Raw genomic sequence first — 127490 nt, 5'->3', positions numbered from 1 at the left:
TAAGGGGAAAGTTTATAGCTGTGAATGCTCATGTCAAAAATCTAAAACCTCAAAAAAAAAAAAAAAACCTTAAGGTATACCTCAAGAAAAACTAGAATATTCAAAATGAGAAGCAGTAGGTAGTGAGAAATAAGGAAGAACAGGGTGGACTTTTATGAATGGATACCAAAAGAACATTACAAAGAATCGACCAAGCAATGAATAGGTTCTTTGAAAGAAATAAACAGAAAACCTAAAGACCTCAACCCTACATAAAGGACTATAGGCAACTATTGAATTTGGAGTAGGAGAAAGAGTGTTTTCCAGGGACAAACACATCCATTAGTTACCTAATACAAAATGGTCAGCCCTGAAAACACACATACAAGTAACATTATACAGATTGAACAGAGATATTTAGGAATATGTATGTATGTACACATATGCATGTAACAACAATTAATGAAGAAAGAGGCCATGAATTTGAAAGAGAGTGAGGAGGAGTATGTGGGAGGGTTTGGAGGGAGGAAAGGGAAGGGAAAATGATGTAAGTATAATCTAAAATGTATAATAAAAATAAAAAACAGAATTGATCAATAACTATCCAATCTAGCTGAAACACTCAGAGAAGAAACAAAAATTTAAAAAATAAGAGGTTAAAAGGGAGGTAAAAGTCAGGCATAGTGATGGAGGCCAGCACTCAGGAGGCAAAAACAGGTAGATCTCAGTGAGTTCAAGGCATGCCTGCTCTATATAGTGAGTTCCAGGACAACCAGAGCTACATAGTGAGACCCTGTCTAAAGAACAACAACAAAAACAAAAACAAAACAAAACAAAGAAACAAAGAAACAAACAAAAAAACAAAGAAAAAGGGTGACCACAGAGTCCAGTGAAAGGTCCAGTAATGCAGAGTCACTGAAAACTTCTATTTTGTAAACTGGGAAATCTAGAAGCAGGTAAATTCCTCGACACATGAGACCTGCCAAAATTAAACCAAGAGGATGCAAACATCTTAAATAGACCCACCACAAGCAATAAGTTTCAAGTAATAAATAAGAGTATAAAAGTTGAAAAATAACCCAACAGAGAAAAGCCCAGGACTAGATAGAGTCATTTTCAAATTCTACCAAACATTTAAAAAGAGCCAAAACTGTAGCATGAATCTTAATAGTTCTTATTAATAAAATCAAACCTGAGGCCAGTTATTGGAGTGAACACTGGAAGATCAGAGAGACAGAACAAGCCACAGCTAACCTCACCTGGCCAACTTCTCAGCTGATCTTGTTTCTGCAGACTGGAAGCCTCTGTGTCCTCATATCAGAATAGCTCTCAGCTGAACTGTGCTGCTCAAAACCTAAAATCTTAACCAGCCAAGTCCTTCTAGTTTCTGGTTCTCACGCCTTATATTCCTTTCTGCTTTCTACCATCACTCCCTAGGATTAAAGGCTTGCTTTCTGGGATTAAAGGTGAGAGTCACCAAGCTTGTCTGTGTCCTCGAACAGATGGATTTATGCCTCTGGAATGCTAGAATTAAAGGCTTGTGCTACCACTGCCTATCCTAAGTATCTAGTGGCTTTTCTGTTCTCTGACCCCAGATAAGTTTATTAGGGTACACAATATTTTGGGTAACACAATACCACCACATAACACTGATGCTCATCAAATGGCATCATGAAATAGAAGGAAATTAGAAATTTACTCTATGAAGTCAGCATTATCCTGATACGGAAACAGGATAAGGACACATTGAAGAAGGGTAACTAAAGACCAGTTTCTCCATTGAAGACAGGTTAGTAGTCTAGTAAAATTCTTAGAAATCAAATTCAGTAACACACTAAGATCATACGCCACGACCAAATGGTTTCTGTCCAGGGATTTGAGCTTGTTCCAACAAGCTCTATTCACAATAGCCACAATATTCACAAGAGCTAGGAAATGAAACCAGCCTGAAGTCGGTCATAAATAAGCAGATAACAAAAATGTACACATAACAAGTATAATTTTATGCCATTGTAAAGAAGAATGAAATAATGACATTCATAGGAAACGGATAGAATTGTAATTTACTATGTCAGGGAAAACAAGCCAAACTCACAGAAATACAAGTTTTCTATTATATGTAGAAATTAGACATAAAAAACCATATATTTGTATGTGTGTGTATGTATATATGTTTGTCTCTCTCTTTCTGTCTCTCTCTCTGTCTATCTGAGTAGGACATAGAACTGAATAAAAGACTGTGAGAGGAGAGGAAGAGAGCCTAGAGGAGGGAGGAAATGGAGCTGCAGTGTTGTGCCTGGAATAAGAAAGCAGAGGGTGACAAAAGAGAAGGAGCTGTGGTGGTGTGGGTGGCACCCATGGGAACAGTGGGGGAAGGGAACAAATGAGGACACACTGACATGTACATGAAGACCCATGAGGAAATCCACTGTTCTGCATGCTAACAAGACATTGCATTTGACAAGAGGTACAATGGCTCAGCACTTGTCACACAAAGCTGATGACCTGAGCTGGGTCACCAAACCTACAAAAACCTGGCTGTAGTGCTTTGCATCTGCAGTCAAAGCCTCCTCCTGTGAGGTGCCAGAGAGAGGGAGAAACAGGAGCCCTGCCTGGAAGTTCAGGAGTCAGCTGGCCCTGAGTAATTAACACAGCTAGAAACAAACCAAACCAAACCAAACCCAAAAGACCATGGGGAGGTGGAACTGCTTTAATCCTGTCCCATCACTGTGGAGGCAGAGGCAGGCAAATCACAGTGAGTTTGAGGCCAGCCTGATCTACATGAGTTCCAGGCCAGCAGGGCTCAACACAGAGAGATCTTGTCTCAAAACAAGCAAATAAAAATCAAGAAAGAACCTGCCCAAAATAAGGTGGATGGCGAATAAAACTCTTGAAAGTTGTCTTCTGACATCTACATATGTGCTTGTCACATGCATGCCCCCATACAATAATAATAATAAAAAAGTAAATACAACATTAAATAATAAAAAATAAAAAGTAAGGTGAAAAACTAAAACCACTGAAATCTAAAAGACAATTCATAGCCCTTTGAAGGATTTCAGGAATCTGTCAAATCTGCATTTATATACCATTAAATAAATAACATAAGAATAAAGAAATAGACCTAGCAAAAACATTTACAAAATCTACAGTATTTCTATATGGAACTTTCTAAGACAGTAGAAAATGTTAATGTTCACTAGAGGAACTCATAAAGATATCAGTTTACTTTGGTAAATCTACCTAAGTTTGCAACAAAATTAGATAAACACCAATAAATAATTGGCTACCCAGGAGAAGTAAACTAAACCTTAAATGTCCTTAAAAACTTAAAACGCTGAAAATGTGTAGTGTTGGAAAGTCAAACCAGCAGGTGCACTTGTGGACCTGTGGACCAGTCACCAGTTTGGGTTTGTTAGATCAAGCAAGGTACCCTTTCCTACTGAGTACTGAGCAACTCAGGAACATAACATTGATGGAAAATACTAGAAGACAACAGGATGCAAGCGCCATTCCTTCAGTGAGTCCAGGAGTGTGGAAAATAAGTCAGAACCCCAAAGGTCTGTGATATAAAATGACTATTTGTCTGAAGTTGATGGTGGACAGACATCTACATCCGGGTCCCTCCCTTTCCAGCCTCTGCTCTCCAATTGCTCTTTCAGGCTCTTCTCAGCACTCTCCTGGACCTCTACTGTAGCTTCAGTCTCTGCTCTGCTCTGCCCTGCCCCCTCACCTCTTAGACACTGGTTCAAGGTCCCCAGGTGCAGGCAGGGAGTGGGAGGGAGGACAAGGGAGAATGGGAGGAGAGAAGAGGAAGGGAGGAGGTTTCTTCTGTGCACAGATTCCTTGTCACAAAGCAGCCTCTATATTATCCACGTCTGTGCTTTTGCCTTGGAGACAGCAATCTGCTTTTTTTTTTTTATTACCTTATTGACAAAAATTTTTTTTCACACAATATATTTGGATGTTTTCCCCTCCCCCATTTCAGGCAAGATCCTTTCAATCTCCCTATGCACCCAACTTTGTTTTTTCTCTCTTTCTCTGTAAAACAAAATAAGCACACACAGAGAATTAACTTCTTCATGTTTAATGTTTAAAATGAACTCTGACAGGACAAATGAATAATGAAATTTGGTCCATATAAATAATGGAATTTTTTCAGCCACACGAAAAAGGAAATTATAAAAACTTCAGGAAATTGGTGAGACATAGAAAATACTATGTGCGGTAACCCAGGCTCAGAAAGACAACAGAAGGGAGAAGCTATAGTTCTATGTGTATCAAAGGAGTTTGGCACCGGATGATTTGAGGGGACACAATAAAGACATTTCCTAAATGACCTCCCTATAGTATGGTTAAAGTTTTATTGAGAGAGAGAAAACAGCCAGAGGCTTCTGGGGGTGTCCAGAGCAACGAAAAAAAGAAGTCAACTGAATATGGCCACCAGTCTGGTCATGCCCAAGACTTTCTGCAAGAGAGGAGAAAATAGCAAGGTATAGACCACAGTGAAAATAGCAGGGGATAGACCACTGTGAGAACATTGGGAAAATAGCAGGGGATAGAACACAGTGAGAGCATTGGGGAAATAGCAGGGGACAGAACACTGTGAGAGCATTGGGGAAATAGCAGGGGATAGACCACTGTGAGAGCATTGGGGAAATAGCAGGGGATAGACCACTGTGAGAGCATTAGAAAAATAGTAGGGAATAGATCACAGTGAGAGCATTGGGAAAATAGCAGGGGATAGACCACAGTGAGAACTTAGAAGAGCAAGAGCCAACCTAGAACAGTGAGAATATCTAGATTACAAGAAGAGTGAGTAGCTGGGGAGAGGGAAGGGCCAGGAAACTGGTGTGGAGTCTTTGAAATGTTTAATGAGTACTTGTGGGTAGGGACTGAGGGAGCCTGGAGACTGGCATGGGCCTTGATGCTGAAAGGTGCCACTCATACGTGTTAATTGGAGAGCCATATGATTTTGCCAGAAGTAAGGAAATGAATCCTTTGATTCACAGAAACTGGCTTCAAAAATTCCCCAGGAATGCTGGCTTTTATCTAATTGCGGTAAATCCTCCTATAGTCATACATTAAAGCAGAAATCTTGGATATCCTTCCAGTGATGAGTGGAGGCAGAAAACGTACCTCATAGAAGTGGGGAAGAGAATTGAGTCTTAATGTCAGTTAACCATAAAAGCACGCAGAGAGCTGTGGCCCTGAATCCAAGCACAGAAGCAGAGTAAGACAGAACTCTGAGTTCAGGCCAGCTTGATCCACATTGAGAGATCCAAAACAGTCAGGACTACATAGGGAGACTCTGCCTCGAAGAACTAAAAAAAAATTATGAATAAACAGAATTAAAGCACACAACTTACATCTCAGAAGTTTAGAGACAGAGGCAAATGGATCTATCAGAGTCCAGGAACACCTGGGCAAAAACGACTACGTAAAAGACCTTGAAACAAAAATAAATTTTTAAATTTGGAAGACCTGAAAGATTTCCTAGGAAATATGATTAGATTGATAGAAAATTTGAGGCTAAGCATTAAGAGTATTAAAAATTTAGCTAAGAAAAAAGAGGAGGACAAATGTTTAAACCCAGATGATATCCTATAACCTCAAATATTGATGCTTCTTTTTTAATTTGTTTTTTTTTAATAGAGTCTCATGTTGCCTGGTCTCTAACTCCTATGTAGCTGAAAGTGACTGTGGTGATATTTTGTTTGTGCCTCAAACAAAAAACAATGACTGAAGTTCAGAGGGCTGATCCAGTCACAAGTTCAGCATTGAGGCCAAGGAATTTTGGCATATAACTCTAATCCAAGACTGTAAAAGATCAGGGTGGGGTTGGACCACAACCTTAATCCCAGCACCAGGGAGGTGGAGACAGGTATATAAGGCAGATGGAGACCGGATCTCAGCTCATTCAGTCTGAGGATTCCTAGCGACAGGATCTCACCCTTTCAGCTGAGGACTAGAAAAGATAGGTGAGAGTTGGCTGTGGGTTGCCCCTTGGACTCTCTGAACCTTTGGCATTTGGCGTCTGTGGTATCTGGCTCAGGGGGGTTTTACTGTTCAAACCATTTAGAACTGGTGCTACAGCTGGTGCCCAGTGTGGGGCAAGAAGCCAGGACCCCGACATAAGAGTCTCACGCTCTACCCCAAGAGCTAGCTCTATTCTGAGGCAGCATCTTTGAAGACGAGTTCAATCAAGGTCCCGGGGTCTACTTGAGACCCAGCTGCAAACATCAGGGCTCTGAGCGGGGCCTAGCCCACAGAATCCTCTGCCAGCATGCCCTGTGTGCACTATAAATTTTCCTCTAAACTCAACTACGACATGATCATCTTTGATGGGCTCCAAATCTCCCTCTGCGACTTAAAGAAGCAGATTATGGGCAGAGAAAAGCTGAAAGCTGCCAATAGCGACCTGCGGATCTTCGACGCAGAGACACAAGAAGAATATACAGATGACGATGCGCCAATTCCTAAGAACTCATCTGTGATTGTCAGAAGAATTCCTAGTGGAGGCGTTAAGTCGGCAAGGAAGACACACGCTCTAAGTGGAACTGGACCAGTGATGGGAACCACACAGGCAACCGATGACTCTTGTGCATCCATTTCTCTGGCCCAGCTTACAGAGACTGCCAATCTGGCTGAAGCCAATGCTTCGGAGGAAGATAAAATCAAAGCGATGATGTGGCAATGTGGCCGAGAATACGACCCAGTCAGTTCCGTGAAGAAACCTCTGGGTCCACCACCTCCATCTTATACCTGTTTTCGTTGTGGTGTCCCTGGTCATCATATTAAGAGTTGCCCAACAAACGGGGATAAGAACCTCGAATCTGGCCGGAGAATCAGAAGAAGCACTGGAATTCCCACCAGTTTTCTGACTGAGGTGAAAGATCCTAACACGAAGGGTGCGATGCTCACCAACTCTGGAAAATACGCAATACCGACCCTAGATGCAGAGGCCTATGCGATCGGGAAGAACGAGAAGCCACCTTTCTTCCCAGAGAAACCGTCCTTGTCGTCTTCGTCGTTGTCATCTTCAGAAGAAGAAGAAAAAAAACACCTATCCCGGAGGAGCTCCTGTGCCTCATGTGCAAGGACATCATGGTGGATGCTGTTATCATTCCCTGCTGTGGAAACAGTTACTGTGATGAATGCATTAGGACAGCACTCCTGGAATCAGATGAACATACATGTCCAACATGTCATCAGAACCATGTTTCTCCGGATGCTTTAACTGCCAACAAGTGTTTACGACAGGCTGTTAGTAACTTCGAAAATGGAACTGGCTGTACCAAAGGACCTCGGCAACAGTTCCCTCCACCCCCACCCCCAATACCACCACCAAGACCGCTCCTTCAGAGGAGCCCCCAGCCTCTGGCGCGAACTCTGGAACGGAGACAGCTGGATCCTCTGAGGATCCCAGTGACGTCTTCCTCAGCTCTCCCAGCTCCCTCTGTATCTTCGTTAACTTCAAGTCCGGCTCCCTTGGCACCCTCTGTGCCTGGAAGTCCATCTTCTGCCCCAGCTCCGGTACCGGTACCGGATTTGACTGCGACAGTGTCTATCCCAGTCCATTCGGAAAAGTCAGACGGCCCTTTCCGGGATTCGGGTGATAAAGTATTACCAGCCGCAGCGCTGGAACCAGAGCATTCTAAGGGAGCCTCCTCAGTTGCCACTGGGGCTCTTACTCAGGAAAAGGGTCACGAGGTGCCTGTCCTTGGAACTGCGTCTCGGTTGGCACAGTCCTCATTGCAGGGACAGTGGGTCCCCACAACTGGTCCGGCAAGAAAAAGTGCCGCTCTTCCAGGTGGTGGACCACCACCAGGCTGGGGACATTTCAACCAGCTTGGCCACCTGGTTTCTCCACCGCAGCAAGTCAGAAGAGGGGAAGGAAGTCGTCACAGGAGCACAGAGCGTGGGCCACAGCACAGCCAAAGATCCCAGAGGCCTCAAGGCCCATCCCTCCCAGGAACTCCAGTCTCTGTGCCTGTTCCTCCAGGTGTACCTCCCCCACACTTCTCTCCTGGCTTCCCTCCTGACCAGCCCCAGCCTTCAGGAGACAGTGTCCCCCCTGCAGGGTTTCCACCAGCTCCTGCCACTGTATGGAAACCTTGGGTGTGGTCGTCAGGAGTGCAGACTGCTCACCCAAACACCATGCCTACAACACCAACCCGGCTTTTGTCCAGGGAAGAATTCTATAGAGAGCAACGACGACTGAGGGAAGAGGAGAAGAAAAAGTCCAGGCTAGACGAGTTTACCAATGGTTTTCTTAAGGCGTTGACGGGGCATGAAAAGATTCAGAGGAAGCCAGGGCACTCCTTTTCCAGGTCTAAATCTCCCTGTACTGGTTCATCAGATTCAAGAAGTTCATACGCTTCTTCCTCAAAGTCAAGATCTGGCTCCACGAGGTCAAGCTCTTCCTCTGGATCCTCCAGCCGCCCACACTCTGGCTTCTATTCGCCATCACCTCGATACCCCAGGAGAGGCAGAGGCGAGAGCCGTCATCACGGTTCAGGGGCCAGTTCTCGAGGATATCATGGATCTAGGTCAAGGTCCCCTCCATATAGAGGTTCTCGTTCACGGTCAAGATCTCCTCAGAGAAGGTCCACTCGCCATGACATCAAAACCTAGTAAGGGCAGAGGGTCCACTTTAGAGACCTCTTTGAGAAAGAACACCCCAGGGAAATGGGAGGGGAAACGCCTACCGATAATGGTACAACAAGTGCTACCGTGGGTATGCTGTGGGGGCACAGGCCAGACCCTCAGCTACCAGAGAAGACTTCTCTCCATAGAGACTTTCACCTCTTAATATCAGAAATTCACCCTTCACAAGAGGGCCCAGAGAAGACTATGCTCCTGGACAACGTCATAGACACAGAAATCGAGGCGGCAACTATCCAGGAAAGCCTTCCACGGAGGAGAGATAGTCACAATCCGAAAGGTAACACAAAATCCAGAGTGGAAGAGAGTGGGGACGTCCCAGGAGTCCATAAAGACACGAGCATAAGAGAAAAACGGAAACCGGGGAAAGCATGAGGAGAGTGAGAGCTTCCTGAGTTCTGAGCTGTTAGAGACTTCCAGCCAATCCAGGGAGTTGTTGGGTGTGGATGACACTAAGGCAGATACGCCGTTTGTCCTCCCAAGGAGAGACGATGCTACACGCCTGTTGGGGATGAACTGACGGAGGCAGAATCCATCACTTTCAAAGCAGTGTCTGAGAAGGACAAGAGAGAAAAAGATAAACCAAAAGGACAGGGTGACAAGACCAAAGGGGAAAGGGACATGCCTGCTACAGCCAAGAAGGAAAATGTTTTCAAACCTTCTAAAGGACCCCAAGAGTAGGTGGATGGGGACCGTGAAAACTCTCCTAGGTCTGACCCTCCACTTGAAAAAGCCAAAGAGCGGGCTGCAAAGACTGACTCTCTAAAACTCCGACCTTGTAGCTATATTGGGAGTGATGGCAGGATATGTCCTGGATACCATTTTCTCAGTCTGTGTCTCTTGAAGGCAAGACTTAGACTAGCATCTGAATGTGTCTTTGGGGTCAAGCTTTTCAGGTTCAAATTTGATTTCCTTTTTCCACAATGTCTAGATTGGTCTCATGGGGTTGACATTTTGCTAAGCAATGACACAGAAGGCAAACACATGAGTTAAAATGTCACTTTGTTAGTTTTGAGTGTGAACTGTATTAACCAGTGGGCTAGGTGTGTTTTTATAATTATTGTACTAATTATGAACAAAAAATAAAATAAAAAGCTCCTTAACATCTCATGACACCAGTGTTTTGTTTGTTTGTTTTCTTTTCATTTTTACTTATTTCCACTCCTTTTTGATATTTTACACATATGGCAGGGTCTGCAGTCAACTTTATATCCCAGGCTGCTGCTTCTTCCATTTAACATTTTGCAAAGCATTGCCACAGTGGTATTGTGCCTAATTCGTCACATCTGCCTTTAGTTCTTCCCTTTGCTTATCCTAGCAGTAGAGTTAGATATCAAAAATTCTGTTTTAAAAAAGAGTCTCTTATAGCCTGGTGTCTAACTCCTTTGTAGCTGAAGTTGAGTGTGTGATCACCAACTTAAAAAATTATAGCCTAAGCTCCCACAATTGACTCTGTAAATCCTCTGAAGAATGACAACATCACTGGAAATCCCAAAAAACCCACTCTAATTCTGGGAAGGACTTCAGGAGTCAAAGCCAGTCAAGGACAAGAAGGTGAAAAAGGACTGTTCCAAAGACATGAAGTTAGGAAAGCCAGCCAGTAAGGATGAATAGGTCAAGAAGCCCGAGACACATCATCTTCGTGGTAGCATGAAAAAGCAAAGAAAAAAAAAACTGAAGAAAAGAATGTAGATAAAAATTTTGAGTCATCATCTATGAAAATTTCTGAAGTAGAAGGAGCTGAAATAGTGAAACTGTCACCAAAGTGGAAAATGGAAGGTGATGTTGAAAAACTAGAAAGGACCCCAGAAAAGGACATGATTGTATCATCAACTGCCCCAGCCAAAAAGATCAAACTCAACAGAGAAACTGGGAAAAAAATTGGAAGTGCAGAAAATAATCTACTTCAAATGAACCCTCCGAAGAAGTACAGTCAAAGTTTAGCAAAATTAAAGAGGAAAAAGTGAAGGGAAAGCCAAGGGGAAAGTAGCTGTGACTGAAGGCTCCAGCTCTACGTTTTTGGATTACAACAGTACAAGCAAGCTCAACTGGAGGCAGTCCTGTGTGAAACTCCGAAGTAATACAGATACAAAGAGGCTAGCCGTTAAAACTATGGAGGAGGATAAGATAAGAATCCATCATTCAAGATGGCGGAGACAAGCAGACGCAGGTAGGCCTGTGGTGGCGGCCCGTGGGGGTGGACAGGCCCAGGGGCAGCTGGCAGAGACATTCAGGCCCAGCGGCGGCCCACAGAGGTAGACAGGCCCTGCGGCAGAAATAAGCAGACGGAGGTGGACAGGCCCTGCGGTGGCGGCCGACAGAGACATTCAGGCCCGGCGGCAGCCCACAGAGGTGGACGGGCCACGCGGCAGAGACAGGAGGACGCAGGTCGGCGACCTGCGGAGGTGGACGGGCCCAGTGGCAGCAGCCAACAGGGACATACAGGCCCAGCGCCAACCGGCAGAGACATACAGGCCCGGTGGCGGCCTGCAGAGGTGGATGGGCCCCCGGCAGCAGTGACAAGCAGAGGTAGGTAGGCTCGCGGTGGCAGCCGGCAGGGACATACAGGCCCGGCGGTTGAGACAAGTGGACACAGGTGGGCCTGTGGCAGCTTGGAGCGGGGACGCCCCTGGCCCCAACACCTGGGGAAGAGGCTATCTCCGTGGGTCGGAACCAGGGCGAGTCTGGGCACTCTGTCTGGGGACAACCCAGGGCCCAACTGCTGATCCTGTGAAACCCAACAACTTGGAGGTGAGACAACCCTGCTCAGCTGAAACCCATCTGGGAGAGGATTCAGATGCCTACAGTTGGAAGTCTGAAGAAACAAGATCAGCTGAGGAGTTGACAAATGAACAAAACGTGACCTGGGAACACAGAAGAAGACGCTACCCAGCCACTAAACCAGATCACCAGAATCATAAGTATATAATTCACCGACTGAAATCAGCTGTCCCTGAAGAAACAGCCCAATAGCACCAATTTAACCAAGAACCCCTACTAAACCAAGACTAAAAATTAGAACAAGAGAGGCACTCTCAGACACAGACACCACCTGCACCTCACAGAGGAAAAGATGAGTAGACGCCAGCGCAAAAATACAGGCAATAACATAAAGACCTATATGGCAACATCAGAACCTAGTGATTCTACACCTGCAAGACCTAAACATACCATGACAGAAGAAACAGAAGAAATCAACCCCAAAAATGACTTTAAGAAGATGATAGAGGCCCTTAAAGAAGAAATAAAACATTCCCTCAACGAGGAAATAAAAACTTTCCTTAAAGAGGAAATGAAAAACTACCTTAAAGAGGAAATAAAAACTTTCCTTAAAGAGGAAATGAAAAACTCTCTTAAAGAGGAAATAAAAACTTCCCTTAAAGAGGAAATGAAAAACTCCATTAAAGAGGAAATAAAAAACTCCCTTAAAGAAATGGAAGAAAAAACGAACAAAAAATGGGAAGAAATCAAATCAAGCCAAGAAAAAGCAATTAAACAGATGAAAGAAACATTCCAAGATCTGAAAAATGAATTTGAGACAATAAAGAAAACACATGCTGAGGGAATGCTGGAAATAGAAATTCTGACAAAACGAACAGGAACTGCAGAAACAAGCATAACCAACCGATTGCAAGAGATGGAACAGAGAATCGCTGATACTGAAGACACGATAGAGAAAATAGATTTGTCAGTCAAAGAAAACACTAAAGACAAAAAAGTCCTAACACAAAACGTCCAGGAAATTTGGGACACCATGAAAAGACCAAACCTAAGAATAATAGGGATAGAAGAAGGAGAAGAATACCAACTCAAAGGCACAGAAAATATATTCAACAAAATCATAGAAGAAAACTTTCCTAACCTAAAGAAAGAAATACCTATGAAGATACAAGAAGCTTACAGAACACCGAATAGGCTGGATCCAAAAAAAAAGTCCCCTCGCCACATAATAATTAAAACACTAAACACACAGAACAAAGAAAAAATATTAAGAGCCGCAAAGGAAAAAGACCAAGTAACATATAAAGGTAAACCCATCAGAATAACACCAGACTACTCAATAGAGACTATGAAAGCTAGAAGATCATGGACAAATCTCATGCAGACTCTAAGAGACCACGGATGCCAACCCAGACTATTATACCCAGCAAAACTCTTAATCACCATAGGCGGAGTAAACAAAATATTCCAGGATAAAACCAGATTTAATCAATACCTGTCTACAAATCCAGCCCTACAGAAAGCACTAGAAGGGAAAATTCAACCCAAAGAAGCTAAACACATCCATGAAAAATCAAGCAATAGATAATCCCACACCAACATACACCACAGAAGGACAACACAACACAACCACAAAAAATAACAGGAATTAACAATCACTGGTCATTAATATCCATCAATATCAATAGTCTCAACTCATCTATAAAAAGACATAGGCTAACAGAATGGATAAGAAAACAGAACCCATCCATCTGCTGCATACAAGAAACACACCTTAACTTCAAAGATAGACACTACCTCCGAGTAAAGGGCTGGGAAAAGGCTTTCCAAGCAAATGGACCTAAGAAACAAGCTGGTGAAGCTATCCTAATATCTAGAGAAAAAGGATGTTTCAAAAGAGAAGAAGTCTTGTGGCAATGCCTCAGTGGTCCAGGTAACTACCAGAACTCAGAAATCTGCGACGGAGACTAAGGCAGCAGAGATCTAGAGTGGAGTGCTGAGTTCTGGCAAACAGCTGAATCTTTCTTCCAGTAAGTACCTGAACAGGGCTGATGTGAGTTATGTAAAGTCCAGATTTTAAGAATCATACTCTCTCAGGGATCTCCACAAACTAGTGGGTGTTCTCCCTCACTGCCCCTGTGAGACAGTCTCTGTACGGGAGAGGCCTCACGTGACTTTGTCTCTGGTGTTCCTCTGGGGACATCTGTGTGAGAAACTGTATGCTCCAGAACCAGCTCTCGTGCCCTTTGGCCAATGCCGGAGCGTGAAATAGTCCAACGTGGGAAACAAAAGATGATCCCAATCGGGAATCGTGACATTTTTTTTTTTTTGGATGATGGTTATGTTCTGTTTTGAAATAACCTCTGTGTATTTCATTTATTTTCTTTTACCTGGCGATCTCTGAGCAGGCTTCAGATTTTGACAGTTGATGAAAGATACGACAAGCATTAATGTGTGGGTGAAAAGCTTGGTGAAATTCTGAGTGAAGTTTTAGTTAAAGTTGGTTGAACTTGGGATTGACTGGGAGGCCAAAGATTTAAAAAGCAGAAGATTCTCTCAAGACACAAGTTGTGTGATAATAGTGTGTTTTGTGTGTGTGAATGAGAATTTGTAAATGTTGAATTCTAGGCTTCAACAATCATTGTCAGTGCAGATCAAGCTGCAAGTATTTTTCAAATATCTTAAGTTATATTTTCTTTTTCAGAGCTGCTTCTTATTTGGGGCTACCTTTTTTTTTTTTTAATTGAGGCGTAATTCATAAAAGGGTATATTGTTTTGATGAGACTTTTTACAACTGTGGCTGGATGTCTTTCTTTAGTCTTCCAAGAAGGGCCATTTTACTTTTTTAGAGTTACTTTTTAAAGTCATGAGGTCAACAACTTGGACTACTATGCATGTAAGTGCTAATGCAAATTAAAACCCAAGTTGACCTCCAGCAGCAGTTCATTCTATGTTGACAGTGAGAGAACACTTTGCCTGTTAGGATGCTGTTACTCGTGGACTGAAATGCTGAAGAAACCCCTCCCCCTATTTTGTTTTTTGCAAAAATCAAGGTATATTCTAGGGTTTCCTGGTTGACCTCAACAGATAAACTGAGATGATAGTCTTAGTTCAGAAATGATCTGAATGTAGATTTACAGTCTACGTGTACAGCTGGCTAAGTGAGATCGCTTTCACAGTTCTGCATGTATCCCATCGGCTCCCCATTAGTCACTGAACTCTTAAAACTGGTATTGTAACATTATCACAATGTTTTGCGCCAATTTTATAAACTTTACAGTGCAATATGTGTTCCTTTTCTGAGGCAAACCAAAGGTATATTTCTCAAGGTTCTGCTGCTAACAGCAGCGTTGATAGAGGATTTTTTATACATTTGTAATAGATAGAAATAAACCAGAAAGAAAGAAGAAAAAAAAAGTGGTGGAGGAAAAGGTGAATACTGCAAGAATACTCAAAAGGGCTGAGAGTTGCAAATGCCAAGAATGGCTTTGCATAGTAAATGGAATAGAACAGCTCTGAACTATAGCTTACTTTTCCTGGTTTGGTCTGACAGAATGATTGAATGCTTTTGAACAAAAATCAGAGCCTTAAAAACAAGGATTTGGTGAGATTGTAAAATGGTGTGCCACTTTGGCAAAACAGTTTGGTGGTTGGTCAAAATGCAAAACACTGTTACTCTGTTACTCAACAATTCTACCCTTAGGAATAAATCCTCAAACTACTGAAAATGTGCACCTATGAAACATGTACATGAAAGTTTACAGCAGTGTGTTGCTAATAGTAAAAAAGTTAAAACAACTCAAATAGCTATCAAATACTGGAGAGAAATAAAATGTGGCTTATTCATACAATAGAATATTATTAAGACAAAAAATGAATGAGAAACTGACAGATTAAATGACTTTGGTGAACCTTCATAATTTCATTTGTAGATCTTTCCATTTCTAATTTATAAATATATTTGGGGTTATAAATTATAAATGTACTGCCTCCTGTCAACATTGTATACTTCTATTTGATGATTTCTGTGTCAAACATTCTATGGAAATGTTTCCAAGTATTTTCTGTATTAACTGTGAATGAATAGAACAAAATAAATTGCCTGTGATGAAAAAAAAAATAACTATGGAGGAGGAGTATAACGATGATAATACAGCTCCTGCTGAAGATGTTATGCTGTGGATATCACTCTATATAAATAAAACACTGATGGCCAGTGACCAGGCAGGAAGTATAGGCGGGACAAAGAGAAAGGAGAATTGGGGAAACAGGAAGAAGGAGGAGAGACACTGCAGCCCCCGCCAGCACAAGCAGCATATAAAGACGCCGGTAAGCCACCAGCCACGTGGCAAGGTATAGATTTATAAAAATGGGTTAATTTAAGATAAAAGTACAGTTAGCAAGAAGCCTGCCACGGCCATACAGTTTATAAGTATTATAAGCGTCTGAGTGATTATTTTATATGTGGATTGTGGGACTGTGGGGCTTGGTGGAAGCTGGAGAGAAGCCCTCCAGCAACAATGTTATAATTATCCAGGTTCCTCAGTTCGAATGGGATTAAAATGACTTCAGTTCTGAAGAACAAGATGTGAAATCCACACAACCTATACACAGTTTATATATTATAAAATAGATTACTACTAGGCCATCATGTATAGTCAAGTACACTGAGAAAAAAAGAGCAGACAGAAAAGATTCAGAAGCTCAACAAAAAAGGTGAGCCATGAGGTTAGAAGCTCAAAAATCTCTGTGTCCAGTGAGAAGGAGAGAACCAAAGACAGTGGTAGAAATGGAAATCTCTGACAAGAGGAAGAGCAGCACCTTGCCAGAGAAGGAGAGCACCGAGGACTGTCTAAGTGAACCGGGATATTCTAAGAATCTGTCTCAGACTTCCAAAGAGCCTAGGACCTCAGCTAAGCATGATCCCTTCATGATTCTTCCAATGAAGTCTTCACTCCCAGTAGAGAGAAGAAAATGGACTGTGACAGCAGAGAGTATTTCTGTTCAGAGCAGAGAGATGGGAGAAATGAGTTAGCAAGAAGGAAGGGCTCTCACTCTTGGAGCAAACATTCCACATTTGGACAGAAATGTGAGCCAAAGAAAGAAAGAGATTTGCCTAACGAAGGGTCAGAGTCCACAAAAAGTAATTCTAGTTCCCCCAGAGACAAAAAGCCTCAGGATCATAAAGCCCCCTATGATACCAAATGGTTACGTGAAGAAGCAAAGTCTGTATATATTCTTATATTAGTTCTAAATAAATTATTTTTGTATTAGACAAAAAAAGCAAAAATGTGACATTTTATTTGTACTCTAAGAAATAAAGCTTGCCTGAGTTTTGAGGCACCCTGGGCTATATGAGAATAAACCAGTCTAAAAGAGAAATAGAGCTAGGCAGTGTTGGTGGCTCATACCATTAACCCCAGCTCTAGAGAGCTGGAGAAAAAAAATATAAGGTGGGTGGAGACAGCATCTCAGTCCAGTGAGTCTGAGTATTCATAGAAATAGGATCTCCCCCTTTCAGCTGAGGAATTGGCAAGGTGAGAGGTGGCTGTGACTTGCTCCTTTGTCTCTCTGACCTTTCAGCATTTACTCTGATCTAGCTCTGGGTTTTTAATATTAAAAGCAACTAGAATTCGAGTTACAGTTGACCTTGAACTTGTACTCCAGAAGTGGAGGCAGGAGGATGAGGACTTCTAGCCCATCCTTGGCTATAGTTATTTGGAGGCTGGCACGGGCTAAATGAGACCTTGTCTCACACACACAAACAAAAGAAGTGAAGTGCCCATCAGACAGTGACCAGGAGCTAGAGGGTGGTGAGCAGTGCTTGCTGCTTTCACAGAGGACCTGGGTTCGGTTCCAGCACCCACTGGATGTCTCACAACCATCTCTAAGTCCAGTTCCAGGGAATCTGATGCACTCTTCTGGCCCCCAGGGGTTTCTGCATAAAATGGTACACACAAACCCATGCAGGCAAACACATACATACACAAATTAAAAATTCAACCTTTTAAAAATTATATTTAAAATTTTTATTTTGTGTAGGGTTAGGCATCATGACATGTGCTGTAGAGTTCAGAGGACAACTTGTAACAGAAGTTATATGTTTCTACCATGTAAGTCCCAAAGAAGGATGGAACTCACGTCTTAGGCTTGGTGGCAGGCACCTTTAAACCCAGAGCTATCTTACAGGGAAAGTAATAAACTAATACATCTTTAAAAATAAAGAAGGAGAACCAGTACTTTACAATACCTGTCCAGGCAAGCCTTGGAGAGAAACTGGCTTTGTGGAATCAATATATAGCCACTGTGAATGCTTGAAAAGATGTACTATACTAAAAACACCATTGTAACACTTCCTGAAGTAAGGGGAAGTATCCAAAACAGCACTACTGTATAACACTTCCTGAAGTGAAGGGAAGTATCCAAACCAGCACTACTGTATAACACTTCCTGAAATAAGGTGAACTATACTAAAAACCTCTACTATAACACTTTCTGAAATAAGGTAAACTATACTAAAATCCTCTACTGGAACACTTCCTGACTTAAGGTGAACTATACTAAAAACCTCTACTGTAACACTTTTTGAAGTACACTGAAACTTTTCTGTGAAACTCGGACTTCAGGTTAGTCATAAACCCCAGCCAAATACCTGTTTTTACTCAGGGATTCTTTTCTAAGTGGGGGCAGGAAAGTAAACTTAAAGTGGTTGTTTTCTGACTCAGGCAGAAACGTGCAGCAAATCACCTTGCAGGAGTCATTTTTTTTTTGTTTTGTTTTTGTTTTTGTTTTTTTTTTTAGGTTTTTTTTGAGAGTTTCTCCCTGCAGTTTTAGTGCCTGTCCTGGATCTCCCTCGGTAGACCAGGCTGCCCCTCGAACTCACAGAGATCTGCCTAGCTCTTCCTCCTGAGTGCTGAGATTAAAGGCTTGCAACCTCACCCCCCAGAATTTATGGGCAACTTTTAGGAGGAGGAAAAGGGAGATTTAGATGTAGATTTAGATTTAATTTTAGATTTAGATTTAGATCTGTATTAGAATGGGCTAGGATGCACTGGTGAAGGAGATAGGGGAGAAGGGAGAATAAAGGAAGGAGAAAAGGAAAAGGGGACAGGGGTATTTGTCCAGGAGGAACAAGGGACATCCTCTGGATAGAGGGTAGACACACATGGCACATAGGCAAAAGGTTTATAGAGGTGATGGGGGAAAACCCCGTGTTAGGGTGAGGTGTTTAATTTTATTTCTTCTTTTTTATTAAAAAATATTTTTATTCATTTAACATACCAACCATGGATTCTCCCTCTCAACCCTCCTCCTGTTCCCTCCCAGCCTTCCCCTCCTTGACCCTTCCCCCATGCTGAACTCCAACAAATGAAGGCCTCCCATGGCGGGGCAGAAAAGCCTGCTATACACAGTTGAGCCAGGACTAAGTCTCTTCCTCCTGCATCAAGGTTAAGCAAGGCCTCTGGCCATAGGTAATGGGCTCCAGAAAGCCCACTCATGCACCAGGGATAGATCCTAATCCCACTGCCAAGGGCCCCTCAAACAGACCAAACTATACAACTGTCTTCCTATTTTCAGAGGGCCTAGTCTGATCCCATGTAGGTTCCAGAGCTGTTGGTCTAAAGTTGGTGAGTTCCTATGAGCTAGGTTCAGTTGTCTCTGTAGATGTCCTAATCATGATCATGATGCCCCCCCCACCCTTTTGGCTAAAATAATCCCCCTCTCCTCTCTTCACCTGGACACCCAGAGCTCGGCCTGGTGGTTGGCTGTGAATCTCTGCATCTGCTTCCTCCAGTTATTGGATGAAGGCTCTATGATGACAGTTAGGGTATTCACCAACCTGTTTACCAGTGTAGTCCAGCTCAGGCACCCTCTTTATTTCTAGTAGTCTATCGGTGGTCGTCCTTGTGGATTCCTGGGAATTTCCCTAGCACCAGGTTTCTCCCTTACCCCATAATGTCTCCATCAAGATATTTCTTTCCTTGCTCTTCCATTCCTACTCTGCCCCAGACCAACCATGGTGTTCCCTCATGTTCTCATCCTCCATCACCTCTTCTCTTCCCCCACTGCATCCTCAGTTTATTCATGGAGATCTCTTCTGTTTCCCCTTCCCAAATCGATCCCTGCATCCCTCTTAGGGTGTTCCTTGTTTCCTAACTCTTCTGGAGTTTTACAGGTGGGTAATACTTCATTGAGTATATGTACGAAATTTTCTTGATTCATTCTTTGGTTGTGGGGCATCTAGGCTGTTTCCAGCTTCTGGCTATTAGGAATAATGCTGCTATGAACATAGTTGAATAAGTGTCCTTGTGGTATCATTGAGCATCACTTGGGTATATGCCCAAGAGTGGTATCATTGGCTCTTGAGGTAGATTGATTCCCAATTTTCTAAGGAGTCGTCATACTGATTTCCAATGTGGCTCTACCAGTTTGTACTCCCACCTGCAGAGCAGGAGTGTTCCCCTTGCTCCACACCCTGTCCAACATAAGCTGTCATCAGTGTTTTTGATTTTAGTCTTTGGTTCACAGAAACTGACTTCACCAATTTGCCGGGAATGCTGGCTTTCATCTAATTACCAGAAATCTTCCTATAGTCTAATTTGAGCTCATTTCTCACTACTTGGATTGGCTTTTGGAGTGTGGGGAACTGGAGTTTCCTTTGAACCTAACACTGTACAGAAATACACAGGGGCCTAACACCCTCTAGTTCCCAACAGAGCATGGACCAGAATGTTATGTCACTGTTGGTCCCTCAAGAGCCAAGTGATGTATATTCTGTCCAGTCCTCTCAAAGGAAGCAAAGTGTAAAAGGGAATTTGTAATAGACAAGTGTGGAGGTACTGTCTGTAGCATGAAACTTAACATGTCTTATTAACAAAAACAAACCTGGAGCCAGGTATTGACTTAAAGCTGGAAGATCAGAGAAGCAGAACAAGCCACAGCCACCACACCTTGCCAGTTCCTCAGCTGATCCTGTTGCCTCAGACTGGATGCCTCTCAGCTGAACTGTGCTGCTCAAAAGCCTAAAAGCATTTAAATACCACCCCTTAAATATGTTTCTGCTTTCTGCTATCACTTCCTGGGATTAAAGTCTCTTGTTACCCTGCCTGGCTGTTTCCAGTGTATCATTGAACTCACAGAGATCCAGGTGCATCTCTCCTTCTGGAATGTTATAATTAAAGGCATGTGTGCCACCATATTCTGGCCTCTATATCTAGTGGCTGTTCTGTTCTCTGACCCCAGATAAGTTTATTAGGGTACACAATATTTTGGGGAGCACAATATCACGACAACTGTCGACACTGACTGTATTCTGCTCAAAGTATTCCTCTACAAAGTAAGTGGATAAACCTTGAAAAGAGAAGAAAGATCTAAAGACAGGTTCAGTGAATGAAAAAAAGAACTTAAAAGAGGACATGACTGCTCCTAGGTATGGTGGAAGAGAAGATTTACAGTAGATGGGAGGGAGAAAAAAAGCCAGAAGCTTCTGGAAGGGTCCAGAGAGAACATGACTGGCACACTGAGCTAGGAGAGTCAGGAGGCAAGAGGCCAGGAGGTCAGGAGACCAAGAGGCTAAAAGGGCAAAAGGGCTGAACTAGTCAACATGGCTGGGTTACACAGGAATCAGGGAAGCTGGAGGAAAGGAAGCCCAGCCAGTTCTTTTTTCTGACTTTTTTCCAGTTCTTTTTTCTGACTTTGTGACTGACTTGGACTCTGAGGATTGATTGAGAAGAAGCTAGGAGGACAGAGGAGAGAGAAGAGGGGAAGGGAAAGAGAGAAGGAGAAGGTTAACTGGAGAGACTTGAGACACACACACCACAAGCACTGGCACCTCTTTTTGCAGATGCTTCCTCTAGAGGCTGCTCCTCCCTGGTTCTGCCAGTGTCTCCACCCTCTTCCCCTTCCTCCCTGACAACCCCAAAGCCCAGATCATTGGCTTGCCCTGGCCCTAGTGCTAGCCCTAGGACCTTCCATTCCTAGGAAGAGGGAGGGTGCATTGGTGCTCACAAGGCTCTTGACTTGGAGTGGAGGAGGCTCACTGTCTGGGTTCACTGCCTCACTCTCCTAAGATTCCTCCTCCCCACCTCCAGACATGCTGAGTACAGAGGGGGATTTCTGTCTTTGCTCACTCTCTGGGCATAGATCAGAATATCCTCCCTCATGCTCTGCATATGGTTTCTTCTTAGTTGCTTCCTGCCTCCCTGGGAAAGCCCCACCTTCCTGTTCTTTCTTAAATTAGAGATGAAAGGAAAGACTCTTAAGGCCTGTGAAGCAATGTCCTCAGATCTGGCCTGGTGGTGACAGGAGATGAAGCTCAGCACATGTGGATGAGCCCTGGTTCTGGAGGACTAGGCTGGAGGGACAGTGGGATTCTGGGCTGCACTTCTAGCAAGCAGCAGAGTCAGGAGTGGGGTTTGGGGGGGGGGGCTCCCAGACAAAGCGATTCACAGCAGAGATGCCTCAGTAAGCTGAACATTTCTGGGGCCCTTGCCTTTCCAAGGCTGTTGTTTCTTAGGAAGAATAGCATAGGAGAGGCTGCCGGTGGGCGGAGTATGAGCATAGCACATTAGGAAAATGTCAAGAAATCTGAATATTTTGCCCAGTTCATATGTGCTCAAAACCACAATCAGTTTCTTAAGGCTGGTTTTCAACATAACAAATTTGGGAAGTATTACTATAACAAAATGGCAGGAGGGGTGATCACTTTAGATAGCCCTGGGAATCCCTTAGAAACTTGTCTCCCAAGATGGGCTTTAAGATCCTGGGAGCACCCAGAGGGCATCTCACCTATTTGCATTTCCAGTGGAGCAGTACTGAATGTCTTAAGCCCTGGGCTGAAGTGATTCCAGGGGCATTAACAGGGCCACCTGCTCTTTTGAGTAAAGGGACAGCCCTGCTGCTCTGGAAATGCCAGTTGCAGTGGCTATGAAAAGGTCTGGTTACTCAGCTATGAGCCTGTGTTTCATTCTGACCAATAGAAAACGCCTTGGGCGCCTTCTGGCTTCCTCTATGCAATTTCACTTCCTGGACTGAGGGTGGGGTAGAGAGAGACAAGCAGTTCTCAAGTTTGCAGTAAGACACCAGAGCTGAGGCAGAAGCAGTCTGCTCAACAGGGGGCTGACTGGGAGCAGGCATGAGGCCTGCACTTCAAACAAAGCAGCTAGGCAACCTCAGTGCTCCTGGGTAAGTGACCACTTCATTCCAGCCTCCTCAAGCTCCAACCCCTCCTGCCTTTTCTGCCCTTCACTTCCATCCCAGGGTACAGTCTAGAGTCTCTGGGATCATATGGGGACATCAGTACAAACATTGTCTCTCAGGGGAACTTGGTAAGTTTATGTTTCTATTAGGACTCTTGGCTCCTTGGAGTCTTCCTAGGCCCGTTTTGACAAAGTCCAGGCTGTGGAGGACTAGGGCACCTGGTGAGCTGAGGGTGCCAGCAAATGCCTTTGTTTGCTTGGGGAGGAGGGAGGAGGGCTTAAGAGTCCAGGAAGAGAGCTCAGGTTCTGCTTGGTCTGAGCCTGTACTAGTGAGGCAGACAGCAGAGGGTGTGAGTGGATCAGACTCCTGCTGCTTGCTCTTCAGAGCCCCTTGAGGCTTCCCCATTCACATGGAGACCTGATCCTGTGGGAAGTTGGGTAAACATGTCCACCAGGCAGGCAGGAACAGCATTCTAGATGAGAAAGGAAGTAAGTGCACTGGAGCCCAGAAAGCTTACAATGCTCTCCAGACCAAATGCAAAGCACCTCAGAGGAGCACAGAGTGCTGCATGTCTCTTTCTTCTCCAAGAGGCAGCTCCTGCTCCTGTCCCAGTGTGTTTTCCTGCCAGTCTGAGCCCTGGCATCTGAATGCCATGGTCTTCCCTTCTGAGGACAGCTAACAAGACACCTTAAATGCCAAGTCCAAGTCTCAGGGAATTTTTTCCAGTCAACACTGCAATTTGGGAGTGGGGGCAGGGAATCTGTTTTGTAAACCAGACCTAAAGTTGCAAAGAGGTTAATGAATTTACATGCCTGGGTTTGTGGCTTACTTGTCCTGTTTGTTTTTGAAGGATTGTGTCCGAGACACATGCTTAAAAAAGGTGAATTATGAACCATTGAAAATTTTTTGTTTTAATTTTATTTTATAATTTAATTTAATTTTACATATCAGCCACGGATTCTTTTGTCCTCCCCCCTCCGGCCCTCCAACTTCCTCCCAGCCCACCCCGGATAGCCATCTCCTCCAGGGTAAAGACTCCCCTGGGGATTGAGTTCAACCTGGTAGATTCAGTCCAGGCAGGTCCAGTCCCCTCCTTCCAGGCTGAGCCAAGTGTCCCTGCATAAGCCCCAGGTTCCAAACAGCCAGCCCATGCACTGAGGACAGGTCTTGGTCCCACTGCCTGGATGCCTCCCAAAGAGTGTAAATCCACTTTCCCATGGTGGGCAGCATAATTCAGGCTATACAGCTAGGCCCCCACTTTCCCTCTCATCCCTTCAGCCCTTGGTCCCGGGAAAGGAGGCTGAGTTGCCTCTTTAGTTCTTCAATTTCCTTCTCTTGCTCTATTATCTTCATCTGCAATGTGAGATTAACATTTCCAGTTGTCTGGAAAAGTTCACTCTGCAGCAGCTGAAGAGCAGACGGTCTCTGTGATGCATTCCTCCCAGTTAGGAGCTGGATATACTTGGCTTGTACCGGACACCTCTTACTAAGGGATTCGGGTATCCGACCAGTCCTTATGCCTGTTAAGACTGTTGCTCGCTCCATGTCTGTCCCGAATGGCTGAAAGAGCTCGAGCAGGATCACACCCAGGCTATACATATCTGACTTGGCATCATACTCGGATCCTTCCAACAGTTCGGGTGACGCATACAGACAGGTCCCCACTCTGGACGTATGTGTCGGCATTCCCTTTCCATTTCTGCTGGTCCAGCCTGAGCTCTTCTGTATGATGTCTGCACAGGCCAGACCAAAGTCTCCTATTTTTACTTGATGATCAGGGCCATGAAGAAAAATATTTCTAGGCTTCAGATCTCTGTGGACAATGCCCATGTTATGCATGTAAAAGACACCTTCCACCAATTCTCGAAATATTTTTGTTGCAACACTGGCCATGACGGAGGGACAGGCAGCTTCATCCACATACTCCCGGCTCCGCTTGTTCCTCTCGGCTATCCAGTCCCTCAGGGACAGCTCACACAGCTGCAACTGGATGTGCAGCATCAGGTGGTACCGAACCTCTGTCTGCTCCAGCAGGTTCAAATTGCCTTCAGAGGACTCATCCGTGGATGTAGAATTCCCTTCCAAGTCTGAGTTATGCCCCAGTGGCAGCTGATGCTTGACAACTGGTCTGATAGACAAATCGGTCGAGTCATTTTCTTGGAGCTCAGTGGACCATTCAAATTCACTGCTGTTCCTGATCACTAAATCAGCAGTGCGGCTCACCAAGTTGTTATTCTCGTTTTTAATGTCAGATTCACCAAAAGGTTTCTCTTTTTCTGAGGTGTGTTCAGCAAAGATAATGGATGAGCTGCTTTCATTGTCTTTAATATCACCTTGATCTCTGTCCCCTTCATGCTCCGACAGTACTTCAAGAGAGGGCAGTTGAATGGGAACTCTGTCTTGTGGCCGAACCACACGAACAAGTTCTAGCCATGAAGCGTGATAGCCAACAATGTTGGGGTGTCGGAGACCTGCCAGAACCTTTGCTTCTCGTAGCTCCTTCATACAGTCTGTTTTAGTTGCACTCTTAATCAGGATTTTCTTAATTGCATAATGCTGACGGTCTATTTTGTTCTGGACCTTGTATACTCTTCCATATCCTCCCTTTCCTAAGATGGCAAGCTCTTCAAATTCATTTAAGTAGCGTGAGGTTTGTGCATAGTCCATCTCCTGATCAACAACAATGGTCATTTTCCAAGCACTCGTTTCGTGTTCCAAGTTAATTCTTTCCTTTAGAACAAACAGAGCCAATACAGTAGGACCTACCCAGTGAGAACCAGCACTTCACAGTACCTCTCCAGGCAAGCCTTTGAGAGAAATTGGCTTTGTGGAATCAATATATAGCCACTGTGAGTCCTTGAAAAGAAGTACTATACTAAAAACGCCACTGTAACACTTCCTGAAGTAAGGGGAAGTATCCAAAACAGCACTACTGTTTAACACTTCCTGAAGTAAGGGAAAGTATCCAAAACAGCACTACTGTTTAACACTTCCTGAAGTGAAGGGAAGTATCCAAAACAGTACTACTGTATAGCACTTCCGGAAGTGAGGTGAACTATACTAAAAACCTCTACTGTAACACTTTTTGAAGTACACTGAATATTTTCTGTGAAACTCGGACTCCAGGTTAGTTATAAACCCCAGCCAAATACCTGTTTTTACTCAGGGATTCTTTTCTAAGTGGGGCCAGGAATGTTAACTTCAAGTGGCTGTTTTCTGACTCAGGCAGAAACGTGCAGCAAATCACCTTGCAGGAGTCATTTTTTTTTTTTTAGGTTTTTAGGTTTTTAGGTTTTTTTCCAGAGTTTCTACCTGCAGTTTTAGTGCCTGTCCTGGATCTCCCTCTGTAGGTCAGGCTGCCCCTCGAACTCATAGAGATCCACCTAGCTCTTCCTCCCAAGTGCTGGGATTAAAGGCTTGCAACCTCACCCCCCAGAATTTATGGGCAACTTTTAGGAGGAAGAAAGGGAGATTTAGATGTAGATTTAGATTTAATTTTAGATTTAGATTTAGATCTGCATTAGAATGGGCTAGGATGCACTGGTGAAGGAGATAGGGGAGAAGGGAGAATTAAGGAAGGAGAAAAGGAAAAGGGGACAGGGGTATTTGTCCAGGAGGAACAAGGGACATCCTCTGGATAGAGGGTAGACACACATAGCACATAGGCAAAAGGTTTATAGAGGTGATGGGGGAAAACCCCGTGTTAGGGTGAGGTGTTTAATTTTATTTCTTCTTTTTTATTAAAAAATATTTTTATTCATTTAACATACAAACCATGGATTCTCCCTCTCATCCCTCCTCCTGTTCCCTCCCAGCCTTCCCCTCCTTGACCCTTCCCCCATGCTGAACTCCAACAAATGAAGGCCTCCCCTCCCATGGCGGGGCAGAAAAGCCTGCTATACACAGTTGAGCCAGGACTAAGTCTCTTCCTCCTGCATCAAGGTTAAGCAAGGCCTCTGGCCATAGGTAATGGGCTCCAGAAAGCCCACTCATGCACCACGGATAGATCCTAATCCCACTGCCAAGGGCCCCTCAAACAGACCAAACTATACAACTGTCTTCCTATTTTCAGAGGGCCTAGTCTGATCCCATGTAGGTTCCAGAGCTGTTGGTCTCAAGTTGGTGAGTTCCTATGAGCTAGGTTCAGTTGTCTCTGTAGATGTCCTAATCATGATCTTGATGACCCCCACCCCTTTTTGCTAAAATAATCCCTCTTCCCTCTCTTCACCTGGGCACCCAGAGCTCGGCCTGGTGGTTGGCTGTGAATCTCTGCATGTGCTTCCTCCAGTTATTGGATGAAGGCTCTATGATGACAGTTAGGGTATTCACCAACCTGTTTACCAGTGTAGTCCAGCTCAGGCACCCTCTTTATTTCTAGTAGTCTATCGGTGGTCGTCCTTGTGGATTCCTGGGAATTTCCCTAGCACCAGGTTTCTCCCTTACCCCATAATGTCTCCCTCTATCAAGATATTTCTTTCCTTGCTCTTCCATTCCTACTCTGTCCCAGACCAACCATGGTGTTCCCTCATGTTCTCATCCTCCATCACCTCTTCTCTTCCCCCACCGCATCCTCAGTTTATTCATGGAGATCTCTTCTGTTTCCCCTTCCCAAATCGATCCCTGCATCCCTCTTAGGGTGTTCCTTGTTTCCTAGCTCTTCTGGAGTTTTACAGGTGGGTAATACTTCACTGAGTATATGTACGAAATTTTCTTGATTCATTCTTTGGTTGTGGGGCATCTAGGCTGTTTCCAGCTTCTGGCTATTGCGAATAATGCTGCTATGAACATAGTTGAATAAGTTTCCTTGTGGTATCATTGAGCATCACTTGGGTATATGCCCAAGAATGGTATCATTGGCTCTTGAGGTAGATTGATTCCCAATTTTCTAAGGAGTCATCATACTGATTTCCAATGTGGCTCTACAAGTTTGTACTCCCACCTGCAGAGCAGGAGTGTTCCCCTTGCTCCACACCCTGTCCAACAATAGCTGTCATCAGTGTTTTTGATTTTAGTCTTTGGTTCACAGAAACTGACTTCACCAATTTGCCGGGAATGCTGGCTTTCATCTAATTACCAGAAATCCTCCTATAGTCTAATTTGAGCTCATTTCTCACTACTTGGATTGGCTTTTGGAGTGTGGGGAACTGGAGTTTCCTTTGAACCTAACACTGTACATAAATACACAGGGGCCTAACACCCTCCAGTTCCCAACAGAGCATGGACCAGAATGTTATGTCACTGTTGGTCCCTCAAGAGCCAAGTGATGTATATTCTGTCCAGTCCTCTGCCAAAGGAAGCAAAGTGTAAAAAGGAATTTGTAATAGACAAGTGTGGAGGTACTGTCTGTAGCATGAAACTTAACATGTCTTATTAACAAAAACAAACCTGGAGCCAGGTATTGACTTAAAGCTGGAAGATCAGAGAAGCAGAACAAGCCACAACCACCACACCTTGCCAGTTCCTCAGCTGATCCTGTTGCCTCAGAATGGATGCCTCTCAGCTGAACTGTGCTGCTCAAAAGCCTAAAAGCATTTAAATACCACCCCTTAAATATGTTTCTGCTTTCTGCTATCACTTCCTGGGATTAAAGTCTCTTGTTACCCTGCCTGGCTGTTTCCAGTGTATCATTGAACTCACAGAGATCCAGGTGCATCTCTCCCTCTGGAAGGTTATAATTAAAGGCATGTGTGCCACCATTTTCTGGCCTCTATATCTAGTGGCTGTTCTGTTCTCTGGCCCCAGATAAGTTTATTAGGGTACACAATATTTTGGGGAGCACAATATCACGACAACTGTCGACACTGACTGTATTCTGCTCAAAGTATTCCTCTACAAAGTAAGTGGATAAACCTTGAAAAGAGAAGAAAGATCTAAAGACAGGTTCAGTGAATGAAAAAAAGAACTTAAAAGAGGACATGACTGCTCCTAGGTATGGTGGAAGAGAAGATTTACAGTAGATGGGAGGGAGAAAAAAAGCCAGAAGCTTCTGGAAGGGTCCAGAGAGAACATGACTGGCACACTGAGCTAGGAGAGTCAGGAGGCAAGAGGCCAGGAGGTCAGGAGACCAAGAGGCTAAAAGGGCAAAAGGGCTGAACTAGTCAACATGGCTGGGTTACACAGGAATCAGGGAAGCTGGAGGAAAGGAAGCCCAGCCAGTTCTTTTTTCTGACTTTTTTCCAGTTCTTTTTTCTGACTTTGTGACTGACTTGGACTCTGAGGATTGATTGAGAAGAAGCTAGGAGGACAGAGGAGAGAGAAGAGGGGAAGGGAAAGAGAGAAGGAGAAGGTTAACTGGAGAGACTTGAGACACACACACCACAAGCACTGGCACCTCTTTTTGCAGATGCTTCCTCTAGAGGCTGCTCCTCCCTGGTTCTGCCAGTGTCTCCACCCTCTTCCCCTTCCTCCCTGACAACCCCAAAGCCCAGATCATTGGCTTGCCCTGGCCCTAGTGCTAGCCCTAGGACCTTCCATTCCTAGGAAGAGGGAGGGTGCATTGGTGCTCACAAGGCTCTTGACTTGGAGTGGAGGAGGCTCACTGTCTGGGTTCACTGCCTCACTCTCCTAAGATTCCTCCTCCCCACCTCCAGACATGCTGAGTACAGAGGGGGATTTCTGTCTTTGCTCACTCTCTGGGCATAGATCAGAATATCCTCCCTCATGCTCTGCATATGGTTTCTTCTTAGTTGCTTCCTGCCTCCCTGGGAAAGCCCCACCTTCCTGTTCTTTCTTAAATTAGAGATGAAAGGAAAGACTCTTAAGGCCTGTGAAGCAATGTCCTCAGATCTGGCCTGGTGGTGACAGGAGATGAAGCTCAGCACATGTGGATGAGCCCTGGTTCTGGAGGACTAGGCTGGAGGGACAGTGGGATTCTGGGCTGCACTTCTAGCAAGCAGCAGAGTCAGGAGTGGGGTTTGGGGGGGGGGCGCTCCCAGACAAAGCGATTCACAGCAGAGATGCCTCAGTAAGCTGAACATTTCTGGGGCCCTTGCCTTTCCAAGGCTGTTGTTTCTTAGGAAGAATAGCATAGGAGAGGCTGCCGGTGGGCGGAGCATGAGCATAGGACATTAGGAAAATGTCAAGAAATCTGAATATTTTGCCCAGTTCATATGTGCTCAAAACCACAATCAGTTTCTTAAGGCCGGTTTTCAACATAACAAATTTGGGAAGTATTACTATAACAAAATGGCAGGAGGGGTGATCACTTTAGATAGCCCTGGGAATCCCTTAGAAACTTGTCTCCCAAGATGGGCTTTAAGATCCTGGGAGCACCCAGAGGGCATCTCACCTATTTGCATTTCCAGTGGAGCAGTACTGAATGTCTTAAGCCCTGGGCTGAAGTGACTCCAGGGGCATTAACAGGGCCACCTGCTCTTTTGAGTAAAGGGACAGCCCTGCTGCTCTTGAAATGCCAGTTGCAGTGGCTATGAAAAGGTCTGGTTACTCAGCTATGAGCCTGTGTTTCATTCTGACCAATAGCAAACGCCTTGGGAGCCTTCTGGCTTCCTCTATGCAATTTCACTTCCTGGACTGAGGGTGGGGTAGAGAGAGACAAGCAGTTCTCAAGTTTGCAGTAAGATACCAGAGCTGAGGCAGAAGCAGTCTGCTCAACAGGGGGCTGACTGGGAGCAGGCATGAGCCCTGCACTTCAAACAAAGCAGCTAGGCAACCTCAGTGCTCATGGGTAAGTGACCACTTCATTCCAGCCTCCTCAAGCTCCAACCCCTCCTGCCCTTTCTGCCCTTCACTTCCATCCCAGGGTACAGTCTAGAGTCTCTGGGATCATATGGGGACATCAGTACAAACATTGTCTCTCAGGGGAACTTGGAAAGTTTATGTTTCTATTAGGACTCTTGGCTCCTTGGAGACTTCTTAGGCCTGTTTTGACAAAGTCCAGGCTGTGGAGGACTAGGGCACCTGGTGAGCTGAGGGTGCCAGCAAATGCCTTTGTTTGCTTGGGGAGGAGGGAGGAGGGCTTAAGAGTCCAGGAAGAGAGCTCAGGTTCTGCTTGGTCTGAGCCTGTACTAGTGAGGCAGAGAGCAGAGGGTGTGAGTGGATCAGGCTCCTGCTGCTTGCTCTCCAGAGCCCCTTGAGGCTTCCCCATTCACATGGAGACCTGATCCTGTGGGAAGTTGGGTAAACATGTCCACCAGGCAGGCAGGAACAGCATTGTAGTTGAGAAAGGAAGGAAGTGCACTGGAGCCCAGAAAGCTTACAATGCTCTCCAGACCAAATGCAAAGCACCTCAGAGGAGCACAGAGTGCTTGCTGCATGTCTCTTTCTTCTCCAAGAGGCAGCTCCTGCTCCTGTCCCAGTGTGTTTTCCTGCCAGTCTGAGCCCTGTCATCTGAATGCCATGGTCTTCCCTTCTGAGGACAGCTAACAAGACACCTTAAATGCCAAGTCCAAGTCTCAGGGAATTTTTTCCAGTCAACACTGCAATTTGGGAGTGGGGGGCAGGGAATCTGTTTTGTAAACCAGACCTAAAGTTGCAAAGAGTTTAATGAATTTACATGCCTGGGTTTGTGGCTTACTTGTCCTGTTTGTTTTTGAAGGATTGTGTCCGAGACACATGCTTAAAAAAGGTGAATTATGAACCATTGAAAATTTTTTGTTTTAATTTTATTTTATAATTTAATTTAATTTTACATATCAGCCACGGATTCTTTTGTCCTCCCCCCTCTGGCCCTCCAACTTCCTCCCAGCCCACCCAGGATACCCATCTCCTCCAGGGTAAAGACTCCCCTGGGGATTGAGTTCAACCTGGTAGATTCAGTCCAGGCAGGTCCAGTCCCCTCCTTCCAGGCTGAGCCAAGTGTCCCTGCATAAGCCCCAGGTTCCAAACAGCCAGCCCATGCACTGAGGACAGGTCTTGGTCCCACTGCCTGGATGCCTCCCAAAGAGTGTAAGTCCACTTTCCCATGGTGGGCAGCATAATTCAGGCTATACAGCTAGGCCCCCACTTTCCCTCTCATCCCTTCAGCCCTTGGTCCTGAGAAAGGAGGCTGAGTTGCCTCTTTAGTTCTTCAATTTCCTTCTCTTGCTCTATTATCTTCATCTGCAATGTGAGATTAACATTTCCAGTTGTCTGGAAAAGTTCACTCTGCAGCAGCTGAAGAGCAGACGGTCTCTGTGATGCATTCCTCCCAGTTAGGAGCTGGATATACTTGGCTTGTACCGGACACCTCTTACTAAGGGATTCGGGTATCCGACCAGTCCTTATGCCTGTTAAGACTGTTGCTCGCTCCATGTCTGTCCCGAATGGCTGAAAGAGCTCGAGCAGGATCACACCCAGGCTATACATATCTGACTTGGCATCATACTCGGATCCTTCCAACTGTTCGGGTGACGCATACAGACAGGTCCCCACTCTGGACGTATGTGTCGGCATTCCCTTTCCATTTCTGCTGGTCCAGCCTGAGCTCTTCTGTATGATGTCTGCACAGGCCAGACCAAAGTCTCCTATTTTTACTTGATGATCAGGGCCATGAAGAAAAATATTTCTAGGCTTCAGATCTCTGTGGACAATGCCCATGTTATGCATGTAAAAGACACCTTCCACCAATTCTTGAAATATTTTTGTTGCAACACTGGCCATGACGGAGGGACAGGCAGCTTCATCCACATACTCCAGGCTCCGCTTGTTCCTCTCGGCTATCCAGTCCCTCAGGGACAGCTCACACAGCTGCAACTGGATGTGCAGCATCAGGTGGTACCGAACCTCTGTCTGCTCCAGCAGGTTCAAATTGCCTTCAGAGGACTCATCCGTGGATGTAGAATTCCCTTCCAAGTCTGAGTTATGCCCCAGTGGCAGCTGATGCTTGACAACTGGTCTGATAGACAAATCGGTCGAGTCATTTTCTTGGAGCTCAATGGACGATTCAAATTCATTGCTGTTCCTGATCACTAAATCAGCAGTGCGGCTCACCAAGTTGTTATTCTCGTTTTTAATGTCAGATTCACCAAAAGGTTTCTCTTTTTCTGAGGTGTGTTCAGCAAAGATAATGGATGAGCTGCTTTCATTGTCTTTAATATCACCTTGATCTCTGTCCCCTTCATGCTCCGACAGTACTTCAAGAGAGGGCAGTTGAATGGGAACTCTGTCTTGTGGCCGAACCACACGAACAAGTTCTAGCCATGAAGCGTGATAGCCAACAATGTTGGGGTGTCGGAGACCTGCCAGAACCTTTGCTTCTCGTAGCTCCTTCATACAGTCTGTTTTAGTTGCACTCTTAATCAGGATTTTCTTAATTGCATAATGCTGACGGTCTATTTTGTTCTGGACCTTGTATACTCTTCCATATCCTCCCTTTCCTAAGATGGCAAGCTCTTCAAATTCATTTAAGTAGCGTGAGGTTTGTGCATAGTCCATCTCCTGATCAACAACAATGGTCATTTTCCAAGCACTCGTTTCGTGTTCCAAGTTAATTCTTTCCTTTAGAACAAACAGAGCCAATACAGTAGGACCTACCCAGTGAGAACCAGCACTTCACAGTACCTCTCCAGGCAAGCCTTTGAGAGAAATTGGCTTTGTGGAATCAATATATAGCCACTGTGAGTCCTTGAAAAGAAGTACTATACTAAAAACGCCACTGTAACACTTCCTGAAGTAAGGGGAAGTATCCAAAACAGCACTACTGTTTAACACTTCCTGAAGTAAGGGAAAGTATCCAAAACAGCACTACTGTTTAACACTTCCTGAAGTGAAGGGAAGTATCCAAAACAGTACTACTGTATAGCACTTCCTAAAGTGAGGTGAACTATACTAAAAACCTCTACTGTAACACTTTTTGAAGTACACTGAATATTTTCTGTGAAACTCGGACTCCAGGTTAGTTATAAACCCCAGCCAAATACCTGTTTTTACTCAGGGATTCTTTTCTAAGTGGGGCCAGGAATGTTAACTTCAAGTGGCTGTTTTCTGACTCAAGCAGAAACATGCAGCAAATCACCTTGCAGGAGTCATTTTTTTTTTTTTTTTTAGGTTTTTAGGTTTTTAGGTTTTTTCCAGAGTTTGTCCCTGCAGTTTTAGTGCCTGTCCTGGATCTCCCTCTGTAGGCCAGGCTGCCCCTCGAACTCACAGAGATCCACCTAGCTCTTCCTCCCAAGTGCTGGGATTAAAGGCTTGCAACCTCACCCCCCAGAATTTATGGGCAACTTTTAGGAGGAGGAAAAGGGAGATTTAGATGTAGATTTAGATTTAATTTTAGATTTAGATTTAGATCTGTATTAGAATGGGCTAGGATGCACTGGTGAAGGAGATAGGGGAGAAGGGAGAATAAAGGAAGGAGAAAAGGAAAAGGGGACAGGGGTATTTGTCCAGGAGGAACAAGGGACATCCTCTGGATAGAGGGTAGACACACATGGCACATAGGCAAAAGGTTTATAGAGGTGATGGGGGAAAACCCCGTGTTAGGGTGAGGTGTTTAATTTTATTTCTTCTTTTTTATTAAAAAATATTTTTATTCATTTAACATACAAACCATGGATTCTCCCTCTCATCCCTCCTCCTGTTCCCTCCCAGCCTTCCCCTCCTTGACCCTTCCCCCATGCTGAACTCCAACAAATGAAGGCCTCCCCTCCCATGGCGGGGCAGAAAAGCCTGCTATACACAGTTGAGCCAGGACTAAGTCTCTTCCTCCTGCATCAAGGTTAAGCAAGGCCTCTGGCCATAGGTAATGGGCTCCAGAAAGCCCACTCATGCACCAGGGATAGATCCTAATCCCACTGCCAAGGGCCCCTCAAACAGACCAAACTCTACAACTGTCTTCCTATTTTCAGAGGGCCTAGTCTGATCCCATGTAGGTTCCAGAGCTGTTGGTCTCAAGTTGGTGAGTTCCTATGAGCTAGGTTCAATTGTCTCTGTAGATGTCCTAATCATGATCTTGATGACCCCCACCCCTTTTTGCTAAAATAATCCCTCTTCCCTCTCTTCACCTGGGCACCCAGAGCTCGGCCTGGGGGTTGGCTGTGAATCTCTGCATCTGCTTCCTCCAGTTATTGGATGAAGGCTCTATGATGACAGTTAGGGTATTCACCAACCTGTTTACCAGTGTAGTCCAGCTCAGGCACCCTCTTTATTTCTAGTAGTCTATCGGTGGTCGTCCTTGTGGATTCCTGGGAATTTCCCTAGCACCAGGTTTCTCCCTTACCCCATAATGTCTCCCTCTATCAAGATATTTCTTTCCTTGCTCTTCCATTCCTACTCTGCCCCAGACCAACCATGGCGTTCCCTCATGTTCTCATCCTCCATCACCTCTTCTCTTCCCCCACTGCATCCTCAGTTTATTCATGGAGATCTCTTCTGTTTCCCCTTCCCAAATCGATCCCTGCATCCCTCTTAGGGTGTTCCTTGTTTCCTAGCTCTTCTGGAGTTTTACAGGTGGGTAATACTTCACTGAGTATATGTACGAAATTTTCTTGATTCATTCTTTGGTTGTGGGGCATCTAGGCTGTTTCCAGCTTCTGGCTATTAGGAATAATGCTGCTATGAACATAGTTGAATAAGTGTCCTTGTGGTATCATTGAGCATCACTTGGGTATATGCCCAAGAATGGTATCATTGGCTCTTGAGGTAGATTGATTCCCAATTTTCTAAGGAGTCATCATACTGATTTCCAATGTGGCTCTACAAGTTTGTACTCCCACCTGCAGAGCAGGAGTGTTCCCCTTGCTCCACACCCTGTCCAACAATAGCTGTCATCAGTGTTTTTGATTTTAGTCTTTGGTTCACAGAAACTGACTTCACCAATTTGCCGGGAATGCTGGCTTTCATCTAATTACCAGAAATCTTCCTATAGTCTAATTTGAGCTCATTTCTCACTACTTGGATTGGCTTTTGGAGTGTGGGGAACTGGAGTTTCCTTTGAACCTAACACTGTACAGAAATACACAGGGGCCTAACACCCTCCAGTTCCCAACAGAGCATGGACCAGAATGTTATGTCACTGTTGGTCCCTCAAGAGCCAAGTGATGTATATTCTGTCCAGTCCTCTGCCAAAGGAAGCAAAGTGTAAAAGGGAATTTGTAATAGACAAGTGTGGAGGTACTGTCTGTAGCATGAAACTTAACATGTCTTATTAACAAAAACAAACCTGGAGCCAGGTATTGACTTAAAGCTGGAAGATCAGAGAAGCAGAACAAGCCACAGCCACCACACCTTGCCAGTTCCTCAGCTGATCCTGTTGCCTCAGACTGGATGCCTCTCTGCTGAACTGTGCTGCTCAAAAGCCTAAAAGCATTTAAATACCACCCCTTAAATATGTTTCTGCTTTCTGCTATCACTTCCTGGGATTAAAGTCTCTTGTTACCCTGCCTGGCTGTTTCCAGTGTATCATTGAACTCACAGAGATCCAGGTGCATCTCTCCCTCTGGAATGTTATAATTAAAGGCATGTGTGCCACCATTTTCTGGCCTCTATATCTAGTGGCTGTTCTGTTCTCTGACCCCAGATAAGTTTATTAGGGTACACAATATTTTGGGGAGCACAATATCACGACAGCTGTCAACACTGTATTCTACTCAAAGTATTCCTCTACAAAGTAAGTGGATAAACCTTGAAAAGAGAAGAAAGATCTAAAGACAGGTTCAGTGAATGAAAAAAAGAACTTAAAAGAGGACATGACTGCTCCTAGGTATGGTGGAAGAGAAGATTTACAGTAGATGGGAGGGAGAAAAAAAGCCAGAAGCTTCTGGAAGGGTCCAGAGAGAACATGACTGGCACACTGAGCTAGGAGAGTCAGGAGGCAAGAGGCCAGGAGGTCAGGAGACCAAGAGGCTAAAAGGGCAAAAGGGCTGAACTAGTCCACATGGCTGGGTTACACAGGAATCAGGGAAGCTGGAGGAAAGGAAGCCCAGCCAGTTCTTTTTTCTGACTTTTTTCCAGTTCTTTTTTCTGACTTTGTGACTGACTTGGACTCTGAGGATTGATTGAGAAGAAGCTAGGAGGACAGAGGAGAGAGAAGAGGGGAAGGGAAAGAGAGAAGGAGAAGGTTAACTGGAGAGACTTGAGACACACACACCACAAGCACTGGCACCTCTTTTTGCAGATGCTTCCTCTAGAGGCTGCTCCTCCCTGGTTCTGCCAGTGTCTCCACCCTCTTCCCCTTCCTCCCTGACAACCCCAAAGCCCAGATCATTGGCTTGCCCTGGCCCTAGTGCTAGCCCTAGGACCTTCCATTCCTAGGAAGAGGGAGGGTGCATTGGTGCTCACAAGGCTCTTGACTTGGAGTGGAGGAGGCTCACTGTCTGGGTTCACTGCCTCACTCTCCTAAGATTCCTCCTCCCCACCTCCAGACATGCTGAGTACAGAGGGGGATTTCTGTCTTTGCTCACTCTCTGGGCATAGATCAGAATATCCTCCCTCATGCTCTGCATATGGTTTCTTCTTAGTTGCTTCCTGCCTCCCTGGGAAAGCCCCACCTTCCTGTTCTTTCTTAAATTAGAGATGAAAGGAAAGACTCTTAAGGCCTGTGAAGCAATGTCCTCAGATCTGGCCTGGTGGTGACAGGAGATGAAGCTCAGCACATGTGGATGAGCCCTGGTTCTGGAGGACTAGGCTGGAGGGACAGTGGGATTCTGGGCTGCACTTCTAGCAAGCAGCAGAGTCAGGAGTGGGGTTTGGGGGGGGGGCTCCCAGACAAAGCGATTCACAGCAGAGATGCCTCAGTAAGCTGAACATTTCTGGGGCCCTTGCCTTTCCAAGGCTGTTGTTTCTTAGGAAGAATAGCATAGGAGAGGCTGCCGGTGGGCGGAGCATGAGCATAGCACATTAGGAAAATGTCAAGAAATCTGAATATTTTGCCCAGTTCATATGTGCTCAAAACCACAATCAGTTTCTTAAGGCCGGTTTTCAACATAACAAATTTGGGAAGTATTACTATAACAAAATGGCAGGAGGGGTGATCACTTTAGATAGCCCTGGGAATCCCTTAGAAACTTGTCTCCCAAGATGGGCTTTAAGATCCTGGGAGCACCCAGAGGGCATCTCACCTATTTGCATTTCCAGTGGAGCAGTACTGAATGTCTTAAGCCCTGGGCTGAAGTGACTCCAGGGGCATTAACAGGGCCACCTGCTCTTTTGAGTAAAGGGACAGCCCTGCTGCTCTTGAAATGCCAGTTGCAGTGGCTATGAAAAGGTCTGGTTACTCAGCTATGAGCCTGTGTTTCATTCTGACCAATAGCAAACGCCTTGGGAGCCTTCTGGCTTCCTCTATGCAATTTCACTTCCTGGACTGAGGGTGGGGTAGAGAGAGACAAGCAGTTCTCAAGTTTGCAGTAAGATACCAGAGCTGAGGCAGAAGCAGTCTGCTCAACAGGGGGCTGACTGGGAGCAGGCATGAGCCCTGCACTTCAAACAAAGCAGCTAGGCAACCTCAGTGCTCATGGGTAAGTGACCACTTCATTCCAGCCTCCTCAAGCTCCAACCCCTCCTGCCCTTTCTGCCCTTCACTTCCATCCCAGGGTACAGTCTAGAGTCTCTGGGATCATATGGGGACATCAGTACAAACATTGTCTCTCAGGGGAACTTGGAAAGTTTATGTTTCTATTAGGACTCTTGGCTCCTTGGAGACTTCTTAGGCCTGTTTTGACAAAGTCCAGGCTGTGGAGGACTAGGGCACCTGGTGAGCTGAGGGTGCCAGCAAATGCCTTTGTTTGCTTGGGGAGGAGGGAGGAGGGCTTAAGAGTCCAGGAAGAGAGCTCAGGTTCTGCTTGGTCTGAGCCTGTACTAGTGAGGCAGAGAGCAGAGGGTGTGAGTGGATCAGGCTCCTGCTGCTTGCTCTCCAGAGCCCCTTGAGGCTTCCCCATTCACATGGAGACCTGATCCTGTGGGAAGTTGGGTAAACATGTCCACCAGGCAGGCAGGAACAGCATTCTAGATGAGAAAGGAAGTAAGTGCACTGGAGCCCAGAAAGCTTACAATGCTCTCCAGACCAAATGCAAAGCACCTCAGAGGAGCACAGAGTGCTTGCTGCATGTCTCTTTCTTCTCCAAGAGGCAGCTCCTGCTCCTGTCCCAGTGTGTTTTCCTGCCAGTCTGAGCCCTGGCATCTGAATGCCATGGTCTTCCCTTCTGAGGACAGCTAACAAGACACCTTAAATGCCAAGTCCAAGTCTCAGGGAATTTTTTCCAGTCAACACTGCAATTTGGGAGTGGGGGGCAGGGAATCTGTTTTGTAAACCAGACCTAAAGTTGCAAAGAGGTTAATGAATTTACATGCCTGGGTTTGTGGCTTACTTGTCCTGTTTGTTTTTGAAGGATTGTGCCCGAGACACATGCTTAAAAAAGGTGAATTATGAACCATTGAAAATTTTTTGTTTTAATTTTATTTTATAATTTAATTTAATTTTACATATCAGCCACGGATTCTTTTGTCCTCCCCCCTCCGGCCCTCCAACTTCCTCCCAGCCCACCCCGGATACCCATCTCCTCCAGGGTAAAGACTCCTCCCCTGGGGATTGAGTTCAACCTGGTAGATTCAGTCCAGGCAGGTCCAGTCCCCTCCTTCCAGGCTGAGCCAAGTGTCCCTGCATAAAAGCCCCAGGTTCCAAACAGCCAGCCCATGCACTGAGGACAGGTCTTGGTCCCACTGCCTGGATGCCTCCCAAACAGATCAAGCTAATCAACTGTCTCACTTATCCAGAGGGGAACCATTGAAAATTTGACATAGTCACAGGTTTTGCAGTGAGAAGGCCAGTGTCCAGAACTAGCCCACAACTCCATTAACTAGGACTGTATTGCATCCCCTTTGAGTTCCACATTTCCTGGGGACATGAGTATTGTCCTTTGGCACTTTGGTGTGAGATGTGACTTCTGTCCTATTTTCATGTGGAGAGTGACCCAGGGGTGTGCTTAGCACAGGTCCTGATAAGGAGGATGATGGAGAGGAGGGGCTGGGAGACCATGAGGACCTGAGACTGCTCAGCAGGGCATGGAACAGGGCGGGTCTGCAGCTTCTAACTGGGCAGAACTGAAACTGCTCCCTTCTGGCAGTACAGGCTGCTTTAGTTCCAGTTTACTTCGGTTGTGGTTTTGTTTTAGTATATTAGGGGGGAGTAGTGCAGACAGGGTCTTTGTGTTTTCCCCAGGCTGGCCTCTAACTCACTGTATGTGTTCTGCATGCCTCAAGCTCACAATGCCCACATCAGCCTCCCATGGCCAACATCATGCTAGACTCCTTGCAGCCTTTTGGTTGGAGATGATGATCTCTGGCAGGGTATTAAGGAAAATGGGCTCACATCTGGATGGCACAACCATCTCAGTCCCCTCTTTTCTGCAATTTCTTATCAACCTGCAATTGTGGCAGAGTGAGAATGTCATCCTCTTTCCTGTCAAACATAACTGACTAGACACCCTGAATCCCCAGTTTCCTTCTGAAGGAATTCCCCCCAGAGTCAATGCTATAATTTGAGAAGAAAGAACTACCTGGTTAATTAGACTCAGGGACCCCAATCTTTGATACCAATATTGGGGTGTTAGGCACATGCAGTCATTCTCAGCTGTTGCTGGAGAGCTTCTCTCCAGGTTCCACCAAGCCCCGAAGTCCCACAATCCACGTATAAAATAATCACTTAGACACTTATATTACTTATAAACTGTATGGCCATGGCAGGCTTCTTGCTAACTGTTATTATATCTTAAATTAACCCATTTCTATAAATCTATACCTTGCCACATGGCTGGTGGCTTACCGGCGTCTTTACATGCTGGCGGTGGCTGCAGTGTCTCTCCCCCTTCTTCCTGTCTCCCCATTTCTCCTCTCTCCTTGTCCTTCCTATACTTCCTGTCTGGTCACTGGCCATCAGTGTTTTATTTATATAGAGTGGTATCCACAGCAGGAGTCCTTTTTAGGTGGGTGCTGGGAATCCAACTCAGGTCCTCATGCTGTACAACAAACACTTTCCCTACATGTCGGTCTGACCTACAGGTAGGGTGGACCAGGCCGGCCGGTCTCTCCTGGGGCTGAGAGGGATGATGAATGTCGAGCGGCCCCCCTCCTGTCCAGCAGAGAGAAACACACTGGGCCTGGAGACTTGTTGAAGTAGGAACTGGCTTTATTGCATCAGGAGTGAACTTTTATATAGGTTTTGGTGTGATGGGGGGATGGGGTGAAGATAGCTGGCCAATGAGATGATGCCATCTCAGCAGTTACTAGGCAGAGGCTGATTCAAGGTCAGGTAGTGCTGAGTCACTGGTATGCAGAAGTCATGTCCCAGGAGAGGTGGTCACACTCGAGCTAGGCTTAGGAAGTTACACTGGGCCCCACGCCAGGGCCTTGTGGGGCCCTACACCTACAGAGCCACTTCCCCAGCCACAGAGGCCTGAAGGCTGACCTCATGCTGAGACTGAGGCTGAGGGCATGCCCAGCTAATTAGTAAAGGCAGGCATTGAGGTGCCCTGGAAAGATTAGCAGAGCTAGTGACTTTCTTAACTAGCCAGTTTTAATCTATCCCACAAAGCTTATGAACAATAGGAAATCAAGGCCTATGCAAAACCAGGAAGCAAATAAGCAGGATCTCCTTCAGAGAAAGTAAGACTGTAGACAGTAGACAAAGTTGTTCAGACACTTGAGGTGATGTCCACTTGCAGAGAATGAGATTTGACCTTTTCCTACACCATATAACACAAGCTGAATACAAAATTAATTAAACATAGAAATGTAAGAACAGAAAAAAAATGTAAGAAACAGAAAAACTACTAGGAAAAGACACAGAAGAAAAGTTACATGACCAAGTTTTGGCAAAGGTCATTTGGATGTTGCCTTGATTGGCTCTACTGTCAACTGAGCCCAACCTAGAATTATCTGGGAAGAGTACATCAGTTGTGGGATTGCCTATAATCGATTGGTCTGTGTGTGAGATTGTCTTGATTGTTAATTGATGTAGGAGGGTCCAGAACCCTTTGGGCAGCTCCAGTCCAAGGCAGGGAAAACTGAACAGCAGAAGAAAGCTAGCCAGCCAGCAACATCCTTCATGGTTTCTGGGACATTTCTTTGCCTGAGGAATGAGTTCTTTGGTCAAAGGTAGTGTTGTGTAGAATAGTAAGTAGGCCTGCCTTCCACTTCCTGCTTTGACATTCCTCAGTGGTGGATGGTGAGCTGGAATTAAACCTGTTCCAACCTGAAGTTGCTTTTGGTCGGGATATTTGTCACAGCAACAGAGAAAAAACGTGTCCTGATGTTTCCTAAAGCACAAGAAAAAAAAATCAAAGTAGACCTGTGATTCCATCAAACTAGATTGTTCTTGCACAGCAATGAAAAAACACTGACAATCTACAGAGGGAGAAGAGATTTGTAATGCACAGTCTGATAAAGGGTTAATATCCAAGAAGATAATGCACTCAGTCAAAGGTAAACAAATAGCCTAATTATAAAATAGACAGAATGGATACTAACCATAAATAATTTGAAAGCTGAGCTAGAAGATGGCTCAGTGATTAGGAGCACTGACTGCTCTTCTAGAACACAAGATTTCAATACCCAGCACCCACATGGCACTTACAAACACCTGTAACTCCCATTCCAAGGATCCGATGCCCTCTTCTAGCCTCTGGGGCTACTATATGCATATGGTCCATAAGACAGACATGCAGGTAAAACATCAGTAGACCTAAAATAAATAAATCTAAAAGAATTGCATAACTAAAGCCTATATTTCATAAAAGATAAAAGTCACACAGATTCCACTGGGGTTTATTTAGAGGAGGCTGAATACTATATCAAGGACTGGAAAAGATGTAAGTGAAGATTAAAATGGGATTGAAAATTCAAAGGGCTTAACTACACTTGTAACATCACATCTGAAAAACCTGTAGGCTTATAAGTTCAGCTAATGAGTGCAAAGTCTCTGAAAAAAACTGTTTCTCCACCTGCATGGTGACCGGTCCTGTGGAACAGATGTAGCCAAAGATTGTGCTGTTGGCTCCACAGTACAGATTTGCTCTCTCCTGGTTAGGTCTCATTCTAAAGGCTCTGTCTGTTTTACAGGAAAGAAATTCAGCTTGAAATTGCAAAGGCTGCTGGAGGAATGGCCGTCACTGTTGATCTGGAAACAGACTGTGCTCAACTGGTTCTAGATGTTGGAGCACTCACACTCGGGGAGAAGAATAGAAAGAAAATGAAGAGCTGTCACCTCAGAAAACGGGAGAATGAAAACATCTCTCAAGCTGTGTGTGCTCTCCTGAACTCTGGAGGTGGGGTGATCAAGGTTCAAATTGAAAATGAAGATTATAACCTCACCAGGGATGGACTGGGACTGGATTTGGAAGCCTCTCTTTGTCAATGTCTGCCATTTGTTAATTGGCACCTAGACGTCACGGAGGATGGAGGCTACGTTTATATCTTTGTAAAATCGTGGAGCCTGGACGTCTTTGGGCTCCCGATTGGCACCCTGAGAACCAATTTGTACACCAGAAGCATGTCATCCTCGGTTGAAGTGAATGCTGCTGCTGCTCTCGAGTTCCTCCAAGACCTGAAAGAAACTGGAGGGCGATCCTGTGTGGGACCAGAGCTGCCTGCACACAGAGTCTGCCCTGAAGTAGAAGAAGAGAGTCACGTGGAGGACCTGGCTGCTGCAGTTTTTAACAAGACACAATTTCAGCACCAGGAAGACTTCCCCTTCTCCAGATCCTCCTTTGTTGAAGTTACATTGCTTTCCGGGAAAGAGCTGCAGAAGCACATTAAGGAGCTCATCCCTCGACATGTTTCTGCATTTGCCAACACTGACGGGGGATATTTGTTCATTGGTTTGGATGGAAACGAACAGCAAATCATTGGTTTTGAAGCAGAGAGGAGCGATCTTGAACATCTAGAGAGTGAAATAGACAAATGCATCCAACAGCTGCCTGTCACTCACTTCTGTGAGGAGCAGGAGAAGATAAAGTACACATGCAAATTCATCCCAGTCCACAGACCTGGAGCTGTGTGTTCCTATGTCTGTGCACTCAGAGTGGAGAGATTCTGCTGTGCTGTGTTCTCTGCAGAGCCCGATTCCTGGCACGTGGAAGACAGCTGTGTGAAGAGGTTTACCACAGAGGAATGGGTCAAGAGCATGATGGATGGCCAACCAGGCACTGGCACTGTTGGTGAATGAGTTCACACATGGCCCACTGACTGGTCATGTATTAGCTGATGCCCTCAAGGAACACCTGGAGCCTTCAACAATGCCATCCTTCTGGCCTGTCACAGCTGAAGCATTTCATGGCCACAAGTGGGTCAAGCCTGCCTGTCCCTGAAGCTGTCTAACTGTTGAGGATTCCTCAGTAGAGGTCTGCTGTCAACGAACCATTCCTTGCTGTGGACTTCAGTTGAGAAAAGAAAAGGCCTTCATAGTTCAGGCTTTAGCCAAGTCTGCAGGACACTTTCTTTCTTTCTTTCTTTCTTCCTTCCTTCCTTCCTTCCTTCCTTCCTTCCTTCCTTCCTTCCTTCCTTCCTTCCTTCCTTCCTTCCTTCCTTCCTTTCTTTTCTTCTTCTTCTTCTTCTTCTTCTTCTTCTTCTTCTTCTTCTTCTTCTTCTTCTTCTTCTTCTTCTTCTTCTTCTTCTTCTTCTTTTCTTGTTTAACTTTTTATTGGTTCTTTGGAAATTACACCCCAATTCACATCATCTTTCTATCTCTCCCTAACTGCTCACTGCCTTTGCAACCTTCTTTGCAAAAGAAAACAACAACAATAACAACAAATAAATAAATAAATAAACAAACCCCAAAAATCTAAATAAAAATTAAAAAATAAATCTTGCCATGGGAGCTGTGGTGTGTCACACAGTATAATCTTTTGCTCAGACGTCTTTACTTACAAATGGTTGTTGCAGTGAGTTATTGGTCGGGTTCGAGGGTTCTGGCTTCTACTACACTGTCAATACTGGATCCTCCTCTGCACCCCTTTCAGACATCCTCTTTATTGTAGTCCTGTGTCATGGACGTCCTGCAACTATGCTTCTAAAGATCAGCCCCTCACATATGTCAGCAGTTCATGGATGGATTAGATACTGGGGTGAGCCTACTCTAAACCCTGGACCTGGGACTGGGTGGTAGCTGAGATGGTCAGCCCACCCACTCTCCTGCACCTGTGTACCAGGGCCAGCTCTCCAGCACTGCCCTTGAGAGCTATAGGGCCAGCTCACCTGAGTGCCACAGCTGACAAGGGGTGCAGCCACCTTTCAGGCTCTGCTGCCCAGGACATTTTCTAAACCAGTGATTGATATGGGAGAGCCCAGCATCTGCATCAGCTCCTGCATCCTGGTTCCTGCACTGTTTGAGTTTTTTTCCAGGCTTCCTTCAATGCTGACCACACTGTGGAAATGTAAGCCAAATAAACCCTTTTCTTCAGAACTTGCTTTTTGGTCATGGTGTGTCAATGCAGCAATAGAAACTCCAACTAAGACACCTGCTTAGCATAAGGCTGTGAGTAAATTCTTACTGCAGCTCACTGGCTGTGCTCTCAGTGGTGGGGTCGGAGGGTGGTATCGTGGGGTGTGTGAGGCCATGGGTGTCGGGGAGTGGGACAGACTGACAGGAACAGGTGTTTTGTTTGTTTGTTTGTTTGTTGAGACAGGGTTTCTCTGTGTAGGTCTGTCCTGGAACTCACTGTGTAGACCAAGCTGGCGTCAAACTCAGAGATGTGCCTGCCTCTGCCATCTGAGTTCAGGGATTAAAAGTGTGTGCCACCACCATTGGCCTAAGGAAGGCATATTTTATCCCTATTGTATCTGTGGGTTTCCTTAGTGAGAACCATATGTGCTCAAATCCCAGGATTACTCAGAACAGGTGAAGCAACCTTAAATGTAAAATCAGACATAGAAACAAAAATCAAAGCCAACTATGGTACTTCCAGTTACATAGAGAACAAAAATGTGCCCTCTGGTGTGATAATGGCATGACTATATTGGGTTCACTCATTCTCCAATTGGATTTAAGGTCATATCACCTGACCCCAACCCCGCACCTCCCTGGGAGGGAGCTTCTGTCTGATACTGAAAGCCAAGGCAAAGGCCATGGTTGCAGAAGTGCCAGGGCCAATGGTGGGAAGCACCTATTACAGTTTTGAAACGCAGATGTGATTTGCCAACCAAACTGCCATCTAAATATGTGTCTTTATGGATTACCATTCCTGTCAGTCTCATAAAGACATTTTCTTCCCTTACAACGGTTGTGCATACTGCAAAGATTCACAACTGCTTCAAGTCCTGAGTATAAGTGACTATTGTTATGGCACAGTGGCCCAATGCTCAGGTAAATCCTGAAGAAAACCAGCAGGCCTCAGTATCAATCTGTTCCAAGGCTTTGGGATCACATCACAAAAGAGGTGGAAAAAACAAAAATTATTGTCTTCAAAGTTTGTTTTTTGAATGACTCAGACTAAGCCTTAATATAGTAAATGAAATGAAAAAACAATTTTGTTTTGTTTTGTTTTTGAAGGAGTCAGGCTTGTGTAGTCCAGGCTTGTCTTGAAGTCAGTAGGCCACAGAGGATGAGAAGGAACTCATGATCCTTTTGCCTCAACTTGCCAAGTGTCGAGATTACAGTTGTGTGCCAATAGGCTTAGCTTGTGATAATAAAATCTAATTCTCATTTTCCAAAGAATGAAATTATAGGTCAATCATAAAATTGCTATCTCAGGCTTTCATAGAGAGCAAAATTCGACATAACAGTGTACACAAGCCCCGACGGCAACATATATGGGAAGGGGAGTCTTTAAATTCAATGAATTTAGTGGGGTAGAGAGATTGGTCAGTGGTTAAGAACACTTACTGCTCTGATAGAAAACCCAGGTTCATTTCTCAGACTCACATGGTGCTTTAAAACTATATGCTATTTCAGTTACATGAGATATAATGCCCTCTTCTGACCTCTGCAGGAACCACACACACAAGTGGCACACAAACATGCATGCAAGGAAAACACTCATACACATGAAATGAAACAGATGAATCTAACTGTTTTTAAATCAATTTCAGCAGGGTTTGATGACACATGCCTATAGCCCTAGGAGGAAATGTGATAGAATTAAGAGCTTGATAAGAGGCTATATAAGGTGGCCTAGTCAGGCTAAGCTACATCCAAAGTCTTGTGTTAAACAAGTAAACAAAATATAAAAGTGTTTGCTGAGGGTGTAACTTAGATGACCTGGGTTCAACCCCTATGAATCACTCCAACCCCCCAAAGCCAATCAATGTCTATCCCATGTTTACAGCTGAGTTGTATTTGTTGCCCTCTAACATACAGTATTGTTTACATTTCTGGTTGCTATAACAACACCCTCAGGGCAGAGTCCATCATGGCAGGGATGGAGTTGTGGGCAGAGGACGTCTAGTTATGAAAGATGGCGTGGGAGGTGACAGGTCCGACTATGTGCAAATTAAGGAAGCTGACAGCAGTGAATGGTAGTTTTCTGGTACCCTTCCCCTGTTTATTCATCCCAGAACACCAGATCATGGGGTAAAGACCCCATATCAGGGTGGGTCTTCCCTCATAGCTAAATTTGTAGAAACTTTCTCACTGACCAGAACAGAGATGTGTTTCCTAGAAACTTCTAAGCATAATCATCATCTTATTAGTTTCAGTAAGTTATTCTTAAATTGTTAATTTCCCTCCTTCTGTTATAGTCTCGTGGGTCAGTGTTATAAACCCAGGATGGCATCTTCACCCACCACCTTTGTATGTTGAAGGCCTAATATGGAAATGGGGCCATTAAGGGGGTGAGCAAGGGTTAACAAAGTCCTAAGGGTGAAACATCACAGTACTAGTGTCCTTATGAGGTGACATGCCAGACTGCCTGTTTCCTCTGTCCTTATGAGCACATGGCCATGGCAGAACACAAAGAAAGGCAGCTGAGTAGAGAGGCCCCTGAATGAACTCTGCTCTGCTTCAATCTTGGTCTAGGACTCCCTAACCACAGGAACTTTAAGCCACTCAGTCTGTGGTATGTCCCTACTGCAACACAAGAACACTAGGGATACAGCACTATGGTTATTCTTCTACCTAAACACACTGACTGACTTTGCTATGTCAATCTAGGCTCAAGATGTAGCTTAGTGGCAAAAAGCAATTAGCATGTGCTAGCCCCAAGGATGTTAGCCTCTAGAACTAAGAAACCAGAAACTCTTAAGATTGTTCAAATTAAATGTATTTATTTGTGTGTGAGAGAATGTGTATGTGTGTGTGTGGTGTATGGCTCGCCTTCAAACCACAGTCTAGCATTCCCTTCAGTGTGTTGCAGATTGTTGGTTTGTGTTGGGATCTATTTAAGATTTCCACACCAAGGAAAATCATGTCACATAAAAACTATCTGAAATTTTTGTGAAAAATTTTTCTAGATTAAAAAACCACTGCCTCCATTGCATAATTACATTTCTCTTTACATCTGACTGACATTCCCTATTGTATATATGAGTATACATATATTACAGACATATGATATATATAACAATAAATATTTAGCAACATGTGAGATGCAAATGAAATTTCATTGACTCAGGAAAATGAGAAATTGTGAAAATGTCAAGTGTTGGAAAGCCTGTCCATCAGGTGCACATGGGCACCTGGACACAACTTTGTGTTCATAGATCAAGCCTCGGTTCAAGGTCTTGGGCACCATTTCTTCTGAGGATCCAGCAGCTCAGGAGCACACCAGTGATGAAAAGGCCAGAAGACCACAGAATGCATGCAGCATTGTTGCAGTAACTACAGGGATGTAAGAAATGATCCAAAGGCGGCTGCAGGAAGTTAACATTTATTCTACTTACAGGGGTTGAGGTGTGGGGAGGGGCACGGGACAGAATGCAGATGCAGAAGCCTTGTTTCTTCTGATCCATCAGCTCTCAACTGGGATGTCTTGAGCAAGTGTGCTCGAGTCACCCACTCTTTTACCTGCCTGAGCTTGATGGTGGAGAGGCACCACATCTGGGGATTCTGAGGACCCTCTCTCCAGCCCCCTGGCCTTCCCCCTCCTCTCACCTTAGCCTCTTCCTCCCTTCTCACACTGTTTTCTTACATCTCATTGCTCCTCTCAACTCTACAGCCTCACCTTCCTCTTCACACCTGGTTTGTGGATCTCAAATGTTGTGAGTCAGAGAAACTTGTATGACCATAATTAACATAAGAGAGGGCACAAAGAAAAAGAGGTAGATAAGTCTTGTTTGCCTAGGGTAGCCCTTGGAGCCTCCCACAGAAACCCATCTTCCCAAAGAGCTAGGAGATGCAGCTTGCACCCTATTAGCCAGCTTCTTCCTCTGCCTCCCCTGGCTCAGCTCTCCATCTCCATTTGCCTTTCCTGCAAGACTGTGGCAGGTGTTCTTGATGTCCTAGTGTCTCCTGCTCTGTCTGAGGGTAGAGACAGTAGCTTTACCCTTTGGACTTGGGTGAAGTTGTGAAGGCTGAGTTACCAAGTCAAGGAGCCCAGTTCTTCAATTCTGACAGGTCAAATGACAGTCACAGAAAGGGATCAAAGAGCTTACAGAGAGTTACCAAACTTCCTGGATTGACACTGACCAATCAAACACGGCTTCTCCAAAACTGAAACCAGTACTGAGAGTGGAGGAATCGGTCCACACCACAAAGGAAATTTAGAGCGACCACAGCACTCTAGCTTCGCATTCTCCAACCCAGTTGCTGAAGAAATCTGGTGACAGCCACCAAGTCTCTGCTGTGGGAGTCTGTCCCAGGCTTGACGTTTCCTGTTAGGTCAGCAGGAGTCCACAGCACAGCCAAGTCACTGTAGACTTCAAGGAGCTGAGTGAGCTTTGTAGGAGCATCTTTTAGGTAAGTGAGCCACACTCCATGGCAGCCCCCTCCATCTCAACATCTTTAGTCCTTGTTTCCCATGCCCAACCAGAATTCACTCTGCTGGCTCTGGGATGAGGTGGGGGACTTCCAGTGCACCCCAGAGCCATAGAGAAGATCCTTGTAGCTTTGTCTCCTTTCTGGGAACTTTGGTTCCTTGGCTCCTTCACAGCCTCCTTCACAGCTGCTGAGGGCTTGCAAGCTTTGGGAGCATGGGATGAGAGCAAAATCCTTGGTCTGCTTCGTTTGGGGTACTTACGGATCCCTGATAGAGGGAGCCTAGGTTCTGAGAGGGTCCAGTAGGGTCCAGTGAAGCAAGGGGAAGAGTTGATGCACAGGCCAGGCTTCTACAGGTCTCTAAGCCCCTCTGAGGGTGCTCCATCTTCTTGGGCCTAACTTTGTGGGTAGTTAGGGGAAATTTGCCATCCCAGCACTAAAAAGATCTAAGGCCATGAGAGTCCTGGAGGGTTTTTCTCTAGAATGAGAGCCTTGCCTTCCCAAGTGAGAGGCAAAGTGTCACCCCAGCAGGAAATGCTCCAGGATGACTTGTTTCCCAAGAGGCAGCTCCTTCCTCTCCTGTGCCCTCCGTTCTGTGCCTTCCTGCCAACCTGCACTGCTTGGGGAACTAGGGACATCTGTCTGAATGCCACCCATTTCCTGCTAAAGATGACAACAGTCAAGGCTCTGAGTTCAGCTCTGAGAGAATTTTCTCCAGTGAACACTCTAATGAATTTTAAAGGAAACAACTAGTGTTTAAATCAGACTCAAGGCTTGTGGGAGATTAGTGAGTTTCATTTAGGGACCAGAATTGGTGGGCTCCAGATTCCAGCTTAGTAGTTAAGGACTGTTTTCCAGATAGATACCCCAGGGAGAGATTTTAAATCATTGAAATGTATTATAGCCACAGGTGTTGAAATGAGATAGGCCAGGTCCCAGGCTAGCTCACAGACTCTCTATAAGATGATTCCACTACAATTCCCTTGAGTCCCAAATGTGACATGGACAGGAGCATCTTCCTTTAGCACTTTGTGGTGAGATGTGGTTCCTCTTCCCTAACCATATTGGGGGTGAACCAGGTGTTCTGGGTTAGGACAGGATCTGAATGAGGGGATGCTGAATGGGAGGGGTTAGGAGGAAATGAGGAACAGATATTTCTCAGCAATGCACATAACAGGGTGAGGCTGCATCTTCTAACTGAGCAGAAATGAAACTGTTTTTCCCGTGGCTTAGTAGACTTTCAGTTTTGTTTTTGTTTGGTGTCTGTATCGCCTTCCTTCCTATCCCCCCACCCCAGTGCCTACCCTGCAAACAGACAGAATCTTTCTAAAATATAGCCCAAGCTGTCTTCAAACTCAGCTTTGCAAGCTGAGATGACAGGCATGTACCATTCCAGCAGATCTTTATAGACGACGGAACCATATTATGTATAGGACTAGGGACTCCATGAGGGAACGCTGGGGCTTAGTGAAAATCGATGTGATTAGCATCCCCAAGCCTCAGTCACACTGAGCCATAGTACTAGTATAGTTACAGTAACAGGGGACTCTTTAACACGTTAATGCCACATATAGGATAATGCAGCCCGTTCAAGTCTTTTTTTTTTTAACAGTTAATGATAATGATACAAAACTGCTTGTGAATAATATGTGATCCCATGGAAAAGCAAGAATCTAAATTTTCTCCTTCAATTTCTGGTAGGATGCGAAACCATGATGAGTTCATGTCCATAAAATGTTGAATCCATTTAATATTTGACTTTCTGTATAGGTTGAGGTTTAACCCAGGGCACAGTACAAATCAGGCAAATGTCCTTTCACTGAGGTCCCCACACCCCAGGCCCTCACTCATCCTCTGGAATTATTTTTTGATACTGTTACACTCTACACAATTATCCACCCATAATCATAGATGGAAGAACCTCAAACCTCATAGATGCAAATTTTAAAACAAGTACCCATAAATTAACTTGAGTGCTACAGTAACAGAGTAATAGGACATTACTCTGACCACAGTTATTTAGGAGACTGAAGCAGGAGGATTGCTTAGGAGTTAGAGCCCACACTAGGCTGGAAGAAAGGAGAGTACTCCTGCGTTCTCTTTCTCCCACAGAAACATTAAAAAAACAGAACTCCACTGAACTAAAAGCCAGAAGTTGATGGTAACCACATGTATGCCCAATCAAGAAAAAGCCATATTCAAAACTGGGAGATCTCAGGCTAGAAAGATGGCTTGGTGGTTAAGAGCATTGGCTGCTCTTGCAGAGGACCAGAGATCTGTTCCCAGTACCCACCTGCAGGCTAACATCCAGTCCCAGAGGGTCTGATGCTGTCTTCCAGCCTCTGTGAACACCACATGCAAAGTAACAGAGAGGCAGGTCGCCAAAACACCCATATGCATAAAATAAAAATAAATAAGGTCTTAAGCCAACAGCAACAACAAAAACTAGTTGACAAATGCCAAATCATTTTAGGCCTCATTCTGCAGGAAAATTGATCCTGATGGGTCTTCAAAGGAAAACACCAGTGGGTGAGATGCACAGAGACTGAGGCTGGCCACCTTATGTTGTTCAGCCTGATGTAACAAAGTGACACAAGCTTGGTGGGTTATGAATAATAGACCTTATTTTCTTGCAGTGTAGAGGGCAGATGTGCAAAATGAAGATGCCATCATGCTCAGGATCTAGTGACAATCGTCTTTTCTTTGAAGATTGCCAGTGTCTCACTGTGACATGATGTGGTCTAGGGTGAGCTTAGCTGTCTGGAGCACCTTTTATCAGAACGCTGGGTCCATTTAGATGACTCTACCTTCATGACCTACTAACCTCCCAGAGGCCTCATTACCATAGGAGTGAGGAATTACCACATGACTTTTGAAAGAAAAGAAGCATTGGAGCATAGTAATTCTGTTGTAACCATAAAAACCCCACCTCACTGGAAATATGTGGGTGTCTAATAGGAAGAGAGGACCACAACTCAGTCCATGCTCTTTAAAATCAACGGCCAAAGTTTACAAATCAAATTTACTCCCAAAAAGAAGGAAGATAATTCACCTGCTCTATTATTCTATGTGCCTAGATACCTAGGTGCAATTTTGCTAAGAGACTCTCCATGGAAGCAGATAACTGATGAACTAACATCAGAAATTACTTTAAAAAAAAGCATAAGTGGTTTTGTAACAAAAATTTGCTTGATAAAAATCCCCAAAAACATAGGTAAATTGACCTTGCAGTTTATTGAAAGAAAAGGCACAGAATTCAAGTTACACCATATTGAATATTAGGAAGGAAATAAATCACTGAGGTAAAAAATAAAGAAGGATCATTGTTGATGTAACCATCTTGTTAAATAAAAACACAGAGCCAATGCAGAGATGAAAGCCCAAGAGGTCAGAGCAATAGCTAAGAGCTAAGAAGCTTACCCTCCACTGCCGCTGCTTTCCCATCAGCAAGTGTGCTACTTCCTGTGTATCTGTCTTTATATAGACTTTCTGTTCTGCCTTCTCATTGGTTGTAAACCCAACCACATGACCTCCTTGTCACTGACCGTCTATACAGACCTCCAGATCTTCTATGGTTGGTATTGAGATTAAAGACCTGTTTCTCCATGCTGGTGGTATCCTTGAACACACAGAGATCTACCTGTCATGTGATCAGGACTAAAGGCATGTGCTACCACTGCCAGACTTCTACCATGGCTTGCTCTTAGCTCTGACGCCCAGGCAACTTTATTTATTAACATACGAATAAAAGCACATTTCAGTACAAATAAAATATCACCATATTTCCCCTTTTCTATTTTACTAAACAGAAAAAAGGAAAAATTTACAATATAAGAAAAACTATATACAAAAGTACAATAACTATATACCATATATGCAAACAATAAACACCTAAACAATGTCTAGTCCATTTGTATTTGACAAATTCAGAGAAAATAATTCCATTATCTATCCTATTTTGGTAAGTCCAAAATGTACCTGATTCATTTTCTATCCTAACTAATCCTCAACTATAACTAACTAATCTTAAGATCATAATGAAGTATCACAAAATACCTGAGAATTCACTACTGATATATTTTATCATGGCATAAATATCTATCCCCAATTAACCATTTCCCCCACCTGCTTAATAACCAGTCCCATGGAACACATCCAGGGGACAATTTTGCTGTTTGCTCCTCAGTTTGGAATTTGCTCTATCCCCTTCCACCTTACTCTAATCTATGTCTGTCTTACAGGAAAGAAAGTCAGCTTGCAAAGGAAGGGCTGCTGAAAAAAATGAACATCACTGTTGATCCAGAAAGTACCTCTGCTAAACTGGTTCTAAATGTAGGAGAAGTCACTCTTGGGAAAGAAAGTAGGAAGAAAATGGAGAATAGGCATAGGATGCAACAGAATACAAACATTTTAAGGGCTGTGTGTGCTCTGCTGAATTCTAGAGGGGGCAAGGTCAAGGCTCATATTGAAAATGAAGGCTATGACATCGACCTACATGGAATAGGAGAAGATTTGGTTACTTCTTTTATGACTATTCTGCCAGTTGTTCAGAACTGCCTAGAATTCAAGCAGGAAGGATGCTCTCTTATCATCCATGTGGAATCAAGGAGTCTCATTATCTCTGATTTACACCCTATCACCATTGCCACTTATTTGTACATGAGAAAGGGGGCCTCCTGTGTTAAAATGAACTTGCGTACTGCTCTGCAATTCTTCAAAGACATAGACAACCCTAGAGTAAGATCTCCAATAAACCCAAGGTTGCTGGATGAAAGGCCTGGTGAGAACATGCAAGAAGAACTCCATGTGCAAGAGCAGGCTGCTGCTTTTTTTGACCAGACAGAACTCACAACAATGACAGAATTCTCCTTTAGTGAATCCAAAAACGTTGAATATAAATCATTTGAATCAAATAAGTTGGTACAATGAGTTAAAGAGGTTCTCCCTCTAACTGTTTCTGCATTTGCCAACACTGATGGAGGATATTTGTTCATTGGTTTGGATGAAAAAACAAAGCAAATTACTGGTTTTAAAGCAGATGAGAACAAACTTAGGGAGCTAAAGTGTGAAATAGAAAGGTGCATCCAACAGCTTCCTGTCACTCACTTCTGTGAGGAGAAGCAGGAGATAAAGTACACATGCAAATTTATCCCAGTCAGCAAATCAGAAGATGAGTGTTCCTATGTCTGTGCACTGAGAGTGGAGAGATTCTGCTGTTCTGTGTTCGCTGCAGAGCCCAATTCCTGGCATGTTGAAGACAGCTGTGTGAAGAGGTTTACCACAGAGGAATGGGTCAAGGTCCTGATGGAAAGCATGCCAGGAACAGGAAGGGAAATTAGCAATTAGAATACATTTGGATAGGGAAGTTGGAAGAGTTTCTCTTTGGGATTTGTGCTGTGGATATTGCTCTATATAAATAAAACACTGATGGCCAGTGACCAGGCAGGAAGTAGGCTGCCAGGCAGGAAGTAGGTGGGACAAGGAGAGAAGAGAATTCTGGGAAGCGGAAGGCTGAGGGAGAGACACTGCAGCCACCGCCAGGAGAAGCAGCATGTAAAGATGCTGGTAAGCCACCAGCCACATGGCAAGGTATAGATTTATAAAAATGGGTTGATTTAAGATAAAAGAACAGTTAGCAAGAAGCCTGCCACGGCCATACAGTTTATAAGTGATATAAGTGTCTGTGATCATTTTATAAGTGGATTGTGGGACTGTGGGGCTTGGGGAACCTGGAGTGAATCCCTCCAGCAACAGATTTGGGGCAAGTTCCTCAGTCCTGACTTTACTCAGTGATCCACAATGGAGCCCTGGTGTCTCAACTGCTTCTGCCATCCACCTGGGGCAGATATTCCTTTCAAATGGTGATTCCTTCAACTACCTCTGTTTGTGCAGAGAAAACTCCAACATCTCCAGCTTGAGCTTCGCTTCAGGCTGTAGGCATTTCTTTCAGCAACCCTTCCCTCAGTTGTTCACTGTTTCACTCTTCACCTCTTTCCACTGACTTTCTCTCCCTAAACCTTCTTTATGGTGGTATTTTATTTGTACTGAAATGTGATTTTCTTTGTATGTTAATAAATAAAGTTGCCCTGGTGTCAGAGCTATTAGAGCCATAGCAAGAGCATGGTGGTGGTGGTGGTGGTGGTGGCGGTGGCGGCGGCGGCGGTTGCTGCTGCTGTGCCACACGCCTTTAATCCCAACACTTGGTAGAAGAGCTAGGTAGATCTCTGTGTGTTCAGGAATACAGCCAGCATTGGAGACATAAACCTTTAAGACCTGGAGGGAGGTACTTACAGGCAGTCATGTGTTTGGGTTTACAACCAATGAGAAGGCTGAACAGAAAGACTATTTAAAGACAGACATAGGAAATAGCTCTCTCTTTCGGGGAAGCTAGGAGCACTGCAGGAGGTAAGATTTTAGCTCTGAGCTCTGACCTCTAAGCTTTCTCTTTTCCATTGGGTCTGTGTTTCTTATTTTAATAAGATGGTTGGTTACATCTACATCTGGCACCCAATGCAATGAGAATCCATTAAAAACCTCTTGGGGCCGGCTCCCTAGCCCGAGCAACCGGCTCTCTAGCCCCGGCCCAGGTCTTCTTGGCCTCAGGCCGGACTAACCATGAGCTGCTTGCTTAAAGCCAGTGCTACAAACAACTCAGGCCTGCCCTGCCGAACAGGGCCCCTGCCTGCAAAGCCAACAAACGTGGTGGGAGCTTAAGGAAGCCAGAGCCCAGGCTTGACTCGGCTCAAGAGGGAACACGTGGCTGGATTTAAGCTTTAGCCAGCTACACTTTACTCTCTCTCTCTCTCTCTCTCTCTCTCTCTCTCTCTCTCTCTCTCTCTCTCGATTCACAACTAGGATACTAGGTGGCTATTTTGAAATTTCCTTGGATTTCTACTGTTCTACGCAAATTTGGTAAGTCACAACATATTAGATATTTTAAAGGAACTATTTAAAAGAGAAATATTTTCCACATTTAAAAAAAAATGGGTTTTGGCCGGGCGGTGGTGGCGCACGCCATTAATCCCAGCACTCGGGAGGCAGAGCCAGGCGGATCTCTGTGAGTTCGAGGCCAGCCTGGGCTACCAAGTGAGTTCCAGGAAAGGCTCAAAGCTACACAAGAGAAACCCTGTCTTGGAAAAAAAAATGGGTTTTATGTGTACATTGGAAGAATGGGTTTTGTTTGAAATTTTAGGCAGTCTAACAATGGAACAACTATATGAGAAGATTAGTATTATTGGAATTATGCAGTTTATCACTATGCTTATCCTCATTTTACAATTTAAAAAGATAGTCAATTTAAGTGCCAGGATGACAGCTTTAGAAAAACTTGTTAAGCCTGTAAAAATTCAGACAGAAGAAATTAACAGTGAAGTTGTTTCAAGTTTGGATCATAAGGTTGCAGAAAGAAAGCCTGTTTTCACACAGTCACCCTTAATTTATCCTGTAACCGTACAGCTGTTGCCTGATCAAATGACTACACAAAATATTTGGGCTCCAATTGAAATGTTGGATTTAAAAAGGTTTAAGGAGGCAATAGTATCTTATGGCATGCATTCCCCATATATAAAGCAAATGTTAAACTCTTGGTCAACATATCATAGGATTGTACCACAGGACTGGCAGGAGCTGGCACAAGCTGTTCTTGAACCCAGCCAGAGGCTGCAATTTTTAACTTGGTTTATGGATGAAGCTAAAAACATAGAAAAACAATGGAGGGATAAAGGAATACAAGTTTGCCAGGATCAGCTTACTGGAGAAGGCCAATATGCTTCAGTACAAACACAATGTTTATATGATGTCCAAACCCTAATTTTATGTCGAACGGCAGCCTTGAATGCATGGCACAGAGTTGAGAAACCAGGAAAAAAACCTGAGTCATTTACAAAGGTTATGCAAGGCCCAAAAGAATCTTTCACAGATTTTTTACAAAGACTGGCTTCAGCAGTAAGAGAATGGTCTCGGATTCAGAAGCTAGTAAGATTAATAATTAAATCTTTGGCCTTTGAGAATGCAAATGCAGCATGCAAAAGAATAATCAGGCCATTAAAGGCAAGATCTGCACCTTTGGAAGATTGGATTAGAGACACAATTAATGTTGAGGCTCATGAGCATGATGATATGTGGGTAGGATAAGCAATTTCAAAAGGTTTGAGGAGTGTTAGATGTTTTGGATGTGGAAAGCAAGGACATTTAAAAAGGGACTGTAAACAGGTCATTCCTAGAAACAATGTTTCTTCAAGGAACAATGGCAACAGAATGCCCCTTCCTTTTGGAGTATGCAGAAGGTGTGGTAAGGTTAAACACTGGACCAATGACTGTAGATCAACAAAGGACAGACAGGGTAATCCTTTGCCTCAGTTTTCGGGAAACTCCTGGAGGGGCCTCATGCAGGCCCCCATAGCAAATCCAGTTCAAACCTTTCCTGCAGCCTTAGAGGAAACCCCTGCTCAGAGCGATTAAATAACCAAATGCCTATTGGAATAAATCATGCTGGTCAGGATGATGAAACAGAGAGAATAGAAAATTCAGGAGAAAACATAAAGAAAATTTTTTGGCAAACTTCTATTAATGAACAAAGACCAAAATTAACAATAAAAATAAATGGTGTTTTGTTGTCTGGTCCGGTAGACACAGGCGTGAACGTTACCATAATTGCACCAAAATTTTGGCATCCAACTCGGCCCCTTCAGGAAATAAACGTTCAACTAGGAATTAAGACATTGGGACATTATCTCAGGTGAAACAGAATGCAAGATGGCTGGAATGTATAGGTCCAGAAGGACAGAGAGGAAAATTAAAACCATATGGATTACCCTGTCTGTCCTTTGTTGATCTACAGCTCCAGGGTCCAAAGCCAAGACTGCCTGACTCTAAAGTCCGTGTCAGCCTGTGTATTTCTCTGCCTCCCTGGACGGCACAATAAGTGACATACAGCTCCATGTTGACAGTAATTGTAGGATTCTGTCAGAGTTCAGCTCCAGCCTGCCAAAGAGTTCTTGAGTGGAAGAGAGAGAAATGAGGAAATGATAGATAGAAAGCAAGACACGATAAGAAAGACAAAGAAACAGGATAGCTTCGGGAGGGCCCTGGGTCAATACCCTGTTGCCCAGTGCTTTAGTCAAAAGAACATTTTATAATATTTCAAGGGGAGAGGCAAAAGCCCTCCCTCTTCAAAATCAAAACATACCGTACAGACAAGTGTAGCAAACACCCAAAAGCAATCTCTTACTATAACTATTTACACTTTTGGCTGACAAAACATAGGGTATATTAACACAAGTTAACATTTTTCCACTCAAGGTACAAAGAATATTTATTTAAGAAAATTGAACATTTATTTAAAAAATTAAAGAGATTGAGGAATATTAACTCCCTTTTTTTATAATTTTTTAAGCTGCATCTTGAGCTTGGGTAGAAAAAAACTAATTTCTCTATTTCTAAACAAAACAGTTCTTGAGTAATCACAGTTAATAAAGTGCATATGCATACACAAAACAGTTTATAAGCCACTCAGCTAATAATGTACATAGGTGAAATCAAAAGTGTCCCACTGCAACTGAACCACTCCTGTCGACCCCATTTCTTAAGTCTGAAAATTTCAAAAAGTCAGCTGTTACCACTCTTAATGTTCCATTGAATGCTCAAAATCAGGACCTGGCTCATCAGCTGCCTTGAAGTCTTTGTATAACTGTCCCACTCATAATGCAAATCATTCCCATGCACCAAGAGCATTGTTTTCTTTTCAGTTTTGGGTTTACCCATGTTTAGTAAGGAATCTGAGGCAAAGGGTAGGGTTTGCCCACTGTACCCACGTGGGTCTCAGCTGTCCATTTCGCTCCCACCACAGCTGCTCAGCTCCAAGGAGGAGGAGGAGGAAGTGGCAATGTGTGGTCCGAGAGTCTCAGCATGGTCCGCTCAGGCCCTGGGGGACTCAGTGCTGGTCCGTCTTTGCCTCCTGTCATCATCTGTCTGCCCAGGACCCCTGTGTCCTGAGGTCCTGAGGGCTCTCTCATGCCTTGCACTGCATGGCTCAAGTTGCTGCTCCCCTGACCCCCCCAACCCCATGCTCTCCCGGGCATCCTTCAATTGACTCTGGCTGCCAGGGACTCTGGCTCCAGGTGACAGACCTGCTCTGGTTGCTGGGGTCCAAAGTCTCTGCTGCATTCTCCAAGGCACTGCCACTGTCTGCCTTTTGCATCTCTGCTCTGCCTGTTAAGGTTGAGCACAGCCTCAAGCCATGGCAGTCCAGCTCTTACAAGCATTCTGATTGCTTTCTCCTCACTACAGCACCTCACAGCAGAAAACATGCAGAATCTCACTGCTTGTGCTGGCTCTCGTCATCTGCCACCTGCACCTCCAGGATACACCATGAGTATCAGCTGCCAATGTCTGGCTTGGTACAACCACTGCTCTTGCTGCTGCTACTTTGGTGGCTGCTGCTTGCAGTGGGGGCTTCTAAAGCAGCTGCTTGTTCTTGGACTTCTAAACCCCCAGTGGCTGCTCAGTCCTGGACACTGCTCTCTGCATCCCAGGTTGGGCACTCGGGAATGTCTACTCTAAGTTAAACCTTCACCATGTCCCTATACCTAAAGCCTGTATTTCTCAACCTTCACCAACACTTTTTTTTTTTTTACAACTTTAAACCTAACTTGGTATATAAACTGTGAGAGTGAGAAAGAGAGAAACAGAGACAGAGAGAGATACTTGCTTCAGCCTAACTTAAACTACTCTGGTTTATATTTACAATTTCATTCCTAAAAAATAGAATATCACTGCCTCAACTTAATTAATTCTGAGTATGCCCAGTTAACTCTCCGTTTTCCTTCTCTTTATCCTCCTTACCTAAGTTCCAGGTTCAGGTGCCATATGGGGGAGTCTTCTGGAGTCCAGCCCCAACCTGCTCACACCTTTGAAGGGTTCTTAGGTGGGGGGGAGAGGAATGAGGAAATGATAGATAGAAAGAGACAATAAGAAAGACAGAGACACAGGATAGCTTTGGAAGGGCCCTGTGTCAAGACCCCAAAAGGGCTTTTTATAATGTGCCAAGGGGAGAGGGAAAAGACCACCCCCTTGCAAGATCAAAACACATCATACATCCAAGTGTAGATCCTTCCAAACACCTGATAAACATGCCCCTGGCAAAATCATCTCATTATGCAGCCCTGCTGTGTAAACAAGCTCAGATTCTCTGACCCTGAGTAAGCTTTCACTAGAGAACCTCTAGGAGCTCCCACATAATTGCCTGATTTATGTTGAGAAGGAATATACTTATAGTATGTTATATCAACCAAATTGATTCCTCATAGATACTAAAACCTTTTCTCTAAAACCTACTGTTTAATCAAGTGACTTACCCAGCAGAGATTCAAGAAATGCATTATCTACACTAAGAAATTCTAAAACACAATTGTCATCAAAAAGGTTGTAGGAACTCACTACAGGAAGATTAAAAAATAGAGAACCATAAAGGGAAACCATTCTTGTTCTACCAAGCTCCAGCAAGACAATCCACAGTTGTTTTATTTGTCTCCATATCCAGATGCACTTTGGCCAAGTTATAATCGTAGGCACATTCCACCTGCTGCCCACTTGGATGATGTTCCACAGCCCTTTCCCACTCTGCAGTCTCCCACATGGCAGACAAAGCATCTCCCAGGTCACAGCCTAGGCACAGCAGGTCCTTGCTGCCTTTGAGCAAGGAGGGCCTGGCAATGCTGGTTTCTTGCAGCCTGAACTCAGTCAGACCTGTGGGAAAGGAAGAGTGTGGTGGGTTAGCACTTCATTTCATGAAGATCCTAAAACCCAGGGCAAGGGAGGGCTTCAACATTCCAGGGGACTAGACCACAGAGCAACACAAGAGAGAAGCATTCATCTCCCCTCATTTCCCTCACAGGTCACTTTGAGAAGATGGCATGGATGATAATTGTGTCTTTCATGGAGAGTGGCAGTTGCCAGGTACAGAATCCAGGAGGTCTGTAAGCAGATCCCTGGTTGACCAAAGGTTACATGACAGTGGTAGCCTATGCCACCCCAACACATGCTGTTTTATTTGATTCCAGGCATCTGAAAAAATCTGGAGATTCGAGAGAGACAATCTATTTCTTTCTTCTCCTGGAAACAGGAGAAGAAAACCCCCATGTGCAAGGTGTCCTCCTTGTAGCAAAGAAACATGCTTCTGCAGGGATCTCAGGGAGAGCATTCTGCAGAAACAGGCTTTCTTATTTATATTCCCTCTCTTGCTTGTTTCTCTCTTTGCCCCTTCCTTCATGTTCTCCTTTCCCACATCCTTTTTTTCTCCTTCTCTTATTCTCTCTCCCTCCTTTTCCTTTGGTCCTGTTCTTCCTTCCAAATAAATCTGTATTCTTCATGAGAGAAAATCATCCATTTTTCTCATTCCAGGACTATCTTATTTCAATCAACACAATGATCTCAAGTTACAGCACCTCTCATGGGAAAGACAGCATCATTTCATTTTCTCTGTGGTTAAGTAAACCCTCATTGTGAACGTATGTTAAAGTTTCTTTATCTCTTCCTCTGTTGATGGGCAACGGTCCTATTTCCACATCTGGTCTATTGTGAACAATTCTCCAGGTGACATGGATGTGCCGGTATCCCTGTCATCTGTTGGATTCCTTCAGGCTTTGACACAGGAATAGTGCAGATGCATCCTGTGGTAGGTTTTTTGTTTTTCCAGTAATCACCACACAGTTTTTTTTCCATGAGTACACTCATTTGCAAATTAGTAAAATTTTATTATCCTTTAGGGAATGGACCAAGGCAAGTAGATGGAGAGAGGGGAAGATTTCTCTTGTTATTATTCTAGTACTTTCAAAAATAATTTTTATCTTTCTTGACAATTTCATACATATGAACAATGTATCTTGATCATATCAAATTCCAAATTCCCCTGAAATGTACCCTTCCCAACTTCATGACATGTCTTTAAAACATAATCCACTGAGACCAATAAGTGCTGCCTCCTTAAGCATGGGCAAGCTACCAGAAGCCACATTTCTGAACAAAAATGGTTACCTTGTGCTGGATAGTTTTGTGTAGATGAATTTCCAAACGGTCTTATTAAATAAAAAACAAGGAGGCAGAAATTGGGATGGATTCTGAAAGATCAGAGAAGCAGAAAAAGGCACAGTAACCTCACCTTGCCAACTTCTCAGTCGATCCTGTTTCCTCAGACTGAAGCCTCGGAGTCCTCATCCGAATGGATCACAGCTGAAATGTTGTTAAAAGCCTAGAAGCTTAAAAGCCTAAAAAACCTCTAGCTCCTGGTCCTCATACCTTATATACTTTTCTGCTTCCTGCCATCAGTTCCCCGGATTAAAGGTGTATGTCATCATGCCTGGCTGTTTCCAGTGTGGCCTTGAACTCACAGAGATTCTGATGGTACTCTGCCTCCCAAGTGATAGGATTAAAGGTGTGTGTGCCACCATTTTCTGATATCTATGGATATCTAATCACTGTTCTGTTTTCTGACCCCAGAAATGTTTATTAGGTTGCACAATATATATACATAACATCACTACATTTCCCTTTTTTTGTCTAGAATAATAAAAGAAGCTCATAACTAATATAAGAAAAAGTATATCCAATAAGCATATACACTATACCATCAAGAATTACATTAACAATGTCTAGTTCATTAACATTTGACAGATTCAGACAAAAAACTCCATTATATATATTAACAATGGCCAGTCCAGTAATATTTACTGATTTAAACAAAAAATTCATTATTTACCCTATTTTGGTGAGTCGAAAATTTGTATATAATATACAAAAATCCAATCCAATGTAAAATATTTAAAACAAGTTGTTCCTTTTTAAAGTAGATTCAATAATCTACCTTTTTTATCATATCATATCCATATTCTCTCTTTTTTTCTTTTCAGAGTACATTGAATAATCTACCTTTTATCATTTTTATATGTTCCCTGTTTTCTTTTTAGAGTAGATTCAATAATCTACCCATTTATTCTATTACTTCTATATCTCTTTTTAAGAGTAGGTTCAATAATCTACCACTTATCTATATCCTGTTTTTTCTTTTCCTTTTTTTTGAACAAGTACCCTGAATCTAATATCCTTTGTTTAGCTAACCAAGACTGTTAGGCATTGTCATGGTTCACAGCAGAATTTGTGTGTTGTGCGTGTCTACTCTGTGGTTTGGAGCAACCACAGTCTGATAAATGTCTGCCTCTTGGAAGCACGAACGTTCTTCCCTAGAAGAGAATATCTTCACAGCAACTTCTTTTCCCTACCACTTGCCTCACCAAACTTCTCCAAACTAACCTTTGACAATCCTTTCTTGTAACACGATGGTCCTGGCAATTGCTCTCTGAACAAGCAGCGGTAAACACGTAGTCCCCAGTAGCAGCATCACCACAGCCACCAACACAGTGAGAAACAGCAGGCACCTTGGAGCAGCAGCTGCCACCTCCATGGTCCCGCTGCTACCATTTATGGCCTGGCCCAGCCCCAGCTTGCAGCATCTCCTCAGCAAGCCCCTCAGGCTTGCCTTGAACTCAGGATCCTCCTGCCTCTGTCTCTTTCAGCAAATCCTACTGGTGTGTGCCACCACAACTGGCCATGTGCAGGTTGGGCCTTACCTGGGAACTGAAAGGCCACAGGCAAGCAGCTTTTTTGTGAATTTGTGCCACAACGTTGGGTGCCAGATGTAGACAAATTTATAAATGGTCTTATTAAATAAAAAAAAGGAGGCAGAAATTGGGATGGATTCTGAAAGATCAGAAAAGCAGAACAAGCCACAGCTAACCTTACCTTGCCAACTTCTCAGTCATCCTGTTTCCTCAAACTGGAAGCCTCTGAGTCCTCATCCAAATGGATCTCAGCTGAAATGCTGCTAAAAGCCTAAAAGCTTAAAAGACCTAAAACGCTTCTAGTTTCTGGTCCTCATACCTTATATACTTTTCTGCTTTCTGCCATCACTTCCTGGAATTAAAGGTATGTGTTACCATACCTGGTTGTTTCCAGGGTAGCCTTGAACCCAGGAGATATGGATCTCTGCCTCCCAAGTGATAGGATTAAAGGTGTGTGTACCACCATTTTTCTGGCCTCTATGGCTATCTAGTGGCTGTTCTGTCCTCTGACCCCAGATAAGTTTATTAGGGTACATAATATATTAGGGGATACAATATCACCACAGTTTCATGTCAATCTGACACCAGCTAGTCATCTGAGAAAGGGGAACCTCAATTAGAAAATATCTCCATAAGATCAGGCTATAAGTTATCATATAGCACATATTCTTAAATCATGATTGATGAGGGAAGGCCAGCCCATTGTGAGTGGGACTATCCCTGGGCTGGTGGTCGTAGGTTCTATAAGAAAGCAGCCTGAGCAAGCCATGGGGAACAAGCCAGTAAGCACCACTCCTTGATGACCACATCAGCTCCTGCCTCTAGGTTCCTGCCCTGTTTGAGTTCCTGTCCAATATTCCTTCAATTATGGATTACAATGTACAAGTGTAAGTCAAATGATCCCGTTCCTCCCTAATTTGCTTTGGTCATGGTGTTTCAACACAACAATAGTAACCCTAATGAAGACAACACCTCTCCAGAGGCCATCAGTTGCCAATAGCTTCTCTAAGATGGAGCCTCATGACTCCCTTCCCAACCACACTGGAGTATTGAATGGCCTGATCTTGAGCAAGTCTTGGGCAGATGCTCACAGCTGCTGTGAATTCATGAGTACAGCAACCCTGTAATGTCCAGAAATGGCATTTCACAGAGCTGGGAGGGGAGATTTTAAAATGTTTTTAGACAATGACTCACTATGTAGGTCAGGCTAACCTTAAACTCATGATGTACCCAGAATGGCCTTCAATGTGTAACAATCACCTTACCCTAGCCTCCCCGACTGCTGAGACTGAAGGAGAGAGCCAACACACCAGGATGGGTGGGGGTTAACCCTATATGTCCAATAATTCTGAGTTGTTCAAGAAGTGTTTTTCAGTATGGAAATAGGAAAGGTAAAGGAAAGAAAGCAAAGCTAAGAAGAGGGGACAAAACTGCTGGAGCCACCCAGAGAATCAGTCAGTCCATCTCCTCGACCGTCTACTTAAGCTTTCTAGTAGCCTCATGATCCTGAGAGCGGCAGCTGGAGCCCAGCTGAAGTTCCCTCTGGACCTCCAGTTACCCGTGTCGCTCTTAATGCTGTGGCGTCACTGTGAGTCTCTGCCACTGGTCACAGTGACCTGCTGCTCCCCCCACAGACACACTGCTCTCCATTCTCTTATGCCTTTTGTTTTCCATCTTTAGAGATGGAGAGAAGTACTCCAGAACAGATTAACAATCTATTTGTAACGCAGGACAAATGTGTGGCGTATCATGGGAGCTGGGTCAGAGCTGCCAAGAAGCAGGTTGGTTCCCAGCCTCAGCTACCTGTCAGAATCTTCTGGCTGCTTTGTAAAAGAGCAGTTCCCAGGCTTCTCCCCTGACACACATGACTCCTACTGTCAGAGGCTGCAGCAAGATCATCCAACTGTCCCATAGACATCACATGTGTGCAGAGCACTGAACAGAGAGCTTTTGCTACTCACTTCCAGTTGTCGTCACGAGGCTGAAGGAAATTCAGGCACTGAACCTACTCATGGAAGAGGTGTTCACTTTCTTTATGAATATTTTCTCTTTCAATCTTCCTCCCCACTGGTGACACTAAGGCCTTCCTTTAGAGTTTGTAAATAGTCCCTCCAGTGGCTTGGGGTGTGGCTCAGTAGAATGATTTCTGAACATATGTGAGGACTTAGGGTTCTTTCTGACCCCCAGTGCTCCTCAAATCTTTCTACTTTAAAAGCCCGATTCTTCACAGATAAATTTGTTTTAATTGTATCTCAAAACCATTTTTTTGTACAGATTAAGAAAGAACAACAAAAAACCCACCAAACAACAAAACTAGTTCTTTTTTTAAAATAAAAATTCCAATGATTTATTTAGTTTTATTTTATATTTATTGGTGTTTTGGCTGCATGAATTTCTGTGTGAGGGTGTCAGTAAGTTTTATTATGGATTAAAAATGATCTCTTTGCCTCTTGCCATTAATCCTAGCATTTGGCAGGGAGGCAGATCTCTTTGAGTTTGAGGCCAGGTTGATCTATGTGATGAATTCTAGGACAGTCAGGGCTGTACAGAAAAACCCTTCCTTAAAAAAGAAAGAGAGAAAAAAAAAACAAATAAATAAGGGAAGAAAGAAACACACACACAAAAAAAAACAATAAAACTAGGTTTTTTAAAATAAAATTTCAATATTTACTTAGTTTTCTTTCATGTGCACTGGTGTTTTGTCTGCTTATACGTCTGTGTGAGGGTGTCAGGTCACCTGGAACTGGAGTTACAGACAGAAGTGAGTTGCCATGTGGGTGCTAGGAATTGAACCCAGGCACTCTGGAAGAGGACACAGCCCTCCTCTCGGCTGAGCCATCTCTCCAACCCACAAAACCAGCTCTTAATGCTTAACCAGATGTGAGAAGCACCCAGAGAATGGACAAGCTGAGGACCATGCAGCCCTGACAAGATTCAGGAAGTTCTCTTCCAGAATTAGTGAATGAAAGCTGAGGCTGTGCACTGTATGCTGGCTCATGCTTGAATCCCAGCACTCTAAAACATGAGGCAGGAGAATTGCTGTGAACTTGAGTTTTTTAAACAGAGGCATGAAGGGGAAACAGAGACACACTGAGACTAAAGATGATTGTTACCAGTTATCAGCATAATGTGTATAAAGACATAATCTTCTAATGCAGTGGTTTTCAACCTTTCTAACCCTGTGAAACTTTAATACAGTTCCTCATGTTGTAGTGACTCCATCCATAAAATGATATTTATTGCTATAAGTGCAGTTTTGCTACTGCTATGAATTATAATGTAAATATCTGTGTTTTCATATGGTCTTAGGCAACTCCTTTGAAAGGGTCCTCTGAAGCCCCAAAGGGGTCCTGAACCATAGCTTGAGAACCACTGTTCTAAGGGAATGTGAAATCTCTCCAAGAGTTGCAGACTCACTGGCTTGTGGTACCTGGGGGAAGAAAGCATGAGCACTAGAGATTAACACACATATATCTAGATAATGAAAGTGATGGTGACAAAGCCCATATGGATTGGGATGGCTGTGGTGATATATTGTGTACCCTAATAAAATTTGCCTGAAGATCAGAGAACAGAATAAACCACTAGGTTAAACATAGAGGCTGGGCTATGGTGTGGTGGCGCATGCCTTTAATCCTAGCACTTGTGAGGCAGAGATCAGTCTGGATCTCTGTGAGTTCAAAGCCACCATGGATTACATGAGATTGATTCAGTCTAGGAGAGAAACAGAGACAGGCTGTGGTGACATACACCTTTAATCCCAGGTTTTTATTATAAGAACTAAAGAAACTTGAGCAACAGATGGCTCCTGAAGACACATTCTCTAGACCTGGCATTGAGACTAGGAGAGAACTGCTTGTCACTATGTCTTGAAGCCATTTGGCCACTCCACAAGTCAGCACTTTGTGGTGCTATTTTATTTGTACTCTAACAAATAGAGCTTTCCTGAAACTCAGAAGGAGGAGCTAGCCACTAGTTAACCAGAGAGGCCTGGAGGTCTGTACAGAGAGACAGGAAGTGATAGAGCTGGACGGAAAGAGGAAGTTATAAGGCAGGGTGGAGCAAGAAGCTCACTCTCTTTCGGCGGAGGATTTCGTGACGGTAAGAACTAGTGGCTTGTTCTTTGCCTCTCTGATCTTTCACTTTTTACACTAATGTGTGGCTCTGGGTTTTTTTTTTTTTTTATTAGTAAGACCTTTTAGAATTCATGTTACAGCACTTTCTCTCACTGGTCACTGGATATCAGAGAGAATGTTCTCAGTGGTTACAAATCTAAGCTCTGCTGATCTAGAACAAGATGAAAGATGAGTAATTTCCCCCACTGTGACATTACAAAAGGGTCAAGAAGAAAACAGAGACTGATCCAGGGGAGGCTGTGGTTCACACCTACAACCAAATTCATGAAAGTCACAGGAAAGAACCAGATCTCTCAGTCTGTGTCAGTCTCTCTCTCTCTCTCTCTCTCTCTCTCTCTCTCTCTCTCTCTCTCTCTCTCTCTGTGTGTTTTGAAATGTCACTAAATTTTATATGTACTAGGTAAGTCTTCTACCTCTGATCTCCATCCTTACCCTGAGCAGAATGTTTTTGATATATTCTTAGCAGAGTCCATTGAAAAATGAGGAAGTTAAGATTTGGGGAAATGAAATAATTAAAAAGTAGCAAATCAAGACTGACATGTGTAGACATTAAATTTAACTGTGTGTGGAAGCAAAGTAAAAATTACTTGAAAGATGGAGCTATAAATTACAGTGGTAGAATTTGTGCTTAACATGAAATGTACAAACACACAGAGAGACTCAGATCACACAAAACACACACACACACACACACACACACTCATATACATGAGGAATGGGGAAGACGGGTGTGAGGAATACAGAAGGGGAAAAGGAACTCACAGATTTCTCATGTATGAAATGTAGATTGGCATGTAGGATGTGAGGGAAGAAGGATGTTAATTAGGAGACTAGTCGGGGAGGGCACAGACATAAGGGAGGGTAATGGGGCAAGGTACAAAGTTATACATGTGTGAAAACAGCAGAAGTATCCCTTTATTGTGAACATTAACTAACTACAAAGCAACAATGATTTAAAAAAACCTGAAATAAAACCAGCCAGACCTAGAGGCACACGCACAGGCTTATGATCCCAACACTTGGTGGGGTTGGGTGACAGAAGGATCAGCAGTCCCATGTCTTTGCTGGTAACACAGCCAGTCCAAGGACAGCCAGGCCTGAATGAGACCCTGTCTCACCACAAAAGAAACAGATGAATGCAGTCTAGTGTTCATCCAAATGTTTTCCCAAGTTGCTCTGGAAGAGATTTAGTGGTTCTTCTGCATTATCTCACAGAGACAGAATAGAGCTGTGTCCTTCTCAAGCCTTAGACTTGTATCACCCAGTGTCCAACTCTTGAATAAATCAGGGCTTCTAGAACCTTCTCCTCTTTCAATATCCAAACACTGTGGATTTTTTTTTATAATTCCCTGGGCAAGTTGGTTGCTCAAATACTCTTTGAGATGGGAAACAGATTCATAGATAATTACAAATAATTCAGCAAGCAAGGAGTTGTTATGTTGTGTGGTATTTGATTACACTGTGTAAAAATGTATCACTGTGATTGGTTTAATAAAATGCTAGTAATAAAAGGCTAATAGTTAGGCAGGAAGTATAGGTAGGAATTCCAGACAGAAAGAGCTCTGGGAAGAAGAAAGAGGGAGTCACCTTCCTGAAACAGAGGAAGCAGGACATGCAGGATGAGATGAAAAGCCCCAAGCCATGTGGCAGCACATGAATGAATAGAAATGGGTTAGTATAAGTTATAAGAGCTAATTAGAAACAAGCCTAAGCTAAGGTCAAGCTTTCATTATTAATAAGAAGTCTAAGAAGAAGAAGAAGAGGAAGAAGAAGAAAGAGAAGAAGAAGAAGAAGAAGAAGAAGAAGAAGAAGAAGAAGAAGAAGAAGAAGAGGAAGAAGAAGAAGAAGAAGAAAGAAGAAGAAGAAGAAGAAGAAGAAGAAGAAGAAGAAGAAGAAGAAGAAGAAGAAGAAGAAGAAGAAGAAGAAGAAGAAGAAGTCGTCTCCAGGTCATTATTTGAGAGCTGGCTGTTGGGACAGAGAAAGACTTGCTATATTGATGAATGTTTGCAATTCTACCATAGCAATGACTTGGAGCACACTCCTTCATTTTCTTACACCGGCAGCCCCCAAACTGTACCTGTAATGAGAGTCTAGGCTGCACTTCCACCAGCAGGGAGTTGAGCCAAGAGTGGGGCTTGGGTGGAGCTCCTCAAACTAAACAATGCACCCCACAAAGTGCTCAGTAAGATCAGCAGTTAGGTCTCTGTGCATTCAATTCTGAGGTCTCTGTGGGCCCTGGAAGTGAGAGTGTTTGAAGAGGATGAGTATGACCAAACATGCCATTTGAATTTAGGAAAATGTCACAAGAAAACACAATGTTTGTAAAATATGTATGAACTAAATCATGTCCCACCATAAAAAAACAAAACAAAACAAAACAAAACAAAAAACAACTGAACTAAAAATAAAGAAATAAAAAACCTTGTGGTTTTCTGATGTTGCAGATAGAGGCAAAGAACTAGAAAAACATGCATTGATGCATTTAGTATAAAAAGGGGCACAAAGAAAAAATGTTAGGAGGCTTAAAACTCCTTAGTGTGTGCCCCACCCCCAGGACCCAGAGAAAGTGAGCCAGGTCTATTTCAGCATACTGGACCCCATTGTCTGTCTCTTTCTGTCCCCACCTAATGTCAGGTCCTCTCTACTTACTGACCCTGGGTGTGTGTGTGTGGGGGGGGGGTGTGCCAGCACAACCATCCTTCTCAGGTAAAGCCAGCCTGCTTTCCTTGTAGGAATCTTGGCTCCTTGGAATCTTCAGAGCCTCTTCTATCAAAGCACAGGCTGCTGAGAACTTGGGAGTCACTGAAGCTGTGGTAAGAGCAAATACCTTCCTCTCTTTGAGATGGAGGGGGTACTTAAAGTTGCTGGGAGGGAGTTCTTTATGCTTGGTCTGTGACTGGCTAGTGAGGCAGGAAGAGAGAGGTCATGGAAGGGTATGTACTGCAAGCTTGTGTGAATCTCCAGAGTCCCTTGAGGGTTCTGTATCCTCTTAGAACAATGACCATGTTGTCTGGTAAGAAAACCTGGCTCCTGAAAGGGGAGGAACTGCATACTCTAGAGCCAGACAATAAGTCATCCCCTAGGGAAGGTTGTAATTTAGAAGATGACAACTTTGCTTTCCCATGAGAAATGCAAATTTCCAACCCAGGAGAGAAAGAGTGGTCTAGGCTTGGGTTGTTTTCTTTTGTTCCACAGAAAATGTTGTACCTGTGCCCCCAAAACCACTAGAGACCACCAAGGACCTGGTTTCTGATGCAAACACAGAAGGGTCTTTATATTGTTGGGTTTGTACTTGGTCCACTGCCTGACAGATGAAGGGAAATGCAGTGGCCCCAGGCTCAGGGGTTAGAGGGTTTTTAATGGAAGAAACTACAAGCCAGGAATTACATGCCTTGGCAGTCTCTGGGATTGGGTAGAAGAGAATGGGGCAAGGTGATTTTTCAAAACTATTGGTCTAGACTTTCAGCACTAAACCACATTTGAAACTATTGGGCTAGACTTTTGGCAGGGAACCACACCTACTGACAGGATTATCTGAATATCTTCAAGGGCTATAAACCTCCAACAGGATGTCTGCAGGAGTATCTGGATCTTATTAAGATTTTTTACTGCCCTGTTTCTTAATTTGCTGCTTCTAGGTTATCTTTTTCAGTTGTCATGGCACATTCCTGTGGTTCTTCCTGCAACTAAGTAGAAGCCCTGGTCACCAGGTGATCTAAGATGGTGACCCTTCCCTAAGACAGAGTATGTAAAGTCAAGTCTAAACCTTTATATTGCCTTCATTTCCCTTTTTCACAAGTTTCAATACAGGACTCAACCATGAGTCCTACCTGTCCAGAGGTTCAAGGGTATTGGGACCTAAGAACCATCAGCTAACAGATTTTTGTAGGGTAGCATCATCACTATCTATTGTGATTCTTAAGGCCCTGTAGTTCTAATCTTTGAGTACAACCAGATGGTGAACTTATATAATACCTCTTTGGATCTGCACAGAGAAGTTCAAATGTCTTATCTTATTGCAGAACCATTTCAGTTAATAAATTCATCTGTTGACAACTCTAAATGTGTTTTCCTGGTATGTCAATGAGTTTTATAGTTGACTATCTTGCCCCTATGCCAGGGAGTTTCCTTTTGACCCAGCATTTCAGCCTTATTCTGGACAGGGAACATGGAATAATGTAATCTCTCCTGGGACTCCTTTGAGCTGGCACTGGGGCATTGTTGTCAGGGCCCCCCAAAAGGTTCAAAGGCTGGTCATAGGCTGGACAATGGGGCATTTGTCAGCAGCATGTGGCCATCTGACCCAGCTGTAGAGACAGGGAACAATCACATTGGTTGGATTTAGCAAATCCAGAACTCATAATCATCTGGAGCAATGTGGTCAGCAACTGAAGCATGGAGGTGTCTGCCAGCCAAGTGGAAACCTGTTGAGACAAATTTAAACTAGGAACAGAAGTTAAAATTTATGAACTTATTTGGAACCCTTAGGCCCATATTCTTAGTAACTGGTTAGAGCAGGAGTCCCAAGACTAGGAGAAAGAAAAAAATACAATCCTTAGGAATGGATAAGTGGGGTAAATTTAAGCTGTACTTATCTGGAGTCCTTCCAACCCCTGTGAAGTGGATCCAGGACTTATGACTCTTTTAATTCTCTGAGGCCTAGGCTGTTTTATAAAATGATATACAAGTTTTAGATACCTTAGTATTACCAAGCTGTATCAAAATCCACATCATAGACAAAGCAGGTGATGGGCATCTATAAAACAGCAGAAGTGGACGCCTACATTTGAGTCCTAGCAAGAACTACAGAATGGGTTAAAAATATGTGCATTTTCCTTCTATCCAGAGAGCCAGGTATAAATTGAACAGAGATTTTTTTTTGGCTGAATGAGAAGCACTTTTAAGTTTATATTTAGATGACAACCAAAATCCATCTAAAATGTTGAGCTTGTGACTGAACAGTAAGTAGTCATTGTTCTACCAGCTTATCAGAACTCTATTAAATGTTAAGCTCTGAAATGTTACATCATTGAAGGGGAGAGCAATTTGAAACATTTCTCATAATGTAAATCATTTATTTATCTCTTTACAACTTGCATTTATATCTTAAATCATTTTCTGAGATCCTCAAAGCTTATAAGCTTTTATATCCTCAGATCTTTATATATCTTAAGACATTTTCTTAAAAATGAGCTAAAAAGCTGGCTATAGTTTTGTAGAAGGATCTGGTTGTCTGATGCTGCCAAGCTGACAAATTTATAGCTAGCCTAGCTGTCAGTACTCAGAGATCTAAGAAGGATAAATTATATCTGAGTGCAGACCAAGCAGCTTCTGATTCTATAAATGAAAGGTACCAGTCCATATCCAGGTCTCCATAGCATCGCAGGCACAAGTATTAGAACAGCATCAATCTTCTTTGGCCATCAGGCCCATAAGGCAGATTTTTTTTAATGTAGAAGAGGCACCCAGGGAAAACTGATCTTACTTTATGCAGGAAAAGGTACAATCAATTTCCAGTATTCTGCTGCATGTCCACAGTCTGGGCCAGATCCTAGTGGCAGGCATTGCATTGGGGCACCTTACCCTGTTGTCAGCATTGCCACAATCCAGGTGGAGAGGTTGTGGTACCCCATTCGTAATCTTCTTTGGAGACCTTGGGTCACTGCTAGGATCTGGAAGTCTGTCTGATATAATAAGCTTTTAAATCAACCTTTTAAATGCCATATTCTTCAGATCTTTGAAGTATGAGGGCTGTCCAAATATGTATGAATAGACAAACTTTGTTTCTAGTTACTTGTTTTAAGCTCAATCCTGAAAACATATGCAAAGGACTGAGTAAAGCTTTTCCCTGTAATTAATTACATCAGTACTTAGCATGACTACAATTAAAAAAACTTGATCATTTATAAGATGACTGACTATTTACTTATGTTCTCCAACAGTCTACAATAAGTAGCCTTACAAATAATGAGTTTAAATTAAAGCTCTTCTAGTATCATATATGGGTTCAGTAAAGAAACCAAAACAAAATATCAATATAAAACATTTATATGACTCAGTTTATCCAAAAAGCTTAAGCTTAACAAATTTAGCAAAGACAAGGAGGCTAGGCATACATTCTTAAGCCTGAATAGACCTTGAGTAAGGACAAGCATTCTCCAAGTCACTGGTTCTTAACTTTCTTAATGCTATTTCATAACTGCAGTTTTGCCATTGTTGAATCTCATTATAAACATCTGACATACAGGTGGTACTAGGCTACCTCTGTAAAAAGGTTTTTCAACCCCCAAAGGGTTGAGACTCATGGAGTCAGAGGCTTCTCCAAGGCCTTTGCCTAGATCATTGTCTTGTTATATCACAAGAAAAGAATATCCCAGCTTCTGGTGACTATCACCTGGGTGACACTTAGATTACAAAGTTTAGCTGCCAAAGCAAGGTGCATTCTTGTGTATAAATGCATTGGGGTGAAGCTTTAATATTTATCAAATACCTTATTTATTAAACACATGTCGCCATCTATTTAAATTCTCTAGAAGCTTGCTGTTGAACATTTGGCAAAGACATAAGTACTTAGGTGTAAATCTCTAAGTTTGCTTTTTGTTAATCTGAATAGATCTTTGTAACTTTAGTAAAAGATGGCTGCCAGCCACATGGTTGCCTACATCATGATGAGGTCACCAGCCCAAATTTAGGAAAACCACGTGGTTGCTGTTTAAAACACGTTTTTGTAAACAATAGTTTCTTACACACATATGCACGGTTGGATCCAAGTTACATATACATACGTACATTTAAAGCTAGCTTACATTCACACACATCGTTAAATCCAAGTCACATACATGTCCATATATACATATATATATACATATATATCCATTTGTTAATCATAAACAGTTTACAGAATCATCAGCTAATTTTGAAATTAAAACCAACCATAATTAACATTTAAATTCAGTATTTGTAGGTATAAGAAACCACAACAGAGCCAGGCGGTGGTGGTGCATGCCTTTAATCCCAGTACTCGGGAGGCAGAGCCAGGAGGATCTCTGTGAGTTCGAGGCCAGCCTGGTCTACAAAGCCAGTTCCAGGAAAGACCCAAAGCTACACAAGAGAAACCCTGTATCGAAAAACAACAAAAACCAAAAAAACAAAACAAAACAAAACAAAAAAACCAAAAAAATGTTAAAAAGAAACCACAACAAACATAGTTCATATCCCCTCTGATCTTCTACAATCTTCCATAAAAGAAACCACAACATAGTTCACATCACATCCCCCCTGACCTTCTACAACCTTCCATGTACCCTCAGTCTGTGCCTTTGACTCCTCAGACATTTACTTCAGACAAATTTTTCTCTTCCTTTTTCAAACACAAAAACTCTTACCAAAATCTTTATTGTGATTTCCCTCAGTAGTCTAGAATATATTGTAAAGCTACAATATTTTAAACAAGAGTGGAAATAAATGCATATACCATAGCAAGAATAACTCTAAATTTGCATCAACTCTGTACTGGCATGCAGAATCTACTGGATCTGAACGATCAAGGCAGCCCTGGCTACAGCATTATAACATAGCTACCATAGCTTAGCAACCAAAGCAGTGACATTCCATAATGCCCTTGGTGCCAAACCTCAGACAGATTTCGTGGCAGCCCCAGGGAAGGCCTTGGGAGCCCCATCCATCAGCATGGGAGAGGAAGGGGACAGCACAAAGCATGGGGACAGAGGATGGTTGTTAACCCCAGATTCTCAAGTGCATGAGAACGGCAGCCGGGGAGGGACTCTGTGCCCTCCCCGTGCCACTCCAGAGCTGTGACCTCATTGGGGCAGTTCTCTATCAGCTCCAAGTCCCACAGCATGTCTGGGTCAAGTGCTCCCAGCTACTCCAGGCCCCTAGTGCTCCATACTGCTCCCCCTCAAAGGAGGGGGCCATGGCTGCCACGCCCACCTGACTGGCCACACCACAGCTGTGTGCTCCCCTGCTTGCTGCTGCCTGTGCTCCTGGTCAGCGAGCACGAAAGCAAAGGAAGAGTATCTTAGTCTGCTCCAGTTCAACCAAAAGGGCCCGCTCTGTCCCTTCTCTTGGTGATCCAGCCCCAAAGGCTGTCCACAGGGTCACAAATCACACACAAGTGCAGGCATAAACCATGCATACTGTGGCCACACTTCTCACACATTCACACATTCATATAGGACATTCCTACGGAAAGGCAAACAAATTTCCCAAGGAAACAGTGTTAGTTGACCACAAATAGATGAAGGGGTCTCCACCCCCAATACAGATCTGAGGCCCCCTGTTCTCAACCAAACAGTGTGTGTGTGTGGGGGGGGAGTGGTTATTCTTATTCTCTATGTTTGCCATATCACTCTCCTACTTAACTATTGGCCATTCAGCTTTTTATTAGATCAATCAGGTGTATTAGGCAGGCAAAGAGAAACAGCAACACACCTTTATAATTAAACATATACAGAATAAACAAATGTAACACAGCTTTACTCAGTTAAAGTAATATTCCACATCATAGATACATATAACACATCTTTGCCTAGTCAAACTAATATTCCACAACAAAATGTGCATGCAGGAGTAGCACCCTTGAGTTTTAATAATCCCAAGGGCATTTTCCTTTTGCACTTTGGTGTGAGATGTGACTTCTGTCCCCTTTCCTTGTGGAGAGTGAACCAGGGGTGCTGGCTTAGGTCAGGGCCTAAGGAGGGGCTAGACAGGAAGTCCTGGGAACGAATGAGGACCTGAGACTGTGCATAGAAGAGGGTGGGGCCGCAGCTTCTGACTGGGCAGAAAGGAAACCGCTCCCTTCTGGGCAGCACCTCCTTGTATAAGGACTCACACATTCAGGTACACCCTCCTGTTTTCATCTGTATTGGATTCCTAGAGACAAACTGGTTTCTGTAAGATTTTTCTTCAGGATTCTATTTTTCCCTTCTGTAACTTAATTAGATTTTGCTTATCTTCTCATGATTCCCACCTTCCATTCTAATAGATCTTTATACGCCTGAACTACGTCTATGTGTGGAATTGAGGGAATTTATGAGAGAACCTATGTGCGTAATAAAAATCAGTAGTTGTCACCAGAAGTGGAGGCACATGTCCTTATGGCCAACAGTTGGAATGCACAGGCAGGTGGATGTCTGTGAGTTCCAGGCCAGTCTGCTCAACATAGTGGGTTCCAGGCCACACAAAGCTACATAGCAAGACCCTGTCTCAAAAAGCATAAAGAAAAGTAATAAAAGTAAAGTATAAATAATCTGTAGATGTGATTAGTATTCTCAAGCCTCAGTCAGAATGATGTCTGACCCTCATGTATGTTACCCTAACCATTCAGAAGCCATTGTTCACCTCAGCTGTCCTGATATTACTAAGAACTGGTACATTAATATGAATATGAAATTAAGTAGCAGTTCACAGGAACTGGGGATGGTGAAGATGTTTAGAGCACTTGTTGCTCTTGCATAGGACCTAGGTTTAGTTCTCAGCATGGAGGCTCAGCAACATTCCTAACTACAGTTCCAGGGGATCCCTCCTCAGAACTTTGTGGGCACCAGACCGATGTGTGGTACATTTACGTACATGAGGCAAAACACTCATTTACAAAGGTGCAATTTTTCAGGGTTTTTACAAAAGCTGGTAATCATTATTTTCCAAACTATTTGTAAATGATATGGGATGGCAATATCAAATAAGATACTGAAATTTCTACTTCAATTTCTGCCAGATGGCAGACCATGATGAACTCTGCCATGGTGGAACTAAAGCTCATCATGTCAGTGAAATGGTCATTCCTTTAGTTGTAATTTAATGTGTGTGCTGCACAGCAGTTTTATGAAGAACAGTTGACATGTCAGGGCAGAGCTTTGTCAGTGAGATGTGGCCCAGCGCTTCCCACTCATTTCGTGACTCTGTTGTAAACTGACACCAACATCAACAATGATGCTCTGAAGAACATCATTGATTCAGAACCTTAGCTCAAATGTTAGCAGATTGAATTCTGACCATAAATGACAACAGAGAGATGGGTGTGTCCATAATCATGGGTGTTTGGGTGGCTGAGGTGGGAAGAAAGCTGGAGGCCAGAACTCAGCCCTGGAAAGAGAGAGAAAAGAAAAACAAAAGCACTTTATCTCTTCCATAAAAAGAAAGAAAGAAATGAACAAAAACAAAACAACAACACAACAGGCCCCTCACACACAACCATAACTCAAAGAGGTTAAATATTCCTCCAGGAAACGACACATTCAGTGCTGAAGGAACTCTCATCCTTGCAACGTTCCTGCTCTGGAAGAGGCTGTACAACCTGAGGTTCACTCTCTTGGGCACAAGGGACTGCAAGAAGCTCACATTCCAGGACAAGGGAGTGTGAGCCAGGTTGGTACCAGCATCCTGCAGACCCATTTTCTTTCTCTTCTGTACCTACCCCAACAGCAGGTTCTGTCTGCCCCAACAGCAGGTCCTATTTAATGCTCTGGGATGAATCAGAGTTAATGGTTCAACCCACCCTCTCAGGTAAACCTGGATAGTTTCTGGCCCTCCTAGTATCTTTGGCTCCTTGGCATCTCCACAGCCTCTTCTCCCAAAGTATAGGCTGCTGAGGAACTAGATGCTGCAGGAGTCTGGTGAGAGCAAATGCTTTCCTCTGTTTGGAGGATTTGGAGAGGTTAGGAATGCTGACTTATGCTTCGTCAATAACAAAGTTCCTCAGACCTGGGATTAGCCCTTAGGGCCACAAAGATGAAGTTTGATCTTGATAGCTCCGTGAACCGTCAAATTATGATCGGTCTAAGTCTGGCTGGTGAGGCAGGGGAAGAGGGGTTTGTGTAGATCTCCGGAGCCCTTAGAGTATCTCACACCTTCTTAGAGACCTGACCCTAAAACCTGAAACTGACAAATGATCTCTACACAGAGAAGAATGAAATTTGTTCTCATACTGAAGATACAACCCAACTAAAAATGGACTAGAGATAAATTTCAGATTCCACAGTTGGAGTGCTGAAAGAGCAGAAGCCCCAGAAGCCCTGATCACTCTTGTCACAATGACTGGTTCATTTATTCTTTTTATTTTTTTATTAATGTGGATGTTTTCCTTGAATATATATAGTGAAATGTTCACAGAGCCCTCTGGTCAACTCAAGTGTCCAAGGAACATTCTCCGGAGTAGACTGCATGCTAAGCCAGGATGTTTGAAAGACTCATATATGGGAATTAATTGCTGTGTCCTAGTGGGAAGAAACTAGGAAGCAGCCCAGAAGGAAAGTCAGGAGCACAGAGGGTCCTGGGATGGGAACAGAGCAACTCCTGAACAATGGCACAAACAAGACTTCACACGATTAGAAAATAATGTCCCGAGAAAATGAGAAGAGAAAATCAAGACACTAGAACATAAAAGTCACACCAGGAGGGAGATTTAGAGTGGGGGACACCTATATTACAGGAGAAAGGGGCTGTGCTGTGCCTCCTGGAGAATGCACCCCAACCACTGTAGGGAATGGATATCATGGGATATGTTCACACTCAGTGAGTCAAGCCAGTCCCAAAAAGACAAATCTCAGACATTTCCTCTCAGTTGTGGTTCCAAAAGTGTATAGATTATACATCCATAAAACCACATGTGTGTATAAGATGAACTTGGAGGTGAAATTGTATAAGGGGACACAGTAGACAGCTGAGATGGGGACATCAAAGAAAGGTCAGTCAGGAGAACATATTCAGTGGAGTATTCTCTTATGTTAAATGTCCTTGTGTAGGTGCCGGAGAGTTGGCTCAGTGCCTACAAGCACTTGTTTCTCTTGAAGAGGACATGGATCTGATTCCCAGAACTCATAGAGGGTTCACAACCATTAATAAATCCAGTCTCAGGGATCCCACACCCTTCTCCGACTTCTATGAGCACCAGGCACACCGATGGTGCATATGCATCCATGCAGGCAAGACACTCATACACACAATGTAATAAAATAAATAAGATGGCAGACCTTTAAAGTTCCATTAATAAACAGGGCTGTGGGTGAAGAATAGGCCCAATGAAATTTCCTTCTCTCTCTCTTTCTGTCCCTTTCTTTCTTTTATTTGTTTGTTTTTTCATTATAGGGTATCTCTGTGTAACATCCCTGGATGTCCTGGAACTCACTTTGTAGACCAGGCTGGTTTCAAACTCACAGTGATCCACCTGCCTATGCCTTCCAAATTCTGAGATTAAAGCCATGCAGCACCATTGCCCAGCATAATGAAGTTTCTTAATTGCAGACAATTAGAAAAAAATTATATGAAGTCATCATAACGAAATTGACAAGTTCACAAGTTATTGTGTTCTGTTCAAAATGGGTCCAAAAATAACTAACAAACCATCACATCTGACCTTTACACTTTCATGCAGAGAAGCTCAGATGATTGTGCTGTGTGTCTTGTAAAGCAGAGCTGGTTCTCACTGGTTAGGTCCTACTGTAATGGCTCTGTCTGTTTTACAGGAAAGAATATCATCTGGGACACGGAGTGATTGGAAAATGAGCATCAGCGTAGATCAAGAAATGGACTATGCAGAAGTGGTTCTATCTGTAGGAGAAATCACACTTGGAGAGAAGAATAGGAAGTTAATGAAAGATGCTCAACCAAGAAGAAGAGAAGCCCAAAATATGTCACAGGCTGTGTGTACTCTGCTGAATGCTGGAGGGGGTGTAGTCAAGGCTCACCTTAAGAATTCCAATTACAGCTTGACCAGAGATGGAATAGGGCTGGATTTGGAAAATTCTTTTGGTGATATTCTTGCATTTCCTCATAAATACCTACACTACATGCAGAAGAAAGACGACTTTAATTTTTGTGAAACCATGGGACGGGGATATCTTTGGTCATTGTGTCCTCACCTTGAAAACTAATTTTTATGTGAGAAGCTTTTCATTCTCAGTTGAACTGAAAATGCCTGATACAGTGCAGTTCCTCAAAATCATAAAGAATCCTGAACTGAAATCATGTTTAAGACAAAGCTTGCCTGGGAAATTGGACTCTGATGAAATTCTTGCCACATTTTTTAACAAGGAAGAGTTGACTTACAAGGAGACATTCTGTTTCACTAAATCCAAACTTGCTGAAGTTAAAATGTCCCCTAAAGATAAGATTATAGAGATTCTTCCTAAAACTGTGTCTGCATTTGCAAACACTGACGGGGGATATTTGTACATTGGCTTAGATGGGGACAACCAGCAAATCACTGGTTTTGAAGCAGAGAGCAGTGATCTTGATCATCTAAAGAGCGAAATAGAGAAGTGCATCCAACAGCTGCCTGTCACTCACTTCTGTGAGGAGTAGGAGAAGATAAAGTACACATGCAAATTCATCCCAGTCCACAGACCTGGAGCTGTGTGTTCCTATGTCTGTGCACTGAGAGTGGAGAGATTCTGCTGTGCTGTGTTCGCTGCAGAGCCTGATTCCTGGCACGTGGAAGACAGCTGTGTGAAGAGGTTTACCACAGAGGAATGGGTCAAGCTCCAGATGGACACCCCACCAGGTTGAGGAAGGGGGATTAACAATCATTTTACATTTGGCTCAGGGTGTTGGAATGTTTTCTGGGATTTGGGCAACATCAAAACTCCTCATGTTTCTAGAGCTATTTTACTGATCTCTGCTAGATACAATCCAGAGTTCAAATCTTTCTGTTTTTTTCTTCTATCCACTTAGCAGATTCTCTATGGAAAGTATGTTAGCTGTTTCCATTGACACTATGAGCTATTTCCTTCTCAATGACCAAGTGTAATACAGCCTGCTTCTCCAGTGGCCAGCACTGAAGTAGAAAGAGGAAGGGGCCAGGCCTCATTATTCCCTTCAAGGGTCTTCCCACCTCCCACAGGAGGTTAAGATGGGACCCTTGCCTAGTTGCAGGCAATGGGCAAAATGCAGCCCAACTTTTTGCAAGGAACAGTGGAAGTGGTCCCCAGCCCTAGCCTCACTGGCATGCCCATGTCCATCAGAGAGCAGATCGGCAGATCCTTTCATGGACACTGTCCTATCTGCATTCTGAACTTCTGTGCATCCACCCAGAGTTGCCTATCCTCTTTCCAGACTATGTCTAGCTTGCTTGTCCAAAGCTCTCCTACTGCAAAGGCTTCTGTAGCCCATCCCAGGTACCCACAGCACTGATCTCATTTCTCATGGTCAAATTTCTCTGTCAACAATCTTCCATACAGTGACAAATACATTAGAAAATGAAGCTAGGAAAACAGAACATTCCTTTCTTGGGGCATTTTAATGGGCTAGCCCACCATGTATTGTCTCCATTGCTTTGGAGCCTGTGGTAACCTGTGTTCATTTCAGAAACTCCACCGTCTGATCAGCTCCTTTGTCCTTCTTTACCTCTCTATTCCAATTCCCCATTCTTAATTAAAACCTCCTGCCTCCTCTCACATTCATATACAAAATAGAACCCTAAATTTTTCTCAGAGAGAAAAATGCTGGCATTTTATCTCCTTTAGAATAGGAACACCTCAGTTGAAATGAGCATCAGAAACTTATACAGTCCAAAAATGTGATCTTCCACATCTCTTTACAAACTCACTTTTTTTTTTTAACCAACCTTCATTCCTTCTGGATTTAACTGCTTTTAAAAGCAAACAAATCTGCAGATATTTCTCAGGTGATGGACGCTTGCCTAGCATCCAAGAAGCTCTGGCTTCAATTGCCTCTCTTTTGTAAAATCATAAAACTGGGCATGGTGGTGCACTTGTGGCCCAAGGTCCACATAGTGGGTATGTGAAGAGCATGGTCTATGTGAAACCCTGTCTCAATTTTAAAAAGCACAAAGTTAAACAGACTATTTAGTTATTAGTACATTCAATTACTATTAGTGCAGTTTTTGCTGTTAGGTTTTCTGTAAGTGCCGTGTAGAGCAATTCAGTACCATCAAAGCTTAATTTGGAAATTGTATTGGACCTCAAAATCTAACCTGAATATCTAACCCCATTTTCTCTTAGGAAAACACAGTTCAACTGAGACTTTTATTACACATTGCACCAGTTCGTGAACAGTATGGCCTGGGCAAAATTTAAAGTTACTATTTCTCTTCTCAGGTTTTTCCAGGCGTAAAGATAAATGGACCCTTCAGACAAGCATCCCACCCCTCTGTCCCTGGAGCTGGTGTGCTGATGACATTCCAGGGATTCAGCAACAGAGTGATCACCTCTCAGGTAATTTCACTCTGGCTCCCTGTGTTGGTTGTTATGACTATGTTCAAGCCTCCTTGCTTGAACAGGGCTCAGTGTTGAAATCTATCTCCATGGTTCCTGCACTGGGATTGATGCTCGTTTACAGGTCCCTAAATTAACTTTGTCTCAAACAGAAGCCAGCCCACACCATTATTCCAGCACATGCCTGTGCATAACAGCGAGATAGCACCAGTTTACATATAACATTCTGACACAGGAGGACAGACAAAACGGACTTTCTCTCCAATGCTAACCTTCCAAATAGAAGGCGACAGTGTCCCTTCAAATTCCTGTACTGGATACAAGATTTTCAAGAACCATGGGTTTACACTCTGGCTGTAATTGCCAGTCTATGCTTACCAGGGAAGCCTGGCCTGCCTTGTGGTCTCCTCTGAGGCATCCTCTCCCCATCCCTGGAGCTCCAGGAATGTGCTCTGCTCCCTCCTTTGCTCTGTGGAGCCTTCCTTTTTCTCCATGCTTTCCCCAGTCTCATCACCTCTTTGGTGTTTCCCGATGTCTGACTTTTCCCGTCTTCAACATTAGGTCTGTCCCTTGCTCTCCTGACTCTTCTCATTCATGGACTTGCCCACAGCAAGCTTCTGATCCACCATGTTATGGAAAAGGCAGGGGTGTGTGTGTGTAGCCCCTTCCAAGGCAGAGCCTGAATTTCTCAGTCTCCCTTGCACCTGCCGCCCTCCAGTTCTTGGATTATTGTTTGGTATCTGTGTGTTCACCTTCTGGGTTGTGAGGCAGTATGGGACTTACTAGCTGCTTGGTGATGGCTCACAAAGTACATTTCTGGCATTTTCCTTTTTAATTTGTATATTTCTTTATTTTTCTAGTGGTGTCTAGAAAAGTGACATGCTCTCCAGAAGCCCTCTTCATGGAATTCTTCTCAGAACATGAAAGATATGAGGAGTTACTTCATACAGAGGTGGGCTCACTTCGTCAAGGAACACTGGTCGTCTCTAAGAGCTGGGCTTTGGGTATTGACTTGCCAGAGAAGCAAGAAGTCATCTTGGATGTGCTTCATATTTCTCAGGACAGTCTCCTGACCCTGCACAGCTTTATCCGGGGAGATGAGGAGTTGGAAGGCGACAGCACTGTTCTGACAGATCTAGGTGCTAAGTTAAAGAACTATTGTAAACAAACTGCGCTAACTTTAAAGCAGATGCTGGTAAATCTTGGTGGTTACACCGGGAACATAGGTTTTGCGATAAAGATAACATACTTGGGTCATAGGGCAGTGTCTCTATATGATTCTAGTTCGATAATAAGTTACCCCAGAAACTATTATTTGACAACCATGACAGCAAGGGACCTAGTGAAGGCTCTTGCTCAAGGCTTAGGGGCAGCGTACCAAGGTAAAACTGTACTGATCAGTTTACCACTGAAATTTTAAATACGTGAAATCAGATACTTTACTTTTCAAGGAATGTCCTAAATCATGTTTGAGACTGCTTGACATGAAAAATGGACTATGATACAATGATATTTCTCGTTACGTAGCGGATAATGTTCTATGATTCTATAAAAATGTGGAAAATGCTTCTTAGAAAAACTTCACAAGGTAGTGAACAAATTCTAGGAAAGGGATTGGCCACTAGAGAAGGCAACAGTAAAACGCGCTTTAAAAATGTGTCCCTGAGCCGGGGATGTGGGCCATGCCTTTAATTCCAGCACTTGGAGAAAAGCTGGTCATCTTACATACCAGGGCTCTGAAGAGAGGCCATGCCTCAAAATAAATAAATAAGTAAATAACGAAAGGATAAAAACGTGTCCAATCTGGGTAGTCATCCTTCTTGCCAAGGAAATGCATGATGCCTTTAATCATGGAAGACACTCTTCCTAGAGATGTTAGTGAAGAAAATGATGAAGAAGGCAGTATAAGGCAACATTTTGTCATAGTGTTGCTGCTCAGGTATGTGTTATTGCTGTTAAATCTGTGATTTTTATGTGCCAACCCCAGGAATGACTTTCCACATGTCCAAATCACAAAGGCAAGGCTCATATTATGGGCAAAATAAATGGAGACTGCTTACAGCAGCATATATTAAATACGGCAAGTTTCCAAAAAGGTCAAAGACACATAGAACAGGAATAAAATTGTTCATTCTGTCTTAAACAAAAACAATGTTTCTGTTGATTAAAGACTTTAGAATCTCAACAGGTGTCAGGAATTAGATCATAAAAGTACTCTCTACGGAGCTAAAGCATGTGCCCTAGTTTCTATTTGTAACATTGTTCCTTTTTGAAATCTTGTTCACATGGTTTTACGCGGTGGATATTGTTCTTTTATGGTTCGATGTGTGTATGTTTTATATTTGAATTGTAGTATTGTTTGTGCTTTAGATTAATACCTGTAAAAGTATTTACAGCATTGAGTTTATACTCATGTATTACGCAATAATTTGAAATGGTGATGTTTCCTTCATAAAGGAAGTGATGTTCTCCTTGTACATCTTCCTTTGTGAAGGATAAAGTTTCTCAACATTTGGATCCTAGAGGTGATTAGATATGTAGTGGTAACCTGTTGTAACTTTTGATGAAGCTCATCAAAAGACGGGACGGTTGACCATCGCGAGAATTCCTACATCACGGGCTTTCGGCTGAGGGCCTCATAGATGCCAGTCATCCTAAGCCATGTTTTCTGTTTCATCTGTTTCTTAATCAATACAATTTTTTGTTCAAATTTACTTCATTTGTCATCTATTTTTTTCTTAGATCTTCATTTTTCTGGCAAGGAAGCCAGACGGGTGTGATCACTCAAGTTTAAACTGAAAGCTTAATCATGGTGTTAATGTGATGTAACTCTGCAGAAAACATCCAGGAAGGTGTGTGTTCCCACCTTGATGACCATTCTGCTTCATGGGAGGGGAATTCGTGTTGAGTTACTGCCAATTTCTACACAGGAGGGCTGCTCCAGATATGAGCCCACTTTCCCTAAAGCCCTGCCAGAGATCTTCATCTCCACCCAAAAGGCTGCAAGGAACCTATTATGGTGTTGGCCTTTGGAGCCTGATGTGGTGTGGCCATTGTGAGCTTGAGGCATGCAGAACATACTCAGTGAACTGCAGGCCAGCCTGGGGTACACATCAAGACCCTGTCTGCCTCACCCTGACTCTAAAATACTAAAGCAAAACCACAACCAAAGTTATCTGGAGCTAAAGCATCCAGAAGGGAGCAGTTTCCTTTCTGCCCAGTTAGAAGCTGCAGCCCTGCCCTGTTCTATGCACTGCTGAGCAGTCTCAGGTCCTCATTCTCTCCCAGTAACTCCTGTCCAGGACCCTCCTTATCAGACCCTGTTCTAAACCAGCACCCCTGAGTCATTCTCCACATGGAAAGAAGACAGAAGTCACATCTCAAACCAAAGTACAAAAGTTAAATATCACCGGGACTATTAAAACTCAAGTGTACTATTCGCAGACACATTTTGCTGTGGAATATTCTTAACTAGGTAAAGATATTACCTAGAATATTCTTTAACTAGGTAAAGATGTGTTATATGTGTTTATGCTGCAGAATATTATATTAACTGTGTAAGGTGTATTACATCTATTTCTGCTGCCTTAGTTCATGTTGTAAAGATGTGTTACATTTGTTTATGCTGCATCTGTTTAATTATGTAAATATGTGTTGCTGTTATACCTTGCCTGCCTGAGGCACATGATTGCTCTAATAAAAAGCTGAATGGCCAATAGCTGGGCAGGAGAGTGACAGGCAGAGCTGGCAGGCAGAGAGAATAAGTAGGAGGAGGAATCTAGGCATGAGAGTGAAGAAGAAAAAGGAGAGAAGGAAGGAGAAAGAGGGACACACCTGGGTCCAGAAGCCAGGCAGCTGCCAGTCAGCTACACAGGAGAAGCATTGAAAGTAAGGTGTACACAGAGGGAAAGAAAGGTAAAGCCCTGAGGCAAACGTAGATGAAGAGAAACTGGTTTACGTATAAGAGCTAGTGGGACACGCATAAGCTAAGGCCAAGCATTCATAACTAGTAATTCTCTGTGTCTTGATGTGGGAGCCGGTGGGGGGTCCAAAACAAAAAACCTGCAGAAACATTTGGATGATCTAAGGACTAGTCTGGGACATGGACCATTCAGTTCAAGATCTCAGCTATGAAAACTGTCTATAGTTCATACCCACTACCTTCAGGCACACAGCCCTGACACAGTCCTTAAAAAATCAGGCAGACACCTGAGCTCACCAAATTCCAAGACTGAAGAAAGCTCACTAAAGTTTTGGAGCCTTGGTTCCAATTCACCAGCTAGTTCGTGCTTCTCAAATTGTTTCACTGACTTGGGGGAAATTCTGTAACAAAGGAACTGGGGCATCAGGGTGTCTAGTCAGCTATTTTTGGTGGGAGAGAATATGACATTCAAATGTCCTTAGTTTGTCACAATTGCAGGTTGGAGAGAAAGCACAGAAGGAGGGGACAGGAGAGGAAGGACCTGCTTTCTGTGGAACAAAAGCAAAGCAACTCAAGCCTAGACCACTGCTTCTCTCCTGGGTTGGAAATTGGCATCTCTCATGGGAAAGCAAAGTTCTCATCTTCTAAATTACAAACTTCTCTAGAGGCTGACTTCTTTCTGGCTCTAGAGTACTGTTCCTCCCATTCCAGGAGCCATGTTTTCTTACCAGGCAACACGGTCAGGTCTCCAAGAGGATAGGGAACCCTCAAGAGACTCTGCAGATTCCCACAAGCCTGCCACACATAGCCCTCCATGACCTCCCTCTTGCTGCCTCACTAGCCAGTCACAGAGCAAGCATAATGGGCTCTCCCCCAGCAACTTTAAGCCCTCCCTCCATCTCAGAGAGGAAGGCATTTGCTCTGACCACAGATCCAGTGAGTCCCAAGTCCTCAGCAGCCTGTGCTTTGATAGAAGAAGCTCTGAAGATGCCAAGGAGCCAAGATTAGCTTTACTTGAGAGGGATGGTTTGTGCTGGCAACTCCTCCACCGCACATCCTCCCAGTATCAGGAAGTAGACAGGCCCTGGCATTAGGTGGGGACACAAAGAGACAGACAATGGGGTCGAGGATGCTGCAGTGGACCTGCTTCACTTACTCTGTGTCCTGGAAGCTGAGTTCCCTGAAGCTCAGAGCACTGGCAGGCTTTCTGTTGTTTCCCTTGTCCAGAGAGTCAGGAAGTGTGAACTGTGCTGGGCACACACCTGTCCAGGCAAGCCTTGGAGAGAAACTGGCTTTGAGGAATCAATATATAGCCAGTGTGAATGCTTGAAAGATGTACTATACTAAAAACCTCTACTGTTACACTTTCTGAAGAAAGGTGAACTATACTAAAAACCTCTACTGTAACACTTTTTGAAATAGACTGAATCTTCACTCTGAATCTAGGACTCCAGATTAAACATAAAGCACAGCCAAACACCCTGTTTTCTCTCAGAGATCCTTTTTTAAGTGGGGGTGGGAAAGTTAAGTTAAAGTGACTGTTTTCTGACTCAGGCAGAAAAGTGCAGCAAATCACCTTGCAGGAGGTTTTTTGTTTTCCTTTTTGAGACAGAGTTTCTCCTTGCAGTTTTAGTGCCTGTCCTGGATCTCCCTCTGTAGACCAGGCTGGTCTCAAACTCACACAGATCCCACGTAGCTCTGCCTCCCGAGTGCTGGGATTAAAGGCATGTGCCACCACTGCCCAGCATTCATGGGTAACTTTTAGGAGGAGAAAAAGGGAGATTTATATTGAGATCTGTATTAGAATGGGCCAGGATGCACTGGTGAAGGAGATAGGGGACAATGGAGAATAAAGGAAGGAGAAAAGGAAAAAGTGGAGGGGTATTTGTCCAGGAGGAACAATGGACATCCTCTGGATAGAGGGCAGATACACATGGCATATAGGCAAATGGTTTATAAAGGTGAAGGGGGGAACCCCGGGTTAGGAGGAGGTGTTTAATTTTATGTCTTCTTCTTCTTTTATTAAAAGTATTTTTATTCATTTAACATACAAACCATGGATTCTCCCTCTTATCCCTCCTCCTGTTCCCTCCCAGCCTTCCCCTCCTTGACTCTTCCCCCACGCTGAACTCCAAAAATTTAAGGCCTCCCATGGCGGGGCAGAAAAGCTAGGTATATTCTGTTGAGGCAGGACCAAGTCTCTTCCTCCTGCATCAAGGTTAAGCAAGGCCTCTGATCATAGGTAATGGGCTCCAGAAAGTCAATTCATGCACCAGGGATAGAATCTGTTCCCACTGCCAGGGGCCCCACAAACAGACAAAACTATACAACTGTCTCCTATATTCAGAGGGCCTAGACTGATCCCATGTAGGTTCCAGAGCTGTTGGTCTAAAGTTGGTGAGTTCCTATGAGTTGGTTCAGTTGTCTCTGTAGATGTCCTAATCACGATCTTGACACCCCCCGCCCCCCAGTTTTGCTCAAATAATCCCTCTTCCCTCTCTTCGCCTGGACACTCAGAGCTCGATCTGGTGCTTGGCTGTGGATCTCTGTGTCTGTTTCCATCAGTTACTGGATGAAGGCTCTATGATAACAGTTAGGGTATTCACCAACCTGATTACCAGTGTAGGCCAGCTCAGGTACCCTCTTCATTGTTTCTAGTAGTCTATATGTGGTCATCCTTGTGGATTCCTGGGAATTTCCCTAGCACCAGTTTTCTCCCTTACCCCATAATAACTCCCTCTATCAAGATATCTCTTTTCTTGCTCTTCCATTCTGACCCTCCCCAGATCAACCATGATGTTCCCTCATGTTCTCATCTCCTATTCCCTTTCCTCTTCCCCCACCCCAGTTAGGCTCAGAGAAATGGCAAGCCTGTAGCACAAATCTTTAGAAGACCTCACCAATTCCTCAGCTGATCCTGTTTCCTCAAAATGGAAGCCTCTGTACCTTATCCAGAACGAATCTCAGAAAACTGGAAGCCTCTGAATCCTTATCGAGAATGCATCCCAGCTGAACTGCTGCTAACAACCTGAAAGCTTAATCAGGCCTCTAGTTCCTGGTCCTCACACCTTATATACCTTTCTGCTTCCTGCCATCACTTCCTGGGATTAAAGGCATGTGTCACCATGCCTGGCTGTTTCCAGTGTGGATTTGAACTCACAGAGATCTGGATGGATCTCTGCCTCCAGAATGCTAGGATTAAATGTATGAGTGCCACCATTTTCTGGCCTCTATGTCTATCTAGCGGCTGTTTTGTTCTCTGGCCCCAGATAAGGTTTTTAAGGTGCACAATATATTGGGGAACACACTATCACCACAAAAGCCTTCCTCTGGTTCAAGTACCAGTGTTTACAAATGATTGCCCAGTGTGTGCAACAAGTAGAAACCACAGCTTCACCCTCCTGGATCACTGCAGCCTGGGTCTGCTCCCCTCCAGAGCCCTCCTACTGAGACGAGCTAAACCTGCCTCCTTGTTCAGTTGTAGACCATGAACCCAACTCTTTATTTGACTGTATATATTGAACCCGCCTCCTTCATTTGGTGTATAAAATAAATCAGCAGAGGTTCTGGGCAGCAGTTGCTGCTCTCCATCAGAGTGAGCAGAGCCCAGCTGATCCCAGTCTTTCTGTACAAGTGTCTGTGTGTCTGTCCTTTTTTCCTTTCCAATGTCTCTTTGCAGCTGTTGTTCCTTTCTCATTGGCATTAAGAAAATTCAAAGTTAATAGAGCATTATGCAGTCTATTTCTGGGGATTTTTGTTACCCCTTTCTGTTTATTTAGCATATCCTTTAGAGTTCTGTTTTATCTTTTTTTTTGGTTTTTCGAGACAGGGTTTCTCTGTGTAGCTTTGTGCCTTTCCTGGATCTTCCTCTGTAGACCAGGCTCCCTCACCATCTCAGCCTGTTCCCTTCCTCTCTCATCTCTTCAGATATGCCTGTCTACAGGACCTGAATTATTCTCTCTCTCTCTTTCCCATAAGGCACCATACTGTACCTCTGCTTACTCTAATAGTGACCTTTTGGCTGGTGTTGCAAGGTACTGGATGGGCCCGTGTTTTCTCTTCAGAACCTGGGGTGTTTTAGTCTTTATCTTTATACTTGTAAATACATTTAATTTTCATAAATGTATTTATCAATTTAAAGTGGAAGTCTGTTTTAGAAATCAGATATTACTTACTATATTATATTGTTTTTACCTGTAGTTTTAATCCTTGTGGTCTTATACCCAGTGAAGGGTTCACAACATGCCCACACGCCCACATGGTTGGGCATGTTTGCATATGCCCGGTGGACACTTCCGCCTAGCCAGTTCCAAGTCAAGATAGCCATTTCTGGGACAAGGCGTCTCACGTGACCAGGATCCGTGACATTTCATGGCCACGTAAGCACGCAACGTGGCCATGTGATCTACGCACATGCATGGAGTAGTGACGTGACCTGGGCATGTCCAGCCTTTAAAAAACAAGTGCCATGTTCCTGGTTCCTTCTTCTCCACGCACGTGTCTCTCCCACAGGCCTGTACACTCTCTGTCCCTTTATCTTAAAGAAAACTCTTATTAGTGGATTCTGTCATGTTTTGTGACATTTCCTTGCAGAGTAAGAACACAACTTGGCCAAATAACTAACACCCAGAGTCCCCCAAAGACCATCAAGAGACCAAATCCAATGCAAAAGCAAAGAGTGTTTTTATTGTTGCAAGTTAACTCAGGCCTCTTCATCTGTCTTATGGAGCAGCAGAGCAGGAGAGACCCTGAGTAACAGTGGGGCAGGGTTTTTATAGGGGTCTACACACTACATAGGAACAGACTCAGGATTGATGCACCTCCCATCCAGAGGTGCTGTCCTTGGTTAGCTTGCAGCTGCAGCAAAACTATTACCTCTTTCAGTGGAAGCTGTGGTTTCTACATTTCTTCTTTATCATGAACCTGCTAGTTATAACTTTTAATTGATTTCTTCTACCATATGGGAATATCCGGTGGGGTTTTTCTGTTACTAAAACTAGGGCCAAGGTTGGGGGCTCAAAGGCACATCCTGCTGGGAAAGGGGCCTACATCCTATTGGGTCTTTTCCCCAGCCTGTCATGGCTGCAGAATGGCCAAGGCAGGGGTTGGGACAAGGGTGTGTGTTCCTCAGTGGTTTCAACATTTTCAGAGCATGTGTCATGTGCACATTGTTTTGCTGTTCTTTTCTTCAACTTAGTTTTCAGCCTGAGATGCACAGCAACTTTCAGTGTCCACTGGTAATCTTTTTGTCAGCATTTTCTGAAACTGCAGGACAGAATTTTGTCCTATCTTTATCTTTCTTCTTGTACTGAAGGGCCTAGATGAGGTTTTGTTTTCCTATCGCCAGTGAATGAAGCTAGGCCTCAAGCATCCTATTCAAGGGACTAAGCCTCATCCACAGGGGGAGAATGATTAGGAAAGCTCAGAATATACAGATGTTTCTTTGCTCTGGAAGCCAAGCAGAGCAATAGGTTGTGGGAAATGTCTGTCTCAACTGAATGGGGATTAATACCAAACACAATGGTTCTTTCTAGGCCTGAGAATCGACGGATGCTGTCAAACATGTCATCATCCATCTGAGACACTCTCTTCTTCCTCATTTCTCTCAGGAACTCACCTTTAAGTATATTCTTTTGCTCCTCTGTGCTGAAAAGCACAGCGATATCTTGGGGAGAATAGCCATTCTTCAGTAAAACATTGCATTTATCTGCTACATAGATCACCATGTCTTTCCAGCTCAATTCTTTGTTCTTGCAGGTGCCTAGTACACCTTGAGCACAGGTAAATACTTGGGGCATCTCCAGGGATGTGGGAGGGATATTGGGTGGAGGGTTATCTCTGATTTTCTGTAACTCACCATATAAGAACTGAGCTATTTGGTCTGCATTGCGTACCACTTTTGTGAGCTTTTCCCTTGGATACTGGCATGAAAAATCTGGCAGGCCACTCTGTTGCATGTGGCTGGTCTGAAAATAGTCCAGGAAGATCCAGAGAATTCTGGTAGAATTTTTCTCTCTCTGAGTGATGGATCTTGCCTTATTATACCAGTCCCCATTTTCAGTGCGGAAATTCTGAGCTTCATCAACAATGATGTGTTGGATCCTGTCTGTCTCAAATTTATTTTTCATGAAAGTTTTCCGGGTCACTGCCTGGCAAATATTTTTTCCCCTGTAACAGTGAAAAGGACATTAGTTGTTTCTCTAACTGCATCACATACCCAGCAACACACCACTGCTGTCACAGGTCATTGTACTAATTCCCAAGAATCAGGGTAACTTAAGAGAAAAATTCAAACCCAGATTGATAACACACAGACATAAGATCCAAACACTTACCCGATAAAGTCCCTCAAACGCTGATTTTCACAGATGTAGAGAATTCTATCTGTTTTACAGTGGAATGTGTTTCTGATCTTTTCCATGATCTTCATGGCCATGATTGTCTTCCCCGACCCCGGCAAGCCATGTACAAACAGTTCCTTGGTTTTGTAGAGATTTTTTGAGAATATCTCATACTGTTGGGCTGTGAGAAGATTCAAAATTTCACAGCCAACCTGGTCACTCAAGAAAGATCTGAAGTTGAGCAAGACAATCACAAGGGCCTGCAGCAAGGCTTCCATTTCCTGGGTGTTGGCAAGCTTATAGGAGCATGGGTAATTTATAGGAGAGGCTGACCACTCACTGGTCTCTACATTGCTCTTGGAACTCAGACAGAGAACCTTGGTCATGACACACACCCGCCCAGTGTAGCCACCAGTGTTCACTAGCTTCTGCTTGAGAGTAAAGGCAGTGTGGGTACAGTAGTCCTTTCCCCACTCATCCTGCTCCTCAAGAATGGTGTAGAGGGTGGGGGAGCTATTCTCTGCAATCAGCAGAGCATCACAGATGACTCCCTGCTTCTCTTCCAGGTTCAGGTCCACAGCCCAGCTTTTAGAGACAATCAGCAAACCACAGGAGACAGAACGCATTTCCTGGCTCATTAAGTTCTTCAATCTCTCATGCTCTGAGCACAGCTCCATCCAGAGGGATTCAGGAGTATATGTCAAACGTTTTGGTAACACTGGACATGGAAAGAATAGACAAAATTTCAAATAAGTCTTTGGATTGCTTTGTACAATTCACATATTATGTCTAAAATGGAGAATTAAGTAGATGGCCAACACAAAAGAAACTCAATGGTGTTTTTGGAGGTTTTTTTTTTTTTTTTTTACTCACATGCTTTGTGTGGGTCTATTTCTTACCTTACAGGTCTTTTGCTTATTTACTATGGTTTACAATTTTGTGTTCTTATGATGTGTGTGTGTGTGTGTGTGTGTGTGTGTGTGTGTGTGTGTGTGTGCGTGCGCACGCGCGCGCACACACTCTGTATGTATGTGTTTCCTGTTCTTTTTCTTTATTTTTTTTTCTGTTTGTTTTGTCCTATTCTGGTTTGTTTTAGTTGTCCATTTGTTTTGTAATGAGAGACAAAGTGGGGAAAAGGGTGTGGATTTGAGTGGGTGGGTAGGTGTCAAGGATCTGGGAGGAGCTAGGTGATTAGAATATATTATATGAAAAAACTCTGTTTTTAATAAAAATTAAAATTATAATACATTTTAAAAATAAAAAAGGAACTAATCTCCTCTGTGTAGTACAACTTAAGAGAAATTCCATCTGTATACATCCCCTTCTACTCATATCCCACCAAGCTGTTGGAATGATGTGACTCTCCCATAATCTTACAGAAAAGTCTGTGCCAAGCCAAATGGAATTTATTGAGCCTAAAAATATGCAAACAAAATCTGTGGAGTTATTCTTATATCAGATTCCTTTGTGGAAAGTTCAAAAATATTTCTGATAAGTTAAAAAGTAAAAAAGAGTTCAAGTAAATTAATTTTGAAAATGGACCTAAGGCTATCCTAATACATTAATTACCGGGGCCTTCATACATGTTTATTTATACCCAGGATGTCTCTGTATTGTATTTGAGTAACAGATCTCACAAATAATCAGAGTGTGAAGGTGAAGAGGCCAGTTCCATCCTTCAGAAAACCTGATCTTTCCTAAGTAGGAATTCCTAGACAAAATATACCTAAAAGCTGACATAATCTATCATCTTGAATTATTATTTTCAACCAAGCCCAGAAACTAGTGATTTATTCTCACCACCTTCTTTGAAGCCAAATTACTCACGGTTCTTGTGTGCCCTCCTATTCTGCCATGTGAAGGCTTGTGTTCTTTCCTCTGTCCCTAAAAGCTGACTAAAATGGTCAACTGTATCATTGTGCTTCCAGTGTAAGGCTTTTGCTGTGGCTGTACTGGTTCAGAGAGTTCCGAACCCAGTGTCTGAACCCTTGAGAAGCTGACTCAAATGCACGTGCTCAAGCCCTGGGAATGCTATGTTTTAAATTCCTGGGGGGGGGGGCTTTACTGCTGCACATTTATCAGATTTTGCTGTTACCCTGGTAGATGACTTCAAGGGTACCCACATCTCATTCCCAAGGGGTTTGTAGCACTGTTACATCATAAACTTGGTGTTGCAGAAGGCAATCTCACTGATTTCTTTTTTAGCAAATGTATTAAATGGTCTCTTTCTCCTAATGGAAAAACTAGCTGTTCATACCTGGAAACAAATGCTTTTGGAGATGGACTTTATCCTCCAGTCCTTTTATAGAATACACTGGTCTGCAGAGTGGAGGGCTGTTGGAAAGACTCAGCTGAGACTCAAAGTCTTCACACAGGTTACGGAGGGAAGATGACTGATTGGCAGCTGCCTCTGTGTGACACAGTGAATGAAAACAGTCAGAATAACAAAGCATAGGCTCTATTCCAAAGGGGAAAAATGGGAAGAACACCAGAAATCATACAGGAGGGAAGTTGAAGAGCTTGATCTAGAAGTTAATATAAGGAGCCCTGGTGAAGAGACTGGAAGTCCCATCCACATGACAAAATCAGAATCCTCAAAAGCTTCAAATCCAATAGAAGGTTCTGGAGAAGCAGTGACTCCTTTGACATCACAAGTAATCAGTAGAGAGGAGGTCCCCTGTGTCACTTCACTGGGTGCCAACTGGATAGTGGATCCATTGGTTAGTACTGCGCTACCTTGGGGGTCCTGATAGCAAGTAACAATCTCAAATCAGGGATCCTGGTTTCAGCCTGCCACTGTTCATGGGCAGGAGACAGCTGTGAAAGGTAAGCATGGGGCAAGGAAGGACTGGGCACTGACATGCCAAGGAAGGAGGAGGCTGGACTCAGAAAGAGAAGCTTGGGGCTGGAGAGTTGGCTCACAGGTCAAGAGCACTAGCTGGGAGGCAGAGGCAGGCAGATCTCTGTGAGTTCAAGGCCATCCTGTATATAGAGCAGGTTCTAGGATAGCCAGAGCTATGCAGAGAAATCTTGTCTTGAAAAACCAAAACAGACAAAAAGAGAAGAAATAGTAATCTCTTATTTCTCATTAGACCAAAATTAAATAAAACTATAAAGCAATAACAAGAGAAAGTACAGAACTTTACAAACACATGGAGATTAAACAATGAATGATCAGCATGTCATTAATGGAATCAGGAAAGTAAAACATTCACATAACCAAATGAAAATGGAAGCAGCAGTCATAGGAACCTTTGGAATGTATCAAAGGCACATTCAATAGTGGAGTTTATAGCTGTGAGTGATTACATGGAAAAAACAGAGCCATCTCAAGTAAGTAACATCATGGAATTTCAACTCAGAGAAACAATTCACCAAACAAGAAGAACCCAAGCCAAAAATTAGTAGATAGAAAAAAAATAATCATCAGGGTAGAAATTAAAGAAGTAGAAATGAAAAAAATAATCAAAAGAATGAGTAAAACATACCTTTTAAAAAATAGATAAGATTGATAAACCCTTAGCTAAACCAACTAGAGAAAGAGAAGACATAACATTACAACAGGTATCAGTAAAATCCAGAGGATCATTAGGGAACACTTTGAAAACCTGTATTCTAAAGAGGTGAAAAATCTAGGGTTTTGGATCAAAGGAGAAATCCATTGACCTGTATCACCTACCCAAACTAAATCAAGATTGCTTAAGTGGCAGCTGCCAAATGCAGCTAAATCCCTTCCAATTCAATGAACCTTCTCACATTTCCAAGAAGATTGTGTTGTCTCTTTGCAAAGACCTGAGACAGAAGTACAGCCTCCCATCTGTGCATACCCAACAGGAAGATGAAGAGAATCCTAGCAAAGAAAACCCCAGAACTGGGTGGATTCATGTTGACTTCTAATAGACTGTCACTGAAGAATTAACAGCAATGTTCCTCAAACTATTCTGTGAAATAGAAGGGAAGAAACACTATTAATTCACCCCATAAAGCTGTATTGTCTTGGTAGCACAACCATAAAAAGACAAAACAAAAATTTAGCTTCTCCATTTCCATGATAAACTCCTAAGAACCTGCAAACCAAACTTAATCCAACACTAAAAAGATCACCTCCCATGATCAAGTAGGCTGCATTCCAGTGAAGCAAGAGTGGCTTAACATAGGCAAATTAATAAATGCAATGTGTCACATAAGTAGAATCTGGGACAAAAATCACAGATCATCTCACTAGATGCAGAAAATGAGTGTGTTGGAATTTTACATCTTTCCACAATAAAATCCCTTAAGAAACCAGGTAAAGAACAGACGTCAACATGATAAAAGCTGCATATGACAAATGTAAGCCTAGCATTACACTAGGTGAGAAAAAACTAAAAGAACTGTCTCTAACATCAAGGTTCACTCTTATTCAAGTGTACAAATAGAAAAGAAGTCAATTGTCCCACTTGCAGATGCTGTGACCCTAAACTTAAAGACCTTAAAGACTCTACCAGTAAGCTTTTATACTTGATAACTTCCACAGAGTAGCAGGATATAAAAACCAATAGATAAATCCTGCTGCTCTTCTATATACCAATAACAAACTTGCTGAGAAACAGATCTGGAAAATCTCCTTAATGACTGCTTTAAAAAAATCCCTGATAACATACCTAACAAAGGAGGCAAGAGGCCTCTACGATGAAAACTTTCAACCCTGAGGCAGACACCAGAAGAACAAATTCTCCTGTGAAAATGGCTGTCACTAAACTCAGTCCAATGAGTCCATACAAACCCTATCAAATTCCAATGATGTTTTTCACAGAACTAAGAAAAACATCCTGAAATTCATATAGAAGAACAAGAGACTGATTAGCCAATGAAGATTTAGCAAAAAGAGCAATTAGGTCCAACCAAAATACATTACATCTGTTGTGGGTTCCTGACTCCCAGAATTGGTAACATACTTAACTTTGGCACCAGGTGATCATTATTATGAGGTTCCAGCATCTTATAGTGCTGGATTTTAAATAATAAGTGTATAAATAAGAAATCCATTTTTATGGTACTGGTGAGATGGCTCAGTGGGTAAAGGTGTTGTGGTGGTTTGAAAGAAAATGGTCCCCAAAGGGAGTGGCACTATTGAGAAGTGTGTCCTTGTTGGAGGAAGTATGCCAGTGTGAAGGTGTGGAAGCCCATTTTCATGTTTCTTAGTGGCTTTAGCCAGCAGGTCTGCATAGAGAGGGTGATTGGACCACACGCCTGTGTGCAGGTGCCTGCGATCATCTGCACCTGTAGTACTCTCATCTACTCCTCCAGCAACCATCTGTCTGCACGCTGCCATGTTCCACCATGACAATAATGGCCTGAACCTCTGAAACTGTAAGCAAGCCACCCCAGTTAAGTATTTTCCTTTATAAGAGGTGCCGTGGTCATAGTGTCTCTTCACAGCAGTAGAAACCATGACTAAGACAGGTGCCTGCCTCCATGCCTGATGACCTGAGTTCAAACTCTGGCACCCACTTGGTGGAAGGAGAAGTGACCCATGTTGGTATCTGACCTCCATGTGTGAACTGTGGCATATGCACACATGTGCCACAAAAGAAAGCTATTTCCAACTTTTAAAAAAGATTTATTTATTTATTATATACAGTGTTCTGCCTGCATGTATGCCTGCAAGACAGAAGAGGAAATCAGATCTCATTACAAATAGTTGTGAGCCACCATGTGGTTGCTGGGAATTGAACTCAGGACCCCTGGAAGAGCAGCCAGTGCTCTCAACCGCTGAGACATCTCTCCAGTCCTACAAATTTCTTGTATCCAAAAAGCATCAAGACCAGAGAAAGTCAACTTTAGTAGGTGAAAGAACTCAGATTTTCAGAGTGTGAAGAATACAGAGGAACTCAAAAGAGTTGAAAAGGACAGAGAAGGGAGAACTCTCCCCTCTTACCTGGACCAGCATCCACCATCATGTCTACCCACTCCTTAGTAGTTAGGTTGTAGATACCTTTCTCCTTGTCTACCATCCATGAAGTGGGAGCTTTTGAGAACACTGCACAGCAGAAAGGCTCCACTTTGATCACACAGAGATAACCGTGCAAATTCCCCTTTTCAAACACATCTATGACTCTGGTCTGGTGAGACACATTTTTTTTAGGTGAACAAAAATGGAAAACTGGCAACTTGGATATTGCTTCATTTACCACTCTTTCCAAAGAGTCCCGATCAATATTGTCTTTTGGGCATCCCAGGACCCTCTTACTCTTGTCATCCACTCCAATGAAAAGGTAGCCCCCAAGGGTATTTGCAAATGCAGAGACATACTCTGGAATTATATTTTTTATATAGTTTTGGATGTTTTTTGTAGAGAATTGTTTAAACTCTATAGAAGTAGATTCAGGAAAAGGCAAGGTGTGACCATATTCAAGTTTCTCACACTGGAAAATTTCAGAAGCAGATTTTAATTCAGGGTTGTTCTGATGCATAGTTTTGAATTTTTTAGCAGGTGGAGTTCCTTCATCAGTTAGAGTAGAATTGAGACTCTTCTTACTCTTTAAAAATGCTAATGCATCTATAAAATTCATTTCAATCACAGAAGTTCCAGATCTACAGTACAAGGAAGAATTTTGGCTGCAAATATGAGGCTTAGCAGAACCATCTGTAGGGCAGCAGATCCAAGATTTAATAAAAATATAAAAATGGTTCCCTTGTTGTTGGGTCTCAAAGAAAGTCTGATAATTAGAAGACTGGATAAGCTCTCTCAAAGACTGTTCCAAGTCCTGTCCCATCTCCACAGGATGATCACTGTTGTTGGCCATTTGTATCTCAATCACTCCTCCTCCAGAGTTTAACAGAGCACAGACAGCTTCTATAATTTTTGTCTTCTCCAGCTTTCTCTTCCCTGAGTCCATTTTCTTTCGGTTTTCTTCCCCAAGAGTCACTTCTTTTACACAGATGACCAAGTCTGGGTGAGACTGTATCACCTCTAAGCAGAGATTTGTTTCCATGTTGGTCCTATAGTCAAACAATCCAAACACTTGTTTTACCTTTACTACAGTTAATTCTCTCATGCACACAATTCATTCATCTACTTACTGAAAATATTTAGTCTTAGTCAAATATATCCTGTCAAAGCAATAAAATATCAAGTAATAAAAATAGTCCTTTCTCTTTAGAAATAGTTTTGGGTGTAATGAAAGTAAAACTTACCATCACATGTGATATGGGCTATGGGAGGAAAAACACATTAAAGAGATGTCTGAACTAATTTGCCTATTAAACTGTTAGTTTAATAATGCTCCCAGGAGTAGCAGTCACCTATTCACTGGAATTGTTAGAGTGAAGCCATCAGCATTGAGGTACAGGAGCAGGAGGGATCACCTAATGCAAGGGGGTGCCATGGCATGAGATTTCACAGCTTGAAACATTTCCTAATGAACTAGGGGGCAAATACAGAATATACTGGAAGGAGATATCAAAAAGGTCCGACAGAGAGGCAGGAGAAACACAAAAGGAATAAGGTATCAGGGAACAGAGCACAGGGCCAGCTGCTGAGAATTCATGTATGTAAGCTACTGACAGGTGCTACAGGTTGATATTGGAAAGTCTATTGTATGATTTAGTGAAATGCCAGGAGGTGGTGGTGCAAGCCTTTAATCTCAGCACTTGGGAGGAGAGACAGAGGCAGAGGCAGGAGGATCTCTGAGTTTAAGTCCAGCCTGGTCTACAGAGTAAGTTCCTGGACAGCCAGGGCTACACAGAGAAACCCTGTCTCAACCCCCCCCCCAAAAGGATTTAATGAATGACAGACTGGTGACTTGAAAGGACTGAAGAAGCTGAGGTCTTAGATACAAGTGCCAACAGACATGTCTTGGCTTGCATTTATATCACATACTGATGCAGAATATTCCTTTACACTGTGTGAAGATGTGTCACTGTGATTGGTTTAATCAAGAGCTGAATGGCCAATAGCTAGGCAGGAAGAGGTTAGACATAACTTCTGGGGAAAGGAAGGTCTTGGGGAAGAAGAAAGGCAGAGTTGTCAGCCTGATAAAGAGGAAGCAGAACATGCAGGAGGCAAGGTACAAGCCACCAGCCACATGGCAACACTCAGATTAATAGAAATGGGTTAATTTAAGTCATAAGAGCCAGTTAGAAACAAGCCTAAGACAAGGCTGAGCATTCATAATTACTAAGAATTCTCTATGTCTTTATTAGGAAGCTGCCTTGTGGGACAGAGAAAGACTTGATACATATAGTGCCCAATATGGGGCTCAAATATCCAAACACAGGGTCTGAGAAAGCTAAGAAAAGTTCTGGTCAAGGACCCAGATTTAGCTTCCTAGTCCTGCAGTGTCTCAGGTGGGCTGGTGCTCAGTGGCATACAGAGGCGTGGCTACTAGCTGTTGCCTGGGGGTTTGGTCAGTTGCCGGTGCCATGTGCCAGTGCTGTGCACTAAGCTGAGCCACATGGTGGCTGACATGACAGTTTAAGATTTGTCTCTTATGGTCAGAGAACACTATAGATGATTAGTAAAGTCAGGTCCAGACACAGAAAACCTAAAAAGGTACAGTATATTTAAAAATGTGCTTAGATGCTGAAGAAAGAAAAGAAAATGGGTATAGACAGTCATAGAAAAATAGTTTAAAAATAATAAAATCTTTAAAGAGAGAGTAAAATAATATAAAAAGTATAAGCCACATAAGGATGAAAATGCACAGGGTGCCTGGATCCTATATGGTGTTTTGTGAATTTTGAATTTTTAAAATGCTAATGAACAGAGAACAACAGCTGCTGAGAGACATTTGATTGTGGAATGGACTGCTGAATTAAATGAGCTTATATACGTTAGGGATGTCTTGGCTTCAGAATGGAAGTCAGATAACACTTTGTGTTGGGGGAAAGGTTGGGCTTTTTTTTCCCACAGGAAATGAAAAGCTATGTATTCCTTCAAATAAATTGAGATCTAATTTGATCTGGGGGAGAACTTGAGGATCTTGGCTACTTATATGAGGGAAAAATCAAGAAAGACTACAAAACAGGTGATGTATGAGCTGATCCCTTGACAAGAAAACAGCTCTGAAACTGGATGAGACATGATAAATCTTGTTGGCTACAGAGTCCTCATGACTTATTATTACATGTCATCCTTTCATATGGCATGAATAGAGGTTTGGTTATACAATCCAACCAAACTTATAAAGTTGACAGATGTGTTTTACCTGCTCAAACATAAAACAGAAAATCATCTTTAGCCTATTAGTATACTCTGCACACTATATACTTGTATTAACGCAGATATATATGTTACCTTTAAAAGTTTGTGTGTTTTCAGAAAAAAAGGACCAGACACCAGTGAAGACAAGCAGCTCAGGTGGTCTAACCCCTCAGAATGCCTCTATTAGTGTCCTCAAAGTTCTACATCCAGAACAACTTCAAAGGTGCTGGCTGAAATGGTCCAGCCTCATGCGCTCCTCCAGCCAGGACTTTGGATAAGCCCTGCACTTTCCCTTTCCTCAGAGACTGGACAACAAATGATACAGCTAGCTCTCCCAGGACCATTATCTCTATTTTCTCCGGGTCCTCTATAGATGTCATCACCCCCAGACAACAGGAAGCAGTCTAGAAAACATGACATCCACATTCCCAAGAGGTGGGGTGGGTGGTTTTTAGTTGTTCAGTGGATTATGGATGTTTATCATTGTTTAGGGGGGGTTGAACTCAAGTTGTTATTGGTTATATCAGGGAGGAAACTCAGCAAAGGAGATTTTAGTTATATTGTATATATGTTTCTACTCTTATTTAAGATATTTTTGTATATTGACACAAATATAAATTAAGTTTGTTTTTGTTATACTGTATATATGTTTCTATTCTTGTTTAAGGTATTGTACTTGTGCAGCTCATTTAAAAATATAAAGTTTTAGTCCCTGAAAACTATTCAGGATAACAAAGACAGATTAATAGTCAGTCATCTATGACAATCAAATTTGTAGTCACATTACATATGTTTTCATGGTTAAACCAATATATTGTAGATAGAAAGATGGTCTTCAAACATTTCAGAGACCTACAGAATATGGTATTTAAGATGTTTTAATAACCTAAGGCTTTTCATGAGAATGAGACATATCTTCTCTTGGCAGCACCAATCTACTTCATGAAAGGATGATGGATGACAAAGAACCTCCACATGGAGTTTGCTTTCTTTGTGGCAAGGTTAGCCACTGGGCAGGAAACTGCTCTTGCCTTGACTGCTGACATTATGCTGTCCAAACTGGACAAGCAGAACTCAAAAGAAAGCGACTGCCAAACTTTGCCAGGACAAAATGGGACAGTCCTTCACAATTCTTCCTTCACAGAAAAGTCTGTCAGATATTCTAGGCCCATAGCCTGAAATGGATGCCCCAAGGTTACAGAGGAACCTTGGGAGACTGTTCAGGCAGCTAGCAGTTTCTGTCATTTCTATAGTTTTGGAAGTTTTGTTTGTTTTGCACCTCTGCTTACTCAGGTAATATTATATCCTTCTTGGATGGAGTTGAAGACTAGATAGTCATAGTTACAGTTTTCTTTGTTACCAAATTCAGAAAAGAACCTTACAAAAGTAGTGTAAAGTATATAAGGTTGAGATACATAAAAGCTTAAAATGTTTATCTAAGAAAATGTTTTCAGGTCTAAAAGATGTTTTGGGTTGGTAATAGAAATTAGGAAAGAAAGTGAATTAGGTACAAAACTTGGGACTCACCAAGATAGGACAGATATTGGAATATTTTCTCTGAATTTGCCAAATACAAATGGACTGGACATTGTGAATGTAATTCTTACCTGATAATTGTTGTTATTGTTTATAGTTTCATTATGTTAGAGTTAAAACCTTTCCTTTTTATTTAGACAAAATGGAGGAAATGTTGCAGAATATTGTTTTACACTCTGTGAAGATGTGTCACTGTGATTGGTTTAATAAAGAGCTGAATTGCCAATCACTAAGCAGAAAGAGGTTAGGCGGGACTTCTGGGTATAGATAGGACTCTGGGAAGAAGAAAGGCAGAGTCACCAGCAGAACACAGAGGAAGCAGGACATGCAAGAGGAGAGGTAAAAGCCATGAGCCACATGGCAACATGTAGATTAATAGAAATGGGTTAATTTAAGTTTTAAGAGCTAGTTGGAAATAAGCCTAAGCTAAAACTGAACATTCATAATTACTAAGAATTCTCCATGTCATTATTTGGGAACTGCCTGGTGGGACAGAGAAAGACTTGTTACAACATACTATTGTTATATTTATCTGGATACTAAAAATGCCTAACCCTATATCCTTGCTAAGAGTACAGGGATCATTTACCATAATATGACTCTTAGTGAAAGGATTAAGTAATTCACCAAGCACTTAACACTATGCTTTGGCACACAGATGTCCAGTATGCAAAACTATACTAATTGTCATTATGTCACAATGGCTTGAGGAATGAATACCAGGTACAGGTATAGTGTTATCAAATGTAGACAGCCAGTCATTAGATAAACTTACTAAAAAAGAGAGGTTCAGAAATGTATATGGAGGAAGAGAAGTTGAAGATTATTTTTTCTTTAGGATGAGAAAGGCTTAAACAATATTTGCCATGGATGAGAGAGAGCCAGTAGGAAAGTGAGGACTTAAAGATGGAGGAAGAGGCTGTGAGTAAAACAATGGAATCCTGAGAGTCAAGGTTTGGAAAAGATTGTGGTTCAGAATCTGTAAGAAGACAAAGAGGAGAAAAGCAAACCTGTTGATATTGAGGTTAGGTTTATAGCTGTGGGGGAGGCAGGAGGGAGAATCTTCTAATGCCTTCCTTTTTCCTCTTCAGCTAGGAAACAAAATCACTCCCTCTGGAAAGAGGCTTTTGCTATAAAGGTAGGAGGAGAAATGTAGTGCAATAGAGTGGAAAAAGTTTGAAGAACATCACAGCGATATGGGGAATGAAGGATGTGCCCACAAAGAAAAATACTGCAGAGAAAGTGAGTGAGCCTTGTGTCTAAGCTACTTCTCTGCCGCTGTGATGAAACACCCTGACAAAGACAACTGGGGAAGGTAGGGTTGGTTTGGCTCACGGTGAGAAGTTCGGATGACCAGAGCCAGGAAGACAAGGCAGCTGGAATTTGCACAGCTTGGTCACAGTGTAACCACCCATGGTCAGGAAGAGGGAGCAAGAAATGCCTTTGCTCAGCTAGCTGGTTCTTTTTTTCAGTCTAGGCACCACAGCCTTGAAATGGTGCCACCTTCCTTTAGAATGGGTCTTCTCAATTAACTCAGTCAACATAATCACTCACACATATGCCTATAGATGAAATAATCCCTTAGGTATGAGCCTGGAGGTCTTTCTTCTATGCGATTCCATTTCTCATCAAGTCAACATTGAACACAGTTATACCATGTCTTCATTCACCCAACACACATAAGTTTACAAAATGTAATAATGACTCAAAAAAGCCATTTTATAGCAGGGCAATGCACATTATGATAGTATTTGCATAGAAAACTTACAGACAAGGGGTTGAAGAGATGGCTCAGTGTATACGAGTGTTTTGCCTGTATGTATGTCTGTGTACCACCTGCCTGGTGCCAGTGGTGGTTAGAAAAGGGCATCAGATCCCTGGGACCAGAGTTATGGACAGTTGTTCACTTTAATGTTGGTGCTGGGAATTGAACCCCGGTCTTCTGCAGAAACAAGAAGTCTTCTTCACTGCTGAGCCATCTCTCCAGCTCCAGATAACAGAGTTTTTAGGAAGTAAATATCTTAAAAATGTCATATGACACAGAATAAAGCTATACTAGAGTTTGATAGGCAGAATGCCTCCCTACAGGAAATGGGTGAGCTACCATGGAGGGGCCTGTGGGACAACAGGTCCAGAGTCAATAGCACCTTTCCATGAGAACTGAAGAAAAGTGATCTTTGTCTGCCTTACACCACCGTAGAAACTGTTGGTGAAAGATTAGGCCTCTGATTGATGTGTATGGAAAGTAAGGGTGGGATGCACAAACCTCTAGATGGGCAGGAGCAGTACACTGAGCAAAACAAGTTGGAACCGGCTATCTTGGGGCAGAAACAGAACAGAAAGAAATAGAGCTGTAGAACGAGAGACATTTGGGAAACAAAAATCACAGGGTCCTTGGCTCTTTTCCAACAGCTTCTAGATTATAAACTCCGGGTTAGACAGTAACAGTGCTATTTCTGCCTCTCAGCGCCTCAGTTAAGGACAGTATCTCACAGGGGTTTCTAAGTCGCATCTATAGAATCTCTTTCAACATTGCAATTTCAAAAACTGCAGCTGGGGGCCTGAGCACTTGCACTCTCGGCATCTAACTTGCACCTGCTAAGGGTGACAGGCTCTGCCAGCACAGAAACCTGCTGCTGAGGGCAGCCCTGGCATTCAGGCATGCATGGTCCCGCTCCACCCCATCCCCCAATCCCAGTCCCTCACTCCTCTGCGAGCCTCCCTTCCCCTGTGCTGGCCTAGTCAGGTTGGCAACCACCCGGATCACCCCGTCACCCTCATTCTTTTTAAGGAACTTGTGGCTGAGCCTGATAAAATACCTGGGTCTTCAGGCAGGAGAGACACACAGATGTCACCTTGACTTCTCAACTGCTCAAGCCTCCGGGTTCCGGATTTGGCGGGCTAGACCTCGGTGGTGGCGCTAAGGAGCTGCAGGGCCCTAAGCACCTGGAGCCTAGCCTTCCAATCCCAGGTCCAGTAAATTTGCCAGGCTGGCACTAAGGTCCCGCCTTTCCTTTAAAATGGTTGGCTGCGCTCCCCGCCAAAGCCACGGAAACCAAGAGACTTTAGGAAGTCTACTAAATACCGGGAAACTTGAAACTCATAAGTTAAACTTTAATCATCCTAAACTTTAGATATATTGAGCTTCCGAATTGTTCCTGGTGTCTTTAGTTTCTCTTTTGGGCTTCGCGCGGTTCTCACTCCTTCCTGCTCTGTGGCTCTCCCAGGACTCTGTCACCTGCCCATCCAGTCTGCATCTACCAACCAATCAATTTACCGAATCTATTCATATGCCTATATTAATTACACAAAATGGGATAAAACTCATTCCAGAGGAGAAAAGCTCTTCCTCAGACCCTGCCCTCTGCCTCCCGACTCCCATCCGACCCTGGCCCCCTGGAAGTCGCACCCAATCCTCACCTCTTTTAATCTGAGGGAAAGAACTCCCAGTTCTCTTGCTCCTCTTCCCCTGAAGTTGGAAACAGGCACGAACCTTTGCCTTCCAGAACTCAGCCACTGGCACAAATCCTGAGTGTCTGTGGTCGGGTCGAGTTCCAGTGGGGTCTGGTCACCCGCCTTGAGGCACAGAGGAACAGCTCTGTCTCCAGCTTGGGTTGGGCAGTGGTCACAGCCAATTGTTGGAATCAACCCTTCTAACTTCTGTACCTTGCTTTGGGGAAAAACGAAACTGTTCCGATTTCCTGTCCGGCTGCAGGTCTTTGGCACGCTGCCAGCTTGAGCTCCCTGTTGGTTTAGGGTGGACTGGACTGTCTAGCAGCCCTTCTCTCTCCAGCTAAACCCTCATCCTGGTCTGTGGGCAGAACTCCTTACTGCAGGCCTGGCCCAGTGGGTTACAGCCCTGAGCTGCTGCCTCTGCCTGAAGGCCGAGTTCTCTGCAGTGGAAAGCTTCTGGCAGGAGCAGAGATTCACGCTGGTCTAGGGAGTGAGAGAGGAGCTTTTATCAGGATCTCACCCCCTGTCCTCCGAGGTGAAAACTAACCACCATTAACCCTTCATACTTGCAGATCTTTATATGTTGTGTGTTCCTAACGCATTTACACTTATTAGACATGTGTTAAAACAGTTAACAGCATCACGATATGCATTTTAGTTCATAACCTGTTTTCCCATGCTTCTAAACTCCATTTTCCATTTCAGTATGTCTTCAGACCACCATCTTCAAGTTTTTATTTAAAATGCTTATTTTCCAGGTTGTTTATATAACCAAGGACCATGAATCTACAACCCATCAACCTAGAATTTAATATTCATTCTCTCTCTCTCTCTCTCTCTCTCTCTCTCTCTCTCTCTCTCTCTCCACCTATTGGACAGAAAATAATGACGTTCTTTCCTGACAAAATAGTCCCACAAAGGATTTGTCACCAGCAGATCTCCATCACATCAAGTATTAAAAGCCCCACAGAAATTAGTACCAGGGCAACACTTGGAATCTCACGAGTGAAGCCTATACTACAGGGGTAATTATGTGGATGTTAAAAGGTAATCCTCAGAAATAAAAATGACCAATACGTACTCTTAAAAGTTTTTAAAAAGAGTAATGGTGCTTAATCATCTGGGAAATGAAAATTAAAACTGCTTTGATATCCTGTCTCACCCCCGTCAGAATGGCTGCTGCCAACCATGTGCCTCTTAAGCCACTGAGACCTAAAGAAGGACGTGGTGTCTGATTGTATTAGAAAGCTGCCCGCCTAAGCATGAGACTCAGAGATGGGCAGTGAGCACAAACAGGAAGTAGGATAAGTCGGTCAAGAGGCTGTGTTCTAATGTGTATTTTTAGGGCTTTGTTGAAACTGTAACTCTTCCGGTTATTTCTGGGTCCTCTCTTTTATTCCACAGGTCTACACGTGTGGGTTTTGTACCAGGGCCACACTGTTTCTGTTACTATGGCTCTAGAACACGACTGTAGGATTGGGTCTTCTGGAAGCTCCAGCATCACTATTTCTGCCGAAGGTCTCTTTAGCAACTGGAGGCCGGAAGTGGCAGGTAAAAGTATTACTTTCCTTTTGAATACAGACTTTCTGCTCTGCCTGACTGAACCCAGGACAGCTCCCTGCATGAGACTGTGACAACTGGTGTTGATTAGCACCTAGGATTCACTGCACTGTGTACAGGAGACTCGGAGGTTTAGTTTCTCTCATCTTTTAGGTCTTCCTGAATGTCCTACCCTTTTGTTAGGAAGATGCCTTTTAGCTTCCTTGAGTGCACCCCTCCACCTGGCCCCAGAGCATATGTCTCCTTTCACACGAGTGCTGTATGCAAAGGTGGCAAAGAGGACACCTCAAATGTTGCTCTAGAAATATAACTCAGGGGCTGGAGAGATGGCTCAGAAGTTAAGAGCACAGGCTAAGAGCACTGGCCGCTCTTCCAGAGGTCCTGAGTTCATTTCCCCACAACCACATGGTGGCTCACAACCACCTGTAATGAGATCTGAGATCTGGTGCCCTCTCTAGCCTGCGGGAATGCATGCAGGCAGAACACTGCATACATAATAAATGAATAAATCTTTAAAAAAGAAAAGAAAATAAAAGAAATATTACCTCAAGAAGATCCTCCATTCTGGGATGTAGAGACTCCAGGATAGACAATTAGTGTGCTACCTGGTGTTTATTCATTTAATGGGGCTGGAGAAATGGCTCAGAGATTAGAAGCACTGGCTGTGTTTCTAGAGGGAAAGCCCTACACCCTGCTCTAGAAGCTCAGGGTGGAAATCCCCCAGCAGAATGCAAGTCTTGGCTCTTGTTAAGCTGTTGTCTTGCTTCACTTCCCCGTTCAACTGCCAACCGGGATGTAGTTTTCTGTGTTCTTTGTCTTTAAAAACTCCCTGTAATACGTGTTCAAGGCTTAATACAGACTCTCAATTCAAACTTTGGTCATGCTGAGTGGTCTTTGGGTTTCTACCTGGCAACAATAGCCTTGTCCAGGTGTATAGAGTGTCCTTGACTCTAAAGAGCAGACGTTTATCTCAGTACATAGGTGGTCTCCTCATTTGTAGACCTACAAAGTTACCCTTAAAGCACGCTATTGGCTGCAGAGATGACTTAGAGGTTAACAGCACTGGCTGTTCTTCCAGAGGTCCTCAGTTCATTTCTCAGCAACCACAGGGTAGCTCACAACCGTGAGATCTGGTGCCCTCTTCAGGCATGCAGGCAGGCATACACGCTGCCAGACCACTGCATACACAATACAGCAATCTTTTAAGATACTCTATTAACATTTTAACCTTTCTGGCAGCCACAGGATATTTAGTATACTCACAAAAGGCTCAGATAATCCAACACACGGTATGATCTGAAGAACTCAGAAGGGTGAGCGAATCTGCCCAGCCCACAGAGTGCAAATATAGATGTGACCAGCAAAGGGCGGTGGGACACAAAGAATGGAGTGGACTGCAGATATCTATCTGGTACAGATGCTGCCACAGTGTAAACCACAGGTAAAACAAGAGTCCATAAGCTTGACAGAAGACTCCCCTGCTCCTCCTCGATGAAACCTGCGGCCTCCTGCTTTCAAGGACCCAGAAAGAAGCTGCCCCAACACCCATTGCCCTGTGATTCCCTTTTTAAAATTACACACCTAGAGTTGGAGGCCAGTCTGGTGTCCATAGCAAATTCCAGGTTAGCCAGAGATAAATAGTGAGACCCTGTCCCAACAATAAAACGGAACCCAGGAACTACAAGTGTGTACAATGACTGAACAATACACGCTTACATGACTCGTGGGTTATTACAGAAATCAGAGAGAAAACTAAAAAAGTCCCTAGGATCAAATGAAAATGAAAATATGACATATTACAACCTATGGGGTCTGACCAAGGCACATTTAAGAGGAAAGTTTATAGCTGTGAATGCTTATGTCAAAAATCTAAAACCTCAAATAAATAACCTTAAGATGTACCTTAAGAAAAACAGGTGTTGGGGATTTAGCTCAGTGGTAGAGAGCTTGCCTAGCAAGCACAAGGCCCTGGGTTCTGTCCTCAGCTCTGGAAAAAATAAAAAGACCAAAAAAAAAAAAAAAAGGAAAACAAGAATATTCAAAATGAGAAGCAGTAGGTAGTGAGAAATAACAAAGAACAGGGCAGACTTTTATGAAATGGAGACCAAAAGAACATTACAAAGAATCAACAAAGCAATGAATTGGTTCTTTGAAAGAAATAAACAGGAAACCTAAAGATCTACATAAAGGACTATAGGCAACTAATGAATTTGGAGTAGGAGAAAGAGTGTTTTCCAGGGACAAACACATCCATTAGTTACCTAATACAAAATGGTCAGCCCTGAAAACACACATACAAGTAACATTATACAGACTGAACAGAGATATTTAGGAATATGTATGTATGTACACATATGCATGTAACAACAATTAATGAAGAAAGAGGCCATTAATTTGAAAGAGAGTGAGGAGTATGTGGGAGGGTTTGGAGGGAGGAAAGGGAATGGGAAAATGATGTAAGTGTATTCTAAAAGGTATAATAAAATTAAAAAAAATTAATCTATCACTACCCAATCTAGCTAGAACACAGAGAGACGAAAAAATTAAAAATAAGGTTGGTTAAAAGGGGAAGTAAAAGTCAGGCATAGTGATGCAGGCCAGCACTCAGGAGGCAGAAACAGGTGGACCTCAGTGAGTTCAAGGCCTGCCTGCTCTATATAGTGAGTTCCAGGACAGCCAGAGCTACATAGTGAGACCCTGTCTAAAGAACAACAACAAAAAAAAAAAAAAAAACAAAGAAACAAACAAAAAACAAAGAAAAAGGGTGACCACAGAGTCCAGTGAAATGTCCAGTAATGCAGAGTCACTGAAAACTTCTGTTTTGTAAACTGGGAAACCTAGAAGCAGGTAAATTCCTCGACACATAAGACCTGGCAAAATTAAACCAAGAGGATGCAAACATCTTAAATAGACCCACCACAAGCAATAAGATTCAAGCAATAAATAAGAGTATAAAAGTGATTCAGTCCCAGCGGCGGCCCACAGAGGTAGACAGGCCCGGCGGCAGAGACAAGCAGACGCAGGTAGGCCTGCGGCGGGGGCCGGTGGAGGTAGACGGGCCCAGCGGCGGCAGCCGACAGGGATATTCAGACCCAGCGGCAGCCGGCAGAGACATTCAGGCCCAGCGGCGGCCCACAGAAGTAGACGGGCCCAGCGGCGGCCCGCTGAGGTAAACGGGCCCGGCGGCAGCGGCCGACAGGGACATTCAGGCCCGGCAGCAGCCGGCAGAGACATTCAGGCCCAGCGGCGGCCCACAGAGGTAGACAGGCCCGGCGCCAGAGACAAGCAGACGCAGGTAGGCCTGCGGCGGGGGCCGGTGGAGGTAGACGGGCCCGGCGGCAGCCGACAGGGATATTCAGACCCAGCGGCAGCCGGCAGAGACATTCAGGCCCAGCGGCGGCCCACAGAAGTAGACGGGCCCAGCGGCGGCCCGCTGAGGTAAACGGGCCCGGCGGCAGCGGCCGACAGGGACATTCAGGCCCGGCAGCAGCCGGCAGAGACATTCAGGCCCAGCGGCGGTCCACAGAGGTAGACAGGCCCGGCGGCGAAGACAAGCAGACGCAGGTAGGCCTGCGGCGGCGGCCCGCGGAGGTAGACGGGCCCAGCAGCAGCCCGCTGAGGTAGACGGGCCCAGCGGCGACAGCCTACAGGGATATTCAGGCCCGCAGGCAGCCGGCAGAGACATTCAGTCCCAGCGGCGGCCCACAGAGGTAGACAGGCCCGGCGGCAGAGACAAGCAGACGCAGGTAGGCCTGCGGCGGGGGCCGGTGGAGGTAGACGGGCCCAGCGGCGGCAGCCGACAGGGATATTCAGACCCAGCGGCAGCCGGCAGAGACATTCAGGCCCAGCGGCGGCCCACAGAAGTAGACGGGCCCAGCGGCGGCCCGCTGAGGTAAACGGGCCCGGCGGCAGCGGCCGACAGGGACATTCAGGCCCGGCAGCAGCCGGCAGAGACATTCAGGCCCAGCGGCGGCCCACAGAGGTAGACAGGCCCGGCGCCAGAGACAAGCAGACGCAGGTAGGCCTGCGGCGGGGGCCGGTGGAGGTAGACGGGCCCAGCGGCAACCGACAGGGATATTCAGACCCAGCGGCAGCCAGCAGAGACATTCAGGCCCAGCGGCGGCCCACAGAAGTAGACGGGCCCAGCGGCGGCCCGCTGAGGTAAACGGGCCCGGCGGCAGCGGCCGACAGGGACATTCAGGCCCGGCAGCAGCCGGCAGAGACATTCAGGCCCAGCGGCGGTCCACAGAGGTAGACAGGCCCGGCGGCGAAGACAAGCAGACGCAGGTAGGCCTGCGGCGGGGGCCGGTGGAGGTAGACGGGCCCAGCGGCGGCAGCCGACAGGGATATTCAGACCCAGCGGCAGCCGGCAGAGACATTCAGACCCAGCGGCGGCCCACAGAAGTAGACGGGCCCAGCGGCGGCCCGCTGAGGTAAACGGGCCCGGCAGCAGCGGCCGACAGGGACATTCAGGCCCGGTGGCGGCCCCCAGAGGCAGACAGACCCAGCGGCAGCTGACAGGGACATACAGGCCCGGCGGCGGACCGCAGAGGTAAACAGGCCCAGGGACGGAGACAAGCAGACACAGCTTGGAACAGGGACGCCCCTAACCCCAACATCTGGGGAAGAAGCTATCTCCGTGGGTCAGAACCAGAACGAATCTGAACACTCCGTCTGAGGACAACCCAGGGCCCAGCTGCTGATCCTGTGAAACCCAACAACTTGGAGGTGTTGGTGAGACTACCCTGCTCAGCTGAAACCCATCTGGGAGAGGATTCAGATGCCTACAGTTTAAAGTCTGAAGAAACAAGATCAGCTGAGGAGTTGACAAATGAACAAAAAGTGACCTGAGAACACAGAAGAAGGCGCTACCCAGACACCAAACCAGATCATCAGAATCATAAGTATATAATTCACCGATCGAAATCAGCTGCCCCTGAAGAAATAGCCCAAAAGCACCAATTTAACCAAGAACCCCTACTAAACCAAGACTAAAAATTAGAACAAGAGAGGCACTCTCAGACACAGACACCACCTGCACCTCACAGAGGAAGAGATGAGTAGGCGCCAGTGCAAAAATACAGGCAACAACATAAAGACCTATATGGCAACATCAGAACCTAGTGATTCTACACCTGCAAGACCTAAACATACCATGACAGAAGAAACAGAAGAAATCAACCCTAAAAATGACATTAAGAAGATGATAGAGGCCCTTAAAGAAGAAATAAAACATTCCCTCAATGAGGAAATAAAAACTTTCCTTAAAGAGGAATTGAAAAACTACCTTAAAGAGGAAATAAAAACTTTCCTTAAAGAGGAAATAAAAAACTCCCTTAAAGAGGAAATAAAAACTTCCCTTAAAGAGGAAATGAAAAACTCCATTAAAGAGGAAATAAAAAACTCCCTTAAAGAAATGGAAGAAAAAACGAACAAAAAATGGGAAGAAATCAAAGAAAGCCAAGAAAAAGCAATTAAACAGATGAAAGAAACATTCCAAGATCTGAAAAATGAATTTGAGACAATAAAGAAAACACATGCTGAGGGAATGCTGGAAATAGAAATCCTGACAAAACGAACAGGAACTACAGAAACAAGCATAACCAACCGATTGCAAGAGATGGAACAGAGAATCTCTGACACTGAAGACATGATAGAGAAAATAGATTCGTCAGTCAAAGAAAACAATAAAGACAAAAAAGTCCTAACACAAAACGTCCAGGAAATTTGGGACACCATGAAAAGACCAAACCTAAGAATAATAGGGATAGAAGAAGGAGAAGAATACCAACTCAAAGGCACAGAAAATATATTCAACAAAATCATAGAAGAAAACTTTCCTAACCTAAAGAAAGAAATACCTATGAAGATACAAGAAGCTTACAGAACACCGAATAGGCTGGATCCAAAAAAAAAGTCCCCTCGCCACATAATAATCAAAACACTAAATACACAGAATAAAGAAAAAATATTAAGAGCTGCAAAGGAAAAGGACCAAGTAACATATAAAGGCAAACCCATCAGAATAACACCAGACTACTCAATAGAGACTATGAAAGATAGAAGATCATGGACAAACCTCATGCAGACACTAAGAGACCATGGATGCCAACCCAGACTATTATACCCAGCAAAACTCTTAATCACCATAGGCGGAGTAAACAAAATATTCCAGGATAAAACCAGATTTAATCAATACCTGTCCACAAACCCAGCCCTACAGAAAGCACTAGAAGGGAAAATTCAACCCAAAGAAGCTAAACACATCCATGAAAAATCAAGCAATAGATAATCCTACACCAACATACACCACAGAAGGACAACACAACACAACCAAAAAAATAACAGGAATTAACAATCACTGGTCATTAATATCCATCAATATCAATGGTCTCAACTCACCTATAAAAAGACACAGACTAACAGAATGGATTAGAAAACAGGACCCATCCATATGCTGCATACAAGAAACACACCTTAACTCCAAAGACAGACACTACCTCCGAGTAAAGGGCTGGGAAAAGGTTTTCCAAGCAAATGGACCTAAGAAACAAGCTGGTGTAGCTATCCTAATATCTAATAAAATAGACTTCAAACTAAAATCAATCAAAAGAGACCAGGATGGACATTACATATTCATCACAGGAAAAATCCACCAAGATGAAGTCTCGATTCTAAACATTTATGCTCCAAATACAAAAGCACCCACATTCATAAAAGAAACACTACTAAAGTTTAAAACGCACATCAAACCCCACACATTAGTAGTGGGAGATTTTAACACACCACTCTCACCAAAAGATAGATCTACCAGACTGAAACTTAACAAAGAAATAAAGGACCTAACAGATGTTATGACTCAAATGGACCTAATAGATATATACAGAATATTCCATCCTAACACAAAAGAATATACCTTCTTCTCAGCACCCCATGGAACCTTCTCAAAAATTGACCACATGCTTGGACACAAAACAAATCTCAACAGATACAAAAAAATTGGAATAACCTCCTGTATTTTATCAGACCACCAAGCCTTAAAGTTAGAACTCAATAACAACAAAAATTATAGAAAACCCACAAACTCATGGAAACTGAATAATACCCACCTGAAACATCAATGGGTCAAGGAAGAAATAAAGACAGAAATTAAAGAGTTCCTAGAATTCAATGAAAATGAAAGTACAACATACCCAAACTTATGGGACACTATGAAAGCAGTGCTAAGAGGAAAATTCATAGCTCTAAATGCACACATAAAGAAGATGGAGCAATCCCATACCAATGAATTAACAGCACAACTGAAAGCTCTAGAACAAAAAGAAACAAACTCACCCAGGAGAAATAGACGCCAGGAAATAATCAAATTGAGGGCTGAAATCAACGAAATAGAAAACAAGAGAACAATACAAAAAATCAATGAAACAAAGAGTTGGTTCTTTGAAAAAATCAACAAGATAGACAAACCACTAGCCAAATTAACCAAAAGGCAAAGAGAAAACACCCAAATTCACAAAATCAGAAATGAAAAGGGAGACATAACAACAGACAATGAGGAAATCCAGAGAATCATCAGATCATACTTCAAAAACCTGTACTCCACAAAAATGGAAAACCAGGAAGAAATGGACAATTTTCTGGATAAATACCAAATACCAAAATTAAATCAAGACCAGATAAACCATTTAAATAGACCAATAACCCCTAAAGAAATAGAAACAGTCATCAAAAGTCTCCCAACTAAAAAAAGCCCAGGACCAGATGGTTTCAGTGCAGAATTCTACCTGACTTTCAAAGAAGAACTAATACCAATCCTCTTCAAAGTGTTCCACACAATAGAAACAGAAGGAACACTACCAAACTCTTTTTATGAGGCTACAATTACCCTGATACCCAAACCACACAAAGATGCAACAAAGAAAGAGAACTACAGACCAATCTCCCTCATGAACATTGATGCAAAAATACTCAACAAAATATTGGCAAACCGAATCCAAGAATACATCAAAACAATCATCCATCACGACCAAGTAGGATTCATCCCAGGGATGCAAGGATGGTTCAACATACGGAAATCAGTCAATGTAATACACCATATAAACAAACTGAAAGAAAAAAACCACATGATCATCTCCCTAGATGCTGAAAAAGCCTTTGACAAAATCCAACACCCCTTCATGATAAAGGTCTTAGAAAGAATAGGAATACAAGGAACATTTCTAAACATAATAAAAGCAATTTATAGCAAGCCAACAGCAAACATCAAATTAAATGGAGAGAAACTCAAAGCGATACCACTAAATTCAGGAACAAGACAAGGCTGTCCACTCTCCCCATATTTATTCAATATAGTACTAGAAGTTCTAGCTAGAGCAATAAGACAACAAAAGGAGATCAAAGGGATACAAATTGGCAAGGAAGAAGTCAAACTTTCACTATTTGCAGATGATATGATAGTATACATAAGTGACCCCAAAAACTCTACCAGGGAACTTCTACAGCTGATAAACTCCTTCAGTAAAGTGGCAGGATACAAGATCAACTCAAAAAAATCAGTAGCCCTCCTATACACAAATGATAAAAGGGCTGAGAAAGAAGTCAGAGAAACATCACCCTTTACAATAGCCACAAATAATATAAAATACCTTGGGATAACACTAACTAAACAAGTGAAAGACCTTTTTGATAAGAACTTTAAATCTCTAAAGAAAGAAATTGAAGAAGATATCAGAAAATGGAAGGATCTCCCATGCTCATGGATAGGTAGGATTAACATAGTAAAAATGGCAATCTTACCAAAAGCAATCTACAGATTCAATGCAATCCCCATCAAAATCCCAACACAATTCTTCACAGACTTGGAAAGAAAAATACTCAACTTTATATGGAAAAACAAAAGACCCAGGATAGCTAAAAGAATCCTATACGATAAAGCAACCCTTGGAGGCATCACCATCCCGGACCTCAAACTCTACTATAGAGCTATAGTAATAAAAACAGCTTGGTACTGGTATAAAAACCGACATACGGACCAATGGAATCGAATTGAAGACCCTGACATTAATCCATGCACATATGAACACCTGGTTTTTGACAAAGGAGCCAAAACTATACAATGGAACAAAGAAAGTATCTTCAACAAATGGTGCTGGCATAACTGGACGTCAATATGTAAAAGATTACAAATAGATCCATATCTGTCACCATGCACAAAACTCAAGTCCAAGTGGATCAAAGACCTAAACATAAATCCAGTTACACTAAACTTAATAGAAAAGAAGATAGGAAGCACTCTTGAACGCATTGGCACTGGAGACCATTTCCTAAATAAAACACCGACAGCACAGACCCTGAGCACAACCATTAATAAATGGGACCTCTCAAAACTGAGAAGCTTTTGCAGGGCAAAAGACACAGTCAATAAGACAAAAAGACAGCCAACAGATTGGGAAAAGATCTTCACCAACCCCACATCTGACAGAGGATTGATCTCCACAATATATAAAGAACTCAAGAAACTAGACATCAAAGTACTGAACAGTCCAATTAAAAAATGGGCTAAAGAGCTAAACAGAGAATTCACAAAACAAGAACTACAAATGGCTGAAAGACATTTAAAGAAATGCTCAACATCCTTAATCATCAGAGAAATGCAAATCAAAACGACTCTGAGATACCACCTTACACCTGTTAGAATGGCTAAGATCAAAAACACCAATGACAACCAATGTTGGAGAGGATGTGGAGCAAAGGGAACACTCCTCCACTGTTGGTGGGAATGTAAACTTGTACAACCACTATGGAAATCAGTATGGCGGTTTCTCAGAAAATTAGGAATCAAACTACCCCAAGACCCAGCCATCCCACTCTTGGGCATATACCCAAAGAATGCTGATACATACCATAAAGATACATGCTCAGCTATGTTCATAGCAGCACTATTTGTAATAGCCAGAACCTGGAAACAACCTAGATGCCCATCAACGGAAGAATGGATGAAAAAAATGTGGTACATATACACAATGGAGTACTACTCAGCAGAGAAAAACAATGAAAGCATGAAATTTGCAGGCAAATGGATGGAACTAGAAAATATCATCCTGAGTGAGGTAACCCAAACCCAGAAAGACAGTTATGGTATGTACTCACTCATTGGTGGATTCTAGATATAAAATGAACAATCAGACCACAACCCATAGAACCATAGAGGCTATATATATATATAGCATGGAGGTCAGTAGGACGACTGTGGCATATAATAAATTTCAGTTTTACTCAATTATTGAAAAAAAATAGCCAAATGAATGGAAACACATGAACTATGAACCAAAGACTGAGGGGCTCCCAGCTGGATCAGGCCCTCTGAATAGGTGAGACAGTTGATTGGCTTGATCAGTTTGGGAGGCATTTAGGCAGTGGGACCAAGTCCTGTGCTCATTCCATGAGTTGGCTGTTTGAAACCAGGAACTTATGCAGGGACACTTAGCTCAGTCTGGGAGGAAGGGACTGGACCTCCCTGGACTGAGTCTACCAAGTCGATCACAGTCCTCGGGGGAGGACTTGTCCTGGAGGAGATGGGAATGGAGGGTGGGCTGGGGGTAAGGGGAGGGCGTGGGAGGGGGGAGAATAGGGGAACCCATGGCTGATATGTAGAACTGAATGGTATTGTAAAATAAAAAATATATATCACAAAAAAAAAAAAAAAAAAAAAAAAAAAAAAAAAGAGTATAAAAGTTGGAAAATAACCCAATAGAGAAAAGCCAGGACTAGATAGAGTCATTTTCAAATTCTACCAAACATTTAAAAAAGAGCCAACACTGTAGCATGAATCTTAAAAGTTCTTATTAATAAAATCAAACCTGAGCCAGTTATTGGAGTGAACACTGGAAGATCAGAGAGACAGAACAAGCCACAGCTAACCTCACCTGGCCATCTTCTCAGCTGATCTTGTTTCTGCAGACTGGGAGCCTCTGTGTCCTCATATCCAAATGGCTCTCAGCTGAACTGTGCTGCTCAAAACCTAAAAGCTTAACCAGCCAAATGCTTCTAGTTTCTGCTTCTCACGCCTTATATACCTTTCTGCTTTCTACCATCACTCCCTGGGATTAAAGTCTTGCCTTCTGGGATTAAAGGCGAGAGTCACCAAGCTTGGCTGTGTCCTTGAACAGATGGATTTATGTCTATGGAATGCTAGGATTAAAGGCATGTGCTACCCACTGCCTATCCTAAGTATCTAGTGGCTTTTCTGTTCTCTGACCCCAGATAAATTTATTAGGGTACACAATATTTTGGGGAACACAATACCACCACATAACACCGAAGCTCATCAAATGGCATCATGAAATAGAAGGGAATTAGAAATTTACTCCATGAAGTCAGGGTTATCCTGATAATGAAACAGGATAAGGACACACTGAAGAAGGGTAACTAAGTACCAGTTTCTCCATTGAAGACAGGTGAGTAGTCTAGTAAAATTCTTGGAAATCAAATTCAGTAACACACTAAGATCATACACCACGACCAAATGGTTTCTGTCCAGGGATTTGAGCTTGTTCCAACAAGCTCTATTCACAATAGCCACACTATTCACAAGAGCTAGGAAATGAAACCAGCCTGAAGTTGGTCATAAATAAGCAGATAATGAAAATGTACACATAACAAGTATAATTTTATGCAATTGTAAAGAAGAATGGAATAATGATATTCATAGGAAACGGATACAATTGTAATTTACTATGTCAGGGAAAACAAGCCAAACTCACAGAAATACAAGTTTCCTATTATATGTAGAAATTAGACTTAAAAAACCATCTATTTGTATGTGTGTATGTATATATGTTTGTCTCTTTCTCTCTCTCTCTGTCTATCTGAGTAGGACATAGAACTGAATAAAAGACTGTGAGAGGAGAGGAAGAGAGCCTAGAGGAGGGAGGAAATGGAGCTGCAGTGTTGTGCCTGGAATAAGAAAGCAGAGGGTGACAAAAGAGAAGGAGCTGTGGTGGTGCGGGTGGCACCCATGGGAACAGTGGGGGAAGGGAACAAATGAGGACACACTGACATGTACATGAAGACCCATGAGGAAATCCACTGTTCTGCATGCTAACAAGACATTGCATTTGACAAGAGGTACAATGGCTCAGCACTTGTCACACAAACCTGATGACCTGAGCTGGGTCCCAAAACCTACAAAAACCTGGCTGTAGTGCTTTGCACCTGCAGTCAAAGCCTCCTCCTGTGAGGTGCCAGAGAGAGGGAGAAACAGGAGCCCTGCCTGGAAGTTCAGGAGTCAGCTGGCCCTGAGTAATTAACACAGCTAGAAACAAACCAAACCAAACCAAACCAAACCCAAGAGACCATGGGGAGGTGGAACTGCTTTAATCCTGTTCCATCACTGTGGAGGCAGAGGCAGGCAAATCACAGTGAGTTTGAGGCCAGCCTAATCTACATGAGTTCCAGGCCAGCAGGGCTCAACACAGCGAGATCTTGTCTCAAAACAAGCAAATAAAAATCAAGAAAGAACCTGCCCAAAACAAGGTGGATGGCGAATAAAACTCTTGAAAGTTGTCTTCTGACATCTACATGTGTGCTTGGCACGTGCGTGCCCCCATACAATAAAAATAAAAAAAAGTAAATACAACATTAAATAATGAAAAATAAAAAGTAAGGTGAAAAACTAAAACCACTGAAATCTAAAAGACAATTCATAGCCCTTTGAAGGATTTCAGGAATCTGTCAAATCTGCATTTATATACCATTAAATAAATAACATAAGAATAAAGAAATACACCTAGCAAAAACATTTACAAAATCTGACAGTATTTCTATATGGAACTTTCTTGTAAGACAGTAGAAAATGTTAATGTTCATTAGAGGAACTCATAAAGATATCAGTTTACTTTGGTAAATCTACCTAAGTTTGCAACAAAATTAGATAAACACCAATAAATAATTGGCTACCCAGGAGAAGTAAACTAAACCTTAAATGTCCTTAAAAACTTAAAACGCTGAAACTGTGAAGTGTTGGAAAGTCAAACCAGCAGGTGCATTTGTGGACCTCTGGACCGGTCACCAGTTTGGGTTTGTTAGATCAAGTAAGGTACCCTTTCCTACTGAGGACTGAGCAACTCAGGAACATAACATTGATGGAAAATACTAGAAGACAACAGGATGCAAGCGCCATTCCTTCAGTGAGTCCAGGAGTGTGGAAAATAAGTCAGAACCCCAAAGGTCCGTGATATAAAATGACTATTTGTCTGAAGTTAATGGTGGACAGACATCTACATCCGGGTCCCTCCCTTTCCCTCCTCTGCTCTCCTATTGCTCTTTCAGGCTCTTCTCAGCACTCTCCTGGACCTCTACTGTAGCTTCAGTCTCTGCTCTGCTCTGCCCTGCCCCCTCACCTCTTAGACACTGGTTCAAGGTCCCCAGGTGCAGGCAGGGAGTGGGAGGGAGGACAAGGGAGAATGGGAGGAGAGAAGAGGAAGTGAGGGGGTTTCTTCTGTGCACAGATTCCTTGTCACAAAGCAGCCTCTATATTATCCATGTCTGTGCTTTTGCCTTGGAGACAGCAATGTGTTGTTTCTTTTTTTAATTACCTTATTGACAAAAATTTTTTTTCACAGAATATATTTGGATGTTTTCCCCTCCCCCATTTCAGGCAAGATCCTTTCAATCTCCCTATCCACCCAACTTTGTTTTTTTTCTCTTTCTCTGTAAAACAAAATAAACACACACAGAAAATTAACTTCTTCATGTTTAATGTTTAAACTGAACTCTGACAGGACAAATGAATAATGAAATCTGGTCCACATACATAATGGAATTTTTTTTCCAGCCTCATGAAAAAGGAAATTATAAAAACTTCAGGAAATTGGTGAGACATAGAAAATACTATGTGCGGTAACCCAGGCTCAGAAAGTCAATAGAAGGGAGAAGTTATAGTTCTATGTGCATCAAAGGGGTTTGGCACCGGATGTATTTGAGGGGACACAATAAAGACATTTCCTACATGACCTACCTATAGTATGGTTAAAGTTTTATTGAGAGTGAGAAAACAGCCAGAGGCTTCTGGGGGAGTCCAGAGCAAAGAGAAAAAGAAGTCAACTGAATATGGCCAGCAGTCTGGACATGCCCAAGACTTTCTTCAAGAGAGGAGAAAATAGCAAGGTATAGACCACAGTGAAAATAGCAGGGGATAGACCACAGTGAGAACATTGGGAAAATAGCAGGGGATAGACCACAGTGAGAGCATTGGGGAAATAGCAGGGGATAGACCACTGTGAGAGCATTGGGGAAATAGCAGGAAACAGATCACAGTGAGAGCATTGGGGAAATAGCAGGGGATAGACCACAGTGAGAGCATTGGGGAAATAGCAGGGGATAGACCACTGTGAGAGCATTAGAAAAATAGCAAGGAATAGATCACAGTGAGAGCATTGAGAAAATAGCAGGGGATAGACCACAGTGAGAACTTAGAAGAGCAAGAGCCAACCTAGAACAGTGAGAATATCTAGATTACAAGAAGAGTGAGTAGCTGGGGAGAGGGAAGGGCCAGGAAACTGGTGTGGAGTCTTTGAAATGTTTAACAAGTACTTGGGGGTAGGGACTGAGGGAGCCTGGAGACTGGCATGGGCCTTGATGCTGAAAAGTGCCACTCATACGTGTTAATTGGAGAGCCATATGATTTTGCCAGAAGTAAGGAAATGAATCCTTTGGTTCACAGAAACTGGCTTCACAAATTCCCCAGGAATGTTGGCTTTTATCTAATTGCCGGAAATCCTCCTATAGTCATATATTAAAGCAGAAATCTTGGATATCCTTCCACTGATGAGTGGAAGCAAAAAACATACCTCACAGAAGTGGGGAAGAGCATTGAGCCTTAATGTCAATTAAGCATAAAAGAACACAAGGAGCTGTGGCCCTGAATCCAAGCACAGAGGCAGAGCAAGACAGAACTCTGAGTTCAGGCCAGCTTGATCCACATTGAGAGATCCAAAACAGTCAGGACTACATAGGGAAACTCTGCCTCGAAGAATTTAAAAAAAATATGAATAAACAGAATTAAAGCACACAACTTACATCTCAGAAGTTTAGAGACAGAGGCAAATGGATCTATCAGAGTTCAGGAACACCTGGGCAAAAACGACTACATAAAAAGACCTTGAAACAAAAATAAATTTTAAAATTTGGGAGATCTGAAAGTTTTCCTAGGAAATATGATTAGATTGATAGAAAATTTGAGGCTAAGCAATAAGAGTATTAAAATTTAGCTATGAAAAAAGAGGAAGACAAATATTTAAACCAAGGTGATTTCCTATAACCTCAAATATTGATGCTTCCTTTTTAATTTGTTTTTTTTTTTTTTCAAAGAGTCTCATGTTGCCTGGCCTCTAACTCCTATGTAGCTGAAAGTGACTGTGGTGATATTTTGTTTGTGCGCCAATCAAAAAACCATGACTGATGTTGAGAGGGCTGATCCAGTCACTAGTTCAGCATTGAGGCCAAGGACTGTTGGCACATAACTCTAATCCAAGACTCTGGAAAGGTCAGGGTGGGCTTGGACCACACCCTTAATCCCAGCACCAGGGAGGTGGAGACAGGTATATAAGGCAGATGGAGACCGGATCTCAGCTCATTTAGTCTGAGGATTCCTAGAGACCGGATCTCACCCTTTCAGCTGAGGACTAGAAAAGATAGGTGAGAGTTGGCGGTGGGTTGCCCCTTGGACTCTCTGAACTTTTGGCATTTGGCGTCTGTGGTATCTGGCTCCGGGTTTTTACTGTTCAAACCATTTAGAACTGGTGCTACAGCTGGTACCCAGTGTGGGGCAAGAACCCAGGACCCGGACATAAGAGTCTCACACTCTACCCCAAGAGCTAGCTCTATTCTGAGGCAGCATCTTTGAAGACAGGAGATCAATCAAGGTCCCGGGGTCTACTTGAGACCCAGCTGCAAACATCAGGGCTCTGAGCAGGGCCTGGCCCACAGAATCCTCTGCCAGCATGCCCTGTGTGCACTATAAATTTTCCTCTAAACTCAACTACGACATGATCATCTTTGATGGGCTCCAAATCTCCCTCTGCGACTTAAAGAAGCAGATTATGGGCAGAGAAAAGCTGAAAGCTGCCAATAGCGACCTGCGCATCTTCAACGCAGAGACGCAAGAAGAATATACAGATGACGATGCGCCAATTCCTAAGAACTCATCTGTGATTGTCAGAAGAATTCCTAGTGGAGGCGTTAAGTCGGCAAGTAAGACACACGCTCTAAGTGGAACTGGACCAGTGATGGGAACCACACAGGCAACCGATGACTCTTCTGCATCCATTTCTCTGGCCCAGCTTACAGAGACTGCCAATCTGGCTGAAGCCAATGCTTCGGAGGAAGATAAAATCAAAGCGATGATGTGGCAATGTGGCCGAGAATACGACCCAGGCAGTTCCGTGAAGAAACCTCTGGGTCCACCACCTCCATCTTATACCTGTTTTCGTTGTGGTGTCCCTGGTCATCATATTAAGAGTTGCCCAACAAACGGGGATAAGAACCTTGAATCTGGCCGGAGAATCAGAAGGAGCACTGGAATTCCTACCAGTTTTCTGACTGAGGTGAAAGATCCTAACACGAAAGGTGCGATGCTCACCAACTCTGGAAAATACGCAATACCGACCCTAGATGCAGAGGCCTATGTGATCGGGAAGAAAGAGAAGCCACCCTTCTTCCCAGAGAAACCGTCCTTGTCATCGTCATCTTCAGAAGAAGAAGAAGAAGAAGAAGAAGAAGAAGAAGAAGAAGAAGAAGAAGAAGAAGAAGAAGAAGAAGAAGAAGAAGAAGAAGAAGAAAAAACACCTATCCCGGAGGAGCTCCTGTGCCTCATCTGCAAGGACATCATGGTGGATGCTGTTATCATTCCCTGCTGTGGAAACAGGTATTGTGATGAATGCATTAGGACAGCACTCCTGGAATCAGATGAACATACATGTCCAACATGTCATCAGAACCATGTTTCTCCGGATGCTTTAACTGCCAACAAGTGTTTACGACAGGCTGTTAGTAACTTCGAAAATGGAACTGGCTATAACAGAGGACCTCGCCAACAGTTCCCTCCACCCCCACCCCCAATACCACCACCAAGACCACTCCTTCAGAAGAGCCCCCAGCCTCTGGCGAGAACTTTGTTACGGAGACAGCTGGATCCTCTGAGGATCCCAGTGAAGTCTTCCTCAGCTCTCCCAGCTCCCTCTGTATCTTCGTTAACTTCAAGTCCGGCTCCCTTGGCACCCTCTGTGCCTGGAACTCCATCTTCTGCCCCAGCTCCGGTACCGGATTTGACTGCGACAGTGTCTATCCCAGTCCATTCGGAAAAGTCAGACGGCCCTTTTCGGGACTCGGGTGATAAATTATTGCCAGCTGCAGCGCTGGAAGCAGAACATTCTAAGGGAGCCTCCTCAGTTGCCACTGGGGCTCTTACTCAGGAAAAGGGTCTATGTGAAACCCTGTCTCAATTTTAAAAAGCACAAAGTTAAACAGACCTACTTAGTGATTAGTACATTCAATTACTATTAGTGCCCTTTTTGCTGTTAGGTTTTCTGTAAGTGCAGTGTAGAGCAATTCAGTACCATCAAAACTTAATTTAGAGATTGTATTGGACCTCAAAATCTAACCTGAATATCTAACCCCATTTTCTCTTAGGAAAACACAGTTCAACTGAGACTTTTATTACACATTGCACCAGTTCGTGAACAGTATGGCCTGGGCAAAATTTAAAGTTACTATTTCTCTTCTCAGGTTTTCCAGGCGAAAAGATAAATGGACCCTTCAGTCAAGCATCCCACCCCTCTGTCCCTGGAGCTGGTGTGCTGATGACATTCCAGGGATTCAGCAACAGAGTGATCACCTCCCAGGTAATTTCACTCTGGCTCCCTGTGTTGGTTGTTATGACTATGTTCAAGCCTCCTTGCTTGAACAGGGCTCAGTGTTGAAATCTATCTCCATGGTTCCTGCACTGGGATTGATGTTCGTTTACAGGTCCCTAAATTAACTTTGTTTCAAACAGAAGCCAGTCCACACCATTATTCCAGCACATGCCTGTGCATAACAGTGAGATAGCACCAGTCTACATATAACATTCTGACCCAGGAGGATAGACAAAATGGACTTTCTCTCCAATGCTCACCTTCCAAATAGAAGGCAACAGTGTCACTTCAAATTCCTGTACTG

The 127490-nt window shown here is 43.5% G+C and overlaps 2 protein-coding genes, 1 long non-coding RNA gene and 6 pseudogenes across 7 annotated transcripts; 6 read left to right on the top strand and 3 right to left on the bottom strand.

The window, feature by feature from the left end:
• The first annotated feature begins 6265 nt into the window (after positions 1–6265).
• Positions 6266–16641, top strand: LOC143267079 (E3 ubiquitin-protein ligase RBBP6-like; annotated as a pseudogene).
• A 1649-nt stretch (positions 16642–18290) lies between these two features.
• Positions 18291–43974, top strand: LOC143266954 (schlafen family member 2-like). 2 transcript variants are annotated; one of them, XM_076543012.1, is made up of 2 exons: positions 18291–22551; positions 42550–43974. In XM_076543012.1, exons 1-2 carry the CDS (start codon positions 22502–22504, stop codon positions 43652–43654), a joined length of 1155 nt encoding a protein of 384 aa, XP_076399127.1. In that variant the 5' UTR covers positions 18291–22501; the 3' UTR covers positions 43655–43974. The 2 variants fall into 2 exon arrangements, with proteins under 2 accessions (XP_076399127.1, XP_076399126.1); XM_076543011.1 differs by lacking the exon at positions 18291–22551 and adding an exon at positions 37799–37952 and having other exon boundaries at positions 42550–43972.
• On the bottom strand, positions 23818–25272 carry LOC143266953 (eukaryotic translation initiation factor 2-alpha kinase 1 pseudogene; annotated as a pseudogene).
• Positions 31450–32976, bottom strand: LOC143266952 (eukaryotic translation initiation factor 2-alpha kinase 1 pseudogene; annotated as a pseudogene).
• Positions 43975–44011: 37 nt separating the features above from the next.
• On the top strand, positions 44012–55431 carry LOC143266955 (schlafen family member 1-like; annotated as a pseudogene). Its single transcript, XR_013041806.1, has 2 exons — positions 44012–49318; positions 53578–55431. The product of XR_013041806.1 is annotated as a schlafen family member 1-like (transcript).
• Positions 55432–67221: 11790 nt separating this feature from the next.
• Positions 67222–78471, top strand: LOC143266966 (uncharacterized). The gene is made up of 3 exons (XR_013041809.1): positions 67222–68049; positions 70817–70897; positions 78329–78471. It is a non-coding gene; the product is annotated as an uncharacterized LOC143266966 (long non-coding RNA).
• Positions 78472–80140: 1669 nt separating this feature from the next.
• LOC121831588 (schlafen family member 2-like) lies at positions 80141–85989 on the top strand (annotated as a pseudogene). The gene is made up of 3 exons (XR_013041808.1): positions 80141–81603; positions 83159–83275; positions 84136–85989. The product of XR_013041808.1 is annotated as a schlafen family member 2-like (transcript).
• A 5867-nt stretch (positions 85990–91856) lies between these two features.
• LOC143266950 (schlafen family member 13-like) lies at positions 91857–108169 on the bottom strand. 2 transcript variants are annotated; one of them, XM_076543009.1, is made up of 5 exons: positions 107682–108169; positions 99459–100522; positions 95796–95948; positions 93533–94256; positions 91857–93365 (listed from the first exon to the last, which is right to left on the bottom strand). In XM_076543009.1, the coding sequence occupies exons 2-5, from the start codon at positions 100513–100515 to the stop codon at positions 92582–92584; spliced, it is 2718 nt and encodes a 905-aa protein (XP_076399124.1). In that variant the 5' UTR covers positions 100516–100522; positions 107682–108169; the 3' UTR covers positions 91857–92581. The 2 variants fall into 2 exon arrangements, with proteins under 2 accessions (XP_076399124.1, XP_076399122.1); XM_076543007.1 differs by lacking the exons at positions 91857–93365; positions 93533–94256; positions 107682–108169 and adding an exon at positions 107081–107233 and having other exon boundaries at positions 95764–95948.
• A 17391-nt stretch (positions 108170–125560) lies between these two features.
• Positions 125561–126762, top strand: LOC143266778 (E3 ubiquitin-protein ligase RBBP6 pseudogene; annotated as a pseudogene).
• Positions 126763–127490: the final 728 nt, after the last annotated feature.

Source organism: Peromyscus maniculatus, chromosome 8 (genome assembly GCF_049852395.1).
Source record: "Peromyscus maniculatus bairdii isolate BWxNUB_F1_BW_parent chromosome 8, HU_Pman_BW_mat_3.1, whole genome shotgun sequence".
NCBI classification, from domain to species: domain Eukaryota; kingdom Metazoa; phylum Chordata; class Mammalia; order Rodentia; family Cricetidae; genus Peromyscus; species Peromyscus maniculatus.
Note: the sequence above shows the minus strand (reverse complement) of the source record. Positions and strands in the feature narration are given on the sequence as shown.

Bases quoted from the DNA above. Each gene is read 5' to 3' on its own strand.
- LOC143266954 (XM_076543012.1), top strand. From the start codon at position 22,502: ATGAGGCCTGCACTTCAAACAAAGCAGCTAGGCAACCTCAGTGCTCCT. The intron at 22,552-42,549 runs GTAAGTGACCAC...TCTGTTTTACAG, and splicing joins GGCAACCTCAGTGCTCCTGG to GAAAGAAATTCAGCTTGAAA.
- LOC143266950 (XM_076543009.1), bottom strand. From the start codon at position 100,515: ATGGAAACAAATCTCTGCTTAGAGGTGATACAGTCTCACCCAGACTTG. The intron at 95,949-99,458 runs GTAAGAGGGGAG...TGTGTCACACAG, and splicing joins GATGGTGGATGCTGGTCCAG to AGGCAGCTGCCAATCAGTCA. The intron at 94,257-95,795 runs GTATGAACAGCT...TTCCATGTCCAG, and splicing joins CCAAAAGCATTTGTTTCCAG to TGTTACCAAAACGTTTGACA.